The following is a 144179-nucleotide window of genomic DNA, read 5'->3' as shown; positions in this document are numbered from 1 at the left end:
ATCCATTATTTATTAAGGTGTCTCGATATAGCTTTTTCTGGACCATACTAAGCATTTTCATTCAGGTTTTAGTACTTTAATTTTTCCTTAATCGGCTCGATGTGAAAATTAGTTAAACCAGTAATTGGAATGCATTGATTGACTGTGTTTTTATTGCCGGCAATCGTTATGTCCATGGAAAACGATAAACAAACACACGATTTTTGCAGGAACCAGAACTGAGATGAAAACTGAGCTAATAGCAATGCCTTAAACTATGGTGTGTGGCAAATATAATATACAAGATAAAGAAATTATGTTTGTTTGATCTCGAGTAAATCGCAAACTTTTCAAATCATACTTTTTGTACCTTAATAGTAAAAAAGAACTGACAATTGAACACGGTTTTGATGAAATTGCCTCAAATAATAACAAAAAGTGTCTTGAAGTTATGTTTCGAAGCCATGAAAGCTTTGAAAATACTTCGTATGGTCCAGAAAATACTGTATCGATCGAGACAGCTTAAAACAGTAAGTAGGAGAGGATTAAAAAAGTAAATCAAATCAAAGGGACCCGATAGAAAGTTTGGAATGCAACGTCAGTTGACTTCTCGAAGCAAAAGAATAAACAAATTTCATACTCGCAGGACATTATGTGAAAGTTGACAAACTTAATTTACACTTTCTGAAATGTTTGGTCTTGTTAAAGTGCTAGTTTGAATCAGAAGGAAAAACAACACGACGGCACTATTGAGACGGACGTAACCGTTGCAGTTGACACAATAAAGCAAAAGCCATAATCGGGGACGGGGACCGTAGCAAAGTAACATTTCGATAGGCGAGATAGTTCCCGTGATACGAATTTTGATATTAATTTTTAGAAAAAATTGTGCTATCACGTGTGGCAAACGCGCGTACTATGCTGTGAGGAAGCGATGTCGATGAATTTCATTCACAAGAGAGATGGGGTCGTCTCCGAGCTTAAAAGCGAGATTGTTTCTTCGGCCTATTTTTGTAGTTCAATTTTGTCGGCCAAAAAACATCAGGGACACAGAACGAGTCGATTTGTTAGATAATTTTTGCATGTTACTGAGAGGAGCTACGGTAACTTACGTTTAAATAAAGTCATCCATTAATCCACCCATCCAATCCAACTGGAACCCCTCATAACGTACAAATAAGCATTTTTATAATAAAGTTTCCATTAACGCCCGCTCTGACTGGCTGAAACAGCGTGCTTTATCAGAGAACAGATGACCGTAAGCTGGCTTCGGACTTTTGACAAATTTGACCAAAATTAAACTTCCCCCGTGGCCCAGACCAACGCAATGGAAACGAGCTGTTTGTCTGCAGTAAATATGGCTGCACAGAGACCATTGTCGACAACAGCAGTGTTAAAACTGTACTACAATAACAAGTTTTGCTAGATTGCAACAAAACACGAGGCGAAATAAACAAATTCTCAAACTTGCGAATGCTTCGATAAACACTGCATAACATCGTCTGTATAAGGAGCCTTCCTCAGGTCGTACACAGTCAGTATATCTATTGGTATAAGACAAGTATAAGGATGCGGCAGGATGTATAAGGTCCGTATAATGATCATTATATTTCAGGGTTGGCCAAGAAAAATACCAGGATCTTTTACACTTGTGGCAGGCTTGTGCTTGTGCTTGTGCTTGTGCTTGTGCTTGTGCTTGTGCTTGTGCTTGTGCTTGTGCTTGTGCTTGTGCTTGTGCTTATGCTTATGCTTATGTAACTCCGGTTTACTCATATTTTTCTTATGCTTATGTTTATGCTTATGCTTATGTCAAAGTGTGAACCAGCCCTAAGTGTTGCCAGGATTGATGACCAAAAGGTTTTATCACATTTGGAAAGCTACACTGTAAGCACCTGGGTTTCTACTGCATGCAAAAACATACTTAAGATGCCTTTGAGAGAAGAGAGAGTTGTGTTGCACATTAATCAAGTTTACAGTGTAAACAAAGTATGAAAGGATGCGAGGGACAGAGCTTGTGGGCTTAAAAACATTCAAACCGATTCAAGCAACAATGTTCAAGGTTACAGATTATGTTTCATTTTACACTGACAAAGGTAGGCAAGTTCTAGATGCCTTTCATTTTTTTGCTAGATGTGGTGTAAACTTTTTATGCATTAATTAATCCAATCAAAATTTAGGTATCAAATTCAATATTGTTCTGAATTTTCAGCTCTTAACCTGAAATGAGTGGCTAATAGCCACTCTGAACAAACAGAATGAACTGACTAGATAACTTCATGTAGACATGCCAACAAATTCCTCCTTAGGCTAATAACCTAAATGAGTAATAAAACTCAATTTTCAATATTTACAATAAGGGATATGGTTAGTACTGTGGAACCTCGATTTAACGAACCTCTATATAACGAGGTCCTCAGTATAACGAACGATTTTCATGGCCCTAGTAATAATAGACTATACGGAAAAGAACCTTGATTCAACGAAACCCTGTTATAGTAAACATACTAAAAATGCCAATTCCTTGGCACTTCATTATATCAAAGTTCAACTGTAGTTTGACATTACTATAGCAAATTGTCTTGAAATTTGTAGCGGTCATCAGTGAAACAGGGCTTACATGTACCTTAATATAATGTATATACAAAATAACAGACGACGAACTGATCAAATGTAGATTTGACTTAACATTTTATTACTATTTAGCTTCGTACTACACAACTTGTGTGCAGTACTCATCAGATAAAATTTGCCAAACAAAAAAAAGTCTCCATGTTCTCCTAAATAGTCATAAATACATACATGTATCTTGTAAGCCAGGGTTCTTCCTCACAGGTTTTCCTTTTTTTTTCTTCAAGTAAGGATGCCAGGGATTATACATACATGTAAGGCATTACCAATTTTACTTCATCCTATGATTAAAATACAATACGCATAAAAGGTTACTTAAGTTTATATGTAAATCCACACTGGAAAACCTCAAATCAAGCTTGCAGTGCTAAGGAAAATACCATAATAAATCAATCAGTAAATTTTACACACTAGTTTGATCTAATGGTTTAATTCACCATCATTCCCATTGCCGTCAAATTTGAAATCAAGGTTACATTAACTTCCAGTGTATAGCTTCTGCTTGATAAAGAAACATTTACAACGAGAGGTAATTCCATACATCTTAAGCAAACTTTACAACTGAACTTTACCCTGGAAACTTGAGCTTAACTTACTCGTGCGTACAAGACAACCCGGGAAGACAGCAATGACTTACGTTTTACCTGTTGTTGTTGACTCGTACCTCCGTGTGTATCGATGATTTCACCAGCTGTATGCCACCAAAAACTGCTTGAAATCGTACACAGAGAAGAAGTGAAGGTAAACTGAATTTTCTCCACCAAAGTAGAGTTTTTAAACAGTGAAAAAGGACCAAGACATCGATGCAAGCTTCAACATTTCACACCTTTCAAAAAGGACGCCAAAACATGGCGCGAGAACCGAGAGAACCTGGTCTCTAATGTGGAAAACCGCTGATTGGTGCTTGTTGAAGGTCGGACACTCAGAATGATGTAGGTCGTTTCTCCCATTTCGTTACAAGTCGTTTCGAAACACATTTAAAGTCAATTTTGTTTCAAAAGTAACCTCGAGGAAAAAATCTGATTAAAGTGCTTTCGTCGTCGACGTTTTGTGATTTCTTGTTCAAACGTATAATACAATGTTGATATGATGGCAGGAAGTCGACTGAGGAAGCTATTAGGCCGTTATTTAGGATTTTCTTTGCCCTGCGGGCTCTGGAGTTAAACTCATCCCACAGAGAAAAGATATTCGTCTGAAGGTCTCAGGACTTTCTTCGCTGAATACACCAAAACTTCTCCAAAACGAGCTTGATTCCTCTTACTAACCAAACTTTGCGCAGCTTTACGTGTCTCTAGTCAGTTTGACTTTGCGGAACTAATCCCGTAGCGTCCAATTTGTGGTTTCGTGCTGTGCAGCACTCAACCACTTCAGACGAGACGGGTCATACAAAGATAAATCGCTCTTTAGTGATTATCCCGAAAACGTCGGTCAAAACCGAATGAGGGGAATTCGAAGTTACAACAAAGTGTGTAAATTTCTTGACTCAAGCAAAACACATGCGCTGCGCCGGCAACAAGAACCAAAAAAGTACAATTGTTCTGGTCAACGAACGAATACATGGTCGTGCTCCTGCCGTATGCCCATATTCGATAAGAATTTTCCAGGTCCACGTCACGTTGTACACGCCATGAATACTTTAGAATTCTATAGCTTTGGCGTCAAGATCACGTGTTCGAGGATAAACGTATACACGCACAGATCGCACATACTTTGAATTCATAGTCTAAATTTTGCTTCCAGGAGAATGCTATGCACCCGAACTGTTACCTTCTTCTATAAAATTCTTTTTACAAAGGGTTCGCCATCATACTCTAGGAGTACGACAGATGTGTGGTATACTATAACGAAAATCCACGAACGATTATGAACGAAGCGTATTCCACCATATTCGACACAAATATTCCGTACGTACGTCACGTTTTGTGTGCGGCTTGAATACCCTAGGATTCTATTGCGTCACAATCACATATTCGAGTCTAGAATACTCTAGAATATTTTGGCTTTCACGCAGTGGTGACGTGTTGTATGCGTCGTGAATACTCCAGGATTCTATGGCGCCACAATAACGTATTTAAGACTCGAATACGCTTATTATCGTCAAAGCGGAGAGAGAGAATTTCATTTTTCTGCCGCTTGCGATGAACGCTTGAAGAAACAACAGCCGAGAAAAGCAAATGGTCTTACAATTTTCTGAGAGCGAGCTTAGCGCCTCTGAGCAAGGTCTTCATCACGGATCGTGACAAAACTAAATGAAACGAATTCTCTTGTACGTATACGAAATTTTCCATAAAACGAATTTATATGATTCGTGTTTAGAAATTTTACTAACAACCGGACTGGAAGAAATATTGGTGGGTAAATTTCGTTGAAGGCACTCTTCATGATAATGCATGCGCTGATGCTTTCGGACTTACAGCGGTAACCACAATGATGGAATATCACTAGTCGGTCTAAATAAATAGATTTTGCGACATTCAACCATTACAAGCATAAGATCGGCCAGAGGCCTCCTAGGAGGGTTCCATGGTTTGCATCAAATACGCGGCACCGTTAAATGGGTTTGGCGTCCCAGTGCAAGTCTTCCCATGCAACTGATCTTAGGGCATTCCGCTCTCAAGCTTTGCGAAATTGGTGAGTTGCGCCACCACGTAGGTCGGTGAGATGTAAGGTATGTTCCGTTGCTGCTTTTTTTTTTTTTAGCACTTTATTTAAACAAGGGTTTCACATTCAGTGGCCGGGCTGGTATTCGAAAAGGGCCCTGCTATAGGTAGATTGTAAATACTAGAATATAAAATGGTAGTCGGAAGTGTAAACACCTGTAGGAAATAGAACTATGCATAACGTGAGTCAAAAGAGCTATACGGAAGATTGGCATGAATTTTAAGTCTTATGCCTCCACGCAAGATTCTGAACAGAATACACTCGATGGCGTTAACAGAATGATGTAAGTTAAGTATAGATCTTCGCGCTTTGTTGACTTGAACATTCTGAAACGAACGACGAAACGCACGTCCGAAAATTTTAGTTTTCGCGTAAAGAGAAATAAGCTCCGTAAATTAATTTGGCCGATTAAACTAAAACCGCGTGCCGTTAAGTATCAGAGCCCTGGCTTCCCTTGATACGCCACACATGACGTACCCAGGCCATGATTTTTCCTGACACGCCGCAACGGACACATCAGGATCGGAACATAGCACTCTCCGACCCGTCACGCTTCTTGACACGTCACGTTCTGATCTCGGACACGCCAAGTGTCGAGGAATTTCACGGCCACGTAAATCCCACGTAATTACTCCTTTCACGCAGCTTATTGATATCTTTGCGCAATGCGTAAAGGAGCGTACAGATACGTTATGGATATCTTTACGCAATGCATAAAGAAGCGTTAAGCTGCGTTGTTGATATATTCACAGAATGCTTAAGATGCGTTAATGATACCTGTACGAAATCCGCAAAGTAGCGAAAAGACGCGCTAATAATACCTGCTTTTATAGCTGTTTATCTGACTTGAGGCTTCCTTTACAAGTAAGTTCTTCCGTAAGAAGCATTCATTACCACAGGGTATATTTTTCAAGTCAGCTCTGTTTTCAGCAACCGGAGCCTTCATTTCCTTTATTTATGATGCAAAAGAACAATCAAGTTGAATTTACTTTGCCAACTCGTATAATGTTCCCTTACACTAGGTATAAGGAAATCTCCACAAGACAGTATACATTAGTATATGGATACAGACGTATACTGATCATTATACAGACCTTATACATATGCTTCAGTATACATCATTATACCTCTGCGTTCACATTATGTATACGGGTTCATTATACCTCCTTATACATGCCATTTCATGCAGTGAAAAGACATAATATATAGATTTAGGCCAGCCTAAAAGCGGAGCTCCTCAGTTATTTTTCGGAATGTTTGTTACTAATGAAAATAATCCAACATGTATGAGGTAAATTGCGAATGATTTAATAGTTTCAGCCGGAACTAGTATTACATCAGCAGATTGAGGTGTAAGATGGTATGATTATCAAAATATAGAGCCACGATTTCAAGGATTTCTGGGAAGCTACCAAAAATCTTGATCACATAACGGAACTGTCTTCTGTGCTTTTTAATGGCATTTCTTGTTCTTTCCTACCTTATTCAGAAAGACAAGGCATTGTTATTAATCATTATATTCTTCCTTAGTTAACATGGGAACTCCCACACAAAAGAAGTTTACACATTTTTTTGTTGTGGGGACTGATTGAAATGCAGTGGTTACAATATACTCAGTCCCTGAATCTCTACCAAATGAAATCTCACAAAAATACCAAAACAGTATACATATGTGAAAAGTTGGAAAGTTTTGTTTTCTAACTTGTCCCCAAAGATACATTTAGCCATCTTCACTATTGTATGGAGTCTCCTCCTGCTGGAAGGGTTTGCAATAAGCAAAATCACCCTCGCATGAATGGTAATTATGATATTTTTTTTTTGCTGATCATTTCATAGGCTTCTAATAATAATTTTATTATTCAATTTCAATGTGATTTGTTCTTTTTCTCGACTGGCATTGTGGACTACAAGAGCTGCTATTGGGTTCCATTGATTAATTTTGCTATGATTAAATTATACCAAGAACTATCAGTAAGCTAAGAGGAAGTTATATTATGTACATGTATTTTGTCTGCACTACACAACCAAATGCACTCAAAGGTTATGAGGCATAGGTACATTTGTCAGAAGAGCCCAGCATATCCAAGATATGTTTTGATTGACACATCAATTAAGATAATTTACAGCAAAATGGATAAAAAATACATCAATATCCTACATGCACCAAAGCCAGACATGGGGTTATAAGGTAATCGTTTAAACAACAGATTGAAATAATTTATAAATTGGAGAACACTATTTCTACAACAGAATGGAACAAACTAACCTTATCGGACATTGCGAATGGCAAGGCTGTCTGTAGAATGTCACAAATTTCTCAACCCTTTCTTTCTACAAAAATGCTAATCCTACAACTTTGCTTAAGACCCAGTTCTCCATTTCGTGTTGGCAAAATATCAATTTATGCCATGTCCAATGCAGATTATCACAAAATTGATTTAAAAGCTCAATAAATATCATTTTAAAGCCAAAAAGCCAATTATTTAAATAAACCATGAGTAAATTATCTCTAAGAAAAACTGATTAAATTAACAGGCACTTAAAAATAATTAGTTAATATGTGTTTCTTAGTAATGTAATGCAGTGTATCTGTCACAATGTTGCAGCTATGATATTACTACAAACAGGATGGGTTGCAGAACTGAACCTCCAAGTCAGTTTATTCAATGAACTTGGTGCAGAATTTATAATCCCATCAAGTTGTCTGTAAATACAGAGAAACCAAACAAAGCATTACAATCATAAGTAATGAATTACTGAACTCTTTTACATGTACTGTATGAACAGTGTATGTTCCATTAATATTGGGGATCTCTCAGAAGCTGCATCCATGATAAATTAATTTGTTCCCAGATGCAGTTGTTTATAGAACTTTTCACAAATTAATATCTGTCATAACAGTGACCTCTGTGTTCTCCAACAATTAGCACACAAGAAAAATACACTTGAAGTAAGATATTGTTTACAATAAAAATCAATGCCTATAAGCAATCATAAGGACCTTAAATTTATATTACCTCAGAAATATCTCACCAGGCCATGGTTGCTTTGAAAATCTTTGATGTTTTAATACAGGCTCCCCATCTGTAACCTGTTCATATATTGACTGACAGGAACAGGCATGTAATTCCTTTCTTTGATATACAGTGTACTTCATTGTTAGCTGTTTACTGAGTGTTAGTAGTGAATCAAATGCTAGGGGTTGGTACTCCAACTTTCACTGTGGCAGGCTCTGCCCTGAGATACAAAGCAAACTTACATAACTGTTACGAACTTCGCCACTTGCTTTCAAGAGCAAATGCAATTTGCTTCAAACAGGCAACTGGAACATTGAGGGTTACAACAATGTGCACAGTCCCAATCACAGGGTCATCCAAGCTGTTTGGTTGTACATATAACTGTACAACTGTATATGAGTTCAGTTTCCAGAAGAAAATCAGAGTTTGTCAGGATAAATACTGATGTTCTTGCTTACTCAATGAATGAATGTGCAGTTCCAGAAGATATTCACACCCAACACCCATTCATGGCCAGTCTTTAGAAATTCCAAATTAAAGTATCAGGAATCAAGAGCTCTAATAGAGAAAAAACCTCCATGTGGGGTATGAATCTTTTCTTGAAGAAAACAATGTCTGAGAAATCATTAATTACAAAATAATGTTTAATAAACATCTTACCTTTCAGACAATTTTGTAATCTACACTGTCTGGCCAGTTCATATACATGTATTTGACAAGTTGACACTGGGCGTGTTTGTAAATTTGTGCACTTCAACATCACATTACTATGTAGTAGCACTGGCCAACTAAAAACAGCATAATTTAGTCAATTAATATACACTGTACATTATTAGGTTGAAATATTGGTGTAGATTGTTGCACATCAACAGATACAGAAACTATTTGCACCTGAATCATAACGAGCGAAAAATCGTGCATGAGACATTTACAGGTACATGTAACAGCCCTCCACCTCAGAACCATCACAGATATGATATGATATTTTTAAACTCTCTGAAATTTCAGATTATTCAAGATTAACATATGCACATACATCATCTGGGGCAACCCTAAAACACTGAATTTGGAAACCGAAATCCAGAATCCGCAATCCAGAATCCGGAACAAAAAACCAGAATCTGGAATCCAGATATTATGAATGATGATAGAAATAATTCACTTCAGCAATGTCTAATAAATAAATATGAGCAAAAATCATTTTGTTGTTATTTATTTTCTTGGCTTTACTTCAGCCACAGACTGTAATTGCTAAAAAAGTATTGACTACTTCTGAACAACCCTTAGCTATATATCTGGCCCCGTTGTTCAAAAGCTGCATAAAGCCATCCATTGGGTACATCACTATCCAGTCAGGGTTACTGATTTTTTGGGTGGATAGAGTTACTCATAGCCTGTGAGCAGGCTCTAGTATCTGTCTCTATTGTCTGAGCAGGCTAAATAGGTGTCTAGTGTTTTTCTGCATTGGCATGTCACCAAGAGCCTTCATGTGGCTTTGCCACTCACACCCCTAGCCCAAACACGAGAGCCTGCTCATAGGCTAAGTTACCCATCTTTTGTTCAAGCTGGCCCTGGTGAGAGCCCGGTTCTTGTCTAGATCAAATTGCTCTGAGAAGACTGGTGAGCAGCACATTAACAACAAGCTATTATAGGCTATTGCAGTGAGTTTCTGGCAGTCTTTTAGCATCTTTGAACAGCATGTGGTCTGATCTGTCAGCAGGTGAGAAGCAGACGGAAGTAAGTGTGCAACATTTCTACAAATTGTTTTAATATGATGGCCGCCAAGAATATGAAATGCTAATTTGTCACAGTATCAGTGTGGAAATTGTGTTAATCTGGAATTGGTCTCGTATCTGTTGGAAAAATCAAATTTCACATTTAGACCAGACGGGTTAGCCCTTGGACTTCGAAATTGGGGGGCGTGACCGTCAATGTACAGGGGGCTGCCACTGATGGATATCCTGTTCTCTATGACATTTTCTATCTTGTTCAGTATGTACTAGACATAAAGGATAAATTTATACTTCCGGTAAATTGAAGATCACTTATTAAACAAAATGGCAATTACCAGCAAGCTTATTTTAGACACTCTCGAGGTGCTTGGAATAAAATTAAGACACACTTTACTGAGATTCTCATAATCATAGCCCTCACTAAAAATAACGGTTGCACGATTTCAACAGACGGGGAATTTTTGTTTCAAAAAAGGTTAAGTTTGAGGTCCTTTTTACTTGGCAGCTTACTTTTTACAGTCGAAAAGTTAAGCAAAACAATTTTCGCGTATTTGAAGAACTTATTTTCTTTGATTTGCGGATTCCGGTTTCCAGTTTCTGGATTCCGGTTTTTGGTTCCAGATTCCGGATTCCGGTTTCTTGGTTTTAGGGTTGCCCCATATTTAACATATTGTTTGCTTCACATTCAGTTTACACATGGCTGTTATCCAGCATAGGCAGACTTATAAGTTTTCCTTCAAAAATATATTGCAACAACTATTGCATCTTTCGTTACCTATTCTTGTGATGAAATGACACAAAATTCAAGAACAAGAAGTCATAAGCATAAAACTAACTTACGTGGTAGTGCTTACAGTTCCTCTTACTGTCTGCATATGCCGTCCATAAACTGATGCTGCCTGGACGATGTACTCATTATTTTTCTGATCACACCTTTTAAAACGTCACTGTTATATAATTTGTCCTGAAAAAGCAATACATGAAATGTTATGCCTTTGGCACTCACCAAATACCTTTACATGATGTATAATGTACACCATATCAACATTCACAATTCTCTTTACTTTCATTGTAACTCTTTTGTGTCATTTTCCCTCACTTGAAGACAGGACTTCCACATTAGGTTATAATTTGCCTCTGGAATCTCTATGAATTCACAGGGAGTGATAACAATTAAATCATGACTAATTTTAGCAAAGGAGGCGTTCAAATGTCAGATTTTAATGCTAAGTTTATACAGTAACTTTACATTACTCTTCGTACATATATATAACCTCTCAATTATTGCACCTATAGACAGAAGGTGTGCTGGGGGAAGAAATGTTCTAAACTCTCTGAACTTTTCCCCCTTACCTGTAACAGGAGGACTATTATGAACTACAGTTTGTAACCAACACCAACATCAGGTTATGTATACACATGTATATTTTGTTGTCGTCTGTAATCATAAAAAAATAAAAATTTTACATCCTCCATAAAGTTCATACTCAATAACACTGCTACATGTAGCACTGTTACTGGAAATCAATTTAAGTGAAACTGTTGAAACAGCTCTGCCAAAATTTTTCCTAGCAGTTAAGACAGGATAACAGAATATACATGTAGCACACAGCAAAGGCTAGAGATACACACATGTTAGTTATCAGTTAGGATTTGGTGAGCTTCTGTGCTGTAGGTATGGTGGAAAATAATAGATTATCAGAAATGAAGGTCCCTGAGACATTTTGACAGCACTGAGAGGAATTAATATATAAATTCACAAAAGAAGGAGAAGTTCTTGCCCTATCCAGTTCTCTGTAATAAAAATATCATTTACATATGAGTCATTTATTATATGTGGTTTGTGTTTAAAGCCGATATAATGCACACTCTGATTGGCCAATTCCATAGTGGATTGGCGCTATATAAATACTTTATTATTATTATTATTATTATTATTATTATTATTATTATTATTGTTATTTACATTTACATGGTATACCTCGGTAAAACCATAAAACATTGCGTGCGACTAAAATAAAAATATAAAAAATAAAAAATAAAAAGAAATGCCTAATTCATAACAATTTAAAATACTCAACACTAAAACGAATGTAATTCTTTACTTGAAAATTATTCTCCCGTAATGCCCATGGGCCAATTACAGGCATGCTAAAAAGTCCTAACACAAAGTAAAAGGAAATTAAGAAAACTATTGCTTTTTTCCGGAAAATTGTAGCGACTGAAGACAATGATGGAACACTCTGAGAGTGCATTCTATCAACCTGATGAGATAAAATTTAAGGAGAAGAGAGAATTCACAAAGTTATATCACAAACAAATTGGTACAGGACAGGAGAAAGGAAACTGTACAGCCAGGAAGAAACTGAAACTTTCTTCGACCAGCAAAAAAGTATGCATGCACAACAAAGAAAACAGTCAGTGACATTCATTTAATAAGTTAGTTAATAAAAAATTAGTGTGAAGAAGAGAGCAAAGACAGAGAGAGAGAGTGGAGATAGGAGAGCGCTCTCTCCAACTAAATTGTGTATATATGTATGTAAAAGTTATTCTTATTACTGAGAAATGGTCAGGGCAAGAACTTCTATTACACTGTTCAATTTACCGAGTTAATTAGTACTATCTCACTTTTTTGGAACATTTCCATATTAAGTGTAAATACTGCACTGGGGAATAACCTCTTATTAACAAAATAGGGTCCATGTACCCCCAACCAAAAGCAATGGCACAAATAACATGAAATAGCCAATCAAAATCAAAGCAGAGCTTTATTTGCAGACAGGATTACCATGCATAATCGTCTACTCGACATTTTGGACTATATAAGCATTTCACCAAACCGAACTAATTGGACAGACAACAAAATAAAACGAGGAAATCTGCATTATAAACACAAGATGCATATCACTACATCTGAGCTCGAGTATCAACAGCAAATCCCTTTTCAATGAACGGTGACCGAATAAAAGAGAGGATAAAGAAAATTCGTTTAAGCTTGCGGTGTTAAAGTTTAAAAATTATTCACGCTTAAATTTGAATATTACTGAGAGTCTGTATTTTTGCCGACGGCTTAATTTAGCTATGCAGTCATTTTATTGGTAGTAGCTTTACCAGTCTTCACCCAATTTAACCTCGGAATTCACAAAAGCATTTCGCCAAACCGAATAAATTGAACTAACAAAACGAGGAAATCTCCATACTTTGTAATCACAATATGCAAATATTCACATAGGAACAAAAGTAAATTTAGCAAATCCTGTTCGCTTCGGCTTAAAATGGTTTGTAGACCTTTCTTGGTTCAGTTTTCAACAACAGAAGAACAAATTTTAGCAGTCTACGAAGCGGCAGTGCTAACTAAATCAGAGAAAACTTCAAAACTCGCCCGGCCGTGTTTACAAGTACGATTTTGGTTAAGCTTATCAGTGCAGAGTGCACTATTGGGATGGTTATGGGGGTTGCCTGTCGCTAAGGAACTAAGGCACTATGGCACTATGGCCCTATGGCGTTAAGGTGTAAACTTTAATTACTTAATTAATTACAATTAATTAATTAGTCTAGAGGCAAGGAAGTAGTGGGAGTAGGGTGGGAAAGGTACATGTGTACTCTACGTAAAACACATTCCATCGCCGTCGCTTAACTTTGAACATCGCAAAGCTATATATTTGTTTCAGGTAACCCCTTGTTCTCCTTGTGGTACCATTCTCCTTAGAACAAAACTAATTTGCCCTAAACGCATGCGTAGATTAGTTAGCGTTCGTGGCTTCTATATTAGGTGAAGGATACATTGCATACGGAATCACGCACAAATGTTGGGTGGTTTTCCTTATGGTAGAGCTCAACATGTAAGACGCATGCGTTCTAGCATTGTTAGTGTTATACACTATCTTTACACGCAGTATTTTATATATCGTGTCATGTGACCAAGGACGGCAGTTATTTTTCAGTTAGCGCCAGTTGTCCCTTTTTATTGCAAAAGTGAAACGTTACTGTGGCTGCGTAGCTTTTAGAATTACAAGCAGGTCGGTTCAACAGATATCATCTGCTGTTTTCAATCTACAATAGTGTGCTTGTCAGAGTTCAAATATATTGCTTCTCCTTAGCGACTTGTTTATTTCTTGCCTTAATTGTGTCTGTAAGAGAGACCAAAAAGTTCTCAAGTGAGTGGCGTTAATACTCCGCAAATTGTGAATTTGTAACAAAAGAAACCAGGAAAATGCTCAAATATTGCTGCAGACGCCGTGGCACCTAATGAAAGCGCAAATTAATTTAATCAGTCTTTGAGGAGACTCATTCATATCGGCCAAGTAGCGCTGTTTATCTTCAATACTTTTCGTTGAAAAGCTTCTCAGCCATCAATATCGTTGTGTGTTAATTTTGAATTGTTTTATTGTTAACAATAAAGGTGGCAACAGAAAGAGAAAGTGATATTTCGTGTCTATCTGATAATTAAATTAGTTCTTGTTCATCGGTAAAAATTTGCATTTTTAGTAAAACATCGTCTCTGTTCCGTTTCTTCATCACTACATCAGATATTTAACTTTCTTTCATTTATCTCCAAAAAACAAGGACATCTTCCGTATGTTTTGGAGAAAACAGGGGTTTCATATTACATGGCTTTGCGAGGAAAACAAAAATATCAAGTTACAAAGTTGGCGTGAAGAGCTAAATTGTCACGTTTGCTGCTTCAGCGTATTGTTGAATTTAAAATGAACGAAAATCAACTTAAAGCACCAGTAGTAATTAATTTGTGCGTAATGTTTGGACCTTGAATGAAAATACAACCTTGAAACATACACACTGCAAAGGGGAAAAGCCGTAGCAGACTACCAAGATAGACACAAACAGGAAGTGAACCGAGCAGGGGTGAGTACTTATGGCACTACTGTACCAGAGCTATCAATTGCGCTCTGCACTATCTGAGATTGTCTCACTAGTTTTTAGATGTGAGGTTATAAGCTTAAATTGACGACGAAAATCGATAGAAAACATAATTTGTTTACAACTTACAGCAACCTCCAAAGCGACCCACGTGTTATTGTTTAGAGACGAGCGAAATTAAAACGATGCAATTTTTAAAATCTCTTACAGCATGGCTTCAAATAAGGAAGACTTTTAATGGATTCCAATTGAAAATAAGCTTATATCGCCGAGGAAACTTGCTAATTTTCATACCAAACGCAACAACAAAAGTCACTTACCGCAAGTTGGCAATTCAGTTCGGCCAGTGTAAATCTTCCAGGCAGAAACTTGCAGCAAAAGTTGTGAAGACTAAACTGAAGTTATATTTTCGATAGATCAACGAATCAACCACTTCTTTCCACTACGTTTACTGTTTTGCAATTTCTCTAAAACACTCGGGTACGTTTGATTTCTCTTGTTCATCACCTGACCAAATCAGGTGACTTTTGAATTTTCTTGCACGGCTGCACAGCATCACGTTCGCGCGAATTTTGAACTTGGCCATGGGGAGTTCGGCAGTCTTCTGAATCAATTTGTCGGGTACTTTCGCCTCCTTTCTATAGCCCTCGTTAGCTTTGGTTCACGGCATTGTTCGGTATTATTTTACCTCCTTTCTCTAGCCCTTGAGTAGCTATAATTCACGGCATTGTTCAGTACTGTTTCGCCTCCTTCCCCAGCGCTGGCCCGCTCAGTCTTTTTCGCGATCTTCTCCGCTACTTCTTTGCCTGTTAATTCTTGCTTTCTGTCTTTTGCTTCAGCGCAACCCTGTCTTAAAAATATTAAATCAACCTCCGCTATCGTTTTTCTTTAAAAATCCCGCCAAGAAAAATGGCATTCTCCCGCTACCAACTGAGGGTGCATGTCTCTGTCAACCTATTAGCTGGAGTATGGTCGCCATCTTGTGCGACTTCGTCGTCGTCGTCGTCGCCGTCGTGCGTACGCGCCCACGAGCAATACCGCTAGCCATGATAACCATGAGAAAATCAATTCATGGGTTTCCTTTTCTTCCCTATATGGGTATGGGGCTCCGCCGGAGCTCCGCTATTAATTTTGTAACGAAAGCAGAAATTATACTTAAGAGCAGCTTGCTCTAACGGTCACCTATACCTATGCAGGATAAAAAAAATGGCTTTTCTCAAACGTTATCAGGAAGAAAGGCTTTACTAACTTGTTTCGAAACTGTAACTTTTAGATTGTTTGGTTTTTTATTTTCTTGTCGAGACGGCCTTACGTATTTTCCCCGACAAGAGCAAAACTCGACCCTAAAATTACACTTTTTACGAACGCTAGCAAGCCAAAATAATAAGTGTAGCTGGAAAGTTAACCCATATTGCTAGAATATCTTCTTTTAGCAGTTATTTAGCGTTCTCAAATCCGCATGTAACAAAATTTTTACAAAATTTCAAAATTGTACGGTTCAAAGATGTTGCGTCACGTCCTAATTTAGGTCATTTTCGTGGGCCAGAAAGTCAATCTGGTACATGGATTCAGTTACCTGCCCAAACTGTTTTTCTGGTTAAAAGTTTCCCTTAAGCTAAGTTTCTTATCGCAAATCTAGCTTGGGAATGCAAAGCAAAAAAAATTGAGCGCGTCTCGAAGACTAGGCACTTGACCTAATCGTCTGACATTTTGTGACAACGGGTTTTTCCGCTCTGAACTCTAAACTGGGGAAGACGAGCGTTGGGGGGCCTAACTGGCTGGAAACTTGTGTGCTTGACTCTAGGAAATGAACTTGAATCGGGAGTTAGCTCAGAACAACTCGCTTGCTGCGGGAGAGGAACTTGTCACGGGTTCCAAAGTACCGTCGGATCTGCTACAACTGGAAATAAGGACACTCAGAGAACTTGAACTTCACGCCTTTATTCTTCTTTCTTCAACTTCGACGTAAATGGTAGATGTAAATCGTATTACCATGATAAGAGCACTATACTTATACCACTGAGTGAGAAACAAGATTGCATCATCCTAGGTACAATTGAAAGAAGGCTACATAAAGTTAGCTTGAAAGCTGAAAGTAGGCTGAATAAGCTGAGCTGCTTGATGATTAAAGCCAGTTTGAAGCCTAGATAAATTCAGCTGACGAATGGCAACCTTCACAAAGCTAGTTTCGCATATACACCCGCTATTTGTAGTCTCAGCCTAGAAAGCTCTGTTAGCGCAGCTTAAATTTGTATTTTCAGCCTTGAAAGCTGTGTACAGGCAGCTTGTTCAGCCTGCAGAGCTGTTTACTGGAAACTTACTTAAATTTACTTTTTGTAAAATGTTTGTCGGTTTGAACAGCGAGAACTACGATTACCTTCAATAAGCACTTTTTAACGCGATTACAACACATATTCATCTTAAGCAAACACTGAGTCTATTTAAAGTACATCATTGTAATTTCTATTTGAACAAGCTTGGCTAAAGCTAACCTTGAAATCGAACAAAAGAAAACTCCCCTCAAAACGCCAAAGATCGCCTTTATAATTCCTAAGTTATTTAATCAAAACCCCCCTAACAATTTTGACCTTTCGCGCCGCGATCATTATCTCATTATTATCGATCATTGTCGATCAACATTGATTCAGAAAAGTTTCTAGGATCAGTTTGTGCAATTGAAAATAGGTATCAGGCTACAAAAGAGCATTTTAAACAGATATTTATTTTTTATTTTATTTCCTCGGAGATATTAGCCTAGTCTAGCTACTCTGTAAATTAGAGATTATAAATAAAGTGTATGTATGCATGTCTCTTTACATTTGGCGGCTGGCGAGTTCATGACAATGCACGCAAACTTTCTGGGGCCCATCGGTTTGAGTCATCTCTATTTACTAATATGATATTTTTTCAGATATTGTCACTGTCGCCAAATTCGTCGTTCTCGCTAAATTCTCCACCCTTTTGGGGCCTTTCTATTTGAGTCATCTCTATTCACTCATATAATTTTCAGTGTTAACAAATTTGGCGAAATTTCATCACATTTGTCCGCTTTCGCCAAAGTCGCCGTTTTCACCACATTCGTCAACATTCTTTGGCCCTTCTAGCCAAGCGATCTCTATTCACTCGTATAATTTTGTCAACTTGTTAGGCGAAATTTCGTCAAATTTGCACTATTGACAAAATCTTGAAAGATTCACAAATTTGGTCAAATCGGTAAATATCGTCAAAAAATTTCGTCTAATCTGCCATTTTCGTTACTGCGTGCATATATAGACATATGTCATGAAAACAGTGACGGAAAAGGAAATAATCAACAGACAACTGCGAGTGCATGTATATGGACAAGGACGTCGGAAGTCCTTAATTACAACACGAAGCCGCTGTCGATAAAAGGCAGTGGACTGTTCAACCATCTCTTGGAACATAGATGTCCATCATACCAATCACCAAAGCGTACAGATCTCTCGTGAGCTCCTTGTCCGAAGGTTAGTACTGTAAACTTGTAGTTTTTTGTTCGATGGTCAGTCCATTCAAGGAGTACTTTTGGAGTACAATGGAGTCAAATTACGGAGACTTTCCAAAGATTTTTCGTTGCAATCGATAGTTTTTGTTCTTGAAAAAATCGAAGAGCTGTGGATTTCAAGCTGTAGGAAAGGCTAAGAGGAGTAAAGACACTAACCTGATAATGAAAAGTGAAAAAAAAAAAAAAAAAAAAAATACGTCGTTGCCATATATAGGAGTAAGAGCTAAATGTTAAAATTTAAGCTGCCTTACATTCGGAGCCGAAAGGTAAATAAGCTTAAATGGAGTTTAATGTCAAAATAGTCATGTGCAGCTTAAGCCCAAACTCCTTACAGTTAGAATTGGATGTAGGCCTTGTCACTACATTAACAAGTTTGTCGGGGAAGACACATTATTAAGTCAATGTGTGGTTTTCAGAAATTTGGAAAGACGAAAAAATATATGTTTCAGGGAATCGCAAAAGGCTCTGTTCATTGAAAAATTCGTTACTCAGCCGATTTGTTGCTGACTGGCCGAACCATTGGCCACTCAACATTATTAATTAATCTAACTCTAACCAGAATCGGGGTGTTACCTGTGGGTTTGATTTGGTTTGTGGTTTGATTGCTTTAACTTCTCTCCTACTATCCAATCACCCCAACTCCCACCCTCACGCCCTTCCCCAGCCCAGGAGCCAAACCCCTAAGTGTGTTTAGTGTATTTAAATTCGGATGCTGTGTCTGCTGGCTAACAAAGTTTCAGGCCCCGTCCACATAAACTACACGGAAGGAATTTGAAAACTGCATGAGGCTTTACTCTAAAAACGCATCAAATGTTTTCCGTCCACACTAAGCGGTTATTTTGGATTTGAGTTTCAGGAAAACTTGGCCAGGAAAATCAAATGACTATTGTGGATTAGTGTGAACGGTAGGCCTAACCGTAGAAATAAAGCTGCGTTTTCAAATTTCTCCGGCGTAGTGTGGTCGCTGTCTTAAGAATGGCTGACTGTTAGGATCGAGAAACGACGGTCAACGACCCATTTGGCAAATCGCTCATATTTTGCCCAAAGATACCCTTTGGTGACCTTATTCTAAAAATCATATTTAAAGGTTCCAGCAAATTTTTATTTTTCAGAAATTCGCGAAAATTTGAAAGCGCGGTCAAAGTGCGATCTTTCGTTTAATAAAATGACCGAAATAAGTTGCGAGGACGAAGCGCTGCCAAAGTCTTAAAACAAATTAAATTGACTTCAAACTTCACACAAATGTGGAACAACCACTCTAATTTATTCCTCGTTTTAAACTAATCTCAGAGATGTTGATAAAGGGGTTTTCCGAACCATTTTAAAAACACCTATGAAGCGTGTGAAAAATAACGGCAAAATATAGGTCATGTTAAACAACATAAAAATGTATCTGGTACCTCACTTTCCGATTATTTTACTTCACGGCCTTAAAATATCATTATTAAACATATATCATGCCAAGTTTCATGCTCGAACTCGCAGTATTTCCCTTTGAAAAAAACAAGAATCTATGTCAATGTGTTGGGCGCAAATAACACACTAATTATACACGAACAAGAGACAAATCAGTTTCAACGGCGAAAGTAAAAGGCTATCATTCATTAAAATCCCGTCAATTCACTGCTATCAGTAGAAACATAACGTCCACTACATAAAAACTGTTTTTAGACGTTTTCGAAACATTGCGCGTTAACTTTGTTTAATTTCCTGTCCGCCGTCATGTCTAGTTTGTCATCCCGTGTATTTCCTTAATGTAAACAACACTGTGAATGGTTGTCATAACAAATGCAAGATATTTCCTGTTACCTTAATGTTTTCGATTCAACAAAACGCTTTAAGTTCGTTAAGACACAATAATGGGTCAACTTGGAATGCTGTTTAGCATTAAGGACGTTAAAGGACTGTAAATTAATCGAGTTGAAATATCTTGAAGCAAATCAAAATCGCGCCCTTATTCTAATTTGGCTCAAGTTCAAGAAGTCGAGAGGTTAATTTGGCAAAGTATTACTGGTACAACAACAAAATCAAACCGAAGTCATCAAAAGTGTAAGTTTAAAAGTGTAGTGGCAAGTTCCAAATAAATTTCGCGTACATAAATTGGAAACAAGAAGTGAAACGGTCTGACCCGAAACAAATAAACAAACTATTAATACGACTAATTTAATCCTAAAATGTTACAGAAAACATACCTAAAAGCCGTCGATTCCCCTCAATACCACTCCACATTGCCTTAAAGAGCCCAAGCTTTCTGCTGTAAGAATCAGGGGCCTCATGAATCTGTTTTTATCGTATCGGCAACCATGCTGCGTGGCTGATATTCCACACTCAGTAAAGGTTGTCACATAACCGTACGAGCAGCCCAGTCACGCTTTCGCTGCTCTTGCGCAAATGTACAACATTTCGCAATTTACCTAAACCGATTACAAGTTTAAAGTAGTGACAGTAGATTGAAATGCGCTTTTTAAAGCTGACCTATCCAGGTGCAATTATTTCTTGTTCTTGAATGGCTCTTAGTTGTAGCTACAGTCGGGAAGGGGGAGGGGGTACTCCTGGAAATTTCGGATACCTGTATGCCGTGGAAGATTAAGTGGTCTCCAGCTCTTAACGCTAACACTGAAACACCAGATGATTCTCGAAGTATCACAGGGGTCACTAAGCTAAATAATTTTGAGTTTAGCTCCGCAGAGTCAATTACCTGTTGGCGCGTATATTGCATTGACAGGTGGAAAAACAGTTAAACCGGAAAAGCCTGTTGCACATTGTGATTTAGCGTTGTCCAACACGCAATGTTTCGAAAAAGTCTAAAAACAGTTTTTATGTAGTGGACATAATGTTTCTACTGATAGCAGTGAATTGACGGGATTTTAATGAATGATCGCCTTTTACTTTCGCCGTTGAAACTGATTTGTCTCTTGTTCGTGTACAATTATTGTGTTATTTGCGCCCAACACATTGACATAGATTCTTGTTTTTCTCAAAGGGAAATACTGCGAGTTCGAGCATGAAACTTGGCATGATATATGTTTAATAATGATATTTTAAGGCCGTGAAGTAAAATAATCGGAAAGTGAGGTACCAGATACATTTTTATGTTGTTAAAAATGACCTATGTTTTGCCGTTATTTTTCACACGCTTCATAGGTGTTTTTAAAATGGTTCGGAAAGCCACTATATCAACATCTCTGAGATTAATATAAAACGAGGAATAAATTAGAGTGGTTGTTCCACATTTGTGTGAAGTTTGAAGTCAATTGAATTTATTTTAAGACTTTGGCAGCGCTTCGTCCTCGCAACTTATTTCGGTTATTTTATTACAAGAAAGACCGCACCTTGACCGCGCTTTCAAATTTTCGCGAATTTCTGAAAAATAAAAATTTGCTGGAACCTTTAAATATGATTTTTAGAATAAGGTCACCAAAGGGTATCTTTGGGCAAAATATGAGCGATTTGCCAAATGGGTCGTTGACCGTCGTTTCTCGATCCTAACAGTCAGCCATTCTTAAGACAGTTCTGCAGAGAAAATGGAACAGATATTAAATTTGCCAGACACTTCAAAAAAATGTGTTAAATGAAATATTTGTTTATAAATAGAATTTTTATCTCCTTACCGTAGAAGGAGTGTTAACCAGTTAATTAATTTGAGTTTTGCAAGTGTATGAGTAATTATCAATTTAGGACAGGGTTAGTGGTTGGGGGCAATTCTTTATACCCCTCTATAGAACACATTGTGGATCACGTGGGGACGCGGAGTTATGTGTCATTCTTCAGTGTGAAACTTTTTCCCACCTCCTTCCCTCGCTTTGTCCTCATGTTCTTTTATTTGGCCTTTATGTGCCCTCACCTTTACTGGGCTGAATATTTTTATGTAGCAATTGTGGTGAAAGTATTTTTGATAAACTTATTGTGTATACTATTTATATGATTCTGTTTGTTACAACTAAAGCGGCAATGAACTTTTCCCATAGCCATTTTGACCCATATGAATTATTCAAATATGAGCAAATACATATCCTTAAAAAAAAATTACAGCCACATTTGCGCTTTAATTTCGTGTTATCAATGTCATTCCGAAAAACTACCGTCAACCGACAAAGGGACCCCCGTCACAACAACAACAACTTTTTTAACAACAACAACTTTTATTATGACTCGCATATTTACAATTTTTACAGAAATAGATATACAGGTTAAGTTTAAAATGCTTGATAATAGTAACAGCGAGAACCCGCAGGTAGCCTGGGCTAATCTAGGCGGGCCACATCTATATTTATATTAGAAAAATATATCCCATTGAGACCATTTAGCAACTGTATGGAATTAACTGACTGGCCGCCTCTCTACTTCGGCCACTTGTTTTGGTCCCGGCGGACAGTCCATACATGCATTCACTCTTATTTTAACCACTCTACAAAGGCCACCTCTCCATAACGGCAACGGCGACTAAAACGCGTCTCAACTGCCAAAGTAAACTCTCCACAACGGCCAGTTAATCACGATAATCGTACTGACGAACGGTGTATACAAAACCTTAATCCGTACGGCCTTTCTTTGGTCTACTTCTGTTTCTGCCTGGTTTCAGTTTTATTGATATATTTTGAGAATGTGTTGTAGACGTATTTATATGTTAAAATAGGCATTTCTCTTATTTTTTTTTTTAAATGTTGCATCCCAATAAAATGGGTGTCATCTTTACAGCCCTACCTCCCCATAACGGCCATTTCTCTACAAGTGCGTTTTTCCTCTGCCCCCAAGGTGATCTTTTTGGGTGGAGGGGGTTCGACTGCATTGTTTATTAAATGAGTGAACCAGGAGAGGTTTCAGTCATTGAAGACCTCTAGTTAATTATTAGCAGCCACTTAACTGACAACTCATATATAGACAAAATTTTAACTGACAACTGGCATTTGCGCCGAGCGATCGTCTTACAATTTTCCTCAGTTTCCACTCATATGTGGTGGACCGGTTATTCCAACAAACACAAAGAGTTTGTTTATGTTTGAGTATGTTTGTCCACCGAATTTCTGGATATCGAATCCGATAAAAGAAGTGAAGACCTGCTAAGTTTTCCTCCACCCCCTCCCAATTTTTCTGGAAGTATATATATTCAGCCCCCACCCCGACCCACCTCGAGTGGTATCATGCCTAGAAACTAACTAGTTCAAAAGTTATTGAAATACAGTAGTGCCAAGAAAGTCAATTATCAGTTAGCAGACATTTGTCTTAGCCTTTCTTCAATGCTTGGTTCAGTTAGTTTTGAATGGGATGAACGTAAAAAGCATCCGTGCTAATCTCCGTTTGCCTTTTAGAAGGAAAAACTGCACAAAGGGCATTTTAGAAAGAAACGTGTCTTGAAAATCGTATTATCCGACCACTAAATCCGACGATGACTGCAGCAACCCTGGGACAAGCGACATCAACGAGCTGCGATATCGACTGTTCTGTTTGAAGAGAGGAGACGTTGATTCCAACCAGCTGCCACCCTGCAATGATACGCTGCACAAACACTAGCTACGAGCAAACTACCAGGCTGCTGTCTGGAGACGAAGTTTACAAAGATGTCCAGCCATCCCATCACCAGTGGGATTTGGCTGGTATAGTGAAGACGACAAGCTTGTCGTACACTGGATGGGTGGTCAGCCAGCTCCGCAAGCTGTTCTAGAACTACTATCTTGCCAGTGCAGTAGGTCCTGCAAACTTCCATCGTGCTCCTGTATTGTCAATGGGCTGAAATGTACTGATATGTGGCGGCTTCAAGATTGCACAAACAGGCTAGATGATGACGACGATGTTTTATCCGTTGACGACAATGACGATGAAGAAAGTGAAAGGTAAGAATCTCATAACCATAGGAAAAATATGAAATAACTTTCCTTATACATACTCTTACATTCGCAAGGTTTAGTTTCGAACGATGTACTCTTTTTAACGTATCGAGTAACTGTTTGTGGTTGTCATGGCAACCGCTAAATGCTTTAAAGTAACTTAGCTGTTATTTCTGTCTGAAATTAAACATGAGTCTGTTTACATTTAAGTGAAAATGATGCTTGACTGACGCGAAAAGGACAAGTTTCCAATGTGTTTGGTGCTGGTATGGCTTCAGAATGGATGATATCAGGACAAAGAAGACTCGTTAAGGGAGCTCTTTAAAACTCATCAGCTGAATAGTTAATCCAAGCCAGTGCTAGAGTGATCTACACATGATTGAACTTTTTGACAACGTGTATTGCAGTTGGTATTTTTTTAAATTAGGAAGTGAAAAGCCTTATTTTCAGTGACTTTTATTTCAGTTGTGGACTCATTGACCATTTCCGTCTCCATGGCAACGAGACAACCTTAAAAAAATTTCCTTCTTTTGCAATTGAATCAATGTCCTATTCTGCTAGGCCTAAAATGTATAAAATTTTGTTTGAAGAGAATTGTACAATGGACATCGCTCAGAATCTGAAGCTGTTAACCGGATCCGTGATCATTAGGCAGTTTAGATGACGTCATTTTATCACATGTTTAGAGCAAGAAAGCTACTGATAGAAGCTTGCTGTCATACCTTAAAATAGACTTCAGTCATTGCAGATTGAGAAAATACGTGATAGCACTGGTCCCTCCACATGGTACAAAAAAGCCACTTTTGGGGGTTTTAGCCCATGGACTAAAAGACCGACAACAGCACTCATGACGTGCGAAAGGGATGATGGGAGAATCTAGCTAACGTAATATCCAAAACAACAACAACCTCAACAGGGGAAAATGGCGGACACGCGAGGAGTACGTTCTGCCGACATTCATACGTCGAAAACCCCGATTTTATCTTGTAGAATACCACGGACTGTCGATCTGTACAATGGAACCGGACGAGTGGACAAAGTGCCTCTTGATGTTTGGGTGAGTAGCGACAAAGCCTAGAGAAATAGGATTGCAAAGAGTTGGCCTTGAGCTCTTTTTTCTTTTTTTTTGGGGGGGGGGGGGGCGCGATGGGAATGCATACCTGCCAACCCCCAGAGTACAAAAACCTGGAGACGGCTAGAAATCTTGCCAATTAATATTTTTGTACCATGTATTGTGCAATTTGATTGGTTGATCTCTGACCAGTTAGGATACTCGTTAAATATATATCAATTTGATTGTTCTGTTTTACGTTTTTCGATCGAGAGCAGCTCAAATAGGAGCAACAAATTCCCTTCTTGTTTTATTTTCCTTTTTGAAATCTTGAAAATAACGAAATTAATGAAAAAAAAATTTAAAAAGAGCCACGGTAGGTAATTCCCGGGAGATTTGCTGCTCTAACCGGAAGACCGGGAGATTTGATGAAAAACTTGGAGACTCCCGGTAAAACCGGGAGAGTTGGCAGGTCTGAGAAAGTATCAACACTTTCTTTGCGCTTAAATGACCGGTTCCCTTAATAATTTGGGGTTTCTTTTAATTTCTTTTGAGCATTTAAATTTTGTATTGTCTTCTTTTCCCCCACGTAGGGGCCAAACCACCCCCCAAATGTTTCGTCAGTTTTTGGGTATTTCACATTATTTCGCATTACTTAAAACGTATTGACTCTTTCTACACCAAACTTGGCAGATGAGCAGGAGACCTATTGCCAATTATACTTACGTGAAAAATGTCATGTCAAAGTTGTGACGTCACGGTGATGACGTCATGTTTTTGCCACTTTTGAAGTTTTTAATATGCCTATTTTTTACAATGTGTTCGAAAGAGCACATCAAGGGGAGTTGAAACCTGAAAAATTTTTTATCCATATCACAAAAATTGAATGAAATATGGCATTTTTAAATATGAAAAATAACTCTGCAAAATATGGGGTCCCCCCCTTGAGAAAAATCGCCAAATTGGAGCCGTAATTTTGTTCCGGCAAATGCAGCTATGTTGCACATGTGATGTGCCAGATGACTAAAGCCAAAATAAAGAAGAAAATCGGAATAAAAAATTATCCCTCTAGTGTTAATGCGTTAAAATTAGTTTTGTTACGTCATAACCTGTGACGTCACCCGTTTTTTTTACTGTTAATACCATCCTAACAAAGCCGAAAATCAAATTTCCAAAACCATACGATTTTTGACAACATCAAGCTTTCTATTTTTCTAGATTATTAGCCTTCCTAGAATAGAACTGAAAAAAATAAACCAGAGAGACTGAATTAAGAAGGACAGTATGATTAACCAAATTCCGGGGGGACAACAAAAAAATATTTACTTTACCATATCTCAAAAAATAATTATCGTGGCAAAAAACGGTTTCCGGCATTTTACTCCTCAAGTCAAGGCCTTTCCAATGACATACTCTTTTTATCAGATTTTAAAAAATGCATCTCAAGAAGACAACATCCATTACAGCTGAGCATTATCAGCTTTTAAAACCAAAAATAATAGATTTGATTCCTATTAATAAAGTAAACCTACACATCATCATAGCCTCTTGACTGTCTGTGTGGGGTTGGGTAGCTTATATTGTCATAGATGCAAGCTGGGAGTGGTCTTCTGTTCTCCCATCCCATGTAAGAAAACAGCCAGCGAATGATCCAGCGAAATGCAACTGCCCGGATGAATCTTTAAAATAAAATGACTATCAATTTTTTTCATTCCTTTACTTGCTTACATTTCACTTAGATGCTATAAAATAATACATTATTTTTGTCATTTATCAGGTCCCCCCGGGGGCGGGGGTACTCTGGATTTTAATTAAAGGAATGAAGCATTTTTAGGGTTTTAGTAGGAAAAATGGCAAGTGTTTTGTGGAGAGTCTCACCTACGTAAAGTTTAAGTTGTAGCACATGTGTTTTGCAGATGGTTTTAGGGTTTTCAATGGTTTTCAGTTTCTGATGTTTTTCTCCGTGATAAAAAATTCAAGGGTCAGAAATTTGGCATGTGATTTTTTGAGCCAACAAAATATACATATAATATGTTGGATCGGCAAAAATAAGTTATTACATAGAAATTCTACGAAAATTGTGGACTCCCGTACGAATAGCAAACTGATATCCGCGTACGGGTGCCGTACGAATAGCCACTGCGAAATATCTAATCATGGCAGAATTGAACTCACTCATTCTCTGGTACTCCGGTTCGACGGCGGTACGTTCGCCCATCCTTGTCCCTCAGTAGTGGAGCGACTTGAAGAAGCGCTGTTCTGTCGTGTTGTGTTATACAGGAGATGCGACAGCGTTCAATCGATCCATCGAAGGTCATTTTACCAGACGCACTGGCGACTTCCCTACAGCAACGAAACTCGCGCGCACCGACTAAGTTTTCGTCATTGCATAGTTCACATTGGCACCTGAAAGACAAGTGGAAGTCATACGATAGAACTGAGCTTAACACAAAAAAGAGAAATTGAGAGATTCATGCCGAAAGATCCTTTACTTTCGGATGCAGAAAGAAAGCGGGAAGTGTAAGTTAAAAGTTCGATCTTCTATGATGTAAATATTGACGTGCCTAATACAGCAAGTCGGGTTTGTCTTCATGATTTCGCAACTTAAGTAACAAATAAAGAAGCCTCGAGTGTGCTCTGTTCTGTTGTAAAGCACGCAGGAAGCGGTAGAGCACGAAAGAAGTGTAGGGGAAAACACGAGACGAAGTCGAGTGTTTTTCCCCACTTCTTGAGTGCTCTACCGCTTCCTAAGTGCTTTACAACAGAACAGAGCGCACTCGAGGCTTCTTTATTTGTTTTATGATAAAGAATCTAATAATTTCTTCACGCATTTGGCTGAATTTTCAAACCAAACTTTATTTTCCAAACGAACAAAAGTGGCGTCACCCGTGCACTGTTCTCTGATAAAGCACGCTAAAATAAGCGAATCACAATCCTTGTTAGAATTGTTCAAATAATTTGATTGGCTAACGAAGCGACAGCTGTCAATCACTAACTGGACTTCGGCTAAGCTTTCAGTTTCGAGTAGTTTGAGCGCCTTTGAGAGAAGAACGATGCCTTCAAAGTTCGCTTTGAAGTTAATTTTTAAATACTGATCTAAAGGCAGGTGAAGGTTTATAGTCCAGAGGAATCTGGCCGTATCGTGGCCCATGGAAACGTGCACTTTTCCAGTGGAAATTACGAAACCCGAAGCTCAAAGCTTGTGGATGAAAATGCGAAATGCCGAGTTGAATTTGAAAGGAGCTACAGTTATTTACGGCTTGTAGCCGCATGCAGCAAGATTGCCCGAACTAGCGTAAAAGTTAGAAAGACTAAACGGCTCCCACTGGTTCTACTCCGAGCACAGAAGAGAATATCAGAGCAAGCTTTGCACTGAGCACTCGTCGGTTCACTTCGCTGAGATGACCGGAGAACGAGCGTTACTACACTGCATGTAAGTGTTGTTTGAGCAATTGAGCATTTTTACAAAAATAAAGCTTCACATCATAAACAGAGACACTTCAATTGTTGTTTTCTATCATTGTTTTACTTCTTAAGTATAATTTCTGCCTTCGTAACAAATATAATGTCTTTTATCGAAGCACTGTTTAGGTTGAGAATTTGTTTATTTCGTTACATGTTTTGTCGGCGGGAATCTAGCAAAACTTGTTATTTTAGTACAGTTTTAACAATGGTCTCTGTGAGCCATATTTACTACAGACAACTAGCTCGTTTCCATTGCGTTTGTCTGAATCACAGGGGATGTTTAATTTGGCGCAAATTTGTCAAAATTCCGACGCAAAAATTTGAAAGCCGACTTACCGTCATCAACCCGTGCTCTGTTCTCTGATAAAGCACGCACTTTCAGCCAATCAGAGCGCGCGTTATATGGAAACTTTATAATAAAGTTGGGTATTACAGCGTAAAAGTCTACGATAAAAAATACTGTATACCGACCACGAGTTAACCGGAACTTCTCTTTCGTATCTCGCTTCCAGCGCCGCTGGTGTAAGGCCATCTTCATCGACTTCATTTTCTTCTGTGTTTTCTTCGGCGTCTTCTGCTAGAGGTTCGTCTTGGTAGGGCCTAATTTGGCTGTATATTATAACTAACAAAAACAATTTTCACTTCATAGGCACTTTAAGTACGAATAATCTTTTGTTACAGCTTTTCGTTAACGGACACGCTCGATGACATAGAATCTACGGCCCTCCGGCCGTAGATTCAAAAATATATGTACATCGCAGCCTTCCAAAGCGTAGCTAGACTCCGAATTGTAATGCTAAATGACACAGTTCTTTCAGTTAAAAATCTTGTCCAGTTTTGATAAAATATGAATCACAAAATGAAAAAAAAGATCTTTTAGATCTTACAACCGCGCTTTTAAAATTTAAATTTTTTCTCAGCACTACAGTCGAAATGCAGTGCACATTCCAAAGCAGTCCTTGATGATTCATTAGGCACCTTAAGCAACAGACGCTTTCGTTGACGACGGCGACGTGACGACTGATAAGAAACCGGGGCTAGAACGACTTCAGGTTGCGGTCACGACAGCAAGTTACCATCAAGGATTTCTCGGGCTGGCATCACATCTTTTTGTTCTCTCCACTCCATCTACGAGTTGAAGATAAACTATAGTTGAAAAATAACTCGATGGAATTAAACCTTATACTATTCATGTTTTACTAAGAGATGTAAAATTATTGCGAAAAATAACGAAACAATTTAAGTTTATAAACTTTGCCTGCTTTGAAATGTCAAATGTACAGAGCAAAAATTATTTAACTTGTAAAACGTGTATTGCTAAAGCAATTAGTTGCGATTTTTAACCGGAGTTTGTATCACCGCTCACTGAGAAAAAGACAGGTGTATTTTTAGACTGCCAAGATTACACACACACCTTGTTGTGCTAAACATAGATTTCATTGCTAAACATAGATTTTGAACAACATCTCAGCTCACCGCGTTTTTCATTCGACACATTGATCGGCCGCTCAAATACAGGGGCTTTGCTAGCTCTTTTGATAAAGAATCGTAAACAGCATTCTGCGAAGGATGCAATAATCTTGTATGTACAAGAAATAAAATACAGGCGAGACAATTTGGTAGCGAGAAGTTTGACAGCTCTTGTAAACATTAAAAAAAATACATGTGCACACTGTTCGAATACAAAATTCATCGAGTCAATTAAAAAAGCCTCTATGTTAAACGGAATACCAAGACGAGGGGATTGCCAAAATAAAATCAATGTTATTTCAAGCTATAGCAATCTACCGATTACACGTTGAGAAAATCTGAAAAAACTAATTATACTAAGCGGCATTACGTTGGATGAAAGCAACCTCTTCGCTGAAGGCTAGTTTGACATGCGAAGAACAATTTTTCAGTTAAGAAAAAATGAGTTCACGAATACTTCCAGAACATTGTTTTAAGCATAAAGGCAATCATTATGCAACTTTACCTTAGTTCGGCACCAAAATAGCACAAAAGCAAGCTAAAAGGGATAAAACAAAAGATTAAGTACTTACATTTTCGTCGCGACGGGGCAACGCCATTCTCGTCCCCAGTGCTACTCGTCTTAAAATGTCGTTGAAGAGTAGCTCTGGACGCACCAAAACTTCGAATTTTTTCATTGGCTGACAAAAAATGAATGCGCAGCAGAAATGAAAATTACAAAGCTCTACGCATTCCATTTTACTTCCGGCCCGGATGGCGGCACCTTCGCTAAGTTGACACAGGCGCGCTTTACGAAAAAACAAATGGTGACCTTTCCCGATCGATCCGTAGATATCGTTAAAGTTTCCACGTAACCAAAGAAGTAAGTCGCCTACAACGATGTCATTCACGATCGTAATCATCGTCCTTTGTTGTAGCAGCCGAGAAGGTGGGAAGAAACGTTTAGAACTCTGAGAATCAACCAGCTAATACAACAATTACTTTGTCGCTGACCATACCCCAAAAAATCATAAAATTAAGTTCGAATCGGCAGTGGGTTTTAAGAAACGTTTGTCTTCCTTTATGAAAAGCTCAAAAGGATACTTAGAGCCAGGTGAAAAGACGAAGAAATATCACTCTTGCTAAGCAAATGTGGCACTGGAAATCCGAAGATGAGTGTGTTTTTCTCTCTCTGAAAGATCAAGCAGATCAGATTCTAGCAGTCCAAAATGTATTGATATTAAATTGCCAAAATGAGTCAAAGGTCCGTGTTATAATACTCTGCTACGTACCTGGATGATGTAGCAAATGGTCTGAACATGAAGTTTGGTTTGTTTCTTCCACATATTGTTATGTATGTATCTTTTACTATCTGTTAAGAAGCTTGTGCTGTTATAGATATATATAATATCTGTTTTTTTAGCTCCCCTCTCTTTATTATTGAGACCTCCCCTATAGCCTACCCCCAAAAACCACGAACAAACCATTTGTGGTCAGACAAGATTTTAGTTTGCTTTAGAGCCTTCACCCAAATTTATTATTTTTTTTTTTATAATTTACTAGTGGAAATGATGTGTAAAGGAAAATAACCATAGATAACCATAGCTAAAATTTGAAGCCCTTTCCTCTCTCCCCACTTTAATTAGGAAGCAACTGCAACTAGCAAAACTTTATTCCGTCACAGTAACATTAATCAGTAAATAACAATAATTTATCATCCATGCAAATAACTGTGAACGAATATGAGACAATTGTTTATACATTTATCACTGATAACGAATCATCAGGACTAGTGGGTTTCCAAATGTAATGTCGGAATTATCTCTACTAAAAACAAATCAAACATTAAAGGTGTACAGAGTTACATTAATATCTCCATAAGAAAAATATCATAATCTTTTTGTTAACCTTTGAAAGATAATTTATTTCCTGCCATTATTTACTATTCTTTGTTAATTTTCAGACCATAATAGTGCTACATAAATTCCTCAAAGGGTGACCATATATGGATAATTCAAATAGCAATGTTGCTCTTGCAGTTCAATAAATAATACTGAAAAAAAGGAGATGGAGATACAACCATCGTTAATAGTAAAGCTATGTGGCTGATGTTCTGATCAACCACAAGACGTAGAAAGTATACGTTTGAGATTTGTTGTTGTACATGGTTGTATAACAGGCTGAAGAGCCTTACCCTAAAAAAAAAAAAAATTCCTTGAGGCACACCAATATGAATCACTCTCTTAACATCAGGAACCTCTACATGTATATCAATGCCAAATACCAATGTTACAGGTACATCATTTTAGCTGTATTATATTTTTGGTAACACAATGTACTCATACGGGAAAACTGAAATAAATTGGTGTTGTTGTTGATGTCGAAAGCACCCAAAAGATTAAGCTTTATATAAGCTGGTTGAAAGGTATAAAATGAGCAAAAACAATTACATCGACAAAAGCAGTGGGGGGTGAGGGACAAAATGGTGGAATGGCCCTATATCTAGTTTTGTAATGCCTGCAGGCTTTTCTCAAGCCTGAATGCACAAAACTCATCATTACATGTTCCAGATAAGCTAATTAAAATTGCTGCAGAGCCATTATGGAAGCCCCCAGCACACATATATAACCACTCGATAACAACTGGCATAGGACTTTTTTTTTTTCTTGGCGTTTTTCTTAACATGGTAGTAACCACTTCAAAGGGCCAATTGCTACCCTATACCCTGGTTACCACACACATATTTTTTTTATTCTTTCCATAGCCATATGCAAAATAGATTTCTCTTCTCATATTTATTTAATTATAATACTGATGTAAATTAATTCTGTAAATAATGCACAATAAAAGTTGATCGATTGATTTAATTTGATAGTTTAATGATCTGTTGATTGTGTAAGACCCTTTTTTGTAAAAAAAAAAAAAGAAATAGAACAGAATGGGGTTACTTGAAAAAATGAGGACATGAAAGTGAGCACCTTTATTACATTCCTTGCAAGGAAACATGAGCAAAATTCTAATAAAACAAAACTTTCCTGAGCTCAACAGATTTTTATTCTGCTGCAGCTTACAAACCTATGTAAATAACCAGGAAGTAAATAGTTCTTACCATTAAAAAATTTTCCCTTCATCTATCAGCACGGCTTATATTTAAATCCTCTGGTCAGTGATGCAATTTCCACGGCTGATTTCCACAAACGCTTCCGTGTGTCCATAAACAAATTTTACCGTGTCATCGATAAACGTAATACATGCCGTATCCTGATTACTTTGCTTGAAAGCTTTCACAACTGCACCTCGCTCTTTAAACTTCTCCTTTTTATCGAATATGAAGAGAAGAAAAAACAAGAACACAGCTATCGATTCCTGAATTTTTCTAGACGGTCCACCACAAAATGCATCGCGAAACCCGTTGGTAAAATATTACGTAAGCTGGCAATCGTGTTTGAAGCGGCGACGGCATTTAAGGCCGCTTTCTACTCTCTTTTTAACTCTAAATCACCTAACTGCAGCGAAGTGAAAACACATGTCAGCGTTCCGATCTGTTTACATCTGAAGAATACTCTCTATTCCTCTCTCCCCTCCCTCAGGATTAGTTTCTGAGCATGAGCAGATAAGCAGGCCAAAATTACACATGCGTTACCGGATTTCCGTGATTTACGGACATCCGGTAATGGCTGGTACCAGAGCCCTCCGTTTCTCCGACCACGTGACCAAAAGAAACGGAGGCTCTCGGGACGAGAATGGGGCAACGCCAGGTCACAACGTATTGTACACGTGCAGTGACTTCTTCAAAGAAATGTCCCGTTTCCGGTTGCCGTCGTCAGGCCAGCGACTAAGGTGCCTATCGATTACTGTAGACACTACATCATTTGATCAACACAAACTGTATTATTGCACCATCAGTCGTAGCCGTTGTGAAATCTCCGATGACGTAATAGTTTTAATCTGGGACTTTATTCGGGATATGTATAGGCATAAAGATACGAACACTATTAACAACAGCTTTCTGTCTGAAAAGTCACGAATCAAATTTAATTGTTTTTTTCCTTGCGTAAAGGGCTAGCAAAGAAGTAGCACGAGTCAAATAATTCAACAATTACGTTATCCACGGCTATCTTTAGTACGGTGGTTATTTCCCTACCAACTTGACGTAATCCTTGCACGTTCTGACACGTTCTTTGCTTGGTTGGCAAATAGTTACATGTGATTTTCCTTCCGATCTCTGAACTCTTTTCAATAAAACAGCACGACAGGTCACTTCTCTTGTCTAAAAATACGAACAATTCTCGAAAAATTATAGTTAGATTAACGTTTATCGCTCCTGACGAAATAAAAGTTTAAAACAAACACGATCTTAATCAACATGCTGCCCAAGAGAAAGTTGCAACGTCGACACATTTCATGAATGACGTAATTACTTTTTTATGTATTCAATACTCGCTTCAAACAGGAGCCATAATCGGGGACGGAGACCGTAAGTCTCGGGATTCGCGCGCATCTATGATATGGGACAATTTTTCTATTTTTAGAAGAAATTGCGCCATCCTGACTTCATATATCCGCGCGGATTCACGCACATGTCGGGGGCTCTCGCGTGGATGTTGTCACGTTGCGTGATCACATGGTGAGAGTTGAGAGATTCTCTTGCGTATTTTTCACAGCGATGGCAGGGAATAAGGCAGGGAATACGAACCAGGGTGCTTATATGTAGTTTTATGCTCTGAGCTAACGGAAAAGGTGGGTTTTTCAGGGTCGAAAACAAGACTTCAATCTCGCGCTGGGAATGAATAATAAGATCTGCTCACGCTAGTTGTAAGCTTACGCGTATGTTTTTGCGTTTGTTCTGACTTAAGAATATAGCAAGAAAACTCTCTACTCTGGTATCGAGTTAATTTGTGAGTTTCTCAGACAATGGTTCATCATAACCAAAACCTGTTTTGACGGTTTCTTATTGTTTCTGCTTGTTTGGTGAGTTTGCAAAAGTTTTTGAAAGGAAAGTCTGACGCGTACAATTAGCTTATTTGCATAGTGCAGCTCGTGCACTTTCAAGTCCGAGTCGGTGTTTTCAGTTGTCAAAAAATCTTGACAAAGATTTCTTTCCTTATCTTTTGTGCTGAGATGCTGTAACAAATTTCACGAACGCAAAAAAGGCTACTAACATCATGTGTGTTTCTTCAACTTAAACATAGTGAAGTTTTTCACTGCGAAAATGAAAATAGACAAGGAGTTTTGATAACTCGACCAACAAAATCGAAATCGTTATTCCAAGTTGATTAAAGAAAGCGTCATCGTAACTTTGCTGATTATTTCTGCTTTATTCACATATTTTCAGCTTAGCTTTTAATATGCTCTCAAACATTTATCAATCTTAAACATATTTAAGGCCGCTGTCACGCCACGACATTTTCCAGATTCAACTTTCGTTAGCAGATGGTAATTTCGAGTTATTTTCTTTTTCTGCGTATCTTTCATCTTCCTTTCTCTTTTAATTCTACGTCCTTCTACTCAGGATGGTCTTTGAATGCCTAGCAAGGTTTAAAGTGGCGTTTACCACGGTATCCACGGCCGTATTGGCAAAAGAGAAGTGTTTCGCCGAAGTAGCAGGATAACGGTAAACACGGCAACTTTGAACGCTTTGTACAAAGTCAATATACTTTGGCCGAAAAATGTTTTTCCAGAAACGTGATTTGTATCCCTCCAATGTCTAATTCATCACTGTGATTGCTTTCAAAAGCGTTGAACTTTTGAGAAATAATTATTTTAAAATCAGCTCCAACACTCCATCTAATTTAGTATGCAATATTTGAAACTTTATTTGTTAATCGCTTCGGCAGTTTTTTGATGTTTATCGAATGATATTGCATTAAAAGGCCTTTTTCTTCAACACTGTGTAGTTTTCTCATTATTTTGCGTTGCGATAGTAATTTCTGAACAGTTTTTTGCGGGGGCTTATTTTCGGCCTGATTTTGCTGCTATCAGACGGAAAAAGTTTGCGGCTCAATATTTTTGGTTTAAAGCGAAACTGAAACAAAAGAAATTCATTTTTAAATAGTATTCGGTAACCTCTGCTTGGGAGATAAAGATCGACCGATTTTATTTTTTAGCCGGAAATCATCGGTCGTTTCTTAGGCGCAGGGCCTCTTAAAAACTATAGATTTATTGTTTGAGTTCGATGTACGCTTTCACACGAAAGTGCGGCGGAAGTACAATTTGTCATGTTTACTGACTGTACAAAACACGCATCGGCGGGCGCTCTCATTCATCGACAACAGAGAATTTACTGGATTTATACACGGATAAAACTGAGCAGTATCTACGGACGTAAAGTTATTGGGCCTTTATGAAACATCAAGCGTTGCTTACAATTCAAGCGAAATTCAAACTAGCAATTATTTTGTTTTACTTTTCGGTCGCGATAGACTGAAATTCCTCGCAAGCGTGTGGCAAGAGGAGCTAGGAAACTATGAAGTCCTGAAGCTCTGCTATATCTAAATATATCCAGCTAGTTTTTTGCTGTGTGATGGAAAAGCTGTTAATCTTCAACATATGTGAAATTTAAAGTAGAGTAATGTACAGCTCATGTAAAAGAAGCATCCGTCGGAACACAACTTGATCAGCGATATATATCAGCTTACAACGGAACATACCTAAATTCGACACTGTCTTACTTCACTCAAACTGGAGCTGCTTACGACGAAAATACTTAAGCAAAATTCCAACAGACGTAAACCCGTTGAGTTGTGGGCCAATAACATGAAAAATTTCGGGGATTTCGGGCGCCATTTCCCCCGCGCGACATCCGCAAAAATCCGCGCAGCATGTACGCGCGTGTGCCGCAGGCGATAGCGCAATTCGTTCTAAAAATAGAATTATTGTCCCATATCATGGGGACAACCCCAATATTAGAAATGGCGCGCGCTTACGGTCTCCGTCGCCGATTATGGCTCCTGCTTCAAATCAAGCACTTCAATAACACAAAAAAGCGATTATTCTTTATTAAATAAAGGGTAGAATATTCATAAAATTTGCAGCGCAGTAATGGTTTAACAGCTTTTAGCGAACAAACATCATAAGTTGCGTGATTCGAAATTTGGCCCAGCGGAGGTCTGCGTCTGGTCACCAACAAAACAAAAAATTAGTGAGACAATCTCAGGTTGTGCAAAGTGTAATTTACGGCTCGGATGCAGTAGTCACACAGGTCCTTCTCACCCCTACTGTTCTCTCCCTTGGTAGTCAATTAGGCCTTTTCCCCTTTGCAGAATATGAGCGGACAAAAACTTGATAAGACATAATCTTAGCTGTGTGTGTGTTTCATGTTTGTGTTTTGCCCAAAAATAACTTACAATTACCGTTTGTCAAGACGGTTTTAAAGTTATTGTGGTATTTTATGAGAGTAGTGTAGCACGCTTATAGGGGCGGTAGCCAATCAGCGTTCAGCAAAAAATGACGTGGCAATCTCTCGACCAATCAGATTGCAGCATTTGTGATTTTAGTGTACAAGTCAGCGGTCTTTAGTCATCGAAATATGACGTCACAGGTCATGTGATGTCCAAATAAGGGTCGATAGTGGTGCCGCGTCAGGGGTTGCCAGGGCTCGCGCGTGCGGTCAAAGGTCAGGGGTTGCCGTAGTCGTCAGCTGCTCTCGCGCGCGCGGTCAAAGGTTTTACATTTGAGAAACGACGGATCTAATGTCAATAAATTTTGTTTTTTTCACTATTGATCAGTTCGTGGCGGAGCTACAACAGCGCCATCAGGGTCTCCACGTTGTCCATGTCGGCATCGTCTAATTCGGTCGGTCGGTTCCACTGGTAACCGTAAGGGTAGGACTTGAAGGTCTGGCGATCGACGACGCGTTTATCAAAGACCAGTCCGTACTGTTTGGTGCGGGGTCCCACTCGGATCTGTTTGCTGGCGGCATCACGAGTGAAGAAGTAGGGGTTGACGACGGGAATGTTCCTTCGTTGGTCGAGCGGATTGGTCAACTCTTCCAGTAGGTTTTCTCTCATGACGTCATAGTTGAGTTGTTGGGAGCCGCGTACATTGAGAGTGAACCCTCGCACTTTGCAGCAGACTTTGCCGAGTTTGGTCTTGTAGCCGTAATTTTTGGGTCCGGCCGAAGTGAAGTCGACGATGTAATCGTCAGCGTCCAGCTCGTTGGTCATGTCGCCCAGGTAGTCGCCTAGGGGAATGTCGGCTTGACCGAGTTTGTGGGAGTAGACGACGGAATCGGTGTCGAAGTACAGCACTTGTTGCTTCAGTTGGTCGAGATACGAATAGAGCTTGAGACGGGCCCAGCAGGTGGTGAAGGCGGCCACGAAGATGTTGACGCGCCCGTTATCGATTTGGTTCTCGCGCAGGTCTAGGTAATCTATTTCGAGCACGTCGTCGGAGCAGATCCGGATGGCTCGGATGTCGTGAAAGCTGTTGGATACCAAACCGAAGAGTTCGGCTGGCGATGTGGCGGTTTCGGTGTGTTTCTTCTGGAGGTTTTCTCCGAACTTGCCCCAGAAGGAGTTGAGCATGAGTTTGGCCGTGGCTTTCCGGCCGGGATTTTTCTGGATCATGGCGGTGTCGAGGGAGATGCCTTCTCGTTCTTTGTATTGGCGCACGTAGCGTAATTTGTCGTGTGGGGTGAGGCACCAGCCGGGGTACCCGGCGGATTCTTGTTTGATTTTTAGCCAGGTGTTGACGTAGTCGGCAAAGAGACCCTTGCGGCTTTGCTTTGGGGAAAAATGCCACACCTCGTGAATGTGCAGGACGATGTACCCCTGTCGAACCGCTTCTTGAATTTCGGGCGTGCACCAAGTTCCGCGGAAGGCGCGTTGAGTCTCCGTGTGCGAGCACCGACACGATTTGTCCCGCTGAGTAAGCGGCATTTGGTCTTGGACGCAGGAGCGGCACAGAGGAAAGGTGAGTTTACCGGCCTGGCGATGCGGTAGCACGGGATGGTAAAGGTGTGGAGGTGGAAGGATGTCGATGTAGGCCATGCCGAAGTAGTGGTGGATGTCTTGGTCGGTGGGGTTGGTGAGGATCTCCGGATGTCCAACGGGGTATTCGCAAGTCTTGTTCACCCACGGGTACAGGGAAGTCACGTCCACGTATTTGATTTGTTCGCCCTGGCTCTGGTCGACGGAGTGGTGAAGGCGCACGGCGTTGGTTCTGCCACCGAAGAAGGTATTGCACGGTTCTAGGGGGTCCACTTTCTGGTAGGTGCCCAAGAATCGTTGGAGGGTCTCGTTGGTCTTGACCTCCCGATCCCAATGGCACTCCCACATGATCTTGAGATGGTAGCCGTGCTGCTTGAGAAGGGCCTGTTTCTTCAGCGTGTGCTTGTACATTTCTTGAAGGGTTCGATTGGGATGGATATTTGAATAGCGGTCCCGTTGGCGTGGATGGCAACGAGGGCATCCGTGCCAGAGACAGCCGTGGAATTCCTACACGGTGTTGTTGTGTACATCCAGACCGTCTACCAGCTCGTTTGCCACTCGTTGCTCACCCCCATTGTCGGCGTGCTTGATGTGGTCTGCACGAGGCTCGTCGTGGTTGGGGCTGTCACGACGAAGAAGGTGTTCCTTCCATGCTAGCCACTTGAAGGCCTTGGTGGACTGGTTGGATCGAACCCCGTGCCAGCCGCGAGGAGGTTCGGAGGCGATGGTGTTGGGAGTGAGTAGTTTCTTGCACCAGAACCGGTGGCACGAAGAGGCGACCGTGTAGCATTTTTCCATGGGGTCAAAGCCGGCCTTTTGCTTGAATTGCTGTCGGAATTTCTGGCAGCCCGCTCTGAGGAGCTTGACGTTGCTTATGCAGTAAGCCTCCATGTCCCTTTTCAGATTGAAGGTGTAGTTATTGTGGACCTTGTCGGCATACCAGCGCTCGAATTCGGATTTTTTCTTGGCGGACATACCGTCTGGATCGTACCTGGAGGCTGGTGGCATGGGTCTCCGGTACTCTTGGTTTTCTAGGGTGTTGAAGAGATGAGGGAAGAAACCCTTGGTCAATTCTTGGATGTCGAAGGTGGCGGGAAAGTTGGCCAGGGGCATGGGAAGAAAGTAGAGCGCGTCCTTGAAGGTCAGGCGATCCGTCTTGAGGGAGAGGATTTTGGTACCGATGGTGATCTGGTTGGTGACTTCTCGGTGATAATGGTAACAGTATTCAAGGAGAAACATGCCGTCGTAGCCCTTGAGGTTGTGGAAGATGACGATGACGTCCCGATCGTCGCCGTCTTGGTCCTCTTCGTCCGTCTCGGCGCAGAGGAGGATGGGCGATTGCACTCCCTCCTGGTCCACGGTGGCTTCGTAATCGGGGTAGACCTGGAGAGGAGGATCTCTGTCTACCACCACACGACGATCGGGATCGCGCGCCGAGGGTTCTCTGAAGGGACGGCCGTTGACCTGGTCGCGATTGACCCTTTTGGTTTTGGGTTAGTCTTCTTCTTCGGGGATGCATTGGATGAAGCATTTGTGACTGGACAGCATGACCTGTTTGCCGCAGATGCGGCACTCGCCCCGTCCGCACACGTGTTCTGGGCCTTGACGACGATTGCCACCGTGAGGCACTTTATCGTCTAGTTGGTAGACGTGACAACAGTCTGGGCACTTTTTGTGGGTGTTGCAGACAGATTTGGTGTTCGGGCCCCGTCGTAGCAAGTGGGAGATGTAGCATTGGTCTCCGAAGAAGGCACGATGGCAGAGGGTGCGGCATGGTTTAGAAGGACGCGGAAACTTGTCGGTCTTTTTGGCTTCGATGTAATCGGGGCAGTCCCGTCTTTTGCAGGCGGGGCACCATTTGCCATTGCAGGGATGATTTTCACTGTCGTCGTGGTCGTAGCCGCGGTTGCATTCGTGGCAAAAGTACGATTTGCTGAGGAACCCGCCGAAGGAATTGCAGCCGTCGTAGTGGCCGTCCTCCTTGATGAGAAGAATGCGCTTGTCCGAGTCTACGGGTCCCGCGTAAATGATCATGTGCGGCGGATCGATGGACAGGACCTTGATCTGGTACCCGGGTAGCGCCGCCTGGAACAGGTCAAGTTCTTTTAGGCTGCAAGGTCCTTCGGGGACGTTAGCTAAGCGGTGGAGTTCTTTGGGTAATCGCTCTTGAACGGGATATCCCTGTTTGAGATTGTGATAATCTCGATCTCGAGGATTGCCGTTGGCGTCGGCCAAGGCTTTCATGGTGACGATGGCGCGCGCGCAGCAGAGTTGGTCTTTGTTTTTGATGGTGACGCGCGACCGTTTGACGATGCCCCAGACGGCGGCCTTGCTGGGTCAGTATCGATTGCCGTTCCCACTACCGGGACCGGGCGTCTGGATGAAGGTGGTCTCCATGGTGAAGGTGTCGTCCGGGGTGAAGTCCTGGTTGGAGTTGAGTTTGGCCGCGAGAGACTGGAGATAAGTGTCCAGTCTTTGGCTGCCTTCATGGAATTCGCGCACGCTGAAGGTGGCGGATTGGAAGGCGTGCATGAAGGCGCTGGATTGCATGGTGAAATGGACGGTGGAGTGGGGAGTTAGGCTGGGATTCTGGTCGATTTGTCGCTGGATGGATCGTTGCAGCGCGCTGGTCAGTTCTTGGCCCAGGTTGTCCCTGGCAGTCACGTCTCGGTGTTGTTTGAGAGTGGCTTCGTATCTACGTTTGTTCACCACGTGTCTCCAGTTACGTCGGGCGCCTACGGATCGCAGTTCAAAATCTAGGAGATGGGTGGTGGCGCCGCCGCCGCCGCCATATTGCGTGTCGTCATGGTCCGAGAAGGCTTGGTCCTGCGATCTTTTACTGTTTTCCTTTAATATCTGGTCGATGGCCGGATCGAAGATCCAGTCGTCGTCGTCGTCGTCGCGGACTCGGTCCAGAGAACGAGTGCGACGTGGAACGTTGAGTCTGGGCGTGGGCACTGGGGAGAGTGACCGACTTCGTCTTGGAGTCTGCAAAGACATGAGTACACACTGATTGAGGACGCGTACGACGCTTTTTTAATGAGGTTAAACACATCCGATCATACGTCAGCAGATAACGATTTGTTTTTTCTCGTCTACATTATTCAAGGCATCTTTAGGGGCCCATTAACCGATTCATTGCGCGCGCGCGCGTTGCTAAGAAGGTGAAATTTCAATTCTGGTCACTTACGTCAGCCTGAGCGCGTAAAATAATAACTCAAAAGCTTGCAAATTCGCATACATTTTAGATCGGCTTTGTGTTTAGATCGGCTTTGTACAAGCAAAAGACAAAATAAGAGAAAGACAGTAAAACAAGAGCAACAGAAAGAGAAAAACTAACTCCGTGTGGCTTTGTTTGATCTTACCGAAGTGCGCTGGTAGTGTAAATTGCACACGCGCTGATAGATATCGGGCGCACGTCCGGGTTCTTTTAAATGCTAAAGGAAACGCGGTTTTTCATTAAATTACGTTATTAATTCTATGTGACCGTATCCCCAGGCTTTCTTTAATCTTGCATAATCCACAATTTCTTCATGAAGTTTGGCCAATAGTTCGTTTTCTTATCAATGATATGTTGCGAAACGGCTAGTGAAATCGCATAACACTTAAACCTTTTTATTTCTACATGACCACGTCCCCATTCTCTGTTCAGATTAGCGTGAACTAAAATCTCTTTGAGAAGCCTTCTTAACAATGTGTTTCCTCTGCGGTCAATGATATGTTGCGACACGGCTAGCGAAATTACCAAACACTGTATTTCTGGGGGTAGCCAATCCCAGTAACTCTATTAAAAAATTGCGAACAGATTTCAGTCAAACAAATGGCTACAAAGTGACTTTGTAACACGTTAAACTATCAGTACTTACCGCTTTGTGCAGGTCCATAGAGCGATTCATCTCATCGTCGGTCAGCTCAGCCATGATCAGCGCTCCTGGTAAGTAAAAGGATTTTTTAGGCCGCTCCTTTTATACGCGAGCCTGAAAAGTGATTGGTGCGCTCAGTTTTGAGAGGTGCCGTAATCGTCAGCTGCTGGCGCGCGGTCAAAGTTCAGGGGTAGCCGTAGTCGTCAGCTGCTTGCGCGCGTCAAGGCCAAAGTTCAGGGGTAGCCGTAGTCGTCAGCTGCCGGCGCGCGCGGTCAAAGGTCAGGGGTTGCCGTAGTCGTCAGCTGCTCGCGCGCAAACAAAGGTCAGGGTTGTGTGCGCGCGCTAGGGTTAAGTTGATGTCTGCGCGCGCCTGGGTCGGGTTGATTTCTGCGCGCGCCTGGGTCGGGTTAATGTCTGCGCGCGCTAGGGTTAGGTTTATGTCTGTGCGCGTAAACCCAAAGTCTACTTAGGTGGCACACGTCCGGGGCTGTGAGTGGGGTTAGCATAAAGCGAAGGCGTTCGTGCCAGACTTTATTCGTGTCTTCCACGGTGGTATGATGTGTGAGTTATGAAAAAATAACCAGACCTTTTTTTATTCTCAACAACAAATTTAATGTTTTTTTTCAAATAAAACTTTTACAACTTCCAACTTTTCTTGGCTTGCATGATTCTCTTAACAATGCGTTCTGTCATGGTTTTACGTCCGGGCAAATTATCGATGCCTTTGATCATCTTGGCGTCGGCTTTCCATTTGTCCTGTAAGTTCTTGGCCCTGGAATAGTCAATGTCGTGTTGTTTGGCCAGACGGTCCAGACGATTGATCCCTGGGTCTCCTCGCGCTAAACGTTTCTTCAATTTGGTCCCAGGTCCCATGTACTGATAACCGGGCCAATGAAACTCGATCCCAGTCTTGCTCAACCATTTCTGGATGTCGATCCCGTAGCCTCGTTGACGTCGGGTACTTCTTCTTGTCCCGGGTGGGGGTGCTTTTTTCTTTTTATTCACTGTCATAGCCTAGTCCCCGTCTCCAAGACTCTTCAAAATCTTCCCACCCTTCTTGTAACTTTCCCGCCTCTGTCTTCTTGGCCTTTTTGTACTTTTTTGCCTTGCCTTTTGGACTGTAACCACCGTCGTCGTCGTCTATGAATTTTTCGGCAACACCGATGGATCTTAAGAAACCTTTTTGCTCTTCGGATAAGGCGGTCTTTTTCTCACTCCCCTTTGTACTTGTGGATGGTTTCTCCTTTTTACTGGTGGATGGTTTGGGTGGAATGGGGGGTTTGGGCGTTTTCAGCGGCTTTTTAAGACCTGACGTGGAGGGTTTGGGAGTTTTCAGCTCCTTTTTCAGACCTGTAGTGGAAGGTGCTTCTTGGTTGATTATAACGGGGGCTCGGGCTGGTGGTTGTTTGTTGACTCCCTCGATGATCTGTTTCAACAGATTTTCGACGGGTGCGTCGGCCATGCCTTCGGGTTGTGTCGTGCCTTGGTACGAGATAGGACCGCGTGTGCCTGTCCGTATACGTTTCACCAGTTTAATTTCTTCACTGGCAATGGGTTTGGTCATCTTGACGGCCATGCTGTCGGGGATACGACTGTCTTTCAAGATGAGATGTTCTTCGGCGGCCAAACGTCCCGCTTTGTTCAACAAGGCACTCTGGGTAATCTGACCCTTGTAATAATCTTGTAATCGATTGAATTCTTGGACGGATACCATCAGGACTTCGTCCATCCCTGACTCAAGGTCGTATCGGGGAAATCGGACACTTATCTCAAGGCCGTCTCGTAACAGTCTTGCCAGTATCGTATGGCTTCCTCTTTCTTTTCCAGCTTCAGTTGAAGACTGGACGGTTTGCTTGCCTTGACCGCACTCCCTGCACAGCTCTATGCACCCATCGGGCGGACTGGTATCTCGCTTCGTTTGACAGGTTTCACAAAAGTCACCGTATTTTAAAGCCATATGCTCTTGATACAGAGCGTGGTACCTACGATTCCAGTACTCGGACGAATCTTTCCATTTGGCTTCGCGTCGATTGGCGTCTTGTAACAACTGGACGAGTTTGGGGATGGTGTTGGACTCTTCTTCTTTTGGGCGGGATGGGAAATTGGGTACCACGTCGATACCTTCGAGCGGGTAACCGTCTTTGTCGCGTCCTTTTACCGTACACGACATGCTCGAAAACAACCGCGTAATCCGCTCCAGAATCCGCTTCCGTTCTGCTGCAGGAGATGCTGCCTTCGACGCTTGAGGGACTTTCTGCGTTTACTCAATTCTAGCAATACGTTTTTATGCCTTTTCAGTTTCCTATAAGTCACTGCGTCGATGGGGATCCTCCTTTTCAGCAAATTGAGAACCATCTCGCTGACAGCATTGATCTGATCTTTGTTGGTGTGTTGCAACAATTCTTGACGTTTTTTTCGATTGGCTTCTTTCCGAACGCTCTGCAAGAAATGACGTTGTCGCCGTAACCGCTTCATCGTCTTCTTCCGAGTGGATTGTCACCCTCTTTTTATGGTTTCCTTCGACGCGGGAAAGTGGTTTGATAGGGTATCTTACGTATGAGTCTTTCGACTTTTCCCCTATTCTTTTGTAACTGTTTGTCCAAGAAACCGAGTGGTCCCGCCATAGTACCCAAACCCGCTGCTCTCAGCAAACTCTCCAGACTACCACCTCTTTGTCTCCTCTTCTTCTTTCCTCTCCTCTTCCTACGAACCTGCATGGTGTCGAGTGAGTGGTGAATCCATTAATCCTCGTTCTTTTATCGTCTTGCACGCATCTTTCTTTCCATGAGGTCTTGCAATGCTTTCTTGGCTTTGTAACCGGCAGTCCCCGGCGTTCCCAGTTTTTTTCTTCGCATGAGGACTTCCAATGCTCTCACGTCGCGGGCAGTACCCGTCACGGCTCTTTTTCTACGCGTGGTTGCGGCTTCGAGGGCTTTCTTGGCACCGTAACTGGCGGCACCCGACGCGGCCCCCGACGCCACGGCTTTGCCACCGGCTATCAGAGCGGGTATGACGGCCGCCAAGGGTAAAATACCCCCTTTCTGTCTCTTTCTTCTTCTCCGAGATTGCATGATATCGAGTGATTATGATTCCGCTAATCACGATCTTTTTATCGTTTTCGCCTTTTGGGCGTGGCAGCTTCGAGAGCTTTTTTGGCTCCGAAACCAGCGGCACCCGACGCGGCACCCAATGCCACGGCTTTGCCACCGGCTATCAGAGCGGGTATGAGAGCCGCCAAGGGTAAAATACCCCCTTTCTGTCTCTTCCTCCTTCTTTTCAACGGTCTTCGTCTTCTGTACATGACGTAATGATGCACGAAGGTGATCACCTGTCCTTTTATAGAGGAACGTGATGAAACTGTTTTTCGTAGTCTCGAACGTATCGGTCGTAAGTAGGAGGTGTGAAATCCGTCACCACGTCGTCTAACGTTTGCATCTTGGTCAAAAACCCATCCAATTCGTCCACTCCACCCAGAGCATAGTTCTTGAGTTCGGTCAGCGTCTTTTCGTAAGTCGTGTAAGCAAACTTGGTCATGTCCATCTTCAACGAATACTTCTTGAAATCGTTCCATCCTTTCAGTAAGGTGGCGAAAGCCGTCAATCCTACCACCGTGTACCCATCTTCACACACGGATCCCACGATGATACTCGCGGCCACGACCAGTAACGCTAGTCCGTTGAGAATGGCGTTACACAATTTGTAATGATTAAACATCTGTCTTCGACACCACTAATACTTGTGATAGAAAGCATACAACCCATCCAAACGTTTCAGGGAGTCAAATTCCACCACGGTCGTGAAAGATTCATCCAATAAACAGACCGACGTACTCATGACTATCTTCTAACTTTCTTTCGACACGTTCGATCTTTTTAGCTTGTTGCTCGTAGTCCCAGATCTCGTCCTTGAAAGCGGTCTCGATGGACTGGGTAAGGATGTCCTGGACTTGTCTGTAACTCTCACACCCGTCCACGATGCGTTTCATGTCTTCGTGATCCATGCTAGTCTCATCCCAGTAAGAGCGAGAGCATCTGCATAGATGCAGAAAGTAGGGGAACCACTTGACTTCACTCCTTACCATCTTTTTTATCGTCGTTTCTTGCGTTTTTTCATCAGTTTTCGGACCCCGTAGCCAACGCCTGCCCCGGCGGCACCCATGGCAGCCCCAGTTCCAGCTCGGACTCCGGTTTTAACGGCACGTTTACCCAAAGCCTTGACCAACCCCAACACGGCCCCTTTACCGATGGGAGCTAGTGTAGACAAGGCACTCACAAGATCTCCACCACGTTGATCAGGTGATATGATGTCAAGGAAACCTTCTCCTCGTTGCTGTCTCTTTCTCTGACGACGTCTTCTCATGATTGTCCTCATCCTCTCAGTTACGTACACTGGTCGAATTGCGTGTCACGGTAGAACGTTGTCCGTTTTTATAGGTGGTCGTGATCGTGTTGGTGGTCGTGATGCCGGCAATGCGACGACCCGCCACCGTTTGCTGTTGTTGTCGCAACATCTCTTGCAGTTTTTGCTGCATCTGGGCTTGGTTGAGACTACGGTCTCCTCGACCCGGTTGTTTGACCAAAGGTGTCGTACCCACTCCCATCGTGACGTTGGTGCGTGCTGCACCCTTGCTGGCTGTACCTACCCCGATCGTGGGACCTGCAGCCACTGCCACGGGTGGTGGCGGCGTCATCTTCGGGCTTCTGCCTACACCCACGGTTGGAGATGGTGACAGAGCTCTATAATCACCGCCTGATGCCATCTCTTGCTACTTTCTTCTTTGCCGGCACTTCTTGGGTATGAACCAAACTCTCGAAACCTTCACCATTATATGCTTTCACGATGGATCGTACTTGACGATGACTCGCACATTGAGTGACCCGTTTCATCGGCTCGTAGTACATTTCATTAGACCTCATCACGTAATAAATTTTCACAAAAGCGAATGAACAACGGAAACCAAGACGACTCGCTCCTCAACATGCTGCTGCTGCTTTCTTGGCCAACACCTCTTGGGTATGAATCAAGTTCTCGAAATCCTCGTCGTTATAGGCTTTTACTATGGACCGCACTTGACGACAACTCGAACAGAGACAGATTTGTTTCACCATCTCGTAATCCTCTTGCAACGGAGAATAAACCTAGGGAACCACTCGGCTTCACTCCTCAACATGGTGGTAGCGCGAACTGATGGCATCGTACGAATCCTTCGTCTTTTAACACACGGCTGAGGACCCGTTGATCGTCCAGACTGGCTGGATGAAGATCCAATAGCATGTAACCGTAAGGGCGATCGGTGACCTTTCGAAACGTGTCCAACACTTCCGGCCATCGCGTGGGAAACGATTCCGGTAATAGATTTCGTATCCCCAATTGATCCCGAGGGTTCTTGAAGGCCACGATGTAATGGGCGTTGCGGGAAATGGTCTTGGCGAATTTTCCGTTGGGGAATAGATCTTGACACAAGTAAATCACCGTGATGTTCCGATGATGAGAATGTTTGGTGAAGAGATCCAAGACGCGCTTGTCGTTACCGCCCTCGTCCATCAGGTCGTCCAGGACCAGGACACCCCCTCGTGGGAACCATCGGGGTAGCTGTTCGTTGTCCGGGATGCCTTCGTGAAACTTGACCCCTCCCTTCTTGAGCTCGTCGAAGCCATCTTGCCACGATCCGTAACAGTAATGAATACTCTTCGGGGGTTCTTGGAAAGAGTCGCCGTTCTCCAAGAGAGGTTTGGTGGTAAACACCGTCTTGCCGCAGCCAGAGGGACCCGCTATCAACAGACTCGACGGAGTGTGAAATCGAAAGGCTTTGCGTCGTTCCATGTTTCAGACTAACTTGCAAAGTGATGTCGGAAGTACTTATCGGTAAGCGTCCGTTTGCATTCTGGCTCGCAGTCGCAGGTAGAAAATGTCGGATAGGCTATATCCTTTTCAAGTATGAATCGGACTAGCCGATAACTGTCGCAATGCGTTCCAGGACCCTACGATGGGGATGATTCGAGGACAAGTCGAGATACTTGTCTCGAGGGAACCATCGGACTTCACCACGCAACATCTTTTTTTTTCAACTGAAAACTTTTATTCAAACCAGCTTACTTTAACAAATGACGCACTCCTCTAGAGGAACCTCGCGTGTCCTGGTGACACGGGGTTTTACAAATCTTGCGCCAGATCAACTTGTCCACGACCAAACGTTTTAACATCTGTCCTACTTTATGATCGTTCTCTACAAAGTCGTTTCTCTTAAAACGATTCAAAAACGCGTCCATGTCACGACCTTCGGCTCGGTCGATCAGGAACATCAAGGCGTAGTCGCCGCAACTTTGACTGAAGAGTGACTGCAAACTCTGGCCGTTGAAAATCTGGTTCTTGAAATGACGGTCCAACCATTCTCGGAGCGGTTCGGCGGTTCCGTACACCTCCAACTGGAGACCGTAACTGTCCAGGATATCGCACTTGTCCTTGTCGGCCCACAAAGCGATCCAATGCATGCCCGGTTTATCGTGAGGGTCCGTGTTCACGATGTATGCGGTCGGTCCTTCTTGAGGCAGTGTCTTGGGAAGCCGATCGTAGGGTACCGTTCCGTAAAAGACGCGACAGAGTGTCGGATACACTCGGGCTAAATGATCCAGTTGTAGATTAGTCAGGGCTACTTTCTCCATTGTGTTCACTGGTACACGTCGTAGGTGACGACTCGGTTCTCGTTGATCTCCAACAAGTTCTCGAACTCGCCGTACAACAAGATGGTCAGGTTTGCTCCTGGATTAGCTCCAAAATCGATCACCAGACGCAGCTCACCGGTCTGCTTGGGGTTCAACACTGGACTGTCCAAACATCCATTGGCCGTGTTATCAAATACAAACAAGTTGCATCTCTTGCCGTGCCCCCAGTCCTCTTTTCTGACCATGTTTCCTTTTCCCCGACACAAAGCTCCTGAGGCTTGGAGGAATCTGTAGTAGCCTCTCTGATCTTTACTGTCCCCATCGTATTGGAGCTCCAATGTCTCGTAGGGGTACTCTTCACCTCTCACCAATTGTTTGATGGAAGAGATATTGAATTTTCCAAAAGTAAACGGATTGACCGTCACAGTTCCATTGAAGGCTGTTTGTTTCATCAACGCCACCATCAACCGATTAGGCAGCTGGTTGTGGAAAGGATTACTGCACTCAAAGTGGCGATTGTCATTGGCGTGAGAATAGGTACGAATTTCACCTCTCACCGTGGGGTAAGTGACCACTTTTCCACCATTCATGTCGGACACGATTTCTCGGTACACCGAGGGAGTCACTGTCACTTGGGACAGGAAAAGTCTCACTTTCACGTCGGCTTCAGTCAGTATGAGAGTATCGGCACCGGCCCATTGGATGGTCCACAGAGCTGGGGCATTGAAGTACATGTCCATCTGGATCTGCATGCCAGGTACCAGTATCTTGCTAAGATGAAACACTTCCAAGTATGGTTTGAACCTCAAAGTCACACTCTTTCCACCAAGAAACTGGACTCGACCTCTGGACCATATTCTTGAGATCTTGAGACAGAGCTTTGTAATCGTCGTGAGTCGTATCCATCATATTGGCTGTCATTACATCTGCTTCTCCACGACTGGGTACACCGAGACAATTGCACCAACCGTTGGGTGTCAGAATCGTTTCACCGTCGTCTCGGTCGTGGTTCAACAGCGTCTCGATGTAGGCTTTGTAGTGGTAAGTATCGGTCTGGGGGCTGATGAGAGTGCCATTCAATCTCACATTGATCTGCTTGAAGAGGCTGTGTGCCAGATTGTTTTCGAGTCCGACGAGATCCGCTTGCGTCAGATTGCCGCCGCCACCTTTCTTAACGGTCCATTCCACTTCGAAGAAACTTTCGTTCAAGTCGATAAAGTCTTCTTGCGGATCCACTTGGAAGGTCACGGGGTTGATCCCCGTATTGAACGGGTTGATTCTCACCACACGTCGAGACGACATGCTGAGATCAGTGGGAGGGACATTGAACATGTCCAGGCGGGGGTTTCGTACCCCCGCCGACCGGGCATGGGCTACCATGTCCGTCATCGTCTACGGCGGCGTCGTCGTTTGCTTCTCAGTGCAGACTGTACCCAACGATAGTCAGGAAGTTGTGATCGAGTGGGGAATATCGTACCACCTTTATACGTGCGTCGTCCAGGGACACGTCTCACGCATCTCGAGTAGATGGGAATCATAGTCCAAACAGGTCTCTCCTCACTTTTTTGGCCAACGCTCGTTTGATCTCTTTCGTCGCTTTACGTTTGACGGCTCGTGTGGCTCCTCGCTTGACCCCGGCCAGTCCACCTTTCCAATTGGGCTTTTCTCCTTTGCCACCCGCATTTAAACCTTTCAGACCCTCCATGGCCGTCTCGGTCAGAACGTCTCTGAGAATGGTGGGACCTCGGGTCTTGATGTCTGTCCAGGTCTGACCGAATCTGTCCCCAGACTGCTTAGGTTTGTTGGGTTGAAATCGTACTAGGGCTCCTCCGATCATTTCTTGAAGTGTAAGGTCACGATCGTATTGCCAGGTCCAAATTTCACCAGTTCACCAGTTGTCTCTGCCACTTACACTTCTATAATGTCTTGCACTTCTTTGCGCACTTGAATATATTGAATGTGAAGAGGTTCGAAGTACTGAACACCAGCTCCTCTTCGAATCAAGTTGACTTCTCTCAGTAAATCCGTGACTTGATTCCCTATTACACTACTTCCTCCCACGTCGGAGTAGACGAACAAGGAACGCGAACTACTCCCCACCACGGCTTCAAAAGCCTTGTTCAGGTTCAGAAAACGCCAATTGCAATAGATGCTGAGTTTTAAATATCCATACTCGCTGACCGTCCAAAAAAACAGGATTTCCGTCCTTGTCATGTATGTCATCGAGGACACCACTGTTGGGAATTTTATCGTCAAAAAATTCCGTCTGTATGTTAGGTCCCAGTTCGTATACCTTGGTCGTTTCGTTTTGTTTGAGCCAACACATTTTCGCAGCTAAGTTAGCGTTGAAATGTAAAGCCGGAATGTGGGAGAAAGAAATTTGTATAATGTCTTTGTTGTCAGTTACCAGTTCTTCACCTTCCCACTTCAACTTGACGTAGGTTCTTTTACCACCGGTGACGTATTCCGCTCCAAATTTGGCACCGGAATTTTTGTGCATGCCTTGTCGCTCGAAATAGGCGATCATGGATTTCATGAATCCATCACCGGTCACGTTGTGGAACACATCTTTGAGGTCCTCAGTGTCAAAGTAAGCTTCTCCAAACGTATGCCCGTCTGAAGTCTGATGTTCAATACGTCTCCATGCGTAATAGGCCAAGATGACTTTCTTATCCGTCTTTTCATTCGTAAAGGAAGGAATCGAGACTTGGGCGTCGGGTAGGGAGATGCTACTCATTCCCACTTTCCATCCTTGTCCCTCCAGACGTATGGGATTAGGTAACCTGATCTTGAAATGGTTCGCTGTGTTCTCCGGAAATTCGCTCTTGTTGCTGTGACTGGGTAAGCTCACATAAAAATCACTCATCTTTTCTTACGAAATGTAACGTGATGGTGGTCACACCCGAAACAAAGTTCACCAGTTTTCCGTCGTTCTCCGACACTTGTGTCTCTACAATGTCCACTGTGGTGGTGCGCACCGGTAGATATAGGACGTGTCTGGGTTGAACGTTGAACACATCCGGATCGTAACGAACCTGTCTCAACAGATTCGTGACTTGATTTCCCGTCACCATACTCTGTCCCACATTCGAATACACGAACAAAGAACGACGATTGTGACCAAACCCTTCTTCGTAACTACGATCCAGGTCCATGAAAACCCAATTGATGAAAACACTCAGATGTAATGCGTCTGGGTCGATCTTGTAAAAAATCTCGTCCCCATCATTCTGGGGTATGATCAAGTCCAAGGCAGTGGGTACGATTTCCTTGGGAAATTCTTTTCTCAAATTGGGTCCCAAGACGTAACCAGGTCGTCCGTTTTGCAACTTTCCCATCTTGATCCATTTTATCTTCTTGGCCAACTCGATGCCGATGGACATCTGGGGATACCTAGCCTTACCATTGATCTGGATGGTGGTGCACGTTCTCGAGTTGTCGATGACGCACTGTCCGTTCTCGGCACGATGCATGATCGTGTACAGCATTTCGGTGGGATCGTCGGGTTTGCTCTTTTTCTTGAACATTTGCAAGTCGTACACCGTTTGATCCCTCAAAGACCACATGTATCGATCTCGTGTCATGTTCATGAACTCGGTACCAGTCCTCGGCGTGAATTCCAAATCCCTTTCTTTGATCTGGACCATTTCTTCTGAGTGGAGGTTGATTTTTGGGTCTATCAACTCGATCCAACCCATTTGAAACAGAAGAGAATCTTTCAAATCCAGTTTTCGGAGAGCGGACGGGAAAGAGATGTCGCTGATACCTACTTTCCATTCCGATTCTCTCAACTGTAACGGGTACGGTAAACGATTCTTGGAACTGTTGGCCTTGTTATCGGGGAACTCCGACGTGCTGGCATTGCTCATCAACTGCACGTAAAAGTCTCTAGGACTCTCATTCATCCTTAAAGTGTGACGTCACAGACGTCACTCCCGAGGCAAAGTCCACCAGTTTTCCGTCGTTCTCGGCCAATTGCGTCTCCACTATATCCAGACGATTGCTGCGCACAGGTTTATATTGAATCTGAGGAGGTTCGTAGTTCATCTTGGTAGGGTCGTGAGGCACTTCTCTCAATAGGTCCGTCACTCGATTCCCCGTGATCGTGCTACGTCCTACATTCGAATACAGGTACGTGGGACTACGAGGAGGAGGAATGTGTGGAGCGACGCTGCCACCCTGGTAGACCTTGGCGTATTCCTCGTCCAGATAACTGAAGCGCCAGTTGCAATAGTAACTGAGCTGTAATACCCCATCGCTCGACAAAATTCCAAAAATCATTGGTGCGAGTGACGTCATCGTTAGTCCAATCTCTCTTGAAACCCCTGGGCACCAGGTCGTTTTGGAACATTTTCACCATATTAGTAGTCATGTGAACAGAGTAATACGATTCCTCGTTAATCCAGCCCATCGTCTTGACGAGTTTAGGACCAAAAAAACACTTTGGGAAGCCGTCTGTCTCCGGATTCATCGAGGAACGTGTCGGTGTTACTCAGAATCAAATCATTCCCATCCCATTTGAACACGGGGTAGTATTTTTTTCCGTCTGGAGCTCGTAGACTTTCACCTTCGTGATCCATGTACCGGGTCAAGCGTTCGTGAAAACGATTGACGATGTATTGCATGAGAGATTTACCACTCGTCACTTTGTATCTGTCTTGGTGGAGTTCCTTCCCGGTGACTTGAAATGACACACGGTAACGCGCCGGGACCCACGAACCATCGGATGTCCTGATAAACGTTTCAATGGTCCACTCGAATCGACACAACATATCGTCATCGTCAAAGTTGTACATTCGATGAGTGAGAGCTTGATGCGGTCGTGCAGGGGGTATCGGGTAAGAAATGCTAGCCAACCCCACTTTCCATTCCTTGTCGTCGAACGAGAGGGGATAAGGTAGACGATTCTTGAAACTGTTGGCTCGGTTGTCGGGGAATTCGGCGGTGCTGGCATTGCTCATCAACTGCAGGTAAAACTCTTTCATTTTGTCTTTTTGAACACGTCCTTTTTCTCCAACCAACTGTCGTACTTGACTGGCCAACCTTTCCAACGTACCAAGACTTTATCCCCTTTCCGTTTGACGATCTTGTCGATACGGAACAGATCGTCGTCTTCCACGGTCACTTTCTGCAAATCTTGCGAGTAAAACGTTCTCTCGACCGCCGTACCATCCCATTCTTCCACCTTGTAGGTCGGAACCTTGCCCGAACGCACCCCTCGCACCACAAACACCTCTTCGGTCCACCCGGGTAGATACCCTTTCTTGAACTGCCTGAACTTCCTGTTCAGTCTCACGCGATCCCCGACTTTGAGTTGAGGTTTCTTGAATTTGCCCTTTTTACCGTAAAGAGTCTCCCACACGTCTTCGCTATTGGCCGAGGTCACTTGTTCGGGAGCCATCTTGATACTACGATGATACGATCGATTGTACCCTTTGACCAGATCTTGCAACACGGGCACAAAGTTCAACGTATTCTGCACGGTAAAGTACCGGTACAATCGCTCTTTCAAGGTCCGATTGAACTGTTCCACCACACTGGCTTTCGTATCCCCACTGGTCGAAAAATGATGAATACCCTTCTGTTTCATCAAAGCCTGAAACGTCTTGTTGTAGAATTCCTTCCCGTCGTCCGTCTGAAGATTGATGGGTTTTCTTCCGCCTTTCAAGATCTTGGCCATCGCCTCTGCCACCGCTTTTCCCGTCTTGTTTTTCACGGGCTGGACCCAGGCGTGCTTGGAAAACACGTCCACCACCGTCAGGAGATAACGATACCCTCGATTGTACTTGGCGATATTGACCACTTCGATCAAATCGGTCGTCCATTGCTCGTCGATTCCGAACACCATGACGGGTGCCGTGGGAAACCGACGACGCCTGGGTTTGTGCAACGTGTACCCCAAATCGCGTTGCAAGACCTCGCGAGCTCGTCGGACGGAAATCTTATTGGCCTTAGCAAATCGCGTCAGACCACCCAGACTACCGGGTTTCAAAGGATCCCTATACCGCGCCAATAACGTCCCGGTCGAAAGCTTTTTTTTCCTTCTTCTTAGAATTCTTCTTCATAATCGCCAAAGTTTGTAAACGCACTCTCTCCACAACTCACAACGTTGCTCCCGGACGTCGAGATACTTCTTAAATGAATCGGGTTGCTGTTTCAACCACAAGATATAAACGACAAAACGCATCACGTTGGGCTCGACATTCGTGTAGTCCAACACCTCCAGGGGTGAATCGCTGAAATAATCGGGAATGGGACTACCATCGCCGTATCTCGCATAGACTCTCTCGCACTTGGAACACAGCGTGTAACAACTCCACCGATCGGCCATGTTCGCACACACTCTCGACAACCACCAACTCAATGCATGAGACATGATTAATGACTCAAGCCAATTTTATTTCAACTTCTTATATAGGTACAAACATCCTGTCTGATTGGCGAAAGACCGACTGAGTATACACTTCGTCCGTTATTTCCATGTTCTTAACATCTTTCAAATACTCTTCATCATATTCGTCCTCGAAGGACTCCCAGGAAAAATGTTTACAATTTCTCCAACAACATTCCTCTTTACCGGGTCTCACGTTGACGCATGACATCATTCATCAACCGTTCCAGCTTCAGGCAGATCTCCCTGTAATCACTCGTGTTGAAAGTCAGCAAAGACTTCACTCTGGAACTCTCGTCTGCCTCCATCACCCGTCGTGCCAGGGCCCTGCCGAACCGCAAGGGTTCACATAGATCACGGACGGCTTCACGCATCATGTACGTGATGTTTTGGGTGGCAATCAAACAGATACGATCAGCATCCATGACGGGTTCCCGACTACGAACAAAGCGAAAATCGTTCAGCTTTGGTCTATACAGCACACGACACCACTCACCACAAAACAGATACACTCGTTCATTCTTCTTCATCAACTCCAGAATCGTACCACCCCAGTCCGGGCGACGCCTCATCAACGTATCGAAATGCCATGTACCCTCGGGTCATCTCCCTAACGGTTCAAAGAGATTGTCAAAAATGTACACTGTCACGTCTGACATAGTCTCGAGAGCGTTCAAGGGTTTCACCTTCTCTTCCACGATCTGCATCACTAGCTCCCGAATCTGGTTAGAGTTGCTGTAGTAAGTCATTTTGACCAAAACACTATGTAATCGTTAAAGTTCTTTCCTTCTCGATCCAAGCGCTTCGTGATCCCCAACTCCAGCAAATGCGGATGGTGACTTCGTGTACCCCAGTCAATCAAGTGCCTCTGAAGCCTATAGTACAAAGGAGAGACGATACGAAACTCCAAGTCAAATATCTTATGAGACAAGGGTCTTTCGCCTTATTCTTCGTCTCTTTCCAAACGCTCAGAACATAGGTTGAATTCTTTTCTCAGATCTTCAATAATCTCTTTCACGTCTGTCTCATTCAAAACTCTGGGTTGACGAGTCATCACTGAACAAGTGACGAATGCAGCGTACGCACGCGCGCCTTTTATAGCCGAGCCGCAATCTCCACTTTTTACTGACCACGCGTTATTCACAACCAATCAGGAGCCAGAGTATGACATGACATCTGATTGGTCCTCGAAAGACGCAATATAATCGATCCACGCGATTTCAAATCACACACATTATTCCATAGAGACACTCGTAGGTGTCATGACTTCCCTCGGTGAACCCAAAGAGGTACGAATGATCCGTCCGGTAAATTCGGACCAGACAGTTACATCGACTACGGAGCTTATTCCCCCGCCAAGTATCCCGACAAGAAAAAAAAAGCCGCTCGCAAGAAACTGAAACTGGATATCCCCAAGAGAGAAGAAGGTAAACTACAATATACGTTAGACCGATGGCTCTTCAAAACACGCTCTCGTGTACGTTTCAAAAAACGCGCACTCCTCAAAGAGATCACGCCCGACTCTGTGCGTTGGACCACAGTACCTCTCAAAGGCTTCTCCGAACCATGGAGTGCCTTCTCAAAGAAACGACAACAAGTCAAAAGTGAAATGAAACGTAACCATTACTGGCGAAGACAAAGACCGACTCCCAAAAATGCGCGAAAAACCACGCACGTCCTAGAAAGACTGCTACGAGAAGACACTCGACTGGGATACTAACTCTCTTTTCTTGCTCATAGACTCATATCCACCCACCATTCAAGGCGGACTCGTGTCATTAGTAGGACTCGACAAGTTCGAGAAAGACAACCTCGTAGAAGTACCACCAGAAGTGGACGACAAAGGGGAATTCACCGAGGTGCAAGTGTTGGAGGAGTTTAACCCTGATCAGTTCTTGGACCAACTGAAAAAACAAGATCACACCTGCCCGCGTTGTTGGGCGCCCATGCAATTCGGAAGTGTGTAAACCCCCGACGGTATCACCTGGCAGTATTACCGGTGCCCCTCTTCCAGATTCTTCACCAAGTGTTATGTGACCTGCAGAGCCAGTGAAGTGAGCGCCTACTTGCAACGCGTTCCGAACAGACCCACCCCTGCTAAAGAAATTAGACCCAGCCAGTTTCCGTTGTCTGTGCAACAAGTCCCTGGTATTGGCCACCTCCCACTCGGTCAATAACCCAGGCCGACTCTATCTCAAGTGCCCCAAGTGCACCTGCAAGTTTTTTCAATGGATCGACGAACCACCCCGAGGAATCGCCGAAGCCCACTTGATCAACGGACAATGATCCCACGTTTCTCAAATGTAAAACCATTATTTCACATTTTGTTACTTTATAATAAAATTTATTCACATTAGATCCGACGTTTCTCAAATGTAAAACCATTATTTCACATTTTGTTACTTTATAATAAAATTTATTCACATTAGATCCGACGTTTCTCAAATGTAAAACCATTATTTCACATTTTGTTACTTTATAATAAAATTTATTCACATTAGATCCGACGTTTCTCAAATGTAAAACCATTATTTCACATTTTGTTACTTTATAATAAAATTTATTCACATTAGATCCGGCGTTTCTCAAATGTAAAAACCATTTGTTACTTTATAATTAAAAAACATTTATTCACATTAGATCCGACGTTTCTCAAATGTAAAAACCATTTGTTACTTTTATAATAAACAAAATTTATTCACATTAGATCCGTCGTTTCTCAAATGTAAAAACATTTGTTAGTTTATAATTAAAATATAATTCACATTCAACTGTGTCAATTGAGACCTTTTACGCGCTACGAACTCCTCAAAAAATCCTTGACGCGCGCGCAGCTGACGACTACGGCAACCCCTGACCTTTGACCGCACGCGCGAGCCCTGGCAACCCCTGACGCGGCACCACTATAGACCCTTATTTGGACATCACATGACCTGTGACGTCATATTTCGATGACTTAAGACCGCTGACTTGTACACTAAAATCACAAATGCTGCAATCTGATTGGTCGAGAGATTGCCACGTCATTTTTTGCTGAATGCTGATTGGCTACCGCCCCTATAAGCGTGTTACACTACTTATGAGTTTCGTTCATTTTGTAGCATTACTTTTCACGCCAACGTTTGTAATTTGATACTTTTGTTTTCCTCGCCAATGTATGCAACAAGATACCTTCGTTTCCACTAAAATATAAGAAAGATGTGTATTTTTGGTACCACAACTACAACAAAACGACGTAAAAATATTGCCAAGAATGCATTTTCACGTCGGGTTAGGAGCGCCCGAAAATTGTTAGTTTTTGCAAACATAAATGAAAAACCAAACATAAATGTAAAAGATCATTTTAATAGACCGAGCCGTCTTTCTCTGAGACTAATGTGAATATGTCCAATTTTTCGGCTGAATTTATTGCGGCCGTAGCGCGAAAACCGCAATTCTCCTTTTTGTTAGATTTCTCAAAATCAAAAACTCTCTGACAAGTTGTAGTCTTATTTTCGAAAATAGTTCACCAAAGGGTTTCTCCTGGCAAAATATGAAAAAATCCGTGATTTCAGTTTTGAAAATCAATTCTCGATATTTACAGTCCCCTGGTCTTAAATATCTGCTGAAAAGTCGAAGAGGAACGATTTTGCTTTATTCAAAACGTAAATTTTCATTTCACCGATAGACAAGAATTAATCTAATTATCCAATAGTCACGTCGAATCGCGGAATAGTGCGTTCTAATTCTGTTGCCAGCCGAGTTGGTGTAAACAATAAAACCACATCAAAGTAATGCACCTATCAATGTTAAGCCGCTGGGGCGGGGGATGGGGGCAGGCCGGGCAAAGGCAGAGGATTTGAACTCCGATCATCTTTTCAGTTTAAATGCCCGACCCCAGGGAAATTAACCTTGCTCAAAAGAGTGCAAATTCCCCATCCCAGGGATATTAGTGTTGTTCAAAAAAATGCAAATTCTCCACCTCTACCTAGAAAAAGGTATAGGTCTGTCAAAAAAAGGATTAAACATAAAAAAGTTGTGAATAAAAGGCTACAAAGCAACAACTTCAAAATGCAACGTCTGTTTAATATAGAAATGTCACCTAATTTATATTAAAATTGTGACGATTGCCTAAACTTATACCACTAAACAAGACTGAAAACATGGAAATTCTTATCACGGCTAATGTCCTACACCATCGTGACATTTTAATTACTTACATTTTAAACAGAAACGATGGAAATAAAATGTTAACCTCTATCTGTAGTGGAGAAATATGAAAAAAGCCCCATAAGAGGACTCAAGATCTTAGATGTATTCACTAATTCATAATAATACACTGCACATGGTAGGCTCATAAAGATGAAGTTCAATAATTCAATTTCGTTTTAGTACTAAAATTATGACCATGCTTAGAAACAACATGCATTACAAATAGAATGTATGAAGGTGAATATCCTGTAAAATGTTTCATAATTTCAATTCACTTGAGCTTAAATTAAAAACAGTCTTACGTTATGTAGGGTTCGGAAATTTGTTTCCATACACAACTTTCGAAATACAAATCAATGATGTTTAGCAATGGAGTTAACCTTTAACTAAGGGAAAACTAAGATCTGTAACAAAGGCCTTGTTTACAGAATGTCTGCAACAATCTTCAGTTCCACACCAAACTTCTGAGCATCTCATGCACGGCCAGCGATCTGGAACATTGTTTTGTTCCAATTCTGTACAGTTTGTTTCCAGTCATTCTCGGTCATCCAAGATGGCGGATATTGCGGATATCCAAGATGGCGTCGGTAGGGCTCAGTCCACTAGCGGTTGAGGTCAAAAGTTCCAACCCCCGGGGCTCGGCGAATGATTAAAAGTCCCAAACACGGGCAGACTTGTTCCGTCAAAAACCCCGCCTATGCCCGTACATCTGAACTCGAGAACGGAGTTTATCGCAGTAGCAATGCTAGAACGCATGCGTCTTATATGTTATGAAATGTATCTGTCACCTAACATATAGTCGACTTTGACGCTAACTAATCTGCGCATGCGTTTGGAGCAAATTGCTTTTGTTCTTGAGAGAATGGCACCACAAGAATAGCATGAGATTTGCAAAACCATATATGCATTTTTGTCATGTTATCAAAGAAGGCAACGTAAGTATGAAACGTTTTGCGTAATGTACTCGGGTACCTACCGCACCAGTCCCCCTTCCCGCGAGGCTAATTGATTGAAATTAGCTAATTAAACAAACATTAAAGTTTACACCTTATGGCGTTAGTGCTTTTGTGTCTAAGCGAACAGCAGCCCCCTAAAACATCCCAATAGTGTACTCTGCACTAATAAACCTCGGGTAGAACATGAACCGCGCTCGGCCCATGGTCGCGCAGTTAATAAACCACGGGTAGAACGTGAACCGGTTAAAGAATAAATAAACCACGAGTAGAACATGAACCGCGCTCGGCCCATGGTCGCGCAGTTAATAAACCACGGGTAGAACGTGAACCGGTTAAAGAATAAATAAACCACGAGTAGAACATGAACCGCGCTCGGCCCATGGCCGCGCGGTTAAAAAAGATGATAAACCACGGGTAAAACATGAACCGCGCTCGGCCCATGGCCTCGTGGTTAAAAGAAAAAAACCCAAGATAGCACTTGTGGAAGGCATTTCTGCGCACTTTTCGAAATGTGTATTGCACCAACCTGAGGGAAATGAGGGGACGTGCGATATTTAACCTTCCTGGGTAGACGTCACAATAGCCGCTGGACCCATTCATTCTAACAGGGATATTAAGCAACGACGACGACGATGCCTAGGACGACGCCTAGTGAAAAATGATTTTATATTTTACAAGCGAAATTCGCGATTGTCGGGGGAGGCGCGGTGGCCTCATGGTTAGTGCGCTTGACTCCGGAGCGAGCGGTCTGGGTTCGAGCCCTGGGCAAGACACTTAACTTTCACGGTGCCTCTCTCCACTCAGGTGTATAAATGGGTACCGGCGAATTTAATGCTGGAGGTAACGCTGTGATGGACTAGCATCCCATCCAGGGGGGAGTAGAAATACTCCTAGTCGCTTCATGCTACTGAAACCGGGATAAGCTCCTGCTTGATGAGCCACTTGGCTCGTATGCAGACTTAACCTTTACCTAGATCTGTTCGGTACGCCAATGGCTCTAAAAACGTCCTTAAGCCAAATGCACAACGACGTTCAATTCCAAATGAAAGTACGAAAAATTAGCTGTCTTCGCCCACGTTCCGTAGACGACACAGAACTTGATCATTTCACGTTGTTGTTTTGCGGAGGACGGCAAAGAAATGTTCAAAGATCTATAACGCACGTGCACAGCTATTGTTTTGCTTATTAAACCTTTTGTTTAGTGACGTTCTCGTTGCCGTCGTCGTCGTGGTTTGCTTGAGCTCCCTAATAAACTTGTATCTATCCATCTATTTGCACCACATGCGGTCAGCGGTAACACTATTTTAGTGCATGCTAAACTTATTTCTACGATATAAAGATACGTTGACTCGTGAACATTACTTGTGGGTGCCGCGGGTCCTGGGTGCTTGTTTACAGCTGTCTCGTGAAAGGTTGCAAAGCAAAAACGTTCGCGACAATGCCGAAAGATTGTGCTATATTGGCGCTTGTTGACCGAACCTTTGTGTTTTAGCGGAAAGAAAAACGTTAACGAAGACATGTATTCATATATTTTTTTCTCCTATTGTGCTGAAACACTGGCATTGTCGAGTGTGCTTTTACGTTTCTGTAGGAAAAACTTTCGCGAAACAGATCTCCATGTATTAATTGCTCTGCTCGATAAGAACAGTTTGTACTTTTGAGTATAAGATGTAATACTGCATATTATACAAAAGAGACCGTATTCCCCCACATTTACAACACTATTTTATTTCAGATAGCGAAAAAAGTGGCGCAGTCTCACAGCCAACCGAAATTGTCGAAAAATTAAAGTGCCAGACTGCACTCTTAACCCCTTTCCCAAAATGTATTTAACCTTGACAAAAAGTGTCATTTTAACAAGCTAATCTCAATTCGATAATGAAAATGGAAGTCACCAGGCTCATTTTTGGGTTTTAAGCAATTAAAACTAAATTTGGTATGTTTCAAAGTATTGTATCGTCACGTTCACGAGAAAACTTTTACCTTGGTTTTGTTTTAACTTTACTGAGGTGAAATTTTTAATCGTGTAAACACAGTAGCAAGCCTCGGTAAATGCCTCATCAGACATGGTTTAGCTCAGTAACCGACGGTAACCGAGGAAAAGCAGACGTTGCCGCGATATCTTGGCAGCGAGTGTTCGCGCGTGGAGCGCGTAAAGAAGAGTAAAATACAGGGGCACCCAACGAAAATAGACAAAGATTCCTCCTAATGTAAGTAGGTTTCAAGTCAACGGGCAAAAAAAACTAACTAAACTCATGTTTAGGCATAGAAATCCCGGACTGCTGTTTCCCTTTCATCGTCAGGTGCCGTAAGCGTTTCGTTTCTGTTAGAATCTCAGTAGCTTAGTAGCAGTGTACAGACAGGCGCAACTAGAAGAAGACCTACCACAATTAGAGAGAAAAAAAAATCATAATCGAGGTATATGGAGAAGAAAAGTACATATTGGAATTTAAAGCGGCCCCGAATAAGAAAAAGTACCGGTAAACATTTACGAAGCCCGGGCTCCGTGGCAGATGCCGTTTCAGGTTTTTTGAGGGAAGAGGCTCAGCGAGATATCAAAATTTTCTTTCCACTATTCATCTACAAAGCTTTACACTTAAGGAGAGTTTAGCTCGACATCACCCTAAGCAAATTGACAACGACCTGCGTTCGACATTGGAGTAAAATCAAATTTTATAATTTCCCAATAGTTTCTGAGCAACATTGCAGCACTTGCTTTCCGAGAATACCTCAAACCGTCCGTTGTATGCGCCCTACTGTAGTTAATTAGTTTCGTGTAAACAGCTTCTCTAATAACTGCGGTTTAGTTACGAAACCTCGGTGAGCAGTAACCGTAGTAAACCTTTCTCGTGAAATCACGGCATCAGTTTTGATTAGGTCGTAATTTACTAACACTTTAATAACGGGACATAGAAGTTTAGCAAGATACGGTGTGGCACAAAGTTTTACGGGAGTTTTTTTGAGATTGGGTAAGACTGGTGTTTCCAGTTGGGTATCGATGTTTTTCAATTTTCAGGAAGTCGCGTTTCCTTGAAATATGACATAGTCAGCTTATTTATATTACCCAACACGGCAATGCAATCAGTTACTCTATTACGATTACGTCTTGTCCCATTTTTGTAGTTATTTTAACAGCTACACCTGTGGTGAACCATGAACAATTTCATCAGTTTCATTTGAAGATACATTTTAATTAAAGGCATCAGCAACATTCTGCATGTGAGGTTTGTATGTACAATTTCGCCGGTGGAGTAAATTTTTGCGAGGAAAAATCTTGCGGGAACGTTATTTTTGTTGGAACATTTTTTTTGTGGATCATGGAAAAACCGCAAAATTGGCAAAAACTAGAACCAGCGAAAATTTCGTGTTACACGGTAGTCCCATCGAGTACTCAGCTAACGTTTATTGGTCGATGTCGCATCACACCTGCTGTTTAAGTGTCATGTCCTTCTATTGCAAGAGGCTACGCATCTGTAAAAAAGATTAAAACGTTTCGAAACTTACATCTGACAAAAGTACATTTGAGAACTAAAGTAGATTAGTATCACCCAACTAGTGGACTAATGCAAATCCTGCATTTTGATTGGCTACGCTACTAGGGGACTATTAGTAATAGTCATCGAGTAGCGAAATTGGCGCCATCGAGCGTGATGCTTTCTTTCGTTTTATTCGCAGATAAATATTTCTTCAACTTGCATTTGCTAACTTTATTATTACCTTTTCTGTCCGACTAGTTGGGTGATACTAAAACAATTAGACCCTTCGCCCTCAAGGGCCACGGGTCAATAGCCCATGAGGCGAAGCCGAATGGGCTATTGACCCGTAGCCCTTGCGGGCTACGGGTCTAATTGTTAATTAGTAGTGATTACACCATCAGATGGTGTATTACATTGTTAAACAAGTGAACACATTAAAGGAAATCCCTTTGTAAGAGAACACCTGAACAATGACAACTCCTCCGTGAAGAAACACATTTCAAAGTGCCAAAACAAAGTCCACAAAGGCATCGAAATCAAGACCATTGTACTAGAAAACGACCCCGCAAATCTACGACTGTTCGAAGCGTTTTACATACGAAACTACAAACCTGCCCTCAACTCCCGAGAGGAATGCAGCGAATTCGCGGACCTTCTATTCTAATAATTATTTTCACATATCTAGAGACTCTATGTATTTTGACACTCGCTCATTAGATCATGTCATTCGTTTTTATTCATATTTGTACCTTATTATTTATCTCATGCATTTCACTCCCCACGTTCTTTCGCTTTTCACACTTTTTTACTTTACATCTGTATATAAGCCTTACGCGGAATATTTTTTCTTATCGCTGATGATGCCGTAGATCGGCGAAACCTTGGATTTGTTAAACGATTTTAATATCATTTTACAGTAGTGTAAGGCCTCAATTTTACCATTTGAATCTGGGTTTAGATGGTGGATTTAGACGGTGATAGACAACTGTGTTGCGGTTGATCCTACTATCGAGAACCTGAAAAAAAAACAAAAAAAAACATAGCGATGAGCAAACAAAAAGAGGTGTTTATTTTCAAGTTCAGTTTATTTTGGTTCATATATTTAACAAGGTATGTTTTAATTAAGCTCTTACAGTCAGACCTCTATCGAGTGGCCCTCTGTTAAATGGTGACCCTCTATTAACGACGACCATAACTGATTTTCTCAGTTCATTTTAAGGTCATTCCTCACATTTGCATTACGCATCCTTACTGCGCATAATTTATGGCGTCATTAGCGCGCGCTTGTGCACGCGCATATTCAAAACATGACGGATTTCCCTTGATATTGAGCTCTGTCAGTTGATAAATGGCTCTAGCTCACCAACGAGCATGGGCACCCCAATTTTTTTTCCAGTCGTTGTAATCAACTAATCATAAGCTTTGCGTGAGAAAAGACTGATCTAATTTCTATTGCTGAAAATTGAATAAATAAGAAAAATAGCAGATACACTGTGGTCTTTTCTATTTTGCAGTCGGTAGCCACGTCAAGAAATTTGGTTCAAATTTTTAATCAAGGATTTAGCTTTCTGTCTGAATCAAACTTAAACGTTTATTTGTGTCCGACACAATGTATTGACTGTAGTTTAATGCGTGTTCTTATGAGTCCGGGCTTACAAGATGTTACAATTACTGGGAATGCGTTCTCATAATAAGCATTAAATAATGCCAAAATGGGGCATTTTCAATGCCTCACTGCTCCTTAATGAGGATGGGCACCCCCCTTTTTTATTTCAAAATTGAAGTTATCATATGACAAATATTTAGTGGACAAAGTTTGAACAAAAATCTATTGTCACTTTTATTTCAGAGGAATTACCTTAAATGAGATGCCAAAACTGTCAATGATCCTCTTCAGACGGTCGAAGCTTGCCTTGCGGACAAAGTTACCAAAAAATCTGTTGACTAGTGCGTGGACTCCTTGGATATATATAGAAACAATAGCCTCAATTTTACGCGAAAATATGCACGGATATTTGTCCGCGGATATTATCTGTTTCGAGAAGCGAACAGTTTTCCGAGAGCGTAAAACTGTGACCTTCAAGGAACAGATAATGTCCAAGGACAAATATCCGTGCATATATTTTTGCGCCAAATGGAGGCTATTGTGTTTATTATCCTTCATATATTTTTCACACACGCAGTTTTGAAAATTGGGGAATATTCTCGGATATTCCCGAGTTTTAGGTGGGGAATATTCGGTCACGTGACGTGTTTAGACCAATCGCGCGCAAGCGAAAATATTTGATGGATTATAAGCTACGATATTTTTCCGCGGACATTATCTACTACGAGAAGTGAACAGTTTCCTCGAGTAAAGCTCCAGGAAAACTGTGAGCTCCAAGGAACAGGTAAGTTACAAGGACAAATATCGGAGCATATTTTAAACGCCAAATGGAGGCTATTGCGTTGATCTTCCTTCAAATATTTTTCGCTGAATACGCCCGATCTGAAAATTGGGAAACATCACTTGAATATTCTTAATATTCAGTCGCGTGACGGGTTTAGACCAATCTCGTGCGAGCGACAATATTTGATGGACTATAATACAAGATATTCATTGAAATTATATTTGCTATTTGCCGGCAGAGAGGTCCGTATAGTGAAAAACCTGTGACCTCAGTTACAGTTTTTCAGTTTGCACGAGTGAGTTTTTCAAAAAGCTGAAATTGCACGGGCCGCTTCGGCGAGTGCAATTTCAGCTTTTTGAAAAACTTACAAGTGCAAATTAATTCCAAATTGAACGAGAAAAACCGTATGATTACTTATTAATAATATAAACATGAAAAAAGTCGCGTTGAGGAAGTGCGGAAGATCTTTCTTGAAGCCATTTTTTTCTCATTCGAGAAAACTTTTTTCAAAGTTACCGCACAAAATTTTCGTCATCATTTTTCGTGATATCATTTTCTTAGAAAATCTCCTATTATCTTTCAGCCAATCATAATCCAGAATTACAATGTGCAATTTTCACTAGTGTTACACTTTTTGCACTGGTGTTACACTTAAACTGCACTGCTCTCAGCCAATCAGAATCGAGCAATTTTTTTATTTATATTTACACAGTAACAAGTCGCGTTGCCATTTTGAATTTGTCATTAATGACATTGTTAACTACTCCGGTTGGCAAAAGTTTTATTCCTTGAACACACACACTAATAATGAATGGATGTCCAGCTAAACTCATAAATTTTCATACTTATGTAAATCTTATCCACGTTTTTTTTTAGCACGCTCTACAATTTTCTTATGAAAGACCAGCGAGACAATCACAGACAGTGAAGAGTGCAATTGATAGCTCTAGCACGGTAGTCACACAGGTCCCAGAACCCCTGGCCGGTTCACTCCCGGTTTGTATTTTTCCCCTTGCAGAAAATGAACGGAAGGAAACCCTGATAAGATTCACTCTTAGCAGTGTGCTTGTTTCATGTGTGTTATTTTCATTCAGGGTCTAAAAATAACTTAATGCTTGTCACGAGAGCTTTAAAATTTTACTCTGGCCGGTGTTTTACGTTGACTTTCGTTCATTTTAAATTAAATAATACGCTGAAGCGGCATACCTCTCTGTGACTTCGTAACTCAATAAAACAATGTCTATTAAGACACTACACTGTTCTCCTACGAAACAGCAAACTCTCAGCCAATTAAAGAAGTTCAAGGAACCCGAAATTATTATTGATATGCATCGTTCAACGAGAATAATTTGAATTCATATGATAAAGTACAAACCAGGCGTACCAACGTAACTGAGCTCTTACAACAATTGTTACCTTTGGTTCACTTTGTAACTCGAGAATTTGCGTGCTATTCACAATTGAGCTAGTGACCTGAAGGTTCGTTATCGGAAATCGCGATTAGATCTAATTTGGTCCTAGCATTCTTCCCAAACGTTTGAAAACCTACTTTTATATATCTAGTGTAAGCCTGGAAATGTCAATAGCCCATGTTTGATCTATCAAAATTCTGGCAAGACTCTGACGCTTTCTGACCAAAATTGTAGTTTTTCTAGGCTTCCTTTGTCTTGTAATTCCCATAAGAGACTTGATACAAAGAAAATATAGATAAAATGTCGAAATTTGGCCGAAGCCCTCGGTAACACGTTGGAATTTTGATATATCGAACTTGGGTTATTGTCTCTCCTTCCTCATGGACACAAGAAGATTCTCACTGCTTACTATTTCTTCAATGGAAGAACTCATTTACATGAAAAACGTCAATGTATTTGTTTGGTGTTCTTACCTGTTCACTGCCATCAGACGTGAAAAGGGACGGCTCAAACATTCCAAGATGTAAAACACATACATAATCTGGAAGAAAAACAATACCTGAATCATAAATCATCAAAGAAAATAAATCATTTGCATCAATTAATAGAACTTACTTCTAATATTTGCAGAACCACTGCATTTGTACGAGAGATGTAACGCCGCATCATCAATGATAAATCTGCCAAATAACCAACCAGAAAATCAGTTTAGAAGCCAATTCGTCAGTGAAAACACAAAAGCTGTTTCAAGCAATTCACCTAAAACTAAAGTACGTAACTGTAAAGAATATATCGGTTTGCCAAAAGAAAGAAACTTGTTTGACAACAGCCACTCAGAGTGGTTGGAGGACACTTTCCGAATGTCATTGTCAAATAGGAAAATAAGACCAGCAGCCCGGGATTGCACAGGGAAGGTGCTCGAGACTGGCATTTTGGAAGCGAATTCCCACTAAGAAATCTGAGCCACACTGGAAAATTACTGACTCCCATTCTCAAGTTTCTCCATAATGCAATCTACTTTCATTCTCGTCATAGGCTCTAAAGACTTTTCTCGGTTAGCTGGGTTACAGAGCGACGTTGTCAAGAAAAAAGTGGGGCAGTAGTACGACACGAGAAAGTCAGAGAACGCGTTTCTTCGCTCCTGGCAGTAAGCCACTCTTTTTTTACTCAAACCGTCTTTCGCACTGCACCCTAACTAACTGAACGCTTACAAGAGGCTACACTCCTCGTCGTTAGTCATTCTCACTTCCTAAAGGCTTGCTGGTTTTTGTTGAGCACTTTTCTTCAAGATCAAACCATCACTGCTAGCTCTCTTGCGTTCTAGGTAACACGTTTGGGCGCCAACACAGTACACAGTCAGCGTTTGTGGAACCTACCTCAGCAAAGAGACATTAGACTCAATCGTGATGTTATTTGAGACACTGAACGTTCCCATGGTGACAAGAACACGTAAAGGAAGGTGGATTGGCCTGTAGGCAGAGAGTAACACGTTACTAACATCGACTGCACTGGCTCATGGGCTACAGAAAAACATATATGCAACGTAACACAAGCTAATACAAGTACAAGCGACTGTACTGCGTCGAAATCAAGACGATTGGTCGATGACACGAAAATGAACTATTGTCCTGGCTGACACATTCAAGTTTAGAATTAATGACAAACTGATGGTTCTTCGCTGACCTTAGAAATACACGCGTTATAACTATCCTTCCACAAAACCAAATACCAGAATCAAAATTAAGTTGATGTAATATAAAAATAAAACTCTACTTGTGACCACCTTAGGGTAAGCTAAAAGGAAAGACTTTTCTACCTACGCTTAATTCTTCCTCCGCTCGAGAAACGCCTGAAGACTCGCTCCCTTCCCTCCTCCAACCCCCCCCCCTCCCCCCCCCCTATAGAAACATAGTTATAACGTAGCTCGATAGATCCATGTGGTGTCTCAGATCAGTTGAATGATAGAGGGCATTTTCGATTCCGGGATTTACGGAAAAGAGGACAACCTCGCAGGATATACACGAATATTCGAAAATTTATAAACGTGAATTTCAGTTCCATGTGACTTTACTCCCCGAATTGAATGGTTCCATTTCTGAAAGTCAGCAATTCTGAGATTTTTCGGAAACTCTTCTAGGTTGTTTTCGTTCAATATATATGCCTTGAAAGTTTCGGAATTTTTTTGTCGAATGGAAAGCACCCTGAATAACTACCAAACAAACACGATAGAAGAGTGTCGAGTATGGAAAAATTCCAACAACAAAGCTATAGTCAATAGTCCCTTCCCGCACATGTGTGTGGAACACTGTCACAACCTTTGGAAGAGTGAAACCAAGGACTGGATCATCCTTCACGTCAAAGAAGTCTGTCACCTGCAAAAATAAATGCTGGTCTAGTGGTGACCGATTTATAACAAATCAATAGTCACACGCATTTAACCAGGCGAGTGTTTGCAAAGCGTAAACTTTTAGTGATCCAGTGAGCACCAACTGCCTTGGAAAACTGCGCTTCTCTTTGTTTCCCTCAGTCGATTGAGCCCACCACTGTTGAACAAAAAGACCTTTCAAGGCAACATGTTGGCGAGGCAAATTTTAGTTCCATCCTTGTGCACGGATAAACAAGAACCGCTAAGAGAGACCTAGCAATTTAGTGGTTCTACCAAGACTTGTCTAAAACGGTGTGAAAAACGCTTCCGAGTTTGACTGAAATCACACAAAAAACACAACACTTGGATAAAGAAGCATTAAATTGATACCCGAGTGAGCCACATCTGTTTAGAAGCAAGCATTCTGTGGCGAATAGTGCTTCTGCGGAGTCCCAGCGAAAATAGAATTTCCTTTAAAAAATCATGTAACACCACATCACCTCAGTAGACCGTTTTCGTATTCTCAGTATTGTACTGGAATTACTAGCTTGCAACTAAGACTAATCCGGGAACCTTCTCAAATGCAAATGACATTAATCTAAGATATTCCCCCGCTTTAGCCTCCATTGCAAGCTAGTTCCAGTCCAATACCGAGAATGGCTTATCATTATGTAATTTGACTATATAAGCACATCTTTAATTCAGGGTGGCAAAAAAAATTCCTCAAAATCATGTAACTACGAAGGCAATAGGACGTTTTCTTTATCCTTATTCTAACTATGGAAAAGCGCTCACTACATGGGCGAAGAGCACCAGAGAAAATAGCCCAGAGACCCTCTACTTCTGTGAGCTGCAGTACAACCTCACGTTGGTGCTAGGTAATTGTTTGTTCAATTTGCATTCGTACCTCACTATTTTTCGACGTATCCCCTGAAACTTTAATAGCAAATGCAAACATCGGTTCACCCGTCTTCCCGTCAACTTGTTTCACACCCGATTCAGTGCGGTAGAGGGTGGACTAGAGCTCAGCTCCGCTGAATGCAGACTCCATGGACACGTGAGCACTCTGTGGAACCACTGGTGCATGCTGGAAAGCGACCTTTTGAGATTGAAGGCACAGATAGCTCAGATCCACTTGACTTTTGTAACAAGCTGCTATAAAGAATGTAATGTCATTAAATTCAGCTGCTATTTCTCCTAATACTTCTTCAGAACATGAGCTACAATCCCTGGAACTATTTACACCAGGAAAACGCCAAATTATGTTTCAGAAGCTTCAGTAGGAGTTGCCATAGTTCAAGTGAAAAACTACCGCGTAAGAGCCTGATACATCTATCAAGGTTTTGTACGAATTCCGGATACAGCAATTGCGAATGCTTTGTTGGGCTGATATTAGCACTGATATTAGCAGCTGAGAAGTGTAAGATTAGCTCTAAAGTAATATGGAGTGCTAGAATTCAACGCAACTATTTCCTTCTCAGCGTTAAGATAGACTTAGCAAGGAAATGAGTGACCAAACGAATTAAGGAAAAATTATTTGAGCTCGATGGGATTCGAACGCGCGACCTTCGGATTAGATCACCGTTGCTCTGCCGACTGAGCTTGGAGGCCAGACCGGAACAGGTCGTGGGGAATTTCGGTAGAAATTCGTGGTGAGGTAGATAATAGTGGTGAACGCAATATCGCGTCCCGCTGCCCAGCACTGTTATTGGAAGCTGGAAAATAAAAAATAAACTCTATGTTCAGCGATTTTGGAGTGCTGTAAATCAACCCAGGTGTTTCCTACTAAGCGTTAGTCGTAGAACGGAAATGATGGATCGTACGACATAAATAAATAAATTTAAAAAAAAAAACCATTCCTTGAGCTTGCTGAGAAACAGAGGTGATTTGATCCGGAGGTCCTAAGTTAGGTTATAAGCTTTTTGATCAAAGAGATTCCACATGCTAGTTTCTAAGGCGTTTGCGCTTTTGCACTGGACTATAGTGAGTAGAATAACAAAGGAGAGCTTCGAACTACTAAAGGGTAAAAAGGATGGTTGTGTTTGTGCTCTTTACTATTCTCTTTGGTTCGATGAAGGTTCATCCAAGAACAGCATCCTAGATCTGCCTTACCTCACTCACAGGAAAAACCGCCAGTCTGGCCTTGCCAACATCGAGCGTAAGTGTAAAGACCGTTAGGGTTGGACGTTGTTCGTTTAAATTTGTTATCCAGTGATGTTAAATTACGGCTGCCTTCATCAGACGAGGATGCATCTATGAACAAGGAATAGTCTGATCACCCACTACAACTTCGTAACTTGCCAACGCAAACACGAGTTAAAAAGGAATGAATTACAACACTGAAGAGTAAGGAACATATTGGGAAAATGGACAAAGTGACACGCCTGTCATCATTGCCTGATGCATAGCACGAGAGAGAGTTTAGTTCAGTTCCCACGTTTGTGTAGAATCTGTACAGAAGAATTTCACGGACGAGTGCTATTCAACTGTGTATTTTCTTCGGACGGGAAGGGCAAATAGTGTCTCTCCGCCGATGAATACTATCGCGTCACGTGATCAGTTTAAACCAATAAGAATCGGAGAAAATTTAGTGGTGAACTATAATCGCTGATAGACAATGATCGCATGCGCTGCTCTTGAAACTGAAAATTATTCTTAAGTTTCGGCTTAAAAAGTGCACACAAGTGTAGGTTTCGTGCTGTAATTCTTTAGTGTGTCTCCTAAAACAATTAAACTACTAGCCCTCGTTTTCTGTGATATTCAACTCAACTCATGTACGCCTCATAGACTTTTCGCTAAAAAAACAAAAAAACAAAAAAACAAAACTCGGCCTCGTGGTCTAATTGGTAAATAGAAGTACGGCTTTTACTGCGAGCTTTCTTACTAGATATTTTCAAGAAAAAGTTACTTGCCATCATCGTAGCTGCGTAGCCCTGATCTACACGTGACAAACATTTCCGGTCCCTGTGCTTGCATCATCTGACTGGCTAGGTTCAGCCCTGTACCAATATTAAACCCACATGGGTCAGGCCGGTCCGCTGGGGAGGGAGCCACAGGTTCCCATAACAACAGGTCACTGGCTAGCCTTGAAAACAACAACAACAACAACAAAACAAAAACAAAAACGACGAAATTGACGAAGTCCGTTCCTGATCCTCTATCAAGTTTTGAAAATGCTATGGCGGACAGGGGGTGAAAAAAAGAGGGAGTGGGGGAGGGGCAACAACGGAATCATATTGTTCCTTACACTACGTCTTCTGTTTGCATTTGTACAGTGCAATTTCATCTCTTAACCGCATCTGATAGGTCCTCCGCGCGCTAGTTTGTCATGTCACTGGCGCGAGATCACGCTGATCAGATTTACATACTGTTTGTAAAACTTATGGGAAATACTAATGACTATCGCTGAAAATATGTTCTCATGAAAAGACTTAGTTCTTGGTACGATTACTTAGTAATTGGACCTCGTGCTGCATAGTTGGAGAGTAATCCCACTCGTTATTTCAAAACAGCCTTGCGCTGCGCAAATGTCTGATTTTGAAATAGCTCGCCCAATTAGCCCCTGAATAGTACTCAGCCTACTCGGTTCAGTTACTATTACTATTACTGTCTCGATCAGAGCGCGCGACAGGGAACTGATCCAGACATAAAATGTGTTCTTAAATCCATGAGAGTGAAATATTTTCTCTTTTCTCCAGGAACTGCAATTCCATGTACTTTATAAAACTTCCATCTCTTCTCTATAGTCTCACCCACCTGTTATAAATATTTTCAAAGACATCCTTCGTGTGCAGGTTGACATCTAGTCTTTAAAAGGTGCATTCAACATGTACTTTAGAGGATGCCACTGTATCGTCTTGAAATTTGGTCATTTCCTCCTGACTTCCAGGCATTAAAAGCTGCAATCCAAACGCTTATTACATTCAGTTCCATACTTCAATTGTAGCCGTTATTGTTGCTTTTGATCTACTTGTATTAAAATAGCTTAGCAACCCACATTGTAAATTATATTAAAGCAAATGCCATCATTTCCTGACTCAGCCAGTGTTTATTAAAGGAACTGCGTCAAGGATTTTAGCCAAATTGTTATTTTTCTTCGAACGCACGAACGATGCGAGTGCGCGAGAACGGCCGCGAAGCGTGCGTAAAAAATTGTCTTTCCTCAGGGCAACCCCATAGCGTTCAGACTTGTTAAATCCCCTGGGTTAATACTTTTCCTTGTGATCTCGAAGAACTCAAGACGGACTACTTCGTTATAAAGAGGTTCCTTAAATCGATTTGGATAGCTGGGGTTACAAATAGTGGTGACACTTCGCCATATGTATGCAGAAATCCACTTTTCTTTCTCAAGTTAAGAAGGTAGAAGATTAGTTAGCATCATTTAGCAAGGAATTTATGAACAGTGGTCTTATTGCCACTAGAAGTCTTTGAACAATCCTTGTTAAGGGGCTGGCTGTTGACCATTATGAGCAGCATACTAAGAAAAGCTTCATGGACTGAAAACAAGACTAACCTCTTCTGTCTCAAACATGACTGGTCTGCAGGAGATGGGAGACGGTTCGGCCTTCATCACAGGATCCAGAGAACTGAGGGGCGAGTTATCCGACGAGGGAACTTCCTCCAGAGCTGACGAAGGAGCAGGTGGCTGCACAGTAATCACAATCCTTCAAACAAATAGCATTTGTTATGATCTATACCGTGTGAAATTTGTAACAGATAAATGGTTAGAAGAGAGACCGGGCACGAACCGTTCGAGAGAACGGTTATACTTTGCAGTTAAACTTGCAACAGCGAGCGGCGTGATATTTTCGTTGTTGTTTTAACGCTTCTGTCGTGGAAGTGCCGCGCCACTATATGCCAGATTCGCTAGTTACAAATTACCGAAAAAAAAACCCACTATTTTAGATCAGGCAATCGGACGTTGAGCCGTACGACTTATATCCTACACTTTATATCAAAATAATTTGTCAGAGGCGTTAAAAAATTCGCAGACAGTTTGAAAAGAGTAGCGGATGTGCATGAATACTATGTCACGGTTTGCGCGTCTTAAAAAGTTTAGCTTAAATTTTTTAAGTTCGTCGTTTGCAATCCGTGTTAATCTTCTCCACCCTTAACCATCCTGGTCCTTTATGGTTTATTATTATCTCTTTGGTGTTTTACTATCTTAGTAAACTTCCTTCAATTTAAAGGTAATTTTGTAGGTGGCCAAAATACTCAAAATACCGCGACTGAGCTCCTCTAAAGACACGTGAAACACTCAAAGCATCCAAATACACCATAAACACTGTACATTTGTACTGTGTGACAGGTTATAACATCATTACCTTGGCCAGTCAAAACCACCATTTCCTGTATCGTTTCCAGTTTGACTATGCGTGACATGAATAACAGGCATTTTATCACCGCTGGTATCTTCCTGGAAATAACCTGTAAAAACCATTCAGAGTGAAACCTCTCCTTACGGCTAACACATCACTTTTAAGGGTTTGTTTTAGTCTTAGCAACAGGTAACAAAGTGTTACTAACAACCCTCAAATACCCTGTTGATATGCTCAGACAGGGAAATTACCGTGTTGCGCAAGCTAGTGTTACATATTTTGAAAGTTAGCTTTACATTCGTATTTTAAACCCAGTTCTCTCAAACTTATCAAATGTAACAAACAATGATGAAATAGTGTTTTCAAATCATCTCTGTTAAAACAATATATGGCATTTAGTCTTGACTTAAACTGCGTTTTTCAAACTTTAGGAAGCCACCATAACTGGCCCAAGGCTCACAAAACTGGTCACTTGTCTTGAAGCAGCACTGCCTGAGCTGGAGCACAGTGAAAGTTCACATTTTAAATACAATTACTTAGAAAAAAAAAGCTCTTTGTCAATTCACTAGTTTGCTGATTTCAAAGTAATATAGGAAATTAACATACCGTGCAATGACTGCGATTTTTGAAACTTCCCAGCAATTTCAAGGAACTAAGCCTGCTTGGAATGTGTTGTACTCAAGATACAATTAATAAAGTACTTACTTCTTCATTATCATAAATAAAAGACAAAACCAGTATCTTAACTATATTGTAAACTCTAAGTTTTCCATACCATGCAATTCTTTGAAGCTTAAATTGCAATGGCAGGGAAGCTCTGATCCAGTAAGGGATGTGTTGAATTCTACGGCTGAAAAGTCAAATATTAAGCACTCCTTTCTCAACGACCGTTTCCACCAGGGACGCCGATCCACAGCGGGCCGTAAGTCAGGAATGGGAAATCTATAATGCCAGTGAAAAGATAAGTTGATTCCACTGCCTAAGAACATAACTTTGTCTGATAGACCTGTGTTGGCATCATGATGTAACTCCAGAGGTCTGTACTTATTTCACAAATAATTCGAAGTCAGAGAGGTATTTTCCTAAAACGCGATCATTCTTAAAATTACAAGAAGAAAATTAAGAGAATAATATTTTAGAGAATTTCAGGCTTGAGCAGATTTTCACTTTTTGGGGATGAACCTCACTAGAAGACAGTACTTACAGTACACCGAACAAGTGTCGATAGAGTCGTCTCTCTAACTCTATTAGCAATTTAACATTGTCATCCCACTTCCTCGTTACGCATTTGAATCAAACTGTTTTCTGGCTTGAATGATCATAAATTTACAAATTTATATAGACGAGTTGGAATTACCCAGTAGGAATTTGATAGGCTGGTACAGGATGACTTTACGATCTGCACAAATCATACGGGAAGTCAAACCGTTTCTCTCCCTCGCTCACGAAAGACGTGAAACTATTCTAAATCCCCTTAATGAAAAGCAAATTTTCGAAACCTACGTGGACTGGAAACTACCTTAAGCTGCGATTTGTCCCCCTAGCTCAAAAAACGAATTAAAATATCCAATTCCCCTAAATTAAATGCACTCTGGGACCGTGTACGGAGCGAAAACAGTTACTTCTATGAGCCGTACCAGTTTGTCGATATACAGCTGTAGGACTCGATTGCTCACCTTAAGACCAGAGTAAGTGAAGGGCAGGACAGGTGAATGTTAAAAGGCTGTTCTAATGTGGGAGTATCTTCCATGGCTTGTGTAAACACAGCCTGTTGATTCTGTCAAAAGACAACACATTGTCAGAAGTTTGCAGCGCAGTCAGAAGAAGAGATTTCAGAGTTAGAGTGAGGCCTGCGATTTTCTACCAGAAAGGTTGCGAATTAAGCAACTTGAAGCATCCTCATGGTACCATGTTGGTGATAACAATGACCTGACCACCCAACACAAATCCTGACTATCACAATTCACGGGTTAAAAATAAGGAAACTAACTTCGTTCTATGCAAAAACTGTATGTACTGTAAGACGGCAGCTTTCGATCATGGTTCCGTCAATTTGTAATAAAAATTTCAAAATCTTGACAATGAAAAAATTGTATTTCCCATCGGATTATTTTGAACAAAGCTGGGTCTACAATGATCGTCTAATATTATCACTCGAAAACTAAGCCACAAATGCTTCACCAGTTCCTCTACACTTTGGTTCTGACCACAGTATGCCAGAAAAAAAATGAAAACGCAGCTTTATTTCTACAGTTAGGCCTACCGTCCACATTAATCCGTCACAAAAACACTCTGAGAGCTTTCTGAAAACGCTTTTCAAACCGGAGGAATTTGAAAACGCCAGCTTTGCGTTTTAGACTGGACGGAAAACATTTCTCCGGTGTTAAGTGTGGACAGAAAACACTTAATGCGTTCTCAGAGTGAAAATGTAATTTTCGAATTTCTCCGGCATAGTGTGGACGAGACCTTAGAAATCAGCTGAAAACGTTATAAATCCGGGACATACAGTAACAAGTTTACCAATCTAAGGAAAGGTTAAATGCAGTGCTCTCTGAAGAGCTACAATGAGTTACAAAAGTGCCGAGATACTTCGCAGTAAATTTCTATTTTGGAGCCTCTCGCCAAAATGGTTGCAGTACAAATTGCCCCAAGAGCTTCTGTGTGGGAGGCTATTCATTGCCCGTTCACTCGCCTTTGTTTCATTTTGTACTTGTTTTGACACCTGCAGCGATGAACGTACCAGAATTAACTGTGATTTTCCACGACTTTCCTTGACCAACAAATAAATTTCATGACTTTCCAGACCTTTCCAGGCCTAGAAAACGAAATTCTTGATTTCCATGACTTTCAACGTTTTCAATGACCCGTACGAACTAAGTAAAAGATCTACAAATGTTCTAAAAGAGTCTCAACTACTCAGTTTTGTCACACATAGTAAACAAAATGATTAATTTATCGCAAAAGTATCAAAAACATAAGAGTTCTCACAACATACGACTAATGATGGAGTGCACGATTTAAACATGCGGGACTGCATGTTTGACGGATGGTTCATAAACACAGGCTGTGGATCCAACAGTGCAGTCAACCTGTCCACTATAGACACATCTATTTCACAAAGCAAGCCACCAAGCTCCACGGACAACTCTGACTTGGGTAACACTACATTGCGACCTTGAACAACCCCCTGGGGAAGGGGACAAACGTTAGAATTCTAATTAAAAAATAAATAAATAAAATTACTATTACTACAGGTATGCCTTCCAATTCTTTCTGAAAGGTTCAGGGGAGTGGTAGAAGTTAACTCATTTATTTGGATTTCTGTCTACATGTGTATAATAGGGTAAAAGGGTGGCAAAGTCTGTATACAAGCTAAGTGGCCCATAAGGCCAGTGCTTATCCCGGTTTCTGTAGCAATTGAAGCTCTAACAAGGACCAATCCAAAGGAGCACATTTTAACCATGAGGCTAACATAAAATAGGTCTTGCAACAAGGTTTTAAAGATACGGGAGTGAAATACATTTACTTCAGTTGCATAAAATCAATAAAAAAGAGCAAAAGAGGAAGATGATTACAGGAGAAGTTGTTCTTTGAGTATTCCTGTGCTTGAGTCTGAGGCAAGGAAGGGAAGAGGTTGGATTAAATCCAAAATAAGGTGCTGCTTGACTATCACGTGAAAATAATTTCAGTAACTGAAAAAAAGAAAGAGAGAAAGATGAAATCAATTACTGTATAAGTTCATGTACACCATCAGCTGCACCTTTTTTTCCCTCAAAATTCAACTAAAAATTTGGGGGTGCGACTTTAATCTACGGAAACATCTGAGGTTGGAGTTCTCTAAGGCTTAACTAACCTTCATTTTTTTATGTTTTATAAGTTCAATGGCCTCTCCATCCTGTCCTACAGAAAATCCTCTCCTTTCTTATCATGTTTTCATGTCTTTTGTACATCTGATTCAAAATGAACACTGGGAAAAATAGAATATTAAAACGTATGCAAATTCAAACAATCTACCTGAAAACTTTACAAAAGAGTGCACCACACTTACAATGTACATGTATTTCTGATGTGTTGCCCTGTAAATCTTGAGAAATCTTGAGAAATATTTTTCAGGTCAAACTGCTTTTCTCCTGTTATTTTGACCATCTACTGTACTATGTTTCTACTATGTATTTAAACCCGATGGAATAATCAGCAGAGCTGGTGGGGTCGTGTATTTAGACTAAAAGCTGCATATATACACGTTCCTGCATTATCATTATAACAAGCCATTGTTATTTCAGCCTACTGTCAGAATGTAAATACAAAATTGTTCCGTTATGTCTAACATACCACTAATGGTGAAAAAATGTGAAAGGATACATGAAGTTGACAGAGACAAGTACTGTACCTGAGTTATGGAGTATGGAGTTGGAGTGGGTGAAGAAGTTGATAATCGTTCAAATAAATATTCATTCAGCTCCAGTTTCCCTATTGACAATTCAATGTTTCCAGTCTGGTGTGAACTGCTGACTGTTCTCTCAAATTCAAATGAGATAGGGGCAGCCATACATCTGCAGAATCAAATGTCACAAACTTTAAGATAACTTGTGAAAATACACGTAATATATACTTGAATCCTTGGGGGTGGGGGGCACCCCCCAAAGTTTTTCATGGGGGGTGTATGGCCCAAACTTTGAAACCCCTATCTTACTAGAGACCAAAATCTGTGATTGTCCATACCCTTTTTCGGACCCAAACCAAAAAATTGATACTCCATTTCAGACCATTAAAATTACCACACATGCATGATCAAAGCTAACGAGGAATGATTTCCATTTACATAAAAATTGGAGAGCAGCTACAAATTTTCCAATAATGATGCAGAAAAAAATTAGTTAATAACTGTAAACAAGACACCCAGTGCCTGTGAAGCCAAATTAAGAAATATACCCTATTTCAGCCCAAAGTGGTCAAAATTTACTCCTCTTTTCAGACCAAAACAGCACATGCCTATAGATAAAGATACATGACAGTTATAGGTATTGTAACACCCCCCACCCCACCCCCTCTCAAGGAACTTGAACAAACCTAGTGCCTTGCTAACACAATGTACAGTAACTTGGACCAAACTTTTAAGGGCCTGACTCTGACAAAGATTCAAACCAATAACACCAAACCATGTGCACATTTAAACCACTGCACCATCCCCAGGTTCCTCCCATATCCTAGGTCATATTCAGTGCCATGTGCAATACAGCAAGTCCTTGTCAGCTACTGTTAGTAGCAGTCTCGATCGTGTTACTGGTGGCTAATTAAGGGACTGCATAAAGACACCTACCTGAGATGATCTGCACAACATGCCGAAGCAAACTTCTCTGCCATCCCTTCAAAGTCTTTTCCTCCAAATCCGTATGTACCAAGGCTAGAAAAGAACTTGTCTGCCATGAGAGACAACAGATGACTGTCACTGGAGTGGAAGTCTTGTATCTCTGATGATGGCGACAACACCAGATCAATGTGCAGCACTGTCATTGCCAAGCTGGTGAGCTTGATACTTATTTTTGTCACATCAGGGCATGGATCATCTAGCGCTGCTATTCCAGCAAGACCAGGATTTGCAGACCGCATACTGTGTCTAGAGACAGTGCTTTGAGGAGCATCTGCATGTATTTAGTAATCAAAGGCAAAAGTTATTCAATCTGTGATTTCAAACTGAACAACATGGTTGTTCTCATTTACAATCAAGACAACTAAATATACCATTCAAAAGTGCTTGTCGTTTGTAACAAACTATAATAATATAAGAACATTCTATTAGCTAGACATGTCACCTGAATCTGATCATATTCAACTTTGTTAGTTTTCCTTACCAGTTCTCATGTCAGGAACTGATGACATGGATTGCTTTGCACTGACAAACACAGTATTCGCAGCTTCTGCTAGAGAGGTTCCTTGTGAAAAAACAAACAAACAAACAAACAAAGTTGTTGCAAGTTTGTTGTTTTTGCTTTGTTTTGTTTTTGTTTTTGCATTTGTTTTCCTTGACACAGGGCCAAGGTCCATACAGGTAAAATGTGCAACGTGCCTAGGGCTTAAGGCAGAATATCCTCCCAAACCCAACCCCCAAACCCATCCCAAACCACCCCCACCTCCCCAAATTTTCCCAAGTTGCCATCAATGATCATATAACTACAAATTTGTTGGTAATAATCCATTAAAAATAGGAGGGTCACAAGATGTAAAGGTTTAATGGGCAGTTCTGGATCTAAAACAGGTCTACAGAAATCAAATCCACCTTCAGTTTATAGTAAGTGTTCTCATAATCACTACTTTAAAGCTAACCTGGTATCTGAACTTTCTGGCTCATAAATCGCTTATCACAGCCTATAGTGTTCATCAAGTTGTAGGGGGATGAATGCACACCCGCTAAAGTCCCCAAGGCAGAAAATTCTGGTGACTGCAGCAGATTTCCTGGGGATTTTACTACAAACATGTCAGCTGGTAAAACTGGTTCCTCAAGGGGAGGAAGCACATCATGGCTAGGCGACATGGAATAGAAGGTTTCCTCTCCTTCCTCCCCTAAGATGCTGTAATAATCGACACCTGAGGAGTCGTGAGACAGTGCATCGTTTGTTCCATAAGTAGAGTCAAAGTTGAAGTTCCATGAGTCTACCCGTTGCTGGCCTTGTTGATGTCTCTGGTCCTGCTGCCTGGCAGACATAAGCTGGTTCTGTAAGTCTTGTTCTATCTTTTGAAAGTCTTCTGGTTGCATGGGTTTGTTAACAGAGTGGCCTTTCCCTGTAGTTTGGTCAGAAACATCTAAAAGAGAAAGACAGGTCTACAATTGCTTACATGTGTTATAAAATTTTGTAGTTATTGAACTGGTACTTAACAGTTTGCACAGCAATGAGAGATTAGATGAAATGTTGAGTGTCTCTCAGGCCTACTACATGTATATCTGTCTGTCTGTCTTTCTATCTGTGTGCCTGTACATGTATAATGTACTTCTCTTTGTCTTCATTGTCTAGATCTGTTAGATGCAGTAATTAGTTATAGCTTTATAATATTATTTTGTGTCCTAAACATCCTTTTAAAAGCAAACCTGGTGATGAAAATCCACTGCAGAGTTCTACAAGCAGATGAACTTGTTTAGGTGACAAGAAAACATTTAGTGTTCCAAGAAAGCATTCAACATCCACCTAAAAGACATCAAATAACCATGTCAAGCAATCTAGTAAAAATTGACTATTTACGTCTAAATAAAGCTAATTCCTTATTCTCTGGAAAAAAAAAGAAAAAAAAAGAATACGTGAATACATACATTGTACTATACATCTTTCAACCATTCCATAAATTACACTCTAAACCCATTTCAAAACCCAAGCAAGATTCAAACTAAAACGCAATTCCAGACCTTCTATTTGTAGTAGAAATCTCGAGCTCTTATATGTAAAATCTAATTTTTTTTGCTGAAAAGCATAGGTTTGTACATGCAAGTCTACTTTATTAATGGATAGCTCTGAGAGTGGGAACATATTACACTAAACTCCACATTGTGATTGAATTGAATGCCTGAACAGGCAAAATTGCACTCTCTGGTCTGCCTGAAATTCCCCACTGTTTCCCATAAAAAAATTGTATTCAAGCCATATAAAACCCTTATTGGCCAAGCTTGTTCTGTCAAGATGATTGAGTATAGATCTTGCTATTTTTTTCTGTGTTAGGGAGAAAAAATGCAAAAAAAAAAAAGGTTAAAGCCAATATCTGGCCATCTTGACTTCATCTTGATCAAAAATCCAGAGTAATTTATTACATATGTTCACGTATACTGAGTCATTACAAAATAATACATGACAATTATTTAAAAAAAAAAAACATTCAAAATCCCACCTTAGGTCCAGGAACAGCAACATTTTGTTTCAGCTTCAGTTTGATTTCAGAATGGCCAGCGAATGTTGCAATCTTGATTGGTGGTAAGAGACTTCCTGAGAGGGGGTGGGTGGGCAACTGTTCAGCTGATAATGAAAGCCCCTCAAGAGGACTGTGTGAGTGGTGAAGTGGCGGAGAGCATGAATCGTTACCTGGGGAAGGTGGGGGTGATTGAGGAAAATCTGGAGCTTGAGGCATAGTTCTGGATTCCTCTGGGAATTCGTCCAGGTGAACAGAAACTCCAAAGATTTTTAGGTTCTTGCAGGCACAGGCAGCAGGTTCATAAACACTCTTAGCTTTGTAGTGACTATCCCTCTCACCAAGTTCAGTAGATAAGTCTGAATAATCAATTCTATGAACAACAGCAGACTTTATGAGTAAAAAAATCCTGTTTAGATTTGAAGTTTAGATTTGAATGTAGTGTATACTGTGTATGTTACGTTGGTTCACTGATGCCTCTCAAATTAAAGGGTTGCACTGATATTAACCTACATGTACCTTCTAATGTGTATCTGTAGTCCGATTCCTGTTATAGTGTCTTTTGGTAAATGTTCAAATCTAATAACTGTGTCTGTAAAGGAGAGCTTTACTCTTGCCAAAACTGTGAACATAAACAAAACTTTTCAATAAATAAGAATAACAGGATTATTAGCAAATTTGATCTACGAAAATGCCCTTACCCCTCCCATGGAGGGGCTTTTGGTTTGAACTCACCATCCCACTGGAAATTCAGACTTAGTTCATACAAAATGTACTTTCCTTTAAAAATTTTGGCCCCCTCCTCCTTGGAATAGCTGAATATTAAACCACCTTGGGGTGGGTATGGATATTCTCTGGAATCACACAATCTAAAATTAATTGTTTTCAATTACAGCCAAGTGTTACATGTATGATGAGTTTAATGTGTTAATTGAGTTTGCTTCTGCCAATACTCACCTGATTCTATGGTTTGAGCAAAGGATTCTAGACCTTCAAAGGGCGGGGTAGCTTCTGCTTGTTCCTCTCCACTGGACGGACCTTCTTTCAAGCATTCTTGAGCCAGTTGCATGCTTGTTGTCATCGCATTCCATATCATGGAATCAGTCATGCTTCCTCCTAAATAACATAAAATATTATGATTGCACTCTGAGATGTGATCAAACTCTGATATTATTATATTATTCATGAATTTCTAAAGGCCGAAATTTCAATCTTTTCTTGTCTAACAAAGAAGCTTGTTATGTTACGTACTCTTTCCATGTGGCTGGTTGTTCAGTCACAACGCTCTCAAAATGAGTCAAGTGAGACAATAACCAGGACAAGTCACAATTATTTGTGACCAGAATGGCACGTGAATGCACAGTTGGGGTTGATCTTAAGAAAATCAGTAGAAACTGACGGAAAAAATGCATTTAAGTCCATAAAAGGAATTTTACTTTACGTAGTTTTGAAAGAATCATTATCAAATTGCTTTAAATTATTTAGCGGGAAAAAGGAGCCAACTTCTCGGCCGTCAAAGCTTACAATGTATTGAAAGAACTGTAAATAACTATAGTGATAGTACCTGTGTCTACACGCTGTCTTGGTGTGATAGTAACTTCAAGACCTTGGATATCCAAACAACAGCTTTCGCTGAGAAGAGCTGTCCATGGAACAGACACTGAGATGCTGCCAATAAATCCATCAATGGTCTCCACTGGAATGCCAGCATTGTCCAACATCTCATTCACTGACTGAAATCATTCATGGCACTTAAACTTATAAATTATTGTGATCACATAAACTACAGTATGGCAGGGATTTCATTAATGCTTTAATAAAACCCCTGATGTACATGTACAATGTATCGGCAGATTGGGAGGAAGGCCAGGAGACTCATGAACAGGTTGCAGCTGTGTCCCTCACCACCCCAATTACATGTATATATAAAGTTAATATTATCAACTTAAGTTAATTTCTGAGTTGAACATACTCATACTGATTCAAAAATTCCCTGCACATCCATTTTCATCCTAATCTAACTCATTTTAATGTCTGTTCAGTTATAACTAATGATTACAGATGAAATCAAGTCTTTTCTTAAAATGTAAATAGTATTAACTCTTAAACTTTTTCATTTTACGGTACATTGTATCTTTTTCCATCACTGTCACCATATGTGGCTTCTATTATTATATAATATATTTTTATGTAATACATACATATGTTATTATTTGAGGGAACATTACAGGGTTAACCTCATATTTCCTTTTCCAAATACATGTATGTTTTGTATTTCTATTTTCCTCTCCACATCTAGAACAAACTTTTATTTATGTGCGTAAAATGTGGTAAGAACATCAACAACACAATCCGCTATTGCCTAATGTGTACCACTTGTTTGTTCTACCACATTTTGACATTTTGTAGCAATGTGAGCCTATCCGTCTATAAAATTAAGCATAAACTGAAAACAATATGTCTAATTTTCTCAGCAAATATGTAGCGATTAAAAAAATACAACTCTTGTACAGTAGCTGTAAGATAAAAGAAATCTGAAATCATTCGGGCCGTGAGAATTGCCGCCAAAAACGTGACATGGGCATTGAGCCGTGACAGCAGCACTGAAATATTTGACAGCCGGGGTTAAGTTAAAGCTCAGTTTTCCTCTGAAAATGAAGCAAAAAACCCAGCAATCGCTGTTCAGTTCCTGGGATAAATTGAAAAGAAAACAGAAATGGCACAAACGAAGGTCATAAGTGTAATTTAATTAGTTCTTTAAACACAATGACATGCAACCCAGTGCTTGGCTCGCACATGGAGGATTTTCGAGAGCAAATAACTGCAAAGATTTCTTTCAACAAAAGAAACAAACTTTGCAAGATCTTACACAGTCTTTAAACTCTGCAGCTGTAAGATGTTTGTGTAAATTTTGAAAGTGAGATATAAAACAGGCAAGCTTATCAAGCAGGGACGCATGAATAAATACATGCACTATTTCAAGGCTTCATTATAAAGCGAAACATTTACAAAATATGTCAAGTTTAAGTTTGATTGTATTAATTTTATCACTTTTGAAATCATGAGCGAAAAACCCAAACTACCCAAAGGCTCAAAACGTTGATGATGGTCCGCACACTTAATCAGACAAGATTCTGAGCTTAAATCCGCAGGAAACTTCACCAAGTATTAGAGGCTTCCGCTTGCAACGGTTACCAATCACAGGCTTCATCACGTTCAATGAATTCCACCCCTAGCACTGTGTTAAAGCCACTCAAAACTTGTCTTTTAACAAAATAAATGTCAAACCTCAATCTAGTGCCTTCAATGCCAGCAAAACTCTTTTCTCATTTGGCTTTCTCATCTGTTTTTACACACGTGATTGCCCACAAAATGAGAACATTTTTGACGTTTTTGATATTTTTTCGAATTTGATACGGATGACGATGATTAACCTGTTCAACTAACACACTACATTACATGTATGTTTTCCTCGGTGAAATTGCTTTTCTTTGAGAAAAGAACAAAACCATGATTGCTTAAAATACACTGAAATGCACTTTTTAGAATCCCAATTTCAAAATTTTCCCGGGGAGGATCCCGGACCCCCCAAGAAAAGGTAGTGGTCACCCCCCCTCCCCTCCACGTGGCTCTGATAAAACCACTTCACGTCCTTTTATCGGCATTGTCCGCCACCTACTCAAAGTTATTCTCCCTCTACTTCAAATTTTCGGGAGAACCCTGCTTATAATTGGGTCATTTATAGCCTGTGTAGCAAGCGTTTCTGTGGGGTTTGGGAGCAAAGAATTACAGCGCGAAAAATGGAGCAAGTAAAAGAGGGGGGAGGGGGGGGGGGAAGGAAGGAAGGAAACGCTTGCAGACAAACCCCTGAATTTTGAAAACCGCCCACTTGGCCTTTCATGCCTGAGTACGCACACTGCGATTTCGTGCTGTCATCGGCTGTCATAAATTAACCAATAAAATCTTTGGCCTTCCGTAGCAGAAGTGAACTTTGAACCAAAATAAACTTTAACTTGTCAAAATATGCACAGTGGGAATGGAGAAATCTCGATGAATTAAATTGGTAATTTATAATCAAGCTATATTTCTACTCAATCCATCTAAAAGGAAGGACTGTAAGGGTGAAGTTTTAGCACAAATCTGCCAGAAAGTTAAAATGTGAGAAGTATTCAAGTCGCGTTAGTAATCCTTGTACTTGCAAGATTCGAAATCATTCATCCAGGAATCAATACAAGGTAAAGTTAGCAAGTCAACTCCCACAAAGGTAACTCCAGTAGAGAAGCGTTTGCTGGAAACGCCAGATCTGCAAATCGGCTTGAGTGTTATGGCCTGTAGCAAAAACAAACAACGGAAAGTCTTCCCTGAAAACTTTGCAATTTGGGTAGGAGAGGCTTCAAACATCTGAGAGGGAAAATAACGATAACCTTCACCAGTATCTGAATAAAGATAATCTTCCCCTAGGCAGCCTCCAAGTCAAAATTGTTTATAAAATGTCCTCATAAGAATTCCCCGCAACGACACGACTAAATTTTTGGTTAGGCAAATCTGTGACAAAAACTGGCATGCCGCAGCTAACACTATAACAATTCATTCAGAACTGTACCCAGAGGTAATTCTAACTGCTGTCAACAAAAATGCTTCTAATGAAATGTCAGAGTACTTACGACAACATGTTGCTCTGTAACAAGTCACACGAAATCACTAGGTTTTTCACGCAGTAGTGCAAATTTTCGGTCCAGTGGTTTATTATTTTGTCCTTCGTGCATGTGGCATTCAAGAAAGTGATGTTAAAATTAAAGGAACAGCTGCAAATTATGTCGCACTTGCTTCTACAATAATGTGCTGGCTTCGAAAAACCAAAGTGTCAGCATTGTACTACAGGCTTTCTACCGAACTGTCGAAGCTGATGACTAAATCCTTGTTCAGCGAGAAAAGTTAAAACCCGTTTTGTAAACAAGCTTCGAATGCGTCTTCCTCTTTTTTCTGGCACTCAGAAGTTTAATACCTTTGAACGACACATGTCAATAATATTGGACTAGCCTAGCCAATCACGAGCTCTGTTCGCTGGCGAATGGAGGTTTTTTAAAATCCAGGGGTTCGTCTGCAAGCATTTCCTTCCTTCCACTCTCTCAACCCCCTCTTTCTTTTTTTTGGCTCTCGCCCCATTTTCCATGCAGACAAAACACCGAAAATCCCGTTCCTCAGTCTTTCTTTGTTTCCAATCCCACGGAAACGCTTGCTACGCAGGCTAGGTCATTTACAATAGAAGCTGGTGCCCACATGTACAACATCTGCTGTAAGAGATCTACAGTTTTCAGCAACGAATCACAAAAGCTAAAGCTCACGCTCACTCTCACAATCCCTGGAGCACTACTAGAATAGAGAAACACACCACAGGACCTATACAGTGTTGTCTGAAAGCTAAGGACTACATGTATCAGAGAAATAAGCTTTTTCTATTATTCTTCCTCCAGTCTGCATTAATTTCCAAACTGTCAGCATTGTACCCAAGACTTCCACTCTTTTTCTTATCATTTATTTCAGTGAGTGAGGATTCGTCATTGCAAACTGGTTCTGTATTACATGCAAATTAAAGTGCATTACACAGTTCAACCCCTATTAAACGGCCACCATCGGGGAAATGGATAGTGGCCACTTAGAGGGGTTGGCCATTTAATAGAGGTACATGTAAAAACAATAGAAAAGACCTCATCGGGACTTTGATTACTGGCTCCCTAATAGGAGTGGCTGTTTAATAGGTGGCCGCTTAATAGGGGTTCGACTGTATAATAGTAAATTACAGGAGTTCCACCCAGCATAATTTTTTGAGCCATAAAAAAATCAATGTTGCTGGTGCAAAATAATGCAAAATCACATGCCATCTAAAACTTAAAACTCGATCACATCACATCACCATATGCATAAACTTATACAAATGTATAAGCTTACATCTAACTGTATAATTTGGAAACCTCAATTTATATGAAAAATATGAAAAATATGAAAAATATGAAAAATATGAAAAATATGAAAAATATTCAGAATATATGTGCAATGAGTTACACACGGTATATTATTAAAATCTCTCACACGATTCCATGCAGACCTACACAGTTGGAATAAAATTTATACTTAAAATATATCTATATTTTCTAAACAAGACTGACCGATGGTTAGCCACAAAATCCATGTACAATATGCACCACTGTTAACACGGACGAATTCGCCATAAACACACAGAAACAGAAATCTACTCTGAATTATTTGTTGCTTAACCATATACAAATAACATGCGATCCCTAAGCGTAATCAAACACTTCTCTGCCTAATAAACGTTCACGGTGTTACAACTGACGAGGGGAAAAGAAGACAATACAAAATTTAAATGCTCAAAAGAAATTAAAAGAAACCCCAAATTATTAAGGGAACCGGTCATTTAAGCGCAAAGAAAGTGTTGATACATTCCCATCGCGCCAAAAAAAAGAAAAAAGAGCTCAAGGCCAACTCTTTGCAATCCTTTTTCTCTAGGCTTTGTCGCTACTCACCCAAACATCAAGAGGCACTTTGTCCACTCGTCCCGTTCCATTGTACAGATCGACAGTCAACTGGTCCAAAGTCAGCTTTTCTTGCAGAAAATGGCCAAGATAATGCTGTAATAGATATCTGCAGGCCCTTTTCTTGATGAAGTCCGACCAAGGGAAGAACCAGGGCATTGCTGCTATAAATTTCGTGGTATTCTATAAATCAAAATCGGGGTTTTCGACGTATGAATGTCAGCAGAACGTCCTCCTCGCGTGTCCGCCATTTTCTCCTCTTGAGGTTGTTGTTGTTTTGGATATTACGTTAGATTCTCCCATCATCCCTTTCGCCCGTCATGAACGCTGTTGTCGGTCTTTCGGTCATCGTCGGATTTAGTCCTCGGATAATACGATTTTCAAGCCACGTTTCTTTTTAGGATACTCTTTGTGCAGTTTTTCCTTCTAAAAGGCAAAAGGAAATTAGCACGGATGCTTTTTACGCTCATCCCATTCAAAACTAACTGAACCAAGCATTGAAGAAAGGCTAAGACAAATGTCTGCTAACTGATAATTGACTTTCTTGGCACTACTGTACATGTATTTCAATAACTTTTGAACTAGTTAGTTTGCAGGTATGATACCACTCGAGGTGCGTCAGGGTGGGGGCTGAATATATATACTTCCAGAAAAATTGCGAGGGGTTGGAGGGAAACTTAGCAGGTCTTCAAATTACGGCTTCTAAACTTCTTTTGTCGGATTCGATATCCAGAAATTCGGTGGACAAACATACTCAAACATAAACAAACTCTTTGTGTTTGTTGGAATGGCTGGTCCACCACATATGAGTGGAAACTCAGGAAAATTGTAAGACGATCGCTCGGCGCAAATGCGAAAGCTTACAGTGAGGGTCTGGATGGGAGGGGGAGTGCAAATGCCAGTTGTCAGTTAAAATTTTGTCTATATATCAGTTGTCAGTTAAGTGGCTGCTAATAATTAACTAGAGGTCTTCAATGAGCAATGGGAGGAGGGTGGTCCCTTTGTCAGTTGACGGTAATCTTTCGGAATGACGTTGATAACACGAAATTAAAGCGCAAATTTGGCTGTAATTTTTTTAAGGATATATATTTGCTCATATTTGAATAATTCATTTTGGTCAAAATGGCTATGGGAAAAGTTCATTGCCGCTTTAATTGTAATAAACAGAATCACATAAATAGTATACACAATAAGTTTATCAAAAATACTTTCACCACAGTGGCTACATAAATATACTCAGCCCAGTAAAGGTGACGGCACATAAAGGCCAAATAAAAGAACATGAGGACAAAGCGAGGGAAGGAGGTGGGAAAAAGTTTCACACTGAAGAATGACACATAACTCCGCGTCCCCACGTGATCCGCAATGTGCTCTATAGAGGGGTATAAAGAATTGCCCCCAACCACTAACCCTGTCCTGAATTGATAATTACTCATACACTTGCAAAACTCAAATTAATTAACTGATTAACACTCCTTCTACGGTAAGGAGATAAAAATCCTATTTGTAAACAAATATTTCATTTAACACATTTTTTCAAGTGTCTGGCAAATTTAATATCTGTTCCATTTTCTCTGCAGAACTGTCTTAAGGCAACGACCACACTACGCCGGAGAAATTTGAAAACGCAGCTTTATTTCTACGGTTAGGCCTACCGTTCACACTAATCCACAATAGTCATTTGATTTTCCTGGCCGAATTTTCCTGAAACTCAAATCCAAAATGACCTCTTAGTGTGGACGGAAAACATTTGATGCGTTTTTAGAGTAAAGCCTCAGTTTTCAAATTCCTTCCGTGTAGTTTATGTGGACGGGGCCTGAAACTTTGTTAGCCAGCAGACACAGCATCCGAATTTAAATACACTAAACACATTTAGGGGTTTGGCTCCTGGGCTGGGGAAGGGCGTGGGGGTGGGGAGTGGGGGTGGTTGGATAGTAGGAGAGAAGTTCAGGCAATCAAACCACAAACAAAATCAAACCCACAGGTAACATCCCGATTCGGGTTAGAGTTAGATTAACTAATAATGGTGAGTGACCAGTGGTTCGGCCAGTCAGCATTAAATCGGCTGAGGAACAAATTTTTCAATGAACAGATCCTTTTGCGATTCCCTGCAACATATATTTTCTCATCTTTCCAAATTTCTCAAAACCGCACATTGACTTAACAATGTGTCTTCCTCGACAAACTTGTTAAAGTAGTGAAAAGGCCTACATCCAATTCTCTCTGTAAGGCTGAATTTGGGCTTAAGCTGCACATGACTATTTTGACATAAAACTTTATTTAAACTTATTTACGTTTGGGCTCCGAATTTAAGGCAGCTTAAACTTTTACATCTAGCTCTTACTCCTATATATGGCAACGATGTTATTTATTTATTTATTTATTTTTTTTTTCACTTTTCATTATCAGGTTAGTGTCTTTGCTCCTCTCTGCCTTTCCTACAGCTTGAAATCCACAGATATGCGATTTTTTCAAGAACAAAAACTATCGATTGCAACGAAAAATCTTTGAGAAGTCTCGGTAATTGGACTCTATTGTACTCCAAAAGTACTCTTTGAATGGACTGACCATCGAACAAAAAACTACAAGTTTACAGTACTAACCTTCGGACAAGGAGCTCACGAGAGATCTGTATGCTTTAGTGATTAGCATGATGGACATCTCGGCTGCCAATTAAGAGGGGGTTAAACAGTCCAGTGCCTTTTATATACAGCGGTTTCGTGTTGTAATTAAGGGCTTCCGACGTCCTTGTCCATATGCATATACTCGCAGTTGTCTGTTGATTATTTCATTTTCCGTCACTGTTTTCATGACATATGTCTAGATATGCACGCAGTAACGAAAATAACAGACTAGCCGAAATTTTTTGACAATATTTACCGATTTGACCAAATTTGTGAATCTTTGAAGATTTTGTCAATAGTGCAAATTTGACGAAATTTCGCCTAACAAGTTGACAAAATTATACGAGTGAATAGAGATCGCTTGGCTAGAAGGGCCAAAGAATGTTGACGAATGTGGTGAAAACGGCGACTTTGGCGAAAGTGACAAATGTGATGAAATTTCGCTAAATTTGTTAACAAAATTATATGAGTGAACAGAGATGACTCAAATAGAAAGGCCCCAAAAGGGTGGAGAATTTAGCGAGAACGACGAATTTGGCGACAGTGACAAATCTGACAAAATATCATATTAGTCAATAGAGGTGACTCAAATCGATGGGCCCCAGAAACTTTGCGTGCATTGTCATGAACTCGCCAGCCGCCAAATGTAAACAGACATGCACACATACACGGCTTTATTTAATCTCGAATTTAGAGTAGCTAGACTAGGCTAATATCTTCGAGGAAATAAAACAAAAAAATGTCTGTTTAAAATGCTCGTTTGTAGCGTGATACCTATTTTCAATTGCACAAACTGATCCTAGAAACTTTTCTGAATCAATGTTGATCGACAATGATCGATAATAATGAGATAATGATCGCGGCGCGAAAGGTCAAAATTGTCAGGGGGGTTTTGATTAAATAACTTAGGAATTATAAAGGCGATCTTTGGTGTTTTGAGGGGAGTTTCTTTTGTTCGATTTCAAGGTTAGCTTTAGCCAAGCTTGTTCAAATAGAAATTACAATGATGTACTTTAAATAGACTCAGTGTTTGCTTAAGATGAATATGTGTTGTAATCGCGTTAAAAAGTGCTTATTCAAGGCAATCGTAGTTCTCGCTGTTCAAACAAACATTTTACAAAAAGTAAATTTAATCTTTCCGTAGGTAAATTGATGTAAGTTTCCAGTAAACAGCTCTGCTGGCTGAACAAGCTGCCTGTACACAGCTTTCAAGGCTGAAAATACAAATTTAAGCTGCGCTAACACAGCTTTCTAGGCTGAGACTACAAATAGCGGGGTGTACATGCGAAACTAGCTCAAGTTGTTAAGGGCACCATTCGTCTACTGAATTTATCTAGGCTTCAAACTGGCTTTAATCATCAAGCAGCTCCGCTTATTCAGCCTACTTTCAGCTTTCAAGCTGACTTTATTTAGCCTTCTTTCAATTGTACCTAGGATGATGCAGACTTGTTTCTCACTAGTATAAGTACAGTGCTCTTATCATTGTAATACGATTTACATCTACCGTTTACGTCGAAGTTGAAGAAAGAAGAATAAACGCGTGAAATTCGAGTTCTCTGAGTGTCCTTATTTCCAGTTGTAGCAGATCTAACGGTACTTTGGAACCCGCAGCAAGCGAGTTGCTCTGAGCTAACTCCCGAGTCAAGTTAATTTCCTAGAGTCAAGCACACAAGTTTCCAGCCAGGTAGGCCCCCAACGTCCGTGTTCCCCAGTTTAGAGTTCAGAGCGGAAAAACCTGTTGTCACAAAATGTCAGATGATTAGGTCAAGTGCCCAGTCTTCGAGACGCTCTCAATTCTTTTTTGCTTTGCATTCCCAAGCTAGATTTGCGATAAAAAAATTAGCTTAAGGGAAACCTTTAACCAGAAAAATAGTTTGAGCAGGTAAATCCATGTACCAGATTCACTTTCTGGCCACGAAAATGACCTAAATTAGGACGTGATGCAACATCTTCGAAGCGTATAATTTTGAAATTTTGTTAAAAATTTGGGTTTAAATAACATGCGGATTTGAGAATGCTAAATAACTGCTAAAAGAAAATGTTTTAGCAATATGGGTTGGCTTTCCAGCTACGCTTATCATTTTGGCTTGCTAGCGCTCGTAAAAGATGTAATTTTAGGGTCGTGTTTTGCTCTTGTCGGGGAAAATACGTAAGGCCGTCTCGACAAGAAAATAAAAATCCAAACAACCTAAAAGTTACAGTTTTGAAACAAGTTAGTATAAGCTTTCTGCCTGACAAAGTTTGAGAAAATCGAATTTTTCTATCCTGCATAGGTATGGGTGACCGTTAGGGCAAGCTGATCTTAAGTATAATTTCTGCTTTTGTTACAAAATTAATATGTCTTTTATCGGCGCATTCGCAAGTTTGAGAATTTGTTTATTTCGCCTCGTGTTTTGTTGGAATCTATCTAAACTTGTTATTGTAGTACAGTTTTAACACTGCTGTTGTTGACAATGGTCTCCGTGCAGCCATATTTACTGCAGACAAATAGCTCGTTTCCATTGCGTTTGTCTGAGTCACGGGGGAAGTTTCATTTTGGTAAATTTGTCAAAAGTTCGAAGCCAGCTTACAGTCATCTGTTCTCTGATAAAGCACGCTGTTTCAGCCAATCAGAGCGCGCGCTAATGGAAACTTTATTATAAAAATGCTTACTTGTATGTTATGAGGGGTTCCAGTTGGATTGGATGGCTGGATTACTGGATGACTTTATTTAAACGTAAGTTACCGTAGTTCCTCTCAGTAACACGCAAAAATTAGTTCTAAAATAGGAAAATTCGTATCATGGGAACTATCTCGCCCATCAAAATGTTACTTTGCCCCAGTCCCCGTCCCCGATCATGGTTTTTGCTTTATTGTGTCAACTGTAAAGGTTACGTCCTTCTCGACAGTGCTGTTGTGTTGTTTTTCCTTTTGACTCAAACTAGCACTTTAACAAGACCAAACATTTCAGAAAGTGTAAATTAAGTTTGTCAACTTTCACATAATGTCCTGCGAGTATCAAATTTGTTTATTCTTTTGCTTGGAGAAGCCAACTGACGTTGCATCCCAAAATTCACATCGGGTTCCTTTGATTTGATTTACTTCTTTACTTCATTCCTACTTGCTGTTTTAAGTTGTCAGTTCAATCGATACAGTATTTTCTGGACTATACAAAATATTTTCAAAACTTTCATGGTTTCAAAACATAGCCTCAAGACACCTTTTGGTATTATTTGAAACAATTTCATCAAAACCGTGTTCAATTGTCAGTTCTTTTTTACTATAAGGTACAAAAAGTATGATTTGAAAAGTTTGCGATTTGCTCGAGATCAAACAAACATAATTTCTTTAATTATCTTGTATATCATATTTGCCATACACCATAGTTTAAGGCATTGGTACTAGCTCAGTTTTCATCTCAGTTCTGGTTCCTGCAAAAAATCGTGTTTTTGTTTATCGTTTTCCATGGAAATAAAGATTGCCGGCCATAAGAAAACAGTCAATCAATGCATTCCAATTACTGGTTTAACTAATTTTCACATCCATCCGATTAAGGAAAAATTAAAGTACTCAAAGCTGAATGAAAATGCTTGGTGTGGTCCAGAAAAAGCTATATCGAGACACCTTAATAAATAATGGATGCAAAAGAAATGTTTTTGAATGATTCAGCCTTTATTTATCCCCTAATTGTTACATTTTCGTCAAGGTTTTAAGAATACCCGCATTTACTCATTACCCGCATTTATTCAGTTGCTTCTTTAACCTCTTCTTTTACCAAATAATCATTTTGTTACTAAGTTAAGGCTGTCATTCCATTGATGAGACATCATTGCCGTCATCATTTCCTGGAAAAAGAAAAGAGAACTTGTAATTATCTAGGGTTACACACCAGTGTTATGGGAACTACTCTGCCAATAAATTCATGCACTTACGTCTTCTTATGTCACAGCAAAAATGGTAATGTAGTAAAGCTTTAATTGACTCGTAAAATGTTTGTATTGTTAACAAGGTATCATATTTAATTATGAGAGCAAAATAATATAGACATAGGCGTCGGGAGGAGAGGGGGTTTTGAAGCAGTTTTCTTGGATACATTGCGAACTTTTGGCGTCGTATTTCTGTTCCCGTAGTAATAATTCCCGTATTTCCGTTCGTGTAATTTTACTGACGGGGTGAAAGTCACATCTAGTCATTGTTACTTTGATATATTTACTAAATTCATACCTGTCCCCTATATTGGGCAGCAGCAAGCCGGGAAGTCTGGGTCCGAACAGTAGTACTCAGGGCAATGATAAAAATCACGATGACAGGGGAAAATAGCGGTACAGTAGCCACCTTGGTCCTCGCACCCTGTAAACAAGAAAAGGTCGTTCGCTTGTTAGACATCAAGGTGTCGATCCCACACACAAACTAAGAATTCTATTTCATTCTAATTGCCGCACGTCTAAGAGTACGCAGTTAAAAAGAAATTATAAAAACAAACAGTCGTCACCAATGGACCAAGGAAACACTCACTAGATTGCCTGGCAAACACTTCCAAGGGGTTCTTCTTCTTGCTTCTTGGGATTGCTCCTTGTACGGTAAGGGTACCCAAAATAATCAACATCAGGACCAAACAAAGCTTCGCCTCCATAGCTTTCTCTTCTACAAAAAAAAGCAAAATACAAAAAGCACTATTTGATGAGATCAGTCCCGACTTTCCTTGGAAATTGGGATGACGGAGAATGGGAGCCGGCGCTATTTTTTATTCCTTATTGTGACGATAAGTTTTTCCTGCAACACTGTAAATTTCGGACTGAACGGACACTTGAACTGACAACTGGAGGAATCTAACTCTGGAGAGCACTGCTTGGCTGCGGGAACGGAAATTCGTCACGATTTCCTGGTACACAAGGACCTACTTCAATGGTCTTCACTACGGACGTCAAGCAAGAGACATAACTTGGTCCAACAGTAGTTTATTCTGCACTCTAACGTCGAGGGTGAAATTGACATACTCGGCGGAGTAGCCGCTGTAAAATCGAATAATCTTTACAAACGTACTTGCTTATATATCATCCTTTACACGTCAAGTGCTTACAATATGCTAATGTAACTTCAAGTATACAATACGAGCGGAAAGTACTTAATTAAGGTAGCGAATTCTAATCAACACCACGAGGCTTCCAAAATTAAAAATAGAGTGCCAGGATTAAAATCACTCAGGCTGAGAATAAGATAGAACAAACTTAGGAAATTAAAAGCGAGATACTTAAATTTGAAATTCTGAATTGGTGTTACCGACGGCAAGGAAAAATTATCCTATGAATGGAAAGCATTAAAACTCCATTAGTGAAAAGTAGTTCAGCTGGCTAACCTCCGAGAAAACTAATAAAACTTCATTAGTGAAAAGTAGTTCAGCTGGCTAGTTTCTGAGGGAACGGAAGGTAGATTTCAATAATAAAAAGAAACTCAAATGACCCATAACGAACTACTTGTCTTCTAAATGAAAGTTAGTGAAACAGCGTTGCACACGCTCAGGTATACAAAGAATCGGCAAAGTACAATGAAGAACAAAACTTAAGATCTCTAGCTGTTAACTGAAAAGAGGCTACTGAAAAGAGGTTTTTTCCTATAATTTTCCAAATAATAAAGAATTGTCTGTGGAACGGCGAATTTTCTCATAACATTATAGGCGTCGTGTAATTTATGCGTTTCTGTGCAGCACGCGTCTTTTGCATTATAAATGGCAATACACGCTGAGGCCCCGTCCATACTAAACCGGGTCCTAAGAAATCCTGACTGTTAAGTTACAGTGATTCTTGTGACCTATCAAAGTTAAAACTAAATCTTTCCTTTTTTAGCATCATGTAACTGAAATGAAAAAAGGTCAAAAATTTACACGTTTCAGTCCGTTTAATTGTGACGTTGAGAGTTCTCGGCCCATCCTCCTCGCACCTCCAACACTGTCTAACGAAATGAATTCACGAGACGAATGTTTACAAAAACGAACAGCTTCATCAAATTGCGCATCTCAAATTAAACTTCGGGGACGCAACAGTTTTCACAACAATGTAAAATGATGACTGGAATATTCTTCAAATCTGCTATAGCGATTTTATTTTTCAGTAATAAATAAGTCCTTATAAATTCGTTGCCCTTCATTGGTCTAGAGTTTAAGCACTAACAAAAAGCAAAGAATAAAAAATATAGTACACATTAAAACCTTTTAACGTAGTTTTTAGATATTTAGTCTGTTAGTAAATGGTTTGATTCCTATCTAACCATCTAAAATATTTTAAGCCTCGCGGCTTTCTTTTGTTCTAGAATAGCAAAAGGAAGAATTTTGAAAAACAAGAACCTATTTCCTCAAGTTGCCTGGGGCTGGTGCATGGAATCACAAGGAAATATCATGATAACATCAAGCTGCTAACGATGTACTGAATAACAAACAACAAAACTTACCACGCTTGAGTCTTCTCTTTAGATATCTTCCTTCGAACGGTCAGTCTTCCGTGATAAGCGAACCTTCCTCACACGCTAGCTCTCTTCGGAGAACTGAATGTTATATGTGACTTTCCCTCCTTTAAAGAAGTCCTGAGCATGGAAGAAATAATTTTGAAACTGACAGCTGTCAACTGGAAAAACAGTATAATTGAAGCTCATGTCGCAGTTACTTGGACTTGCTTACACTTGCAAAGCTTGCAAAGAGCGCATGCCCAACTGCATTTGTCTAGGGTGGGTCTCTAAATGTTTACTCAATGAAAAAATTTCCCCGAGGGAGAAAAACTGGAAATTTGTCACGATAGAAGACATTCTAAAAAACGTAAAACCAATCAGAAAGAGTGTCCTGACTAACAAACATTTTTGTCGTTCCAAAGTCAAGTTTATGGCTAATGCTGAGCAGAAAAATTACGATCAAAGACCACGATTTTAAACAAAAGAAGACAAAAGGGCACCAATTGGGGTCCACTAGGAGAGTTTGTCATGTGTTTCTAAGGAAATATCCCTTCATTCCAGAAATTTCTTAATTAAACTCGATCGACACAAAATGTCATCGAAATTGCGCTCAATTTTCGTCTATTGTTTAGTTGTAATAACTAATTTTAACCTAACAATCGATTTGTTGATTGAAATAAATTGAAAACTGGCCTGAGCAAATTGGCCTTCAGGTAAAAGACATCACTTGACAGTGAGTTTCGTTTCAAAAATAACAACGTATCTTCCACCAAGGTGTTTAATTAGTTTTGTTTGCAGACACTGACGTTAGAAAGACATCAGTTTGAGCTGTTAGCTGTTAGCTGTGTCCCTCTAATGCTTAATAATTAAATGTTTCCCACATGAAATAATAAACTGTCACTAATATAACTGGTTACCTAGAATAACCATACGTGGTTATTCTGTTTCTTGGAAATGGTTTGTTTCTTGGAAGCAAAATGGTTGTTTCTTAACCTTTCCTTATTCGAACTATTTGTTGTGCTGTGTTTCATACCCAGACCCTACCCAACTTCAAATGGCTTTTTTTGATAAACCACCTCAAAACTATCTCAATCTTTACATTTTTTCATCGTTTTTGGCTCGCATACATACAATCCCGAGTTCTTCAAAAATGTTTAAATAGTTTTCAATAACAGCTTAAATTAACAAGATCATTTATTTGTACTCATTTGAATACATATGTCGAATGAGCAGGAGCAATGTTTGCGCATTAAATTAGTGTTTTGGAAAGGTTTTGATGTCATGTTTGTTTTTCGAATAGTAAACGAAACCAACGTTCTACGACGAGGCGAATCAGATTGTTGAGGCTTCGAACTGGTGAACTAGCTATGTACTTGTGGATTTTAATGAAAACACACGCACGCCGGAGGTCGTAATCTGGCCGTGTTTCTCAATGACCATTCCGAATACAGAATTGTTTTGGGGAATCCTAAAACCTGGAAACCGGAATCCGAAAACCAAACACGAGAATCCGGAATCCGGAATCCGGAATCCACAAATCAAAGAAATCAAGTTCTTCAAATAAGCGAAAATTATTTTGCGTAGCTTTTGCCTGTAAAAAAGATAATAAATAAGAGGTCAAGTAAAAAATACCTCAAACTTACCCTTTTTTGAAACAAAAATTCCAGCTCTGTTGAAATTCTTGTAACCGTTATTTCTAGTGAGGGCTATGATTATGACAATCGAGATAACGTGCGCCGTAATGATTCCAAGCATCCTGAGAGCGTCTAAAATAAGCTTGCTGGTAATTGCCATTTTGTTTAATAAGTGATCTGCAATTTACCGGAGGTATAAATTTGGCCTTTATGTCTAGTGTAGATACTGAAGAAGGTACAAAATGCCATAGAGAACAGGGTCTCCGTCAGTGGCAGCCTCCTGTACATTTTACGGTCACGCCCCCAACTTTCCATATCCAAAGGCTCCCCTGGCTCGTCTAAATAAATTTGTTCTTCCCAACAGATACACTGAAACTGTTACAAATCACCACTACATATATTTTTGCCGGCCATCGTATCAAAGCAATTTATAGAAATGTTGCACACTCACTTCTGTCTGCTTCTCGCTTGCGAACGGATCGGACTATTGTGTTACTCACAAGTCTTCTCAGAGCAATTTGATCTAGGCAAGAACTGCGCTCTCACCAGGGCCAGGTTGAACAAAACATGGGAAACTTAGCCTGCGTACCAGCGGGCAGGCTCTCGTGTTTGAGCCGGGGGCGCGAGTTGCGAAGCCGCGAGTAGGCACTCGTTCATATGCCAACGCAAACTGAAACTAGACGCTGGAACCTGCTCAGACACTAGAGACAAATACTAGAGCCTGCTCGCAGGATATGGGTAACTCTATCCACCCGAATAATCACTAACCCAGACTCGATAGTGATTTACCCAATGGATAGCTTTATCCAGCTTTTAAACAACCAGGCTAGATGTGTAGCTAAGGGTTGTTCAGAACTAGTCAAGATTTTTTTAACAATTACAATTTGTGGTTGAAGTAAAGCAAAGAAAATAAGTAACAACAAAATAATTTTTCCCTATATTTATTTCTTAGACATTGTTGAAGTGAATTATTTCTATCGTCATTCATAATATGTGGATTCCGGATTCCGGATTCCGGATTCCGGATTCCATATTTTAGGGTTGCCTATTGATTTGTTCTTTGAGCTTCGTCTTTGAGGAACGAAATATATCTAAACTACAAACTTAGAATGGATCAAGCATTTATAAATGTACGAGGAAAGTGAAACAAACGATTAAGATTCGACTCTATAGGTTACCGACGGAGATTGTCTTGCTGCAAGAAGAATGCGCTTGTCAGCTGTCAACCGAAACGCAAACTAATAAGTCGAGGACTCCCGGGTTATTAGCGTACGTAAAATGGACCGTTATTTCATTCAAAATAACAGCGAAGTAGAAATGTACTCATTTAACTGGTACTATACATAAATTCTTTTCAAGATCTTGTTGAAGGATTTGTTACGATTTACTAGTACGAAATATGCAAATTTGTGTAGCAGTTCTCTCGTGATTGTATCCGAAATCTGCACGTTCCGTAAAGTCAAATTACCAACTCTTCCTGTTCGTTGATATCTTTATAACTCTTTAGGAACTGTAAGTTAACTCTTCTTCGTTATTTGTACCTTTATAACCCAAATGGACTGGCAAATTGTCGATCCCGGCCTAAATATAATATACAACGCGGCAATCTCGACTGGCGACCCGCGCGTCGAAATCAGTGGAAAAAATATATATACATCGCAGCCGTCCAAATCGTAGCTAGACTCCAAATGGTAATGCCAGATGATACAGTTTTTTCACTTAAAAATCTTGTCCAGTTTTAATCAAATATGAATCACAAATAACCCAAAAATGTTTTGACTGCCCTCAAGGCTCAGTCATAGCCCAGAGGGGCTAGCGGAGCCAGGCAGCCAGTAACTTTGTCAGTCTTCGGTCGTGACTTTGTCGGCTATGTTTTAAGAGTGCCTGCCTGTAAAAATCAGACAAATCCTTAATTTCGCGGTAAGGGTCGAAAATACGATTTCGCTTATATTCTTATGGTAGATAAGCTAGGGCATGACAAAAACTACTGGATAGTTTTTTTGGCAAAATATCCTTTTATTTCAAAGAATTATGCAAATTAGCAAATTCCGTTAAAATCGTCATTTGACGCACCATTTTATTGAGCAAGTTTGAGAGCCTCGCATGCAAAACCACATCATTCTTCCGTCTTTAAAACACTCAAATATTTTTGTGCAATGCTTAAATGTGTACTGGGTTGATTTTAGGGAATGTTGCGTTGTCTTTTTGGGTGCAAAATAATTAAATTTCGAAGACATGTATTTCATTCACTTAAAAGTACTTCGTGAATATAATTAATTTTCACCATGTGCGAAACCTTCAAATGGATTAAGCTTCTGGTGGTTGAATCGCAGAAGGATGGTCTACAGATTCCTGTAAAAATTTCTTTGGGCAAATGATTGTGAGCGACGCGAGAGCTTTTCAAAGTACGTAAAAAATGCAAATATTTGACAATCGGTCGTCAAATTAGACGTATATCTTAGCATGCGCCACATGACTTGACCTATAACAAGTTGAAATAGACACAGAGCTGATAATTTCGAAATGTTCTAACCCTATTTGTGGTAAAAGGCAGGTCCAAAGCCGATTTGACGTGTTTTTAGTCCATCTCTCACCATTCGTCGCACATAAAGCAGAAGTTTGCTTTTGTTTACACAAGGTTAACGTCCGATGTACATCGCCTACTGTCAACCAATTATTGGTCGAATACCATAAATCTGTGACCATCTTTCTGCGCATATGAACATCACTGCATCTAAGTCCAAAACGGCCGAGTCATTTGTAGATAGTTGCTTACTTTGCTCTGCGCCAAAATTTTACGTTTGATCGATTGCTGACCATTGCTGATAAGCGTGTCGGCGCAGCACAATCTTACAGTCGTTATTTGTTCGTCACGCAATGCTCTCACGGCATATGCTGCACATTTTGAGCTATTTTGTATGGAACACTCTCAGGATAAGTGAAACAATTTAATCATTGTTCATCTGTTTGTTCATATATATAATGATATGTGTATATTTATATAATCGTATTCTATAGTGTACGTGGCCTTGGTCCAAATCATGTTTGTTGTACGTTCTGATGTTTCAGACAACAGCTGATAGAGTTAGTACCTGTACTCACTGGAATCCCTTCTAAGCCACCGTACATTTCCCCGAGGGTAGCCCACGGTATTACATGTAAACCAAAAATAATTGCACTGCGGGAAAAGACCCAGGAATGAGTTTAGCGTCACAGTAAGCAGGGCATGCAGGAAGGGGTGGCCGAGTAAAGGATAACGACAGGGGCAATGGTACACTATTCATTCTTTTTATTTCTTAATTTAATCTCTTCCTACTCAACACGATTGTGTGTTCCCAGTTGTTCCAAGCCTTACGGAGCCTTACGTATTAGGATAGAAATTGTCCTACCCCTACCCCCTAAAATGGGATGACAGCATTGCGTGACGAAGAAGAAACCGCTGCAAGCACGGATTCAAGCCAGGAAACCATTATGATCAAACGTAATATTTTGGTGTAGCAAAGCAAGCAACTATCTACAAATGACTTAGCCGTTTTTGACTTAGATGCAGTGGTGATCATATGTGTCGAAAGAGGGTCACAGATTCATGGTATTCGACCATTAAATAAGTTTACAGTTGCCATGTACATCGGACGTTATGTAAACAAAAGCAAACTTCTGCTTTATGTACGACGAATGGTGATAGAAACATGTCAAGTCGGCTTTAGACCTGCCTTTTACAGCAAATGAGGTTAGAACATTTCGAAATTATCAGCTCTGTGTCTATTTCAATTTTTAAAACATAGGTCAAGTCATGTGGCGCATGCTAAAATATACGTCTAACACGTAAATTGCTGGTTTTCAGTGTCTCGCCATTCAAAATAGATCAAAATTAAAATCAAAACCGTGCAATAGATAAAGTCCAGAATCTGAGAAAAGGAAGAAGGTAAATATGCAAAGACTCTCGCCAAGATTAGGTCACAACATTTTTCCTTATGCAAGATATGCGGAGAAATTTTTTACGCAAATTTATAGAGATTTGTATGGAAGACGCCATGCTGGTGCCCATCCGTATGGGCACCAACATGGCGGCCGGAAACCAACAGAAACATCTGTCACTGAGTTTTGCTACAAAAGCGTGAATTTATCCCTCGAGGAACTCAAAAACATTAAAATAATATTTTTTCTAATACAAAAACTGCTCAGATAGCCAAATTCCTCGAAATAAGTCACTCTTTTAACCAACATGACAGCTCTCTCGGCCGTCATGTAAATGCCGCGTCACGGAGAAGCTTAGAAATTCAGACGTAGTCTATAACAAAACCAAGAACCCATTCGGAACAAAAACTTATATCAATATTAGTTTTCAGCTGCTCTTATACCTCATGAAAGTAAATATCAGGAGGATCAATAGTTTTATAGTTTGAATTTTAGTGACGTCATGTGAAAACCGGCAATTGAAATTTGACGAGGGAATGATCAAATATTTGCATTTTTAACGTACTTTGAAAAGCTCTCGCGTCGCTCACAATCATTTGCCCAAAGAAATTTTTACAGGAATCTGTAGACCATCCTTCTGCGATGCAACCACCAGAAGCTTAATCCATTTGAAGGTTTCGCACATGGTAAAAATCAATTATATTCACGAAGTTTTTTTAAGTGAATGAAATACATGTCTTCGAAATTTAATTATTTTGCACCCAAAAAGACAACGTGACATTCCCTAAAATCAACCCAGTACACATTTAAGCACTGCACAAAAATATTTGAGTGTTTTAAAGACGGAAGAATGATGTGGTTTTGCATGCGAGGCTCTCAAACTTGTTTACTAAAATGGTGCGTCAAATGACGATTTTAACGGAATTTGGTAATTTGCCTATTTCTTTGAAATAAAGGATATTTTGCCAAAAAAACTATCCAGTAGTTTTTATCATGCCCTAGCCTATCTACCATGAAAATATGAGCGAAATCGAATTTTCGACCCTTGCCGAGTTATTTTCCATTTTTATGGACAGGGACTCTTAAGTACTGCGGGATTGGAAGGTATAGGCTCTCGGTGGTATTTCTGTTCGACAAAATCAACCCATCGTTTGCGTCTTTATTGTACCATCGACCGATCATCGTTAGTAAATTGTACAGTATATCTTTCTTTAAATCTGGGACATTGCTGCAACAGCCGATAGCACTTCTGAAAGGCGTTTCTGCGCGCTTTTCGAATGTGTATTGCACCATCCTGAATAGACTCTTCACAGCCCTCTATTTCCTCGTATTTTTATTTGATCGTACACGGGAATAGATTCGCGAGAGAACTGGACGCCAGCGCAAAACGGAAGACTTGACTGGGTAGGGGGTGGGGACCGAGAAAAAGAGAGGGGCTGTAGACATCTTTGGAAAAAAGTGAATTCCCCGTTTCTCTAGCCTGCGTCGCAGACAGTCTAAACCGCCGGTATAGTCCGTCTGCGCAACGGCTCCTAAAAGCTTGTTCTGATATGCCGCAGTTTGTATCCATGTTTGATTGGATAGTTTCTTACGCGCTTTCTGATCGGATAATTCTTGCGAAAGCGAACACGCAACTATCACGTAATGCTAAAAATAATTTTGCGCGGGTTTCCTAAGAACATTTGTACATTTGTACATTAATAAACGTCAAATCTACTTCGATTTGGAAATAAGATGTCTGCAATTACAGCAGAAAGTTAGACTGCTGGCAGTCTGTTTTTCTCTCGAAATTCAGTAGGGGTTATGGGGCGAGACGTTTTGGCTAAAGGGGAATGGGACGAGACTTGGGCGCGGCACCCACGAGAACTCGTCTCACCTTCTTCCCTTCTCGGCCATTCCGCCCTTGCCCCGCCTTCTTCCCCACTCGGCCACCGCCATAACTGCAACGGTACACCCTTTTTCGTTCGCGATAACTAAACACTCGTCCTAGTGACCCTTAGAGAAAAAAACCGGCTGCCAGCAGACTAGAAGGTTGGTAAAAAGCGTTCAAAGCCGTGAGAGAGCAGTTTGAAATCGATAAACTTCTACCTAAACAGGAAAACTCGCTTCGCGAATTTCTTGGAGGTCAAAATATTTTTGTAAACTTGCCAACGGGCTACGGTAAATCTTTGATTTTCCAGTGCCTTCCGATCGCTGCCGATGCTCTGTTCGAAAAGTCTCGTGGTTCCAGTCTTCTCGTTGTAATATCGCCGTTGCGATCGCTTATGGAAGACCAGATTTTCTGGCGAAGCCGGACAAAGATAAATATGGCACCCGTGATAAGAAGCAGCCGGGTGCGGTGTAATAATACAAAATGCAAGTAGCCAACACGTTCACGGAATATTTCAAACTTTGTCCCTCCAGAGCTAACATTTAGAGAGCTCAAAACATATCTTGCAGTACAAATGAGCCAAAAAAACTAGCACGTGGAAAAAAGCAGAGGTGTCAAACTCTACAAATCACACGCGGATAACAGCGGAAACCACACAGACCTATGACCTCTAACGGCTCTATTCTGGTGAAATGTCCTCCTAAAAACACAGGATTATTGCTCAGCGAAATATTCAAAGATCCCCCTATCGTATCATACAAAAGGGGCAGATCCTTAAAGATATACTAGTTCCAGCAAAACTCTCAAAGCGGCTATTTAATACACGTGGATAGGAGTTGTGTAGGCCTGTCACTTTATCGTTAGCATTGCGTGATATATTTCGCAAGAATATGACCAATCACAAGGCGCGTAAGAAACTAGCCAATCAGAAATGGATATCAGAACAAGCTTTTGGGAGCCGTTTCGCAGACGGACTATATCGGGGATTTTATGACACGTCCGGCAGCAACGCAGGCTACGTTTCTCCAGAAACGGAAAATTTCCATTGGTTGAAAGGCGACAAAAGTGTCATCACCTTGACAACGGCTGATCATGATTGCGTCCAGATGCGTTTTGCGGCTTGCAGCAGTCACGGTCATCACTGACACGTGCCGTGATTTGTAATAGAGCGGTTGTTTTTAAAATAGAAGCCGGTTAAGAGAAATTTCAGCGTTTCTTCGCTCGAGGATGAACAGATAGAGGCTACTGTTCATCTTCTTCGGTCGGAAGACGTTGCTGCAATTTTCCCGACCGGCTTTGAGGAAAGTCTGATATATCAACTCTACGCAACGGCAAAAGAAATGCAAATGTGCGAATGCTGAAACAAATCAGGAGAGATGAAAGAGCTTAGGATTCCTTCCATCGTTTTGGCAACAAAGGAAACAAAGGAGGACGTGCTTTTGCTGATTAGCGAAGCGAACTACAAGCTTATTTTCGGAAGACAGAAAATCGGAAATAGCGCTTGATTTCGGCTTTCTCCCCCTTTTAGTAGCTTTTCTAGGAGTTGAAGAAGTCGTCTGAGACGATATTCTCGACACACGAACAAACGTACGTGATGTTGTTTGCAAACTGTTACTTGTAATCAATTAAACAAGCAATTTACCGCTCAAATTTTATTGGTCCGATTTCGTTAATTGGTCAAGTGGTGGAGCTGTAAGTAACAAGGCGATAACAGGGGGAGGAGCCTCTCTATTCTTCTTGCTCGCCTCGCTCGCAAACCCCACCCCCGACCCCCGCGTGCTTCCCGCTCGCTTTTTCTTTCGCGTGCGTAAATAGAGAGGCTGTGAACAGTCTACTTCCTGAAAGAAATGACGTGAGATATTTAACCTTCCTGGGTAGACGTCACAATAGCCGCTGGAGCCATTCATTCTAACAGGGAGTTTAAGAAACGACGTCGCGATCGACAATGCCGAGGACGATGCCTAGTGAAAAATGAGTTACAAGCGAAATTCGCGATTGTCGTAGGAGGCGCGGTGGCCACATGGTTAGTGCTCTTGACTCCGGAGCGAGCGATCCGGGTTCCAGCCCTGACTAGGGTCATTGCGTTGTGTTCTTGGGCAAGACACTTTACTCTCGCGATGCCTCTCCACATCCAGGTGTATAAATGGGTACCGGCGAATTTAATGCTTAAAGCAACCCTGCGATGGATTAGTGTGTCTGGAAAACCCGAAAAACGAATAGCGAGTAGTCGCGAAAACCGAACAACGAATAGTCCCAAATAGCGAACAGCGAATAGTACGAATAGTCTCGAATAGTGCGAATAGTGGCGAACAGTCTCGAATAGTGGCGAATAGTGGCGAATAGTGGCGAATAGTGGCGAATAGTGGCAAATTAGTGGCAAATCGAAGCAAATAGGGTACCCAGTATCTCGCAGTCAACCTCGCAGCAACGTAAGACGGGATTTTCCCTTATCAAGACCAAAAGTGTTTCTAAACGTAATTTCTTGTTTTAACCGCTCCAAAAGCGTAAATACGTCTTAATTAGGTTATCCTTGTGTTTTCTGTTTTCTTAATGTTGGCGATGGACGGCCCGAGCCTGAGTCCGGAGAAGAAATGGTAATAAATTCACTGAAATTCTGTTGCTTATTTGGATAATTAATTAACGTAGGATATTAGACCTAAAGCGGTGACTACTGACGACTATATCGTCACTATTCGCCACTTTTCGCGACTGTTCGCCACTATTCGCTCTATTCGAGACTATTCGCACTATTCGGGACTATTCGCTATTCGCGACTATTCGCTATTCGCTATTCGGGTTTTCCAAACACCCGATGGACTAGCATCCCATCCAGGGGGGAGTAGGAATACTCCTAGTCGCTTCATGCTACTGAAACCGGGATAAGCTCCGGCTTGATGAGCCAGTTGGCTCGTATGCAGACTTTACCTTTACCTAGATCTGTTCGGTACGCCAATGGCTCGAAAAACGTCCTTAAGCCAAATATACAACGACGGCGTTCAATTCCAAATGAAAATACGAAAACTTAGCCGTCGTCGCCCACGTTCCGTAGACGACACAGAACTTGGTCATTTCACGTTGTTGCTTTGCGGAGGACGGCAAAGAAATGTACAAAGATTTATAACGCACGTGCACAGCTATTGTTTTGCTCATTAAACCGCTTTTGTTTAGTGACGTTCTCGTTGCCGTCGTCGTCGTGGTTTTTTTGAGCTCCCTAATAAACTTGTATCTATCCATCTATTTGCACCACATGCGGTCAGCGGTAACACTATTTTAGTGGGTGCTAAACTTATTTCTACGATATAAAGATACGTTGACTCGTGAACATTACTTGTAGGTGCCGCGGGTCCTGGGTGCTTGTTTACAGCTGTCTCGTGAAAGGTTGCAAAGCAAAAACGTTCGCGACAATGCCGAAAGATTGTGCTTTATTATATGGCTAGCTCCGTGAGCGGGCAAGATGAATCAAATCCTGCGCTGTCATTGGCTACCCGAGCGGGCAAGATGGAGCTATCTTGCCCGCTCGGGACTACCCGCCATGTCCCGCAAGAAAAATTTTCCCGAAAGCCATATAATAAATCCTTTATTGACCAAGCTTGTTCGACCAAGATGGCTGGATATTGGCCTCGTTCTTTTTTTGCGAGTTTATGGACCTCTACTCAGTCTCGGTCCATAAACACGCAAAAAAAGAACTTGGCCAATATCCAGCCATCTTGACCTCACACTTGGTCAATAACCCATATATATTGGCGCTTGTTGACCGAACCTTTGTGTGTTTTAGCGAAAAAAAAAAAAACGTTAACGAAGACATGTATTCATATATTTTTTTCTCCTATCGTGCTGAAACACTGGCATTGTCGAGTGTGCTTTTACGTTTCTGTAGGAAAAACTTTCGCGAAACAGTTCTACATGTATTAATTGCTCTGCTCGATAAGAACAGTTTGTCCTTTTGAGTATAAGATGTAATACTGCATATTATACAAAAGAGACCGTATTCCACCACATTTACAACACGACTATTTTATTTCAGATAGCGAAAAAAGTGGAGCAGTCTCAGAGCCAACTGAAATTGTCGAAAAATTAAAGTGCCAGACTGCACTCTTAACCCCTTTCCCAAAATGTATTTAACCTTGACAAAAAGTGTCATTTTAACAAGCTAATCTCAATTCGATAATAAAAATGGAAGTCACCAGGCTCATTTTTGGGTTTTAAGCAATTAAACTAAATTTGGTAGGTTTCAAAGTATTGTATCGTCACGTTCACGAGAAAACTTTTACCTTGGTTTTGTTTTAACTTTACTGAGGTGAAATTTTTAATCGTGTAAACACAGTAGCAAACCTCGGTAAATGCCTCATCAGACATGGTTTAGCTCAGTAACCGACGGTAACCGAGGAAAAGCAGACGTTGCCGCGATATCTTGGCAGCGAGTGTTCGCGCGTGCAGCGCGTAAAGAAGAGAAAAATACAGGGGCACCCAACGAAAATAGACAAAGATTCCTCCTAATGTAAGTAGGTTTCAAGTCAACGGGCAAAAAAGCTAAATAAACTCATGTTTAGGCATAGAAATCCCGGACTGCTGTTTCCCTTTCATTGCCAGGTGCCTAAGCGTTTCGTTTCTGTTAGAATCTCAGTAGCTTAGTAGCAGTGTACAGACAGGCGCAACTAGAAGAAGACCTACCACAATTAGAGAGAAAAAAAAATCATAATCGAGGTATATGGAGAAGAAAAGTACATATTGGAATTTAAAGCGGCCCCGAATAAGAAAAAGTACCGGTAAACATTTACGAAGCCCGGGCTCCGTGGCAGATGCCGTTTCAGGTTTTTTGAGGGAAGAGGCTCAGCGAGGTATCAAAATTTTCTTTCCACTATTCATCTACAAAGCTTTACACTTAAGGAGAGTTTAGCTCGACATCACCGCAAGCAAATTGACAACGACCTGCGTTCGGCATTGGAGTAAAATCAAATTTTATAATTTCCCAATAGTTTCTGAGCAACATTGCAGCACTTGCTTTCCTAGAATACCTCAAACCGTCCGTTGTATGCGCCCTACTGTAGTTAATTAATTTCGTGTAAACAGCTTCTCTAATAACTGTGGTTTAGTTACGAAACCTCGGTGAGCAGTAACCGTAGTAAACCTTTCTCGTGAAAACACGGCATCAGTCTTGATTAGGTCGTAATTTACCAACAATTTAATAACGGGACAGAGAAGTTTACAAGATACCGTGTGGCACAAAGTTTTGCGGGAGTTTTTTTGAGATTGGGTAAGACTGGTGTTTCCAGTTGGGTATCGATTTTTTTCAATTTTCAGGAAGTCGCGTTTCCTTGAAATATGACATAGTCAGCTTATTTATATTACCCAGCACGGCAATGCAATCAGTTACTCTATTACGATTACGTCTTGTCCCATTATTGTAGTTATTTTAACAGCTACACCTGTGGTGAACCATGGACAATTTCATCAGTTTCATTTGAAGATACATTTTAAATTAAAGGCATCAGGAACATTGTGCATGTGAGGTTTCTATGTACAATTTCGCCGGTGGAGTAAATTTTTGCGAGGAAAAATTTTGCGGGAACGTTATTTTTGTGGGAACATTTTTTTTGTGGATCATGGAAAAACCGCAAAATTGGCAAAAACTAGAACCAGCGAAAATTTCGTGTTACACGGTAGTCCCATCGAGTACTCAGCTAACGTTTATTGGTCAATGTCGCATCACACTTGCTGTTTAAGTGTCATATCCTTCTATTGCAAGAGGTTACGCATCTGTAAAAAAGATTAAAACGTTTGGAAACTTACATCTGACAAAAGTACATTTGAGAATTAAAGTAGATTAGTATCACCCAACTAGTGGACTAATGCAAATCCTGCATTTTGATTGGCTACGCTACTAGGGACTATTAGTAATAGTCATCGAGTAGCGAAATTGGCGCCATCGAGCGTGACGCTTTCTTTCGTTTTATTCCCAGATAAATATTTCTTCAACTTGCATTTGCTTACTTTATTATTACCTTTTCTGTCCCACTAGTTGGGTGATACTAAAACAATTAGACCCTTCGCCCTCAAGGGCCACGGGTCAATAGCCCATTCGGCTTCGCCTCATGGGCTATTGACCCGTAGCCGGGTTAATTAGTAGTGTTAATTAGTAGTGATTACACCATCAGATGGTGCATTACATTGTTAAACAAGTGAACACATTAAAGGAAATCCCTCTGTAAGAGAACACCTGAACAATGACAACTCCTCCGTGAAGAAACACATTTCAAAGTGCCAAAACAAAGTCCACAAAGGCATCGAAATCAAGACCATTGTACTAGAAAACGACCCCGCAAATCTACGACTGTTCGAAGCGTTTTACATACGAAACTACAAATCTGCCCTCAACTCCCGAGAGGAATGCAGCGAATTCGCCGACCTTTTATTCTAATAATTATTTTCACATATCTAGAGACTCTATGTATTTTGACACTCGCTCATTAGATCATGTCATTCGTTTTTATTCATATTTGTACCTTATTATTTATCTCATGCATTTCACTCCCCACGTTCTTTCCCTTTTCACACTTTTTTACTTTACATCTGTATATAAGCCTTACGCGGAATATTTTTTCTTATCGCTGATGATGCCGTAGATCGGCGAAACCTTGGATTTGTTAAACGATTTTAATATCATTTTACAGTAGTGTAAGGCCTCAATTTTACCATTTGAATTTGGGTTTAAATGGTGGATTTAGACGGTGATAGACAACTGTGTTGCGGTTGATCCTACCATCGAGAACCTGAAAAAAAAACAAAAAACATAGCGATGAGCAAACAAAAAGAGGTGTTTATTTTCAAGTTCAGTTTATTTTGGTTCATATATTTAACAAGGTATGTTTTAATTCAGCTCTTACAGTCAGACCTCTATCGAGTGGCCCTCTGTTAAATGGTGACCCTCTATTAACGACGACCATAACTGATTTTCTCAGTTCATTTTAAATGAGATGCCAAAACTGTCAATGATCCTCTTTAGACGGTCGAAGCTTGCCTTGCGGACAAAGTTACCAAAAAATCTGTTGACTAGTGCGTGGACTCCTTGGATATATATAGAAACAATAGCCTCAATTTTACGCGAAAATATGCACGGATATTTGTCCGCGGATATTATCTGTTTCGAGAAGCGAACAGTTTTCCGAGAGGGTAAAACTGTGAGCTTCAAGGAACAGATAATGTCCAAGGACAAATATCCGTGCATATATTTTTGCGCCAAATGGAGGCTATTGTGTTTATTATCCTTCATATATTTTTCACAACACACGCAGTTTTGAAAATTGGGGAATATTCTCGGATATTCCCGAGTTTTAGCTGAGGAATATTCGGTCACGTGACGTGTTTAGACCAATCGCGCGCGAGCGAAAATATTTGATGGATTATAAGCTACGATATTTTTCCGCGGACATTATCTACTACGAGAAGTGAACAGTTTCCTCGAGTAAAGCTCCACGAAAACTGTGAGCTCCAAGGAACAGGTAAGTTACAAGGACAAATATCGGAGCATATTTTAAACGCCAAATGGAGGCTATTGCGTTGATCGTCCTTCAAATATTTTTCGCTGAATACGCCCGATCTGAAAATTGGGAAACATCACTTGAATATTCTTAATATTCAGTCGCGTGACGGGTTTAGACCAATCTCGTGCGAGCGACAATATTTGATGGACTATAATACAAGATATTCATTGAAATTATATTTGCTATTTGCCGGCAGAGAGGTCCGTATAGTGAAAAACCTGTGACCTCAGTTACAGTTTTTCAGTTTGCACGAGTGAGTTTTTCAAAAAGCTGAAATTGCACGGGCCGCTTCGGCGAGTGCAATTTCAGCTTTTTGAAAAACTTACAAGTGCAAATTAATTCCAAATTGAACGAGAAAAACCGTATGATTACTTATTAATAATATAAACATGAAAAAAGTCGCGTTGAGGAAGTGCCGGAAGATCTTTCTTGAAGCCATTTTTCTCTCATTCGAGAAAACCTTTTTTCAAAGTTACCGCACAAAATTTTCGTCATCATTTTTCGTGATATCATTTTCTTAGAAAATCTCCTATCATCTTTCAGCCAATCATAATCCAGAATTACTATGTGCAATTTTCACTAGTGTTACACTTTTTGCACTGGTGTTACACTTAAACTGCACTGCTCACAGCCAATCAGAATCGAGCAATTTTTTTATTTATATTTACACAGTAACAAGTCGCGTTGCCATTTTGAATTTGTCACTAATGACATTGTTAACTACTCCGGTTGGCAAAAGTTTTATTCCTTGAACACACACACTAATAATGAATGGATGTCCAGCTAAACTCATAAATTTTCATACTTATGTAAATCTTATCCACGTTTTTTTTTAGCACGCTCTACAATTTTCTTATGAAAGACCAGCGAGACAATCACAGACAGTGAAGAGTGCAATTGATAGCTCTAGCACGGTAGTCACACAGGTCCCAGAACCCCTGCCCGGTTCACTCCCGGTTTGTATTTTTCCCCTTGCAGGAAATGAACGGAAGGAAACCCTGATAAGATTCACTCTTAGCAGTGTGCTTGTTTCATGTGTGTTATTTTCATTCAGGGTCTAAAAATAACTTAATGTTTGTCACGAGAGCCTTTAAATTTTACGCTGGCCGGTGTTTTACGTTGACTTTCGTTCATTTTAAATTAAATAATACGTTGAAGCGGCATACCTCTCTGTGACTTCGTAACTCAATAACACAATGTCTATTAAGACACTACACTGTTCTCCTACGAAACAGCAAACTCTCAGCCAATTAAAGAAGTTCAAGGAACCCGAAATTATTATTGATATGCATCGTTCAACGAGAATAATTTGAATTCATATGATAAAGTACAAACCAGGCGTACCAACGTAACTGAGCTCTTACAACAATTGTTACCGTTGGTTCACTTTGTAACTCGAGAATTTGCGTGCTATTCACAATTGAGCTAGTGACCTGAAGGTTCGTTATCGGAAATCGCGATTAGATCTAATTTGGTCCTAGCATTCTTCCCAAACGTTTGAAAACCTACTTTTATATATCTAGTGTAAGCCTGGAAATGTCAATAGCCCATGTTTGATCTCTCAAAATTCTGGCAAGACTCTGACGCTTTCTGACCAAAATTGTAGTTTTTCTAGGATTCCTTTGTCTTGTAATTCCCATAAGAGACTTGATACAAAGAAAATAGAGATAAAATGTCGAAATTTGGCCGAAACCCTCGGTAGCACGTTGGAATTTTGATATATCGAACTTGGGTTATTGTCTCTCCTTCCTCATGGACACAAGAAGATTCTCACTGCTTACTATTTCTTCAATGGAAGAACTCATTTACATGAAAAACGTCAATGTATTTGTTTGGTGTTCTTACCTGTTCACTGCCATCAGACGTGAAAAGGGACGGCTCAAACATTCCAAGATCTAAAACACATACATAATCTAGAAGAAAAACAATACCTGAATCATAAATCATCAACGAAAATAAATCATTTGCATCAATTAATAGAACTTACTTCTAATATTTGCAGAACCACTGCATTTGTACGAGAGATATAACGCCGCATCATCAATGATAAATCTGCCAAATAACCAACCAGAAAATCAGTTTAGAAGCCAATTCGTCAGTGAAAACACAAAAGTTGTTTCAAGCAATTCACCTAAAACTAAAGTACGTACCTGTAAAGAATATATCAGTTTGCCAAAAGAAAGAAACTTGTTTGACAACAGCCACTCAGAGTGGTTGGAGGACACTTTCCGAGTGTCATTGTCAAATAGGAAAATAAGACCAGCAGCCCGGGATTGCACAGGGAAGGTGCTCGAGACTGGCATTTTGGAAGCGAATTCCCACTAAGAAATCTGAGCCACACTGGAAAATTACTGACTCCCATTCTCAAGTTTCTCCATAATGCAATCTACTTTCATTCTCGTCATAGGCTCTAAAGACTTTTCTCGGTTAGCTGGGTTACAGAGCGACGTTGTCAAGAAAAAAGTGGGGCAGTAGTACGACACGAGAAAGTCAGAGAACGCGTTTCTTCGCTCCTGGCAGTAAGCCACTCTTTTTTACTCAAACCGTCTTTGGCACTGCACCCTAACTAACTGAACGCTTACAAGAGGCTACACTCCTCGTCGTTAGTCATTCTCACTTTCTAAAAGCTTGCTGGTTTTTGGTGAGCACTTTTCTTCAAGATCAAACCATCACTGCTAGCTCTCTTGCGTTCTAGGTAACACGTTTGGGCGCCAACACAGTACACAGTCAGCGTTTGTGGAACCTACCTCAGCAAAGAGACATTAGACTCAATCGTGATGTTATTTGAGACACTGAACGTTCCCATGGTGACAAGAACACGTAAAGGAAGGTGGATTGGCCTGTAGGCAGAGAGTAACACGTTACTAACATCGACTGCACTGGCTCATGGGCTACAGAAAAACATATATGCAACGTAACACAAGCTAATACAAGTACAAGCGACTGTACTGCGTCGAAATCAAGACGATTGGTCGATGACACGAAAATGAACTATTGTCCTGGCTGACACATTCAAGTTTAGAATTAATGACAAACTGATGGTTCTTCGCTGACCTTAGAAATACACGCGTTATAACTATCCTTCCACAAAACCAAATACCAGAATCAAAATTAAGTTGATGTAATCTAAAAATAAAACTATACTTGTGACCACCTTAGGGTAAGCTAAAAGGAAAGACTTTTCTACCTACGCTTAATTCTTCCTCCGCTCGAGAAACGCCTGAAGACTCGCTCCCTTCGCCCCTCCAACCCCCCCCTCCCCCCCCCCCCCTATAGAAACATAGTTATAACGTAGCTCGATAGATCCATGTGGTGTCTCAGATCAGTTGAATGATAGAGGGCATTTTCGATTCCGGAATTTACGGAAAAGAGGACAACCTCGCAGGATATACACGAATATTCGAAAATTTATAAACGTGAATTTCAGTTCCATGTGACTTTACTCCCCGAATTGAATGGTTCCATTTCTGAAAGTCAGCAATTCTGAGATTTTTCGGAAACTCTTCTAGGTTGTTTTCGTTCAATATATATGCCTTGAAAGTTTCGGAATTTTTTTGTCTAATGGAAAGCACCCTGAGTAACTACCTAACAAACACGATAGAAGAGTGTCGAGTATGGAAAAATTCCAACAACAAACCTATAGTCAATGGTCCCTTCCCGCACATGTGTGTGGAACACTGTCACAACCTTTGGAAGAGTGAAACCAAGGACTGGATCATCCTTCACGTCAAAGAAGTCTCTCACCTGCAAAAATAAATGCTGGTCTAGTGGTGACCGATTTATAACAAATCAATAGTCACACGCATTTAACCAGGCGAGTGTTTGCAAAGCGTAAACTTTTAGTGATCCAGTGAGCACCAACTGCCTTGGAAAAATGCGCTTCTCTTTGTTTCCCTCAGTCGATTGAGCCCACCACTGTTGAACAAGAAGACCTTTCAAGGCAACATGTTGGCGAGGCAAATTTTAGTTCCATCCTTGTGCACGGATAAACAAGAACCGCTAAGAGAGACCTAGCAATTTAGTGGTTCTACCAAGACTTGTCTAAAACGGTGTGAAAAACGCTTCCCAGTTTGACTGAAATCACACAACAAACACAACACTTGGATAAAGAAGCATTAAATTGATACCCGAGTGAGCCACATCTGTTTAGAAGCAAGCATTCTGTGGCGAATAGTGCTTCTGCGAAGTCCCAGCGAAAATAGAATTTCCTTTAAAAAATCATGTAACACCACATCACCTCAGTAGACCGTTTTCGTATTCTCAGTATTGCACTGGAATTACTAGCTTGCAACTGAGACTAATCCGGGAACCTTCTCAAATGCAAATGACATTAATCTAAGATATTCCCCCGCTTTAATCTCCATTGCAAGCTAGTTCCAGTCCAATACCGAGAATGGCTTATCATTATGTAATTTGACTATATAAGCACATGTTTAATTCAGGGTGGCAAAAAAAATTCCTCAAAATCATGTCACTACAAAGGCAATAGGACGTTTTCTTTATCCTTATTCTAACTATGGAAAAGCGCTCACTACATGGGCGAAGAGCACGAGAGAAAATAGCCCAGAGACCCTCTACTTCTGTGAGCTGCAGTACAACCTCACGTTGGTGCTAGGTAATTGTTTGTTCAATTTGCATTCGTACCTCACTATTTTTCGACGTATCCCCTGAAACTTTAATAGCAAATGCAAACATCGGTTCACCCGTCTTCCCGTCAACTTGTCTCACACCCGATTCAGTGCGGTAGAGGGTGGACTGGAGCTCAGCTCCGCTGAATGCAGACTCCATGGACACGTGAGCACTCTGTGGGACCACTGGTGCATGCTGGAAAGCGACCTTTTGAGATTGAAGGCACAGATAGCTCAGATCCACTTGACTTTTGTAACAAGCTGCTATAAAGAATATAATGTCATTAAATTCAGCTGCTATTTCTCCTAATACTTCTTCAGAACATGAGCTACAATCCCTGGAACTTCCACTTGGAGAGGAACTCTGAAAGAAAAGAAAACAGTCACAATAAAACCCTTTGAAAAATCTAGAAAATTCAGAGTATAATCGTAAAATATTTGTGAAATACAAAGGAAATACGAAGGTACTTTGATAATTTTGAGTTAACAATTGAAAACTAGCTCTATTTACACCAGGAAAACGCCAAATTATGTTTCAGAAGCTTCAGTAGGAGTTGCCATAGTTCAAGTGAAAAACTACCGCATAAGAGCCTGATACATCTATCAAGGTTTTGTACGAATTCCGGATACAGCAATTGCGAATGCTTTGTTGGGCTGATATTAGCACTGATATTAGCACTGATATTAGCAGCTGACAAGTGTAAGATTAGCTCTAAAGTAATATGGAGTGCTAGAATTCAACGCAAGTATTTCCTTCTCAGCGTTAAGATAGACTTAGCAAGGAAATGAGTGACCAAACGAATTAAGGAAAAATTATTTGAGCTCGATGGGATTCGAACGCGCGACCTTCGGATTAGATCCCCGTTGCTCTACCGACTGAGCTTGGAGGCCAGACCGGAACAGGTCGTGGGGAATTTCGGTAGAAATTCGTGGTGAGGTAGATAATAGTGGTGAACGCAATATTGCGTCCCGCTGCCCAGCACTGTTATTGGAAGCTGGAAAATAGAAAATAAACTCTATGTTCAGCGATTTTGGAGTGCTGTAAATCAACCCAGGTGTTTCCTACTAAGCGTTAGTCGTAGAACGGAAATGATGGATCGTACGACATAAATAAATAAATTAAAAAAAAAAAAAAACATTCCTTGAGCTTGCTGAGAAACAGAGGTGATTTGATCCGGAGGTCCTAAGTTAGGTTATAAGCTTTTGACCAAAGAGATTCCACATGCTAGTTTCTAAGGCGTTTGCGCTTTTGCACTGGACTATAGTGAGTAGAATAACAAAGGAGAGCTTCGAACTACTAAAGGGTAAAAAGGATGGTTGTGTTTGTGCTCTTTACTATTCTCTTTGGTTCGATGAAGGTTCATCCAAGAACAGCTTCCTAGATCTGCCTTACCTCACTCACAGGAAAAACCGCCAGTCTGGCCTTGCCAACATCGAGCGTAAGTGTAAAGGATGTCTGGCCGTTAGGGTTGGACGTTGTTCGTTTAAATTTGTTATCCAGTGATGTTAAATTACGGCTGCCTTCATCAGACGAGGATGCATCTATGAACAAGGAATAGTCTGATCACCCACTACAACTTCGTAACTTGCCAACGCAAACACGAGTTAAAAAGGAATGAATTACAACACTGAAGAGTAAGGAACATATTGGGAAAATGGACAAAGTGACACGCCTATCATCATAGCCTGATGCATAGCACGAGAGAGAGTTTAGTTCAGTTCCCACGTTTGTGTAGAATCTGTACAGAAGAATTTCACGGACGAGTGCTATTCAACTGTGTATTTTCTTCGGACGGGAAGGGCAAATAGTGTCTCTCCGCCAATCAATACTATCGCGTCACGTGATCAGTTTAAACCAATAAGAATCGGAGAAAATTTAGTGGTGAACTATAATCGTTGATAGACAATGATCGCACGCGCTGCTCTTGAAACTGAAAATTATTCTTAAGTTTCGGCTTAAAAAGTGCACACAAGTGTAGGTTTCGTGCTGTAATTCTTTAGTGTGTCTCCTAAAACAATTAAACTACTAGCCCTCGTTTTCTGTGATATTCAACTCAGCTCATGTACGCCTCATAGACTTTTCGCTAAAAAAACAAAACAAAACAAAACAAAACTCGGCCTCGTGGTCTAATTGGTAAATAGAAGTACGGCTTTTACTGCGAGCTTTCTTACTAGATATTTTCAAGAAAAAGTTACTTGCCATCATCGTAGCTGCGTAGCCCTGATCTACACGTGACAAACATTTCCGGTCCCTGTGCCTGCATCATCTGACTGGCTAGGTTCAGCCCTGTACCAATATTAAACCCACATGGGTCAGGCCGGTCCGCTGGGGAGGGAGCCATAGGTTCCCATAACAACAGGTCACTGGCTAGCCTTGAAAACAACAACAACAACAACAAAACAAAAACAAAAACGACGAAATTGACGAAGTCCGTTCCTGATCCTCTATCAAGTTTTGAAAATGCTATGGCGGACAGGGGGTGAAAAAAAGAGGGAGTGGGGGAGGGGCAACAACGGAATCATATTGTTCCTTACACTACGTCTTCTGTTTGCATTTGTACAGTGCAATTTCATCTCTTAACCGCATCTGATAGGTCCTCCGCGCGCTAGTTTGTCATGTCACTGGCGCGAGATCACGCTGATCAGATTTACATACTGTTTGTAAAACTTATGGGAAATACTAATGACTGTCGCTGAAAATATGTTCTCATGAAAAGACTTAGTTCTTGGTACGATTAATTAGTAATTGGACCTCGTGCTGCATAGTTGGAGAGTAATCCCACTCGTTATTTCAAAACAGCCTTGCGCTGCGCAAATGTCTGATTTTGAAATAGCTCGCCCAATTAGCCCCTGAATAGTACTCAGCCTACTCGGTTCAGTTACTATTACTATTACTGTCTCGATCAGAGCGCGCGACAGGGAACTGATCCAGACATAAAATGTGTTCTTAAATCCATGAGAGTCAAATATTTTCTCTTTTCTCCAGGAACTGCAATTCCATGTATTTTATAAAACTTCCATCTCTTCTTTATAGTCTCACCCACCTGTTATAAATATTTTCAAAGACATCCTTCGTGTGCAGGTTGACATCTAGTCTTTAAAAGGTGCATTCAACATGTACTTTAGAGGATGCCACTGTATCGTCTTGAAATTTGGTCATTTCCTCCTGACTTCCAGGCATTAAAAGCTGCAATCCAAACGCTTATTACATTCAGTTCCATACTTCAATTGTAGCCGTTATTGTTGCTTTTGATCTACTTGTATTAAAATAGCTTAACAACCCACATTGTAAATTATATTAAAGCAAATGCCATCATTTCCTGACTCAGCCAGTGTTTATTAAAGGAACTGCGTCAAGGATTTTAGCCAAATTGTTATTTCTCTTCGAACGCACGAACGATGCGAGTGCGCGAGAACGGCCGCGAAGCGTGCGTAAAAAATTGTCTTTCCTCAGGGCCACCCCATAGCGTTCACACTTTTTAAATCCCCTGGGTTAATACTTTTCCTTGTGATCTCGAAGAACTCAAGACGGACTACTTCGTTATAAAGAGGTTCCTTAAATCGATTTGGATAGCTGGGGTTACAAATAGTGGTGACAATTCGCCATATGTATGCAGAAATCCACTTTTCTTTCTCAAGTTAAGAAGGTAGAAGATTAGTTAGCATCATTTAGCAAGGAATTTATGAACAGTGGTCTTATTGCCACTAGAAGTCTTTGAACAATCCCTGTTAAGGGGCTGGCTGTTGACCATTATGAGCAGCATACTAAGAAAAGCTTCATGGACTGAAAACAAGACTAACCTCTTCTGTCTCAAACATGACTGGTCTGCAGGAGATGGGAGACGGTTCGGCCTTCATCACAGGATCCAGAGAACTGAGGGGCGAGTTATCCGACGAGGGAACTTCCTCCAGAGCTGACGAAAGAGCAGGTGGCTGCACAGTAATCACAATCCTTCAAACAAATAGCATTTGTTATGATCTATACCGTGTGAAATTTGTAACAGATAAATGGTTAGAAGAGAGACCGGGCACGAACCGTTCGAGAGAACGGTTATACTTTGCAGTTAAACTTGCAACAGCGAGCGGCGTGATATTTTCGTTGTTATTTTAACGCTTCTGTCGTGGAAGTGCCGCGCCACTATATGCCAGATTCGCTAGTTACAAATTACCGAAAAAAAACCCCACTATTTTAGATCAGGCAATCGGACGTTGAGCCGTACGACTTATATCCTACACTTTATATCAAAATAATTTGTCAGAGGCGTTAAAAAATTCGCAGACAGTTTGAAAAGAGTAGCGGATGTGCATGAATACTATGTCACAGTTTGCGCGTCTTAAAAAGTTTAGCCTAAATTTTTTAAGGTCGTCGTTTGCAATCCGTGTTAATCTTCTCCACCCTTAACCATCCTGGTCCTTTATGGTTTATTATTATCTCTTTGGTGTTTTACTATCTTAGTAAACTTCCTTCAATTTAAAGGTAATTTTGTAGGTGGCCAAAATACTCAAAATACCGCGACTGAGCTCCTCTAAAGACACGTGAAACACTCAAAGCATCCAAATACACCATAAACACTGTACATTTGTACTGTGTGGCAGGTTATAACATCATTACCTTGGCCAGTCAAAGCCACCATTTCCTGTATCGTTTTCAGTTTGACTATGCGTGACATGAATAACAGGCATTTTATCACCGCTGGTATCTTCCTGGAAATAACCTGTCAAAACCATTCAGAGCGAAACCTCTCCTTACGGCTAACACATCACTTTTAAGGGTTTGTTTTAGTCTTAGAAAAAGGTAACAAAGTGTTACTAACAACCCTCAAATACCCTGTTGATATGCTCAGACAGGGAAATTATTTACCGTGTTGCGCAAGCTAGTGTTACATATTTTGAAAGCTAGCTTTACATTCGTATTTTAAACCCAGTTCTCTCAAACTTATCAAATGTAACAAACAATGATGAAATAGTGTTTTCAAATCATCTCTGTTAAAACAATATATGGCATTTAGTCTTGACTTAAACTGCGTTTTTAAAACTTTAGGAAGCCACCATAACTGGCCCAAGACTCATAAAACTGGTCACTTGTCTTGAAGCAGCACTACCTGAGCTGGAGCACAGTGAAAGTTCACATTTTCAATACAATTACTTTAAAAAAAAAGTTTTTTGTCAATTCACTAGTTTGCTGATTTCAAAGTAATATAGGAAATTAACATACGGTGAAATGACTACGATTTTTGAAACTTCGCAGCAATTTCAAGGAACTAAGCCTGCTTGGAATGTGTTGTATTCAAGATACAATTAATAAAGTACTTACTTCTTCGTTATCGTAAATAAAAGACAAGACCAGTATCTTAACTACATTGTAAACCCTAGGTTTTCCATACCATGCAATTCTTTGAAGCTTAAATTGTAATGGCAGGGAAGCTCTGATCCAGTAAGGGATGTGTTGAATTCTACGGCTGAAAAGTCAAATATTAAGCACTCCTTTCTCAACGACTGTTTCCACCAGGGACGCCGATCTACAGCGGGCCGTAAGTCAGGAATGGGAAACCTATAATGCCAGTGAAAACATAAGTTGATTCCACTGCTAAGAACATAACTTTGTCTGATAGATCTGTGTTGGCATCATGATGTAACTCCAGAGGTCTGTACTTATTTCACAAATAATACGAAGTCAGAGAGGTATTTTCGTAGAACGCGATCATTCTTAAAATTACAAGAAGAAATTTAGGGAAGAATATTTTAGAGAATTTCAGGCTTGAGCAGATTTTCACTTTTTGGGGATGAACCTCACTAGAAGACAGTACTTATAGTGCACCAAACAAGTGTCGATAGAGTTGTCTCTCTAACTCTATTAGCAATTTAACATTGTCATCCCACTTCCTCGTTATGCATTTGAATCACTGTTTTCTGGCTTGAATGATCATAAATTTACAAATTTATTTAGACGAGTTCGAATTACCCAGTGGGAATTTGATAGGCTGGTACAGGATGCCTTTACGATCTGCACAAATCATACGGGTAGTCAAATCGTTTCTCTTCGTTGCTCACGAAAGACGTGAAACTATTCTAAATCCCCTGAATGAGAAGCAAATTTTCGAAACCTACGTGGACCGGAAACTACCTTAAGCTGCGATTTGTCCCCCTAGCTCAAAAAACGAATTAAAATATCCAATTCCCCTAAATTAAATGCACTCTGGGACCGTGTACGGAGCGAAAACAGTTACTTCTATGAGCCGTACCAGTTTGTCTATATACAGCTGTAGGACTCGATTGCTCATCTTAAGACCAGAGTAAGTGAAGGGCAGGACAGGTGAATGTTAAAAGGCTGTTCTACTGTGAGAGTATCTTCTATGGCTTGTGTAAACAAAGCCTGCTGATTCTGTCAAAAGACAATACATTGCCAGAAGTTTGCAGCACAGTCAGAGGAAGAGATTTCAGAGTTCAGAGTGAGGCCTGCGATTTTCTACCAGAAAGGTTGCGAATTAAGGTGGCTCCATAGGGTAATCATTTATGGCGTTGCGCGCGCAAGTGTTATGTTTTGAATGCCGTTTTTGCATTCGTATTTACACCCAGTCCCCTCAAACTAATTACATGTAATAAGCAATGATTAAATAGTGTTTTACTATCATCTCTGTTAAAATTATTGGATTTAGTCTTGAATTAGAAATGCCCAAAAAATTATGTTTTTTACTTTTTTATGGCTTTACTTGCGATTTTCTTGAATTTCCTTCGGTGAAATCTTCCAAAATTTCCACAGCATATCACTTCCTGCGGGACACGAATTTTAAACACGGAAAAAGTAGGGTTTGTAAACGCAGGTTTTTCGATTTTTGTAAATGTACGTCTTTTTCCGCTGCGAAAAAACTGGTCTTATAGATTTCCCTCAAAAACGAGCTCCGACTAAAGTAAAATATTTACTACCAATCTGCCAAGTTTTATGGAATTTCACCGAAGGAAACGCGAGAAAATTCACGGTCAGTTTTGCTTGTTGTGCTCATGTTGACGTAATAAAATATCGAAAAACACTGACGTTTTCCTTCAAGCGCGCGCAGATTACTTGAGCTTTCGTCCTCAGCGCGCGTGCGATCGTAAAACTATAGGGGGCCACCTTAAGCAACTTGAAGCATCCTCATGGTACCATGTTGGTGATAACAATGACCTGACCACCCAACACAAATCGTGACTATCACAATTCACGGGTTAAAAATAAGGAAACTAACTTCGTTCTATGCAAAAACTGTATGTACTGTAAGACAGTAGCTTTTGATCATGGTTCCGTTAATTTGTAATGAGAATTTCAAAATCTTGACAATGAAAAATTGCATTTCCCATCGGATTATTTTAAACAGAGCTGGGTCTACAATAATGGTCTAATATTATCACTCGAAAACTAAGCCACAAATGCTTCACCAGTTCCTCTACACTTTGGTTCTGACCACAGTATGCCAGAAAAAAAATGAAAACGCAGCTTTATTTCTACAGTTAGGCCTATCGTCCACATTAATCCGTCACAAAAACACTCTGAGAGCTTTCTGAAAACGCTTTTCAAACCGGAGGAATTTGAAAACGCCAGCTTTGCGTTTTAGACTGGACGGAAAACATTTCTCCGGTGTTAAGTGTGGACAGAAAACACTTAATGCGTTCTCAGAGTGAAAATGTAATTTTCGAATTTCTCCGGCATAGTGTGGACGAGACCTTAGAAATCATCTGAATCCGTTATAAATGCGGGACATACAGTAACAAGTTTACCAATCTAAGGAAAGGTTAAATGCAGTGCTCTCTGAAGAGCTACAATGAGTTACAAAAGTGCCGAGATACTTCGCAGTAAATTTCTATTTTAGAGCCTCTCGCCAAAATGGGTGCAGTACAAATTGACCCAAGAACGTCTGCGTGGGAGGCTATTCATTGCCCGTTAACTCGCCTCTGTTTTATTTTGTACTTGTTTTGACACCTGCAGCGATGGACGTACATCTACCAGACTTAACTGTTATTTTCCATGACTTTCCTTAACTAAGCCTTGATTTTTTTTATATTTTGTAAGTTCAATGGCCTCTCCATCCTGTCCTACAGAAAATCCTCTCCTTTCTTATCATGTTTTCATGTCTTTTGTACATCTGATTCAAAATGAACACTGGGAAAAATAAAATATTAAAACGTATGCAAATTCAAACAATCTACCTGAAAACTTTACAAAAGAGTGTGCCAAACTTATAATGTATTTCTAATGTGTTGCCCAGTAAATCTTGAGAAATATTCATTTTTCAGGTCAAACTGCCTTTCTCCTGTTATTTTGACCATCTACTGTACTATGTTTCTACTATGTATTTAAACCCAATGGAATAATAAGCAGAGCTGGTGGGGTTGTGCATTTAGACTAAAAGCTGCACATGTACACGTTCCTGCATTATTATTATAACGACCCATTGTTATTTCAGCCTACTGTCAGAATGTAAATACAAAATTGTTCAGTTATGTCCAACATACCACTAATAGTGCAAAAATGTGAAAGGATACATGAAGTTGACAACTACTGTACCTGAGTTATGGAGTATGGAGTTGGAGTGGGTGAAGAAGTTGATAATCGTTCAAATAAATATTCATTCAGCTCCAGTTTCCCTATTGACAATTCAATGTTTCCAGTCTGGTGTGAACTGCTGACTGTTCTCTCAAATTCAAATGAGATAGGGGCAGCCATACATCTGCAGAATCAAATGTCACAAACTTTAAGATAACTTGTGAAAATACACATAATATATACTTGAATCCTTGGGGGTGGGGGGCACCCCCCAAAGTTTTTCATGGGGGGTGTATGGCCCAATCTTTGAAACCCCTATCTTACTAGAGACCAAAATCTGTGATTGTCCATACCCTTTCTCAGACCCAAACCAAAAAATTGATACTCCATTTCAGACCATTAGAATTACCACACATGCATGATCAAAGCTAACGAGGAATGATTTCCATTTACATAAAAATTGGAGAGCAGCTACAAATTTTCCAGTAATGATGCAGAAAAAAATTAGTTGATAAATGTAAACAAGATACCCAGTGCCTGTAAAGCCAAAGTAACAAATATACCCTATTTCAGCCCAAAGTGGTCAAAATTTACTCCTCTTTTCAGACCAAAACAGCACATGCCTATAGATAAAGATACATGACAGTTATAGGTATTGTAACACCCCCACCCCACCCCCTCTCAAGGAACTTGAACAAACCTAGTGCCTTGCCAACACAATGTACAGTAAGGACCAAACTTTTAAGGGCCTGACTCTGACCAAGATTCAAACCAATAACACCAAACCATGTGCATATTTAAACCACTGCACCATCCCCAGGTTCCTCCCATATCCTAGGTCATACTCAGTGCCATGTGCAATACAGCAAGTCCTTGTCAGCTACTGCTAGTAACAGTCTCGATCGTGTTACTGGTGGCTAATTAAGGGACTGCACAAAGACACCTACCTGAGATGATCTGCACAACATGCCAAAGCAAACTTCTCTGCCATCCCTTCAAAGTCTTTTCCTCCAAATCCGTATGTACCAAGGCTAGAAAAGAACTTGTCTGCCATGAGAGACAACGGATGACTGTCACTGGAGTGGAAGTCTTCTATCTCTGATGATGGCGACAACACTGGATCAATGTGAAGCACTGTCATTGCCAAGCTGGTGAGCTTGATACTTATTTTTGTCACATCAGGGCTTGGATCATCTAGGGCTGCTATTCCAGCAAGACCAGGATTTGCAGACGACATACTGTGTCTAGAAACAGTGCTTTGAGGAGCATCTGCATGTATTAGTAAACAAAGGCAAAAGTTATTCAATCTGTGATTTCAAAATGAACAACATGGTTGTTCTCCTTTACAATCAAGACAACTAAACATGTCATTCAAAAGTGCTTGTCATTTGCAACAAACTATAATAATATAGGAACATTCTATTAGCTAGACATGTCACCTGAATCTGATCATATTCAACTTTGTTAGTTTTCCTTACCAGTTCTCATGTCAGGAACTGATGATATGGATTGCTTTGCACTGACAAACACAGTATTCGCAGCTTCTGCTAGAGAGGCTCCTTGTGAAAAACAAACAAACAAAGTTGTTGCAAGTTTGTTGCTTTTGCTTTGTTTTGTTTTTGTTTTTGCATTTGTTTTCCTTGACACAGGGCCAAGGTCCATACAGGTAAAATGTGCAACGTGCCTAGGGCTTAATGCAGTTAAATGCAATTTAACGGAGTTAACAACAAAGAGTGCCAGTGTTGTCTGGAGTCAGCGGCGTTTCATACATGGGCATGCGCCAGATCCCATGTGCTCTTTGACTGAAGTGTGTTTAGCGTTACAGGCGCTAGCGTGTTATTTGCGTGGCAGTTCATGGGACCTCATCTTCAAGGCTTCCTGGAAAGTTCTCGGGTCATAGTTTTAGAATTGGAGCCGCTACAACTGCTGCCCAGAGAGGTGTTCCTGATCATCTCATTAAGACAATGGGTCGCTGGTCGAGTGATGCTTACTTGTTATATGTGGGCACACCTGTGGAAACCATCCTTTCAGTAGCTGAACGACTTGCCTAACAGGTATGGTTTTTGTCACTAATTTGCCAGTTACTGGGTGCCTACGGATTTGGGCATTTTTCTCGGGGCTCTGGCCTCCCCATCCATGAGCCCCTCTCTTCTCCGAGCTGGCTAGCGCGCTGCTCGGAGGTCCTCCGGCTTGGCGTGGGGGCTCATGGCTGGCTTGCCAGCATTTGCCAGCCATGGGAGCAGTCTCCATCTAGGAGCTGGCTGCCAATAGTGGAAGCTCCTGGATATTACAGGCACCCAGCCTCCATTTTGCGATGCAGTTGTTAAATGCAGTTAAATGCAATTTAACGGAGTCAACAACAAAGAGCGCCAGTGTTGTCTGGAGTCAGCGGCGTTTCATACATGGGCATGCGCCAGATCCCATGTGCTCTTTGACTGAAGTGTGTTTAGCGTTACAGGCGCTAGCGTGTTATTTGCGTGGCAGTTCATGGGACCTCATCTTCAAGGCTTCCTCCCTCCCCCCCATTTCCCTCCCTCTTTTCCACTGTTCACACAGTGTGACGGGTGCCTGCTCTCCCTTCTGCGTGGGGGCTCATGGCTGGCTTGCCAGGATTTGCCAGCCATGGGAGCAGTCTCCATCTAGGAGCTGGCTGCCAATAGTGGAAGCTCCTGGATATCACAGGCACCCAGCCTCCATTTTGCGATGCAGTTGTTAAAGGCAGAATATCCTCCCAAACCCAACCCCCAAACCCATCCCAAACCACCCCCACCTCCCCCAAATTTTCCCAAGTTGCCATCAATGATCATATAACTACAAATTAATTTTTGTTGGTAATAATCCATTTTAATGGATTATTACCCTCCTATTTTTAATGGACCCTCCTATTTTTAAAAAAATAGGAGGGTCACAAGATGGTTCAATGGGCAGTTCTGGATCTAAAACAGGTCTACAGAAATCAAATCCACCTTCAGTTTATAAATAAGTGTTCTCATAATCATTACTTTAAAGCTAACCTGGCATCTGAACTTTCTGGCTCATAAATCGCTTATCACAGCCTATAGTGTTCATCAAGTTGTACGGGGATGAATGCCCACCCCCTAAAGTCCCCAAGGCAGAAAATTCTGGTGACTGCAGCAGATTTCCTGAGGATTTTACTACAAACATGTCAGCTGGTAAAACTGGTTCCTCAAGGGGAGGAAGCACATCATGGCTAGGCGACATGGAATAGAAGGTTTCCTCTCCTTCCTCCCCTAAGATGTTGTAATAATCGACACCTGAGGAGTCGTGGGACAGTACATCGTTTGTTCCATAAGTAGAGTCAAAGTTGAAGTTCCATGAGTCTACCCGTTGCTGGCCTTGTTGATGTCTCTGGTCCTGCTGCCTGGCAGACATAAGCTGGTTCTGTAAGTCTTGTTCTATCTTTTGAAAGTCTTCTGATTGCATGGGTTTGTTAACGGAGTGGCCCTTCCCTGTAGTTTAGCCAGAAACATCTAAAAGAGAAAGACAGGTCTACAATTGCTTACACGTGTTATAAAATTTTGTAGTTATTGAACTGGTACTTAACAGTTTGCACAGCAATGAGAGATTAGATGAAATGTTGAGTGTCTCTCAGGCCTACTGCACAGATACATGTATATCTGTCTGTCTGTCTTTCTATCTGTGTGTCTGTACATGTATAATGTACCTCTCTTTGTCTTCATTGTCTAGATCTGTTAGATGCAGTAATTAGTTATAGCTTTATAATATTATTTTGTGTCCTAAACATCTTTTTAAAAGCAAACCTGGTGATGAAAATCCACTGCAGAGTTCTACAAGCAGATGAACTTGTTTAGGTGACAAGAAAACATTTAGTGTTCCAAGAAAGCATTCAACATCCACCTAAAAGACATCAAATAATCATGTCAAGCAATCTAGCAAAAATTGACTATTAACGTCTAAATAAAGCTAATTCCTTATTCTCTGAAAAAAAAAAAAGAAAAAAAATAGAATACGTGAATACATACATTGTACTATACATCTTTCAACCATTCCATAAATTTACACTCTAAACCCATTTCAAAACCCAAGCAAGATTCAAACTAAAACGCAATTCTAGACCTTCTATTTGTAGTAGAAATCTCGAGCTCTTACATGTAAAATCCAATTGCTGAAAAGCATAGGTTTGTACATGCAAGTCTACTTTATTAATGGATAGCTCTGAGAGTGGGAAGATATTACACTAAACTCCACATTGTGATTGAATTGAATGCCTGAACAGGCAAAATTGCACTCTCTGGTCTGCCTGAAATTCCCCACTGTTTCCCATAAGAAAATGGTATTCAAGCCATATAAAACCCTTATTGGCCAAGCTTGTTCTGTCAAGATGATTGAGTATCGATCTTGCTATTTTTTTCTGTGTTAGAGAGAAAAAATGCAAAAAAAAAAAAAGGTTAAAGCCAATATCTGGCCATCTTGACTTCATCTTGATCAAAAATCCAGAGTAATTTATTACATATGTTCACATATACTGAGTCATTACAAAATAAAACATGACAATTATTTAAAAAAAAAAAACATTCAAAATCCCACGTTAGGTCCAGGAACAGCAACATTTTGTTTCAACTTCAGTTTGATTTCAGAATGGCCAGCGAATGTTGCAATCTTGATTGGTGGTAAGAGACTTCCTGAGAGGGGGTGGGTGGGCAACTGTTCAGCTGATAATGAAAGCCCCTCAAGAGGACTGTGTGAGTGGTGAAGTGGTGGAGAGCATGAATCGCTACCTGGGGAAGGTGGGGGTGATTGAGGAAAATCTGGAGCTTGAGGCATAGTTCTGGATTCCTCTGGGAATTCGTCCAGGTGAACAGAAACTCCAAAGATTTTTAGGTTCTTGCAGGTACAGGCAGCAGGTTCATAAACACTCTTAGCTTTGTAGTAACTATCCCTCTCACCAAGTTCAGTAGATAAGTCTGAATAATCAATTCTATAAACAACAGCAGACTTTGAGTAAAAAATCCTGTTTAGATTTGAAGTTCTCATGATTTAATGTAGTGTATACAGTATGTTACGTTGGTTCACTGATGCCTCTCAAATTAAAGGGTTGCACTGATATTAACCTACATGTACCTTCTAATGTGTATCTGTAGTCCAATTCCTGTTATAGTGTCTTTTGGTAAATGTTCAAATCTAATAACTGTGTCTCTAAAGGAGAGCTTTACTCTTGCCAAAACTGTGAACATAAACAAAACTTTTAAATAAATAAGAATAACAGGATTATTAACAAATTTGATCCACGAAAATGCCCTTACCCCTCCCATGGAGGGGCTTTTGGTTTGAACTCACCATCCCACTGGAAATTCAGACTTACATGTAGTTCATACAAAATGTACTTTCTTTTAAAAATTTTGGCCCCCTCCCCCTTGGAATAGCTGAATATTAACCCACCTTGGGGTGGGTATGGATATTCTCTGGAATCACACAATCTAAAATTAATTGTTCTCAATTACAGCCAAGTGTTACATGTATGATGAGTTTAATGTGTTAATTGAGTTTGCTTCTGCCAATACTCACCTGATTCTATGGTTTGAGCAAAGGATTCTAGACCTTCAAAGGGTGGGGTAGCTTCTGCTTGTTCCTCTCCGTTGGACGGACCTTCTTTCAAGCATTCTTGAGCCAGTTGCATGCTTGTTGTCATCGCATTCCATATCATGGAATCAGTCATGCTTCCTCCTAAATAACATAAAACATTACGATTGCACTCTGAGAGGTGATCAAACTCTGATATTATTATATTATTCATGATTTTCTAAAGGCCGAAATTTCAATCTTTCCTTGTCTAACAAAGAAGCTTGTTATGTTATGTACTCTCTCCATGTGGCTGGTTGTTCAGTCACAACGCTCTCAAAACGAGTCAAGTGAGACAATAACCAGGACAAGTCACAATTATTTGTGACCAGAATGGCACGTGAATGCACAGTTGGGGTTGATCTTAAGAAAATTAGTAGAAACTGAAGGAAAAAATGCATTTAAGTCCATAAAAGGAATTTTTACGTTACGTAGGTTTGAACGAATCATTATCAAATTGCTTTAAATTATTTAGGGGGAAAAAGGAGCACACTTCTCGGCCATCAAAGCTTACAATGTATTGAAAGAACTGTAAATAACTATAGTGATAGTACCTGTGTCTACACGCTGTCTTGGTGTGATAGTAACTTCAAGACCTTGGATATCCAAACAACAGCTTTCGCTGAGAAGAGCTGTCCATGGAACAGACACTGAGATGCTGCCAATAAATCCATCAATGATCTCCACTGGAATGCCAGCATTGTCCAACATCTCATTCACTGACTGAAATCATTCATGGCACTTAAACTTATAAATTATTGTGATCACATAAACTACAGTATGGCAGGGATTTCATTAATGCTTTAATAAAACCCCTGATGTACATGTACAATGTATCCGCAGATTGGGAGGAAGACCAGGAGACTCATGAACAGGTTGCAGCTGTGTCCCTCACCACCCCAATTACATGTATATATAAAGTTAATATTATCAACTTAAGTTAATTTCTGAGTTGAACATACTCATACTGATTCAAAAATTCACTGCACATCCATTTTCATCCTAATTAAACTCATTTTAATGTCTGTTCAGTTGTCACTAATGATTACAGATGAAATCAAGTCTTTTCTTAAAATGTAAATAGTATTAACTCTTAAACTTTTTCATTTTATGGTACATTGTATCTTTTTCCATCACTGTCACCATATGTGGCTTCTATTATTATGTAATATATTTTTACGTAATACGTACATGTGTTATTATTTAAGGGAACATTACAGGGTTAACCTCATATTTCCTTTTCCAAATACATGTATGTTTTGTATTTCTATTTTCCTTTCCACATCTAGAACAAACTTTTATTTATGTGGGTAAAATGTGGTAAGAACATCAACAACACAATCGGCTATTGCCTAATGTGTACCACTTGTTTGTTCTACCACATTTTGACATCATCTGTAATCAATTACTGATTTATACTTGTAAATGTCAATGTTACTTATTAGAAATAAGCTAGGCTAATGTTCAAGGCATCTGAGACTTCCTAAAAAATTTTAGTTTGGGACCACAGGAAGCGTCCAAAATTTCATAACATTTAGCAGAAGTTATTTCCATATATTACTTTGTAGTTTGAGCATGGGAAGTAGCTTCTGGCTGTAGTAGTGGGGTATCTACAAGGTGAGAATTTACTGTATATGATTTGATCATTCTCCAGATTTACTCCACTCCAGAACTTATAACAGAGTTCTCTGTAAGCTCCAGGTACCGGCGAAATTTGCCGTCTAGTCGTCCTTGGCACGCCAGCTACTCATAGTAAATAAATCATGAAAAAAAAAAATATTTCTAGCAATGTGAGCTTATCCGTCTATAAAATTAAGCATAAACTGAAAACAATATGTCTAATTTTCTCAGCAAATACGTAGCGATTAAAAAAATACAACTCTTGTACAGTAGCTGTAAGATAAAAGAATCTGAAATCATTCGGGCCGTGAGAATTGCCGCCAAAAACGTGACATGGGCATTGAGCTGTGACAGCAGCACTGAAATATTTGACAGCCGGGGTTAAGTTAAAGCTCAGTTTTCCTCTGAAAATGAAGCGAAAAACCCAGCAATCGCTGTTCAGTTCCTGGGATAAATTGAAAAGAAAATAGAAATGGCACAAACGAAGGTCATAAGTGTAATTTAATTAGTTCTTTAAACACAATGACATGCAACCCAGTGCTTGGCTTGCACATGGAGGATTTTTGAGAGCAAATAACTGCAAAGATTTCTTTCAACAAAAGAAACAAACTTTGCAAGATCTTACACAGTCTTTAAACTCGGCAGCTGTAAGATGTTTGTGTAAATATTGAAAGTGAGATATAAAACAGGCGAGCTTATCGAGCAGGGACGCATGAATAAATACATGCACTATTTCAAGGCTTCATTATAAAGCGAAACATTTACAAAATATGCCAAGTTTAAGTTTGATTGTATTAATTTTATCACTTTTGAAAACATGAGCGAAAAACCCAAACTACCGCAAAGGCTCAAAACGTTGATGATGGTCCGCACGCTTAATCAGACAAGATTCTGAGCTTAAATCCGCGGGAAACTTCACCAAGTATTAGAGGCTTCCACTTGCAACGGTTACCAATCACAAGCTTCATCACGTTCAATGAATTCCATCCCTAGCACTGTGTTAAAGCAACTCAAAACTTGTCTTTTAACAAAATAAATGTCAAACCTCAATCTAGTGCCTTCAATGCCAGCAAAACTCTTTTCTCATTTGGCTTTCTCATCTGTTTTTACACACGTGATTGACCACAAAATGAGAACATTTTTGATGTTTTTGATATTTTTTTTGAATTTCATACGGATGACGATGATTAACCTGTTCAACTAACACACTACATTACATGTATGTTTTTCTCGGTGAAATTGCTTTTCTTTGAGAAAAGAACAAAACCATGATTGCTTAAAATACACTGAAATGCACTTTTTAGAATCCCAATTTCAAAATTTTCCCGGGGAGGATCCCGGACCCCCCAAGAAAAGGTAGTGGTCACCCCCCCTCCCCTCCACGTGGCTCTGATAAAACCACTTCACGTCCTTTAATCGGCATTGTCCGCCGCCTACTCAAAGTTATTCTCCCTCTACTTCAAATTTTCAGGAGAACCCTGCTTATAATTGGGTCATTTATAGCCTGCGTAGCAAGTGTTTCTGTGGGGTTTGGGAGCAAAGAATTACAGCGCAAAAAATGGAGCAAGTAAAAGAGGGGGGAGGGGGAGGGGAAGGAAGGAAGGAAACGCTTGCAGACAAACCCCTGGATTTTCAAAACCGCCCACTTGGCCTTTCATGCCTGAGTACGCACACTGCGATTTCGTGCTGTCATCGGCTGTCATAAATTAACCAATAAAATCTTTGGCCTTCCGTAGCGGAAGTGAACTTTGAAGCAAAATAAACTTTAACTTCTCAAAATATGCACAGTGGGAACGGAGAAATCTCGATGAATTAAATTGGTAATTTATAATCAAGCTATATTTCTACTCAATCCATCTAAAAGGAAGGACTGTAAGGGTGAAGTTTTAACACAAATCTGCCAGAAAGTTAAAATCTAAGAAGTATTCAAGTCGCATTAGTAATCCTTGTACTTGCAAGATTCGAAATCTTGGATCACTGTATTCATTCATCCAGGAATCAATACAAGGTAAAATTAGCAAGTCAACTCCCACAAAGGTAACTCCAGTAAAGAAGCATTTGCTGGAAACGCCAGATCACCAAATCGGCTCGAGTGTTATGGCCTGTAGCAAAAACAAACAACGGAAAGTCTTCTCTGAAAACTTTGCAATTTGGGTAGGAGAGGCTTCAAACATCTGAGAGGGAAAATAACGATAACCTTCACCAGTATCTGAATAAAGATAATCTTCCCCTAGGCAGCCTCCAAGTCAAAATTGTTTATAAAATGTCCTCATAAGAATTCCCCACGACGACACGACTAAATTTTTGGTTAGGCAAATCTGTGACAAAAACTGGCATGCCGCAGCTAACACTATAACAATTCATTCAGAACTGTACCCAGAGGTAATTCTAACTGCTGTCAACAAAAATGCTTCTAATGAAATGTCAGAGTACTTACGACAACATGTTGCTATGTAACAAGTCACACGAAATCACTAGGTTTTCCACGCAGTAGTGAAAATTTTCTGTCCAGTGGTTTATTATTTTGTCCTTCGTGCATGTGGCATTCAAGAAAGTGATGTTAAAATTAAAGGAACAGCTGCAAATTATGTCGCACTTGCTTCTACAATAATGTGCCGGCTTCGAAAAACCAAAGTGTCGGCATTGTACTACAGGCTTTCTACTGTACTGTCGAAGCTGATGACTAAATCCTTGTTCAGCAAGAAAAGTTAAAACCCGTTTTGTAAACAAACTTCGAATGCGTCTTCCTCTTTTTTCTGGCACTCAGAAGTTTAATACCTTTGAACGACACATGTCAATAATATTGGACTAGCCTAGCCAATCACGAGCTCTGTTCACTGGCGAATGGAGGTTTTTTAAAATCCAGGGGTTTGTCTGCAAGTGTTTCCTTCCTTCCACTCTCTCAACCCCCTCTTTCTTTTTCTTGGCTCTCGCCCCATTTTCCATGCAGACAAAACACCGAAAAATCCCGTTCCTCGGTCTTTCTTTGCTTCCAACCCCACGGAAACGCTTGCTATGCAGGCTAGGTCATTTACAATAGAAGCTGGTGCCCACATGTACAACATCTGCCGTAAGAGATCTACAGTTTTCAGCAACGAATCACAAAAGCTAAAGCTCACGCTCACTCTCACAATCCCTGGAGCACGACTAGAAGAGAGAAACACACCACAGGACCTATACAGTGTTGTCTGAAAGCTAAGGACTACATGTATCAGAGAAATAAGCTTTTTGTATTATTCTTCCTCCAGTCTGCATTAATTTCCAAACTGTCAACTTCCACTCTTTTTCTTATCATTTATTTCAGTGAGTGAGGATTCGTCATTGCAAACTGGTTCTGTATTACATGCAAATTAAAGTGCATTACACTGTTCAACCCCTATTAAACGGCCACCATCGGGGAAATGGATAGTGGCCACTTAAAGGGGTTGGCCATTTAATAGAGGTACATGTAAAAACAATACAAAAGACCTCATCGGGACTTTGTTTACTGGCTCCCTAATAGGAGTGGCTGTTTAATAGGTGGCCGCTTAATAGGGGTTCGACTGTATAATAGTAAATTACAGGAGTTCCACCCAGCATAATGTTTTGAGCCATAAAAAAATCAATGTTGCTGGTGCAAAATAATGCAAAATCACATCCCATCTAAAACTTAAATCTCGATCACATCACCATATGCATAAACTTATACAAATGTATAAGCTTACATCTAACTGTATAATTTGGAAACCTCAATTTATATGAAAAATATGAAAAATATGAAAAATATTCAGAATATATGTGCAATGAGTTACACACGGTATATTATTAAAAATCTCTCACACGATTCCATGCAGACCTACACAGTTGGAATAAAATTTATACTTAAAATATCTATATTTTCTAAACAAGACTGACCGATGGTTAGCCACAAAATCCATGTACAATATGCACCACTGTTAACACGGACGAATTCGCCATAAACACACAGAAACAGAAATATACTCTGAATTATTGGTTGCTTAACCATATACAAATAGAATGCGATCCCTAAGCGTAATCAAACACTTCTCTGCCTAATAAACGTTCACGGTGTTACAACTGACGAGGGGAAAAGAAGACAATACAAAGTTTAAATGCTCAAAAGAAATTAAAAGAAACCCCAAATTATTAAGGGAACCGGTCATTTAAGCGCAAAGAAAGTGTTGATACATTCCCATCGCGCCAAAAAAAAGAAAAAAGAGCTCAAGACCAACTCTTTGCAATCCTATTTCTCTAGGCTTTGTCGCTACTCACCCAAACATCAAGAGGCACTTTGTCCACTCGTCCCGTTCCATTGTACAGATCGACAGTCAACTGGTCCAAAGTCAGCTTTTCTTGCAGAAAATGGCCAAGATAATGCTGTAATAGATATCTGCAGGCCCTTTTCTTGATGAAGTCCGACCAAGGGAAGAACCAGGGCATTGCTGCTATAAATTCCGTGGTATTCTATAAGATAAAATCGGGGTTTTCGACGTATGAATGTCGGCAGAACGTCCTCCTCGCGTGTCCGCCATTTTCTCCTCTTGAGGTTGTTGTTGTTTTGGATATTACGTTAGATTCTCCCATCATCCCTTTCGCCCGTCATGAACGCTGTTGTCGGTCTTTCGGTCATCGTCGGATTTAGTCGTCGGATAATACGATTTTCAAGCCACGTTTCTCTTTAGGATACCCTTTGTGCAGTTTTTCCTTCTAAAAGACAAAAGGAAATTGGCTCGGATGCTTTTTACGCTCACCCCATTCAAAACTAACTGAACCAAGCATTGAAGAAAGGCTAAGACAAATGTCTGCTAACTGATAATTGACTTTCTTGGCACTACTGTATTTCAATAACTTTTGAACTAGTTAGTTTGCAGGTATTATACCACTCGAGGTGGGTCAGGGTGGGGGCTGAATATATGTACTTCCAGAAAAATTGGGAGGGGTTGGAGGGAAACTTAGCAGGTCTTCAAATTACGGCTTCTAAACTTCTTTTGTCGGATTCGATATCCAGAAATTCGGTGGACAAACATACTCAAACATAAACAAACTCTTTGTGTTTGTTGGAATGGCTGGTCTACCACATATGAGTGGAAACTGAGGAAAATTGTAAGACGATCGCTCGGCGCAAATGCGAAAGCTTACAGTGAGGGTCTGGATGGGAGGGGGAGTGCAAATGCCAGTTGTCAGTTAAAATTTTGTCTATATATCAGTTGTCAGTTAAGTGGCTGCTAATAATTAACTAGAGGTCTTCAATGACTGAAACCTCTCCTGGTTGACTCATTTAATAAACAATGCAGTCGAACCCCCTTCCCCCAAAACCATCACCTTGGGGACAGAGGAAAAACGCACTTGTAGAGAAATGGCCGTTATGGGGAGGTAGGGGTGTAAGATGACACCTGTTTCATTGGGATGCAACGTTTTTTAAAAAATAAGAGAAAAACTATTTTAACATATAAATACGTCTACAGCACATTCTCAAAATACATCAACAAAACTGAAACCAGGCAGAAACAGAAGTAGACCAAAGAAAGGTGGTACGGATCAAGGTTTTGTATACACCGTTCGTCAGTCCGATTATCGTCATTAACTGGCCGTTGTGGAGAGTTTACTTTGTCAGTTGGGACGCGTTGTAGTGGCCGTTGCCGTTGTGGAAAGGTGGCCGTAGCCGTTGTGGAGAGGTGGCCATTGTAGAGTGGTTGAAATAAGAGTGAATGCATGTATGGACTGTCCGCCGGGACCAAAACAAGTGGCCGAAGTAGAGAGGCGGCCAGTCAGTTAATTCCATCCAGACCCTCTACAGTTGCTAAATTGCCGCAATGGGAGGAGGGGGGTCCCTTTGTCGGTTGACGGTAATTTTTCGGAATGACGTTGATAACACGAAATTAAAGCGCAAATTTGGCTGTAATTTTTTTAAGGATATATATTTGCTCATGTTTGAATAATTCATATTGGTCAAAATGGCTATGGGAAAAGTTCATTGCCGCTTTAATTGTAATAAACAGAATCACATAAATAGTATACACAATAAGTTTATCAAGAATACTTTCACCACAATGGCTACATAAAAATATTCAACCCAGTAAAGGTGAGGGCACATAAAGGCCAAATAAAAGAACATGAGGACAAAGCGAGGGAAGAAGGTGGGAAAAAGTTTCACACTGAAGAATGACACATAACTCCGCGTCCCCACGTGATCCGCAATGTGCTCTATAGAGGGGAATAAAGAATTGCCCCCAACCACTAACCCTGTCCCGAATTGATAGTTACTCATACACTTGCAAAACTCAAATTAATTCACTGATTAAGACTCCTTCTACGGTAAGGAGATAAAAATCCTATTTGTAAACAAATATTTCATTTAACACATTTTTTCAAGTGTCTGGCAATTTTAATATCTGTTCCAGTTTCTCTGCAGAACTGTCTTAAGGCAGCGACCACACTTCGCCGGAGAAATTTGAAAACGCAGCTTTATTTCTACGGTTAGGCCTACCGTTCACACTAATCCACAATAGTCATTTGATTTTTCTGGCCGAGTTTTCCTGAAACTCAAATCCAAAATGACATCTTAGTGTGGACGGAAAACATTTGATGCGTTTTTAGAGTAAAGCCTCAGTTTTCAAATTCCTTCCGTGTAGTTTATGTGGACGGGGCCTGAAACTTTGTTAGCCAGCAGACACAGCATCCGAATTTAAATACACTAAACACATTTAGGGGTTTGGCTCCTGGGCTGGGGAAGGGCGTGGGGGTGGGGAGTTGGGGTGGTTGGATAGTAGGAGAGAAGTTCAGGCAATCAAACCACAAACCAGATCAAACCCATGGGTAACATCCCGATTCAGGTTAAAGTTAGATTAACTAATAATGGTGAGTGACCAGTGGTTCGGCCAGTCAGCATCAAATCGGCTGAGGAACAAATTTTTCAATGAACAGATCCTTTTGCGATTCCCTGCAACATATATTTTCTCATCTTTCCAAATTTCTCAAAACCGCACATTGACTTAACAATGTGTCTTCCTCGACAAACTTGTTAAAGTAGTGAAAAGGCCTACATCCAATTCTTTCTGTAAGGCTGAATTTGGGCTTAAGCTGCACATGACTATTTTGACATAAAACTTTATTTAAACTTATTTACGTTTGGGCTCCGAATTTAAGGCAGCTTAAACTTTCACATCTAGCTCTTACTCCTATATATGGCAACGATGTTATTTATTTATTTATTTATTTTCACTTTTCATTATCAGGTTAGTGTCTTTGCTCCTCTCTGCCTTTCCTACAGCTTGAAATCCACAGATATGCGATTTTTTCAAGAACAAAAACTATCGATTGCAACGAAAAATCTTTGAGAAGTCTCGGTAATTGGACTCTATTGTACTCCAAAAGTACTCTTTGAATGGACTGACCATCGAGCAAAAAACTACAAGTTTACAGTACTAACCTTCGGACAAGGAGCTCACGAGAGATCTGTATGCTTTAGTGATTAGCATGATAACAAAATTATATGAGTGAACAGAGATGACTCAAATAGAAAGGCCCCAAAAGGGTGGAGAATTTAGCGAGAACGACGAATTTGGCGACAGTGACAAATCTGACAAAATATCATATTAGTAAATAGAGGTGAATCAAATCGATGGGCCCCAGAAACTTTGCGTGCATTGTCATGAACTCGCCAGCCGCCAAATGTAAACAGACATGCACACATACACGGCTTTATTTAATCTCGAATTTAGAGTAGCTAGACTAGGCTAATATCTCCGAGGAAATAAAACAAAAAAATGTCTGTTTAAAATGCTCGTTTGTAGCGTGATACCTATTTTCAATTGCACAAACTGATCCTAGAAAATTTTCTGAATCAATGTTGATCGATAATGATCGATAATAATGAGATAATGATCGCGGCGCGACAGGTCAAAATTGTTAGGGGGGTTTTGATTAAACAACTTAGGAATTATAAAGGCCATCTTTAGTGTTTTGAGGGGAGTTTCTTTTGTTCGATTTCAAGGTTAGCTTTAGCCAAGCTTGTTCAAATAGAAATTACAATGATGTACTTTAAATAGATTCAGTGTTTGCTTAAGATGAATATGTGTTGTAATCGCGTTAAGAAGTGCTTATTCAAGGCAATCGTAGTTCTCGCTGTTCAAACAAACATTTTACAAAAAGTAAATTTAATCTTTCCGTAGGTAAATTGATGTAAGTTTCCAGTAAACAGCTCTGCAGGCTGAACAAGCTGCCTGTACACAGCTTTCAAGGCTGAAAATACAAATTTAAGCTGCGCTAACACAGCTTTCTAGGCCGAGACTACAAATAGCGGGTGTACATGCGAAACTAGCTCAAGTTGTTAAGGTCGCCATTCGTCTGCTGAATTTATCTAGGCTTCAAACTGGCTTTAATCATCAAGCAGCTCCGCTTATTCAGCCTACTTTCAGCTTTCAAGCTGACTTTATTTAGCCTTCTTTCAATTGTACCTAGGATGATGCAAACTTGTTTCTCATTAGTATAAGTACAGTGCTCTTATCATTGTAATACGATTTACATCTACCGTTTACGTCGAAGTTGAAGAAAGAAGAATAAACGCGTGAAATTCGAGTTCTCTGAGTGTCCTTCTTTCCAGTTGTAGCAGATCTAACGGTACTTTGGAACCCGCAGCAAGCGAGTTGCTCTGAGCTAACTCCCGAGTCAAGTTAATTTCCTAGAGTCAAGCACACAAGTTTCCAGCCAGGTAGGCCCCCAACGCCCGTGTTCCCCAGTTTAGAGTTCAGAGCGGAAAAACCTGTTGTCACAAAATGTCAGATGATTGGGTCAAGTGCCTAGTCTTCGAGACGCTCTCAATTCTTTTTTGCTTTGCATTCCCAAGCTAGATTTGCGATAAAAAAATTAGCTTAAGGGAAACTTTTAACCAGAAAAATAGTTTGAGCAGGTAAATCCATGTACCAGATTGACTTTCTGGCCACGAAAATGACCTAAATTAGGACGTGACGCAACATCTTCGAAGCGTATAATTTTGAAATTTTGTTAAAAATTCGGGTTTAAATAACATGCGGATTTGAGAATGCTAAATAACTGCTAAAAGAAAATGTTTTAGCAATATGGGTTGGCTTTCCAGCTACGCTTATCATTTTGGCTTGCTAGCGCTCGTAAAAGGTGTAATTTTAGGGTCGTGTTTTGCTCTTGTCGGGGAAAATACGTAAGGCCGTCTCGACAAGAAAATAA

General features: G+C 40.6%; 3 protein-coding genes and 4 pseudogenes across 3 annotated transcripts; all 7 read right to left on the bottom strand.

Annotated features, from left to right (window-relative positions):
* Positions 1 to 26823: 26823 nt before the first annotated feature.
* Positions 26824 to 30829, bottom strand: LOC145484532 (uncharacterized). The gene is made up of 5 exons (XM_081463128.1): positions 30803 to 30829; positions 29837 to 29888; positions 29232 to 29382; positions 27471 to 27701; positions 26824 to 26974 (listed from the first exon to the last, which is right to left on the bottom strand). The coding sequence occupies exons 1-5, from the start codon at positions 30827 to 30829 to the stop codon at positions 26824 to 26826; spliced, it is 612 nt and encodes a 203-aa protein (XP_081319254.1).
* An 8817-nt stretch (positions 30830 to 39646) lies between these two features.
* Positions 39647 to 41383, bottom strand: LOC145484531 (uncharacterized; annotated as a pseudogene).
* A 38-nt stretch (positions 41384 to 41421) lies between these two features.
* LOC145485215 (uncharacterized) lies at positions 41422 to 42177 on the bottom strand. Its single transcript, XM_081463917.1, has one exon. It carries the CDS (start codon positions 42137 to 42139, stop codon positions 41477 to 41479), a length of 663 nt encoding a protein of 220 aa, XP_081320043.1. The 5' UTR covers positions 42140 to 42177; the 3' UTR covers positions 41422 to 41476.
* Positions 42178 to 48157: 5980 nt separating this feature from the next.
* LOC145485216 (uncharacterized) lies at positions 48158 to 48833 on the bottom strand. Its single transcript, XM_081463919.1, has one exon. It carries the CDS (start codon positions 48823 to 48825, stop codon positions 48166 to 48168), a length of 660 nt encoding a protein of 219 aa, XP_081320045.1. The 5' UTR covers positions 48826 to 48833; the 3' UTR covers positions 48158 to 48165.
* Positions 48834 to 53561: 4728 nt separating this feature from the next.
* On the bottom strand, positions 53562 to 54658 carry LOC145485170 (uncharacterized; annotated as a pseudogene).
* A 10955-nt stretch (positions 54659 to 65613) lies between these two features.
* On the bottom strand, positions 65614 to 90773 carry LOC145484530 (autophagy-related protein 2 homolog B-like; annotated as a pseudogene).
* A 6951-nt stretch (positions 90774 to 97724) lies between these two features.
* Positions 97725 to 139638, bottom strand: LOC145484529 (autophagy-related protein 2 homolog B-like; annotated as a pseudogene).
* Positions 139639 to 144179: the final 4541 nt, after the last annotated feature.

The sequence above is a fragment of the Orbicella franksi genome, chromosome 4, assembly GCF_964199315.1.
Source record: "Orbicella franksi chromosome 4, jaOrbFran1.1, whole genome shotgun sequence".
NCBI classification, from domain to species: Eukaryota; Metazoa; Cnidaria; class Anthozoa; order Scleractinia; family Merulinidae; genus Orbicella; species Orbicella franksi.
This window is presented reverse-complemented; position numbering and strand designations above follow the sequence as displayed.

Coding starts and splice junctions, on each gene's coding strand:
- LOC145485216 (XM_081463919.1), bottom strand. CDS start 48,825: ATGGAACGACGCAAAGCCTTTCGATTTCACACTCCGTCGAGTCTGTTG.
- LOC145485215 (XM_081463917.1), bottom strand. CDS start 42,139: ATGTCTTTGCAGACTCCAAGACGAAGTCGGTCACTCTCCCCAGTGCCC.
- LOC145484532 (XM_081463128.1), bottom strand. CDS start 30,829: ATGGCGTTGCCCCGTCGCGACGAAAAT. Junction 27,702..29,231: donor GAAGTTCCGGTTAACTCGTG/GTCGGTATACAG, acceptor CTTGTCTTTCAG/GTGCCAATGTGAACTATGCA. Junction 26,975..27,470: donor ACCGGAGTACCAGAGAATGA/GTGAGTTCAATT, acceptor TTTATTTTAAAG/ATTCATCCGGGCAGTTGCAT.